Source organism: Gastrolobium bilobum, unplaced genomic scaffold, assembly GCF_033153095.1.
Source record: "Gastrolobium bilobum isolate Gb01-03AN ecotype WA unplaced genomic scaffold, APGP_CSIRO_Gbil_v1 utg8637, whole genome shotgun sequence".
Lineage (NCBI taxonomy): Eukaryota > Viridiplantae > Streptophyta > Magnoliopsida > Fabales > Fabaceae > Gastrolobium > Gastrolobium bilobum.
The window spans coordinates 263,949-397,042 of record NW_026898325.1 but is presented as its reverse complement, the minus strand read 5'-3'; the positions used below and the strand labels follow the sequence as shown (position 1 = coordinate 397,042).

At 34.6% G+C, this 133,094-nt stretch overlaps 10 protein-coding genes and 1 pseudogene across 12 annotated transcripts; 5 read left to right on the top strand and 6 right to left on the bottom strand.

Annotated features, from left to right (window-relative positions):
• The first annotated feature begins 4,656 nt into the window (after positions 1-4,656).
• LOC133314898 (actin-depolymerizing factor 5-like) lies at positions 4,657-5,912 on the top strand. Of its 2 annotated transcripts, none has more exons than XM_061516426.1 (3): positions 4,657-4,717; positions 4,813-5,072; positions 5,462-5,912. In XM_061516426.1, exons 1-3 carry the CDS (start codon positions 4,697-4,699, stop codon positions 5,610-5,612), a joined length of 432 nt encoding a protein of 143 aa, XP_061372410.1. In that variant the 5' UTR covers positions 4,657-4,696; the 3' UTR covers positions 5,613-5,912. The 2 variants fall into 2 exon arrangements, with proteins under 2 accessions (XP_061372410.1, XP_061372411.1); XM_061516427.1 differs by having other exon boundaries at positions 4,664-4,721.
• Positions 5,913-17,133: 11,221 nt separating this feature from the next.
• LOC133314919 (subtilisin-like protease SBT1.6) lies at positions 17,134-19,467 on the top strand. Its single transcript, XM_061516466.1, has one exon. It carries the CDS (start codon positions 17,134-17,136, stop codon positions 19,465-19,467), a length of 2,334 nt encoding a protein of 777 aa, XP_061372450.1.
• An 18,090-nt stretch (positions 19,468-37,557) lies between these two features.
• LOC133314938 (myb-related protein 308-like) lies at positions 37,558-38,981 on the bottom strand. Its single transcript, XM_061516491.1, has 2 exons — positions 38,384-38,981; positions 37,558-38,253 (listed from the first exon to the last, which is right to left on the bottom strand). Exons 1-2 carry the CDS (start codon positions 38,644-38,646, stop codon positions 37,734-37,736), a joined length of 783 nt encoding a protein of 260 aa, XP_061372475.1. The 5' UTR covers positions 38,647-38,981; the 3' UTR covers positions 37,558-37,733.
• A 3,496-nt stretch (positions 38,982-42,477) lies between these two features.
• Positions 42,478-45,713, bottom strand: LOC133314939 (probable L-ascorbate peroxidase 4, peroxisomal; annotated as a pseudogene).
• A 5,970-nt stretch (positions 45,714-51,683) lies between these two features.
• On the bottom strand, positions 51,684-59,168 carry LOC133314930 (synaptotagmin-2-like). 2 transcript variants are annotated; one of them, XM_061516480.1, is made up of 12 exons: positions 59,058-59,168; positions 58,026-58,124; positions 57,862-57,912; positions 57,638-57,761; positions 56,823-56,941; positions 56,633-56,734; positions 54,457-54,531; positions 53,612-53,688; positions 53,267-53,513; positions 52,834-53,184; positions 52,591-52,719; positions 51,684-51,900 (listed from the first exon to the last, which is right to left on the bottom strand). In XM_061516480.1, exons 1-12 carry the CDS (start codon positions 59,166-59,168, stop codon positions 51,772-51,774), a joined length of 1,614 nt encoding a protein of 537 aa, XP_061372464.1. In that variant the 3' UTR covers positions 51,684-51,771. The 2 variants fall into 2 exon arrangements, with proteins under 2 accessions (XP_061372464.1, XP_061372465.1); XM_061516481.1 differs by having other exon boundaries at positions 53,267-53,525; positions 53,621-53,688.
• Positions 59,169-65,114: 5,946 nt separating this feature from the next.
• On the top strand, positions 65,115-76,352 carry LOC133314901 (E3 ubiquitin-protein ligase UPL3-like). The gene is made up of 18 exons (XM_061516429.1): positions 65,115-66,301; positions 66,487-66,597; positions 66,718-66,834; positions 66,998-67,168; positions 67,255-67,416; positions 67,588-67,836; positions 67,972-68,093; positions 68,174-69,602; positions 70,685-70,783; positions 71,926-73,524; positions 73,616-73,840; positions 73,924-74,028; positions 74,781-74,861; positions 74,959-75,027; positions 75,127-75,255; positions 75,394-75,516; positions 75,773-75,997; positions 76,172-76,352. Exons 1-17 carry the CDS (start codon positions 65,468-65,470, stop codon positions 75,836-75,838), a joined length of 5,691 nt encoding a protein of 1,896 aa, XP_061372413.1. The 5' UTR covers positions 65,115-65,467; the 3' UTR covers positions 75,839-75,997; positions 76,172-76,352.
• Positions 76,353-80,768: 4,416 nt separating this feature from the next.
• On the bottom strand, positions 80,769-85,641 carry LOC133314935 (beta-galactosidase 13-like). Its single transcript, XM_061516488.1, has 18 exons — positions 85,408-85,641; positions 85,216-85,311; positions 84,969-85,081; positions 84,821-84,887; positions 84,617-84,709; positions 84,383-84,526; positions 84,120-84,214; positions 83,547-83,652; positions 83,259-83,462; positions 82,985-83,152; positions 82,695-82,873; positions 82,496-82,605; positions 82,225-82,337; positions 82,031-82,138; positions 81,803-81,907; positions 81,497-81,642; positions 81,033-81,378; positions 80,769-80,891 (listed from the first exon to the last, which is right to left on the bottom strand). Exons 1-18 carry the CDS (start codon positions 85,639-85,641, stop codon positions 80,769-80,771), a joined length of 2,550 nt encoding a protein of 849 aa, XP_061372472.1.
• Positions 85,642-92,471: 6,830 nt separating this feature from the next.
• On the bottom strand, positions 92,472-93,091 carry LOC133314918 (uncharacterized). The gene is made up of 2 exons (XM_061516465.1): positions 93,066-93,091; positions 92,472-93,012 (listed from the first exon to the last, which is right to left on the bottom strand). The coding sequence occupies exons 1-2, from the start codon at positions 93,089-93,091 to the stop codon at positions 92,472-92,474; spliced, it is 567 nt and encodes a 188-aa protein (XP_061372449.1).
• Positions 93,092-95,348: 2,257 nt separating this feature from the next.
• On the top strand, positions 95,349-98,188 carry LOC133314895 (uncharacterized). The gene is made up of 11 exons (XM_061516421.1): positions 95,349-95,460; positions 95,542-95,707; positions 95,788-95,862; positions 96,016-96,253; positions 96,349-96,473; positions 97,147-97,180; positions 97,277-97,323; positions 97,423-97,566; positions 97,694-97,758; positions 97,846-97,918; positions 98,026-98,188. The coding sequence occupies exons 1-11, from the start codon at positions 95,349-95,351 to the stop codon at positions 98,186-98,188; spliced, it is 1,242 nt and encodes a 413-aa protein (XP_061372405.1).
• A 4,622-nt stretch (positions 98,189-102,810) lies between these two features.
• LOC133314937 (protein kinase STUNTED-like) lies at positions 102,811-105,768 on the top strand. Its single transcript, XM_061516490.1, has 10 exons — positions 102,811-102,946; positions 103,038-103,111; positions 103,209-103,303; positions 103,385-103,500; positions 103,595-104,071; positions 104,146-104,394; positions 104,490-104,653; positions 104,943-105,170; positions 105,268-105,417; positions 105,523-105,768. The coding sequence occupies exons 1-10, from the start codon at positions 102,811-102,813 to the stop codon at positions 105,766-105,768; spliced, it is 1,935 nt and encodes a 644-aa protein (XP_061372474.1).
• A 9,309-nt stretch (positions 105,769-115,077) lies between these two features.
• LOC133314912 (heavy metal-associated isoprenylated plant protein 26-like) lies at positions 115,078-116,056 on the bottom strand. Its single transcript, XM_061516459.1, has 2 exons — positions 115,843-116,056; positions 115,078-115,719 (listed from the first exon to the last, which is right to left on the bottom strand). Exons 1-2 carry the CDS (start codon positions 115,921-115,923, stop codon positions 115,336-115,338), a joined length of 465 nt encoding a protein of 154 aa, XP_061372443.1. The 5' UTR covers positions 115,924-116,056; the 3' UTR covers positions 115,078-115,335.
• Positions 116,057-133,094: the final 17,038 nt, after the last annotated feature.

Genomic DNA, 133,094 nt, shown 5'->3' with positions numbered 1-133,094 from the left:
CCTTAAATATGTAAAAACGCCTTCCATCGATCATATCATGATATTCACTACTGGGCGTCTGGTACAAAATATTTTGTAGGATTCTTAAAAAATTAAATTTTTTTAAATTTTTAATTTTCGAATGTTATCGTAAACTGAATGTTTTTATTATATTTTTAAAAATCGAGATTTCCAAATTCTCGTCTACCAAACGAAGTGCTAGTTCAAAGTGCTGACATTAGTTGCTGTATTCGGTTTATCTATTTGGTTTTTTTTAAATCAATCTTCTCATGTAAAAAAAAAATATCATGTGGTCATGTTATTTGATCACAATTATTTATTTAAATGTTATATATTTTTTTTTCTCTTATCTCATCATCAATAAATGATTATGATCAAATAACATGATCAATTTTTTTTACACGAGAGACTTCTCGATTTTCTTAAACATTTGTGTGGGAAAACTCCAGCCCTTGGACCATGAAGTCTCGAAGTTCAAAAACTCAGCCACCAAACAAATGATGCCCAAGAGGGCAAGGGAGATGCACAGTAATTGGGGAAACGTACATGTACTGAGAATCAGCTTTCTTTTCTTTTTTGTTTTACCCTTTTCTCTGCTTTACTTTCACGCAAAGACTTTTTTTTTTTTTTGATAAACCACGCAAAGACTTTTTAGTTACTTTTCAGTAACACAAATAGAAAGAGTGTTATGCGGGTGTGTGATCCGAGATGGCTCCATGGTTTAGCCTCCTACCGCTAATATCTATGAGGTTTTTGTGTTAAAAATGAATGGTGTATTTTTCTACTACCAAGATTGTTGAATGGTGCTGGCTGTTTACTATAATTTCTGGTGACTTTATTCTTTTAGTGTATAATTCTTTTCTTTTAACAGTAATAAAAAAATGAAATAATAAATTTATGTATGCTTTTTGGGAGGTTATGTTTATACATTTTTATTTACAAATTCTTACAGATTACACTATATGTTCTGAGAATTATATTCACTTTAGAATATATTCTCAAAATATACAGTGTAATCTATAAAAGTTTGTAAATAAAAATTTATAAATAAAAATATTTTTCACACGTGTCTAGTTTTCATACCCTCCATGAAGATTGAAGAGTTACACTACCGACTTTGACACTGTAAATATATCTACATATTGTAATTATATTCAATTAATATTTATTTGATTTTTTCAAATATTCGTAGCTCTCTTTTTTTTTACATTGATTAGATAAACGATACAAATTTATTGAAGAAGTCGAATGATGAATTCATGAAAATTTAAGGATTTAATTAGAATATTTACGAAATGAAAATAAAATAAGAACAATTTATAACAATATATTATATATAATCGGTTTAAAAATAACAAATTTTGTACTCAATCTTAAAAATTGATCTTCTTATATCTATTGACTCTGATTTATTATTCATATAACCCGTTAAATATAGATGAAATCAATGACAAAGATGGAGAATATAACTTATATAGATATAAATTTTTTTGAATTATTAAAATCTATTTAAAAATTTAACTAAAATTATAAAAATATATTAGTCATTTAACCTCAATTATATAAATTTCTTACATAGAATACAAGTCTATATTCCCGGAAAGTAATAATATACGGCGGTGTTTGCTATAACAATTTATTGCTAAAGTGAAAAAAAATGATATATTGTTTATCTGGAAAAAAAAATAGACTGACGCTGAATGATTTATTATTTTATCATTTTTGTGAGTTTAATTTTATAGAAATTTATAAAGTGAGATGTTAATGTAAAATATGGATGATGTGATTGAAAACAATTTGCGCTGGTATAAGTATAACATTAAACTTAAGCTCAAGGAAATATGATATAAAAAAGTCTATTTGTTATATTCACGTGGGACTTGCTATATTATGAAAATAGTCCAAATGATTTATCAATAAAAGATTATTTCAAAAAATTAAACTCAAAAATCTTTTAGTTGAGTTAATTTTTATTGCCTGACATTTCCCCCCATTAAATAGTTGATATTTTATTTAGAAGTCTAAATTGAATCATTTCAGCCGATATATACACATATCTTATTCTTATACCAATACAAAAATAAAATATCTTATACTAAATCTTATTCATTGATTTGTTTTTATCCAATAATTTAAAACTCCGCCTCACTTTAAAGTCGACCTCCCTGGGTCACTGACTCCCTCTCTCTTAGGGTTGAGGTCAGTAGTTAAATCCTACATACACATTAATTCTTCTAACTCCTGGAACCCCCGATTAAACTCGTGACTCCCGAGTCAGAGGGGGTTACTACATTTCTTTTAAAAAAAATTACATACTAAAAGACGTTATTTGATGTATAAAAAAAACAAAAGCAAAACAAAAACTCGTCGCTGCTACCTAGATCTATAACTAGATCTGGAATCTAGATCGTTCTTCTTCTTTTCTTTCGATCTTCTCTCCCAGACCCATACCCAGTCACCCTGATTCCGTTATCTCCTCCGTCGTGGTGGTGGTTCCTTCTATCATCTTCGGTCTTCTCTCGCCCTCTCCTCCGCCTTGCTGGTTCTTTTCTCCCTACCATTGATTCGTCGTGTCGTAGGTGCGTGAGAAGGAATTTAAGGGTTTGAATATGATGATATAACTTTTTATTAACTTTATTGAAATATGTGTTTTATACTTTGATAGTTTAATACTTTCATTAGCTGGTGTAATCTTGACTTGTGAATGTAATCGGTTTAATTATGTTAAGTATATTTTAAATCTTTGATGTTGGTGGTTTTATTTTTTGAATTTTTCATATATGATATATATTTATATTTTTTAATATATAAAATTGGATCAGCGAAGTGATTTCATGACTCCCCGGTTGAACCCATAACCCTGTGATCTCTGACCTCGACCGAGTCCAAGGTCGGGCCAAGTTTTTAAACACTGCTTTTATCTAGCTGCTTACATATCTGATAAATTATAATCATGAGATGTAATAAAATCAATGATAAAAATTAAAAATATAATTTACATAGTATAAAATGACTTGACCTAATGTTATCAAAAAAAAAAAATGACTTGACCTATATATATGTGTGTGTGTGATTTCTCGAATTTGTTTGTTTGACGTCAAGCGGTTGGAGAAAGGTAAATGCGAGAAATAATAATTAATCAACAGTGTGAGATGTATTGCTGGACGTCCAGCAACCAGAGAAATTGAATCATAATTAATAAGTTTGATTCCCAATATATGATAAAAGCTGACTGACGAAAATCAACGGTTAAGATTTGGTGTCAAATTTTAAAGTTTGGTTCCGGTGTCAAAGTATCTTGCCCCAAATATATATATATATATATATATATATATATATATATATATATATATATATATATATAGGTAGGATCCTTTGACACCTCGTCTGATAGCCGTTAGATCAAAAAAGATCAATGGTGTCACATGCTTACAAATCAGAGTCGTTGATCTTTTTTGATCTAACGACTATCAGATGAGGTGTCAAACTTCAGATTTGACATTGGTGTCAAAAGATCCTACATATATATCAACTTCAAATTTGACACTGGTATCAAAAGATCCTATATATATATATATATATATATATATATATATATATATATATATATATATAGGGGTTCCTTTTTCTACGGTTAATGTTGATAACTTATTTACATTGAGCCCAAAACAACGTTGTTTTAAGGCGGAAATCAATGTAATTTTATAATTATAATTTATTTCAGGGTTATAATGTAGATAACTTATCTACATTCACTTTAAAAACATTAAAACTGTTGAGATATATAGTCCCACATTGATTGTATGTGCAACTAATTTGGCCTTTATAAGGCCTTGGACACTCTCACCCTTTGAGCTAGCTTTTGGGGTGGTGTATCCCGAGGTTCTTTACATGCTATCAGAGCCTCGCAGTCCCCCACTTTCTCTTGTGGAGTTTCTTAGCACAGGTAGATTGGGCCTGTTGCATTGTCCACGCTTCAAGCCCAAAGGGGCTCTTGTGTGATGGGGCGTGTTGAGATATATAGTCCCACATTGGTTGTATGTGCAACTAATGTGGCCTTTATAAGGCCTTGGACACTCCCACCCTTTGAGCTAGCTTTTGGGTGGTGTATCCCAAGGTTCTTTACAAAAACTATATATATATATATATGTGTGTGTGTGTGGGGAATAATTTTTTCATTTTACATGAGAATATTTTCTCGTGTTGTATACATGATACATGAGTACAAAAAAATCAAGTTGGATCCCACCTTTTAATTGTGAGTGTAACATGAGGAAATTTTCTTATGTAAAATAAGAGAACTATTTCCATATATATAGGATAATTGTTTTCTAATTTAATATGAGATAAACTTATTTTTCTACACTTACACATTGAGTGATGTGATCCATTTATTCATTTTTTTCTCTCCTCTATTCTCTTTTCTATACATGTGAGTGTAAGAAAATAAATTTATCTCGTGTTAAGTGACATCAACAATTCCTATATATATAATATAAGGCATATTAATCACGACGTAAATATAAAACAAAAAATGTACAAATAAGTGTAAATGTAGGACAAAAGTGTAAATAGGAGGGAATATGGATGGCATTTGAGCGACCGAAATTTTATATATAGATAGAGGCAAGTGTAGCTCACATCCCCATCCCCCAGATTAAGACCAACCATTGATATTAGAGAAATTTCGAAAACAATGGCGATGGCTTTCAAGATGGTAGGTACTCTTACTCTCTACTTTGTGCTTTCTGTCTGTTAGATTATCTTTATTGATTTAATTTTGGGGTTGTTACTTAACACTGTCACTGACAGGCTACTACTGGAATGTGGGTGACCGATGAGTGCAAGAACTCCTTCATGGATATGAAGTGGAAGAAGGTCCACAGATACATAGTCTTCAAGATCGACGAAAGATCAAGGCTTGTCACCGTCGATAAACTCGGTGGCCCCGCCGAGGGCTATGCTGATCTCGCCGCCTCATTGCCCACCGATGATTGCCGATACGCTGTCTTCGATTTCGACTTCGTCACCGTTGATAACTGCCGCAAGAGCAAGATCTTCTTCATTGCATGGTCCCTCACTCCACTCTATCATTTTCCTCAAATCTCTATAATTTATTATTTGATCTGATTTTTATAATTACTATTTTAACCCCCTTTTTTACACCTGTCATTTTTAAATTATCATACCTATTGTTGATTCGTGGTTTTGCGGACAAGCAAACGTATCCAGTGTCAGGTGGCCCCTATTTCAATTATGACCCTAATAATTATAGTAATAATGTTTTACATTATGGGAGTGAAAATGGTTCAACAATGTGCAACTACCAATTTTTTTTTTTTGTATTAAATTAGAAGTTCATTTTTGGTGCAATTGTATGATGATTTCAAAGGAGAGGACCCGGGAGGGGGTTGATTTGATTTTATCTTTATAGACTAAATGAATTGAATTGAATGTTCAGGTCACCAACAGCATCAAGGATTAGAGCAAAGATGCTATACGCAACTTCCAAGGATGGCTTGAGAAGAGCGCTGGATGGAATCCACTATGAACTCCAGGCCACCGATCCAACCGAGATGGCATTCGATGTAATTACAGACAGAGCTAAATAGACTTGGATTTGGATCTAATGTGAGAAAGTGATTATGTGGTAATGTTATTTGGTCACACCCACTCATTCACATGATCACTTTTTCAGATGAAAAAATCCAAATCTAATTGAGTTACTCCAACACAAGTGCTAAGCTAATCCTTTTGTATGCAAATGTTGCTCTTTCTTTACGTCTTAATTGAGTAGCTCCTCTGACATGTGCTCTTCTTTTTACTCGTTCTATATAATAGCTTTATTATGTAGGTTTTTTTTGCTGGTATCAATGTGATGAAATGCAAGTGGGGCGTATAATAATAAATTATAGGCAATGTGACTAGCCCGTATATCTTCAATACGAGCGAGGGTTTTTAGTAAATGTAATATGTGCAAGTAAGTGGCGGAGCCAGGTTCTAAATTTAGCCCGGGTAAAAAATATTTGCATATTAAATTATCAAAATATTTATCGTAATTACATAAATTTATTAGGGAAAAAATTTATTATGAATTCTAACATACAAATCTAAATTATTTACTAAATAAACTCATCTGTGTCAAAAAACACACTGAATACAAAAATATAAATTACATTTCACTAACATAACTCAGATTAAATACTATAAAGAAAAACTCATTCTTACACATTTTTAATAAAATCCTAGAATAGTGAACTGGATATCTAGTTCTTCAAACTTAGAATTGTAAAATAATAATAATATGATTCCTGAAGATAGTAAGAATGTAAAACCCAAAAACAATAGATAAGCATATGCTATTTTAAGGATATGACAAACCTGAAGACAATTATAAGGAGCATCATTATGTAAAAAAGAATTTTGGCTATCCGAAATTTCTTCTCAGCATATTAAGTACCATAAACACTTCAGTAACATCAATAAGATGCTTCCTTTTCACATACCTAAATCATTAAAATTAAACAATAATTAACTCACTAGAAAACATAACAAGTTCATATTAAAAAGTACAAATAAGCTAAACCAAGAGTTTATATAATTCCATCTCCATGTAACTTGGCTGATGAATTGCAAATAAAAATATCTGCCATGTGCCTATTGTCCACTAATAGATGATTTAATTCTCCCAAAACAAAAACAAAAGAGCAAATTTTATTACATTTACATTCACATAATATTCTATTCAAGTGTCTTGGTGGTAGATCTAACATTAAATCTAAATAAAAAGAACTAAATAGTACTCTTTAAAAAACCCACACCTACAAAAAAAAAAAAAAATTAGCATCATCGAATCCATTATATATACTTTGTTACTGCTTAATATGGATCAATATGTTGTTCAAAATGTCCATGGGTCGCAGTCAAAAAGAACAAATAGAGCAAAGATGATAAAGGGCAGTGCCATAAAATGATAAAATAATAAATGGTCAGCTAAGGTTTTTGCTCCCACTTTAAGGAAAGTGGTGCCTTTATCAGCGCTAAATTGGCAGAGAATAGAACAAAAATTGAAAGAGAGGAATCAGCGCTAAATTATCAGCGTTAAAGTGCTTTCCACTATGAACTTTTTGTTGGGGAAAAAAATTGAAAGAACAAAAATTCCTAAAAACTAGTTGGGTTAAAGGTAAGAGCCTTAGCTTAGCTCCATTGGCAGAGAAAAAAAAGCTGAAAATAAGGGGGGGGGGGGGGGGAAAGCCAAATACATGGTGAGAGTAGAGAGCTTACCTTAGAAGTTAGAACAGGGCAAGAGAGAGCATCAGCGGGAAGATGAAACATAAATTAAAAGAGTCAAAGAGTGATAACTTTATTAAATATTTTTTAATTTTATTAAATACTTTTAATTTTTTTTTTATACAAGCTGAAATTGAACATATAACTTGATACAACCTACTCATATCCTTCATCAAATATATTTTAATTTTAGCCCGGGTCAAATTATAATTTTAATCCGGGTCAAATTATAAGTAATTATATAATTATATATAATAAGTAAAATTTGTTAAAATTTAACCCAGGTCCAGACACTTACGTGGCTCCACCATTGGTGCAAGTCATCAAATATAACAAAAATAAAATAAAATAAAATTAGTGTACATGTTAAAATTATCATGGTTTGGGTAATTTGCACATAAGGTCATAGATTCGAACATCAATGTCAACATTTAATCTAAAAAAAATTATGGGGGCTTAGGGCATAGAGGGAGAAAAGATGAATAATAGACAAAATATTATAAATTGATATAATAAGATGTGATCTAAAAGACAAAGGAATAATTTCTATTTATATCAAATTGATGGCTATAAAATAAGGTGATAAATCTATTAATTTGGGAATCCTATGCATGTAGTTAAAAGTGGATGGGATCCAGTTACCTACTAATAAGAAGAGAGGCAAAGAAAATAAGCAGATCCTGCTCACCTCTTTTATGTGTATATAAGACAATTAAGAATAAAAACTATATTCCCGTAAAACTAATTCTAATTGATACCAATCAAGATTAACTGATATCAATTTAGATAAATGTTAATAAATACATGGTATAATATTTGCCTCAATCAAATCTTTTTCCCTCAAAATATGATGTGTGGTATTTTGGGAAAGAAGATATCTCATTAAAGCTTAAGTCTTATAAATTTCAAAATTTAAATATAAGAAATACAAATAAGAAACCAATAGCCATTGGCTCAAGCGACAAAAAATTTGTTCCTCTTAATTTGAGGTTAAGAATTCCTGATATGAGAATGAAAAAATAATATTGATAGAGTCGCTTCTAATATAGGTTCGATGGTAGTCGAACTAGATTAAATAGACTTGGATAAAAAAATATAAATTAGAAAGTTAAATAAAAAAATACTTGTGCTATCTTTCATGTATTTAATTTTATTTTATTTTTTGGTGTGGCTAAGGGTGAAAACACCCAGCCAGAAACAGCAACAAAAAAAACAAGAATTAAGTTACAAAGCTACGAAAGTAGCTCACAGAAGCCTTATCAGCCAAAACTAAATTATAAAACTCAGGGGGAGGAACTTGAAGATAACTAAATGTGTTTACTGAATGATGATTCAAAGAGAAGTTTGCCAGCCAGTCCACACAGTGATTCCCTTCCCTATAAGAATGTTGCAAACGAACAAACCAGTTCTTTGATAACCACGCTCGTATCCGAGTCACTAGGTGGGACTCACAAGCAGCTTCACCATGTTTGGTGAGCACCGCAATAGCATTACTGGAAACATTTTCTACTATCACATTACGCCAGCCCCTCGCCCAAGCTGTTTCTAATCCTTTCAAGACACCCTCAGTATTCAGCAACCAAGGCAGAGCAATAGCCAATATTATAGGTGAAACCTCCTAACCAATTACCAGCATAATCACGAAAAATACCTCCACAAGCAGCCATACCCGGATTGCCTCTCGAAGCTCCATCCGAATTGATTTTAATCCAATCCACTTCAGGTGGACTCCACGAAATAAAGCACTGGGAACTACCTCTGATTGTTGACTTTACTTTATTTTGTATATAAGCCTCCATAACATGAGAAACCAACCGACTAACAAAAATCCCTTTATAAAAATCACCATTCGAACGTTGACCATGCACCAGAGCATTCCTCCACTGCCAAAGTTGCGAACATGCTATAAAAACATAGTAATCCAGGGAATATCATTGACTAACACATCTGCAGCCATTAAATTAACTTGGAGCCATCTGCTTAAATCTCCCTGAAATTAATAATTAGAGAGTTTGAATCAAGATGATTTCATTATTTTTCAGGATCCCCTGAAATTAAGTGGTTGTATTTTTCTAATTTTAGATCTGTTTATAGGGTTAGACATTCTTTAACGTAGTTTCTTTTTGTTTCTTTTTTTAGCATAGCCGATTCACAAAATAATAGATTTAATAATATAAAAAGATTATATTTTTATTTATTTACTGTCTTCACTATATAAGATATTTTATAAATATTCATTATAAAGAAGAAAAAACAATTCTATCATCCATTCATAACATTAATCACGACACAACATGAATATTATGCTGCCATTATTTAGGGGTGTTTGTGGTCTAGATTGGATCGATTTCAAAGCAAAAAATCATCTGATTCAATTTCTTCAGTTTGATCGTTTAATCATCCATTCTCTTTAGCTTTATCTATATAAATCCAATCCAATCCAATACATTTTTATTCAGTTTGAATTGGATTGATTTTCAGTTAAAAGTCTAAAATTTCAGCGATACACATCACTAGCTTATCAGAATAAAGTCATTCAAAGTTACAACCACTGAAAAATTCAAGTCTTCAGACTAAAACAAGTCTTAAAACTCTTGAAGAGTTGAAATAGATTAATAGACAATAAAAAACTAAAACAAGGTAGTTTTCTATCAATAACATCCAATATTTTAAGTTTACAAAATAACAAGATTTCAAGTCACCATCTTTCAAAAATAATAAATAAATAATACATTGGATCGGATCGATTTTCACCAATCAAACCATCTTTCAAGAAAACAACAAGTCTCAATTCCGAAAGAAAAATATGAAGAATTTACACATGCCACTAACGATGTCAAGTGATAAAATCTCTCATACTCTAGGTAAAACTTCAATGCAATGGCTCTTAGATACAGGAACTACATATCATATTACACATCTTCTACATTTTAATCTATTCACAAGATTGCACCTATATCCATTATCTTGCCAAATCAAATATAACACATGACTTAACATATGTTAAGAGATAAAATTAACCAAATTTTTCATTTTCCTCTTATTTTTTACTTCTAAAAAAATCTGATGGCCTTTGTTTCTAAAATTGTATATATGAAATTCCCTTACTCGACCAAGCGAGCTGGTCAAATTCGAATAATTAAAAAAAAAAAAAAAAAAAAAAGTGTTGTCCCTAGGTTAGTGAAATTCGAATAATTAACGCAAAGAAAGAGAGCTTCCACTTTGGCTCTGAATTTTTCACATTGTAAACATATGTAAAAGATGAACAAGCATAAGCTAAAGGATGGATCATTATAGAGTGTTTACAATAACGAACGATTAGCAATTTGAAACTAGGAACAGAGGAAATGCAAGATGTGAAACTGGAGGCAATCTGCGAGCCCACATTACGATGGGCATCCTAAAAGGCCTGTGATGCTTTGGACCTCGTAACTCGTAAGTGATGTCCACTTAAGAGACAGATCGCACCCTTTTTACATGAAGAGCGTATCGTTAGGATTAGTCCACATGAACACGTATTTATTATTTATTTATTATTGTGTGGAAGCCGTTCCATTTACAAGATACAGAGAATCCAACATTGATAAAAATGAGATGAGTTGTGGACTGTGGTATATAACTATAAGAAAAAGGAATTTTTTCTTCATCGGCGAAATAGACGAGTGACAAAATGTTCTAAAGCATAAAATAGGAGATATATCTTTTTCAGGTTTTGTAGGTGCTTTAAGATGTTTTAGCAGCAATAATCGTGCTAGCTAGCTGGCTAATGATTAGCACAAAAGCTCTCTTTATGACGTTTGGTAACTACTAAAACAAACATATTCCAATCAGCACTCTTCCAATTCACGGACGGGAAAAGCATAAACTAACCTTGATCTCTCACTCAATTCAACTTTGGACCATCCCAATTATCAACAATGAATGCACTCCAGTCAACATACATCCTATCTTCCTCGAGAGTCAAGACATATCTCATTTTCAGGAATCTTTATAAATTCATCTTCAAACTTTATCCTTTTAAAAAAAAAAAATCCATCCAAAGCACAATTGATCGATTTGCTGACTTTGTTGTCACACTAATCAAATAAATTAGGCAACTTAGGATTAGAGTGGCAAAGTGGGTAATCCGCCTCACCGTCAACTCCAAAAAAGAGTCAACATATCCGATCCCACTTTTAAGAATGAGATGAAAAATTTGGTTCGCCGATGGTTCGCCGACCCGAATCTATTTTACATTAACTTGCCCAGTACCTCCTCGGCAAAAAAAAAAAAAACCGGCCTGACCTTTATCACTTTTAAAAATGAATCGTAAAATTCAGCTCACCTCATCTTAAATTGCCAGCCTATTTAAGATGACGGGATAAAACATTCAGGACATGTTAGGTCCTATCTCAACAAAGCCAGAGTGATGGAGAAGCTGAAGTGATTTGGGCCGGGCTAATCTCTGCTGTAATCACGGCTATCATTGATGAGTAATAATGAGAATTTTTTTTATGGGAGTTGACTCATGCTCTAATTTTGTAGTCAAATGAATGCTTCCTCTCCAACTACAGACAATAAAACTTTCCAGCTCAGATTAAATTAATAATGGTGACCTCAGCAATCAAAGGAAGGGGATGTATGTGTGGGACCGCTTTTGTTTGGGAGGAAGAAAATGATGACATGTCTGCTACGCGATGAATGCTTTTGCTCCGCAATGGGCGTGGGCATCTAATCTGCACTGTCCATCTAGCCACATGATGGTTCACTACTTTATCGTGTTTTCACTCTCTAAAATAAACTGCTATATGACCCGTGCGATGCACGGAGGATGGGTAATTTACATGTCTCGGATCGAACGGGTTCATCTTTTTTATTTATTTAAAAAAATATTAATTTTGTAAAACAAAAACATAAATTTTAAAATAAAATTATATGAAGAGAAAAAAACTATCTTACTTATTTAAATTGATTTTAGCATGCACATCAATGTTATTAACATATTTTTTAAATATTTGTAATATTTTTCCATTAACTAAATTTTTATAGTAATTTTACTACTAATTAAATAATTCATTTAAAAATTAATTTAATAATCTTAAATTAATAGATAAATAGATAGAGTAATAATCAATTTATACTGGGTGTATATCTTATATCAATTATTAGTCATTAATTCAACTTGTATAAACTTTAATGATTAGTTACATACCAGTGGAACTAATAATTGATAATGAGTATAAGGCTTATTTGACCTATACAAATACAAGCTAATCCTCTCCCAAACAAATAATATAATGTTATCATTTCTTGTCATATGATTTATATGTTCTCACATGTGAATTTTTTTTTAATACGGGTTTCATTAGTAAATATAATAATTGTGATATATATATTGAAAAAACATTTTTTCATGTTATATGAGAATTCAATTTTTATGTTGTGACTCTTCGATTTACGTGTAATTTTTTTTTTTTTAATAAATGTGAAGTTCACCACTAGTTGAGTCACAACATGAGAATTGAATTCTCATCCAACATGAGAAAATCAAATCCCATAAATATGTGGAAAAAATCTTATATTATGATAATCCATGACATGAAAGACTTTAGTCAATGGATTAAACTATAATTTGTCATAATAAATGAGCCCATTTTCCTTATACAATATTCATTCAGTACACCCAATGGGTGCAGCTCAATTGGTTTTTTGGCGCTGAGTTAGTGTGGTTGGACATGTGTTCGATTCCAGCTGAATGCATCATTGAGGAGGGGGCTGAACCTTTAGCCATTACTGACCCCCGCACTCCGGATTAGTCCCATAGCCGGCTCAAAGAATCGAAGCCGTGGAGAAATCGGAGGGAGCCAAATCGCCTCAAAGAAGTAATTAGGATTGGGTAACTCCAAAAAAAAGTATTCATTCAGTACATTGCTAACAAATGTAAGACTTTATTATTTATGTACAAATTTTCAACAAAAATAAATAAACTCACATCATATCTCAATCCAAAATTTTAATACAATGAATTGATAGATAATTTAACTTAAATAATTGCTGGTGATAAAAATTCTAACCAATATAATGTTTTACCACTCATACTTAAAATCTCAAAATAAATGTATTGCAATAAAACTTGATCTCATGTCTTTTCATTATATTTCTTTTGATTTATCTATTTTATTTTTAAAATAATATTAACCATCAGGTGCTACATATATTCAATTTATATCACTTTCATACTGACCGTTTAAAAGGTCGAGCCCAACATATTATCCCAACTGAGGGATGTGATGATTACTATAGAGGTACCTAACATTGCTATAGTAAAGACCAATACAGCGAAATGAGTTCCCATAAGTGAAATATGCAGGATGAGGAATAGTTAATGACAAAATGGACTCTTCAGATTGGCATAGTAACGACTCATAAGTCATGGATCCTTTGTGTGGTGAGGGAGGGGTATTTATATGTCTCAACGTGCTAGGAGAATATGCCAAGTCAACTGGTATAAGGGGAAGCTAAAATGGCTTGGCTCACTTGGAGCAGGACGCCTATCACCGGCTGACCTTCTGACAACGGCACCTGGCAGGGGAAAGTGAGGGGGGGAGCATTTTGGTGTTCTATACTGAGTACCTGTTGTGGGGGCAAAAGGGATGTGGGGGCTTTTCGAGGTAAACCATTTTGATGTCTAAGGTTAGGGAGCTGGTTTTTGTAATCAGATGGTGACAGGAGTGTCAGTGCTGCTGGTGGCTTGGGCCTCTGGTGTTGGGCCTGCCTTGCTGGGCTGACAGATTGGGCTAGCTAGAACACATACTATTATTTAATTATATATTAACACTAATATAAGATTTCAAATTAATTAGATGATATTGGGAGACACTATTAATATCAAGTGTAAATACGTTAACCATATATTTACTGTGATGAGTCGATCAAGCACTAGTAGGTGAGGCTCAAAATTGGTATGCATGGAAGCAAAGTGCATGAAGAAGATTAAGTGGTGAGAAGATAACTCATAGCATATTCGTGATATGGAATTTCCTTGCATGTGTCTCCAATATTGCACATAGCACATTCAGTGAGAATCGAAGTCAGGGATTTTTTTTTACATATTTCCAATTTGCAATGAGTTAAGATATAAGTTGGGGGGTGTCTTTGCCTTATAACCCCACTTTATTTGCATGTAAATAAACTTAGCATGTACTAGTAGAAATAATTCAATAATTCACACAAATTATAAAAAATAACAAGTGGAAAATAATATACTATGCTTTTCTCAAAATATTTTAGAACAGCTTAATTAGTGGGATAAATGTATTTTTTAATTACCATAGTTTAGTTAACCACACTGAAATTGATTAAAGAACTTCATAAATTATGTGAATTTATTAAAAAAATCAGATAAATGTAAAGTTTAAATTTATAACAATCATAATCATGCATCTTACAATAAAGATTAGTAATTATAGTAATGGGCTATTGGTTTTTAAAACACTTAAGTGAAAAATTAGATTCAGTGGCCTCGTAATCGTAAACCAGATCAAACTCGTTTAAGAAATCACTTAACATATTGGTAACCTGATGAATTGTTGAGATGATTAGTTTTGTTTGAGGTGGCATGCTTTTTTAATAAAAATAAAAATAGAGGAAAGAGAGGATGTCTTTGTTTTAAAATTAGACATATTAAAAGTCTTAAATACTCTTAATACAAATTTACAGTAAATAGCTCATATATATATATATATATATATATATATATATATATATATATATATAGATATATAATTTTTCAAGTAAAGACAATAAAGTGGACCATGTAACATCATACGAGGTTACGTAGAGGTGATAAAATAGGTCAGCTCGCTCCAATCTGCAGCCAGCCCGCTAAAAATAGGTTGGTCCGCCCGCCCTAATCTTCATATGGGTTAAAAATCTCAACTCACCCCATTCTGTGGTGGATTTGCGGTCAATCTGGTTAAAAAAATAAAAAATAATTTAAAATTAATTATATTTTATTAATTTTATAACATTTTTTTTGGTAAGCAATTTTATAACATTTCTTATTTTCATTTCACCATCTCCATACTTTTTTTTTGTCTCAAGCCTAAATGGATAATGTATATTAATATTCAGTCAGTTATTTTTTAATAATTTATTTTTGTCTCTATATACGAATAACATTTGTCATAAATAAAATTTCTCTTCTTTATTTTTTTTAGGGGAGTACTAAGATAAAAAAAGTCATATTACAAAAGCTTAATAACAAATAAAATACTACCTAATAATAAAAAAATAAAAAATAACTCGCGGGCCAACCAGCCCCAACCCACCATCAACTCGTTTTAACCCACAACTAAACGGGGCAGGTTGAGATAGTTGGTGGGTTAAATGTATAACTCAACCTGCTCCATTTTAACAGATTGATCCGTCCCGTTCAACTCATATTGTCATTTTTAAAATTACGAGATATTTTATTTTTACAACTTATGAATAATTATAACAGGTCATTAAATTAAGGGATAAATTAAGAAAAAATTAAGATTATGTATTTCAATCCCTTATAATTATATATTTTGAAGAATATATAATTATAATATTAAAATATTTATTGTTTTTTTCAAAAATTTGTCAGCAAATATAAAGAGAGAAAATTATAATTATATATTTATAGAATAATAATTAAACGGAATGAAATGACATAAACTAATATATTTACAAATACGCTACACCTTTAAATTAAATATCCTTACCACGAATTGTACGGGAATAGTTAAGGCATTGGCAGCAGTGCCATGGGAACCAGTATACAGTACAGAATTGTGCTTCTCCAATTTTGGCAAGCAGTGCCAAGCACACAAAGTGACGACGGGCACTGACCAATTGACCATCCACACTACGAAATTTCAAGTGCCATTCGTCAGTTTTTTTTTTTTTTTTTGGTTACAATGCCATTCGTCAGCTTTTGTTATTACTAATAATACAAGATTTTATAAGAGTTATGTTGTATAAAAATGATTATGTAATGTTATAGAGATTCGTTTTGCGTGCTGTAATTTTTTTTTTTCTTCAAAAAATGTGAGTCCTATAAAATATTGTGTGTAGGAAAGTTTGTTATGTCATGTTAAATGATAAATGCAAATTCCAATAATATATCACCCTCTCCCAATTTATTTTCAAACCTATTTTTTATCCATGTAATTTCATAGTACAATACATTATAGTAAAAATAATAGTAACAGTATTAATGAAATCCTAAGGGGAATTGGGGAATGAACTTGGGACGTGGTTTTCATTAATAAGAGAAGCATAAGTCATTAAAATTGATCTAGTAATAAAAGATTTAAATAATCTACCCGAAATCATGTATTCAAACTTTAATGTCATTATCCAAAAAAAAACAGAGGGCACGCTTTTATTCTGTATATCTCGCGGGTGGATATAGAACTGGCTCAACCCTCAGCGACGACAAAAATTAACGTCCTATAAGGATATCTGAATTAATAAACTATAATTAAAGTTAATCTATTATTAAAACACAAACATGAAGCATTTTATATTTTGTCCACTGGATTAATATTTTTTATATTATAAAAAATAATTTTATCCCTTGTACATATATAAAAAAATATAAATTTATATAAAACTATATAAAGAAAAAAATAAATAAATATAAAATAAAATTATCTAACAGAGAAATACTAATAGCTTTGTCTACAACTGTCAAAAAAGAAAGGGGGGGGGGGGGCCCTCTGGCCCTGTCTGTGCGAGTTTGTACTTTATGCAATCTATTAATATCTCTCACACTCTCAAGGCACTCCCCACTCTGCTTAATGCTTAATGCTTAATGCTTAATGCTTAATTGCAATGGCTAAAATTCGGTTGAACACTACTCCTCCTCCTCAACCACTACTTTACTGCATCTTGTTCATTCTCTTTAGTTTACTCTCCTCCCAAAATTTAGCTTTTTCCACGGATCAAATTTTCAAAACCTTCATCTTCAGGATTGATTCTGAATCCAAGCCCTCCATTTTCCCCACTCACTACCACTGGTACACCTCCGAGTTCGCCGAACCAACTCGCATACTCCATCTTTACGACACCGTTTTCCATGGCTTCTCTGCGGTTCTTACTCAACAACAAGTTGCTTCCCTCACCCAACACCCCTCTGTACTTGCAGTCTTCGAGGATCGTCGCCGCCAACTTCACACCACTCGCTCCCCACAGTTTCTTGGCCTCAGAAACCAGCGCGGTCTTTGGTCCCAATCCGATTACGGCTCCGATGTAATTATCGGAGTCTTCGACACGGGGATTTGGCCGGAGCGCCGGAGCTTCGCCGATGTTAATTTGGGCCCCGTTCCTCGTCGCTGGAAAGGGGTTTGCCAGGCGGGGGTTAAATTTTCGGCCCGTAACTGTAACCGGAAGTTGATTGGTGCTAGATTTTTCTCGAAAGGGAACGAGGGAAGTGGCAGTTCCATCAACGACACCGTCGAATTCCGATCTCCTCGAGACGCCGATGGCCACGGAACCCATACGGCATCAACTGCGGCTGGTCGTTACGTTTTTGGGGCAAGCATGGCGGGCTATGCTTCTGGAATCGCAAAGGGCGTGGCTCCAAAAGCCCGATTGGCTGTTTACAAGGTGTGTTGGAAGAATTCAGGTTGCTTTGATTCTGACATTCTCGCTGCATTCGACGCCGCCGTCGCCGACGGTGTCGATGTGATTTCCATATCAATTGGCGGCGGCGATGGTATTTCCTCACCTTATTATCTGGACCCCATTGCTATTGGATCTTACGGTGCAGTTGCGAGGGGTGTTTTTGTGTCTTCTTCGGGCGGAAATGATGGGCCCAGTGGAATGTCAGTGACCAACCTTGCTCCGTGGTTGACGACGGTCGGAGCAGGCACTATTGATCGGGATTTCCCTGCGGAGGTTATATTGGGTGATGGACGCAGACTCTCCGGCGTGTCTCTTTACTCAGGAGCGCCATTGAAGGAGAAAATGTATCAACTAATTTATCCCGGAAAATCAGGGGTACTTACGGATTCACTGTGTATGGAAGATGCACTGGATCCCAACATTGTGAAGGGCAAGATAGTAATTTGCGACAGGGGAAGTAGCGCGAGAGTTGCCAAAGGGCTGGTGGTTAAGAAAGCCGGTGGCGTTGGAATGATTCTGGCAAATGGTATGTCTAACGGAGAAGGTCTTGTTGGGGATGCTCATCTTCTTCCTGCATGTGCACTCGGTGCTGACGAAGGTGATGTCATCAAAGCATACATCTCATCCTCTACTAATCCCACGGCCACCATTGATTTCAAAGGAACTGTACTTGGAATCAAACCGGCACCGGTTCTGGCATCGTTCTCTGCCAGAGGACCCAACGGGTTGAACCCGGAGATACTTAAACCGGATTTGATTGCACCGGGAGTCAACATTCTCGCAGCTTGGACCGATGCGGTTGGTCCTTCTGGTCTTGATTCTGATACGCGGAGAACTGAGTTCAGCATCTTGTCGGGTACTTCAATGGCTTGTCCACATGTGAGTGGTGCAGCTGCCTTGTTGAAATCTGCGCATCCTGATTGGAGCCCTGCTGCCGTAAGGTCGGCGATGATGACGACGGCGACTCTGCTTGACAATTCTAACCACCTCATGATCGACCAAGCCACCGGCAATGGTTCCACGCCCTTTGATTTCGGCGCTGGACATCTCAATTTGGGTCTTGCCATGGACCCTGGTTTGGTATACGATATCTCCGACGATGACTACGTCAACTTCTTATGCGGTATCGGTTATGGGCCTAAGGTAATTCAGGTGATTACTCGATCAGCACCGAATTGTCCGGCCAGGAAGCCGTTGCCGGAGAATTTGAATTACCCATCGTTTGTTGCTCTGTTCCCCGGCGAGTCCAGAGGGTTGTCGAAAAAGACGTTCATCCGGACGGTGACGAACGTGGGCCCGACAAACTCGGTTTACAGGGTGAGGGTGGAGTCGCAGGTGAAAGGGGTGACGGTGACGGCGAGGCCATCGCAGCTTGTGTTCTCTGAGACAGTCAAGAAGGGTAGTTTCGTGGTGACCGTGACGGCGGATACCAGGAATCTGATGATGGGACAGTCCGGGGCAGTGTTCGGGTCGCTTTCTTGGACGGACGGAAAACGCGTGGTTCGGAGCCCCATAGTCGTTAGTCAATTTGAACCCTCGTAATTAAAACTTTCAGTCACGCCGTTCTGATCATCGATGTCACTCGTTCTTAACAGAACAGAGAAGTTTTATCATAGTTTATATTTGCTTTCTTTTTTATAAATTTAGAAGCTGGTGTGTGTCTTTTTTTTCTCTATTCAAAAAATGGAAATGTTAGAGCAGCTAAGGGCAAAATTGAAGGAGCTGGTTTGCTCAAAATATTTGTATCGAAAGAAATGAACCAAGCAGAATTTGGATAACTGTCTCACTCATTCTTATTAACTAATCAGTAACCCCCTTCAGAAATAGTACCATGTCTTGTTTTTACTTTTAACTTAATCTCATATTTGTAGACTGAGGCTCCTACTTATACTCAATGTAACGAACTTAATTTATGTCAACTGTTAAACTGTCAATATTATTGCGTATTTGTATCACGTGTTATCAAATTGTGTGGCTGTGGATTTTTGCCATCTTCGAGCCAGGAATCAAATTAGACTGAGCTTTCCAATTGGAGAAACTAGTCAGCATGCGTTAGAATGATTTTGGCTCAGTGGAAGAGCGCAGAAAGTTTAATAATACTTTATGGGAGCGAGAGAAAACGGTAGCTAGCAATGGCTTGGCAAATGTTTGTTGGACCTTTGAAAATCGTAAATTTCTCACTTTTTGACTAATGAATCGGGTCAAGTGCACTCGTGTTTAGTCTGGACTTTAGAGAAGTTGGGCAGAATGCCAGTTTCAATTTGGTTCATCTTCTTTCTTACCATGCAACATATTGGAGTCCTCCTTAGCTAGAATACAAGAACGATCCTTCAATTTACCATCAGTTTTACACTTGCTCTGTTGCCCCTTTTCCCTGATTCTATTTGCCTATTCGTTAAAAGTTTAGCGACACGTCGATTTATCCTAATATTTTGGGAAGCGTTGTAGCATGTAAGAAACGTATTGGTTTTCCAGTTTTCTTTCTATTTATCCAGCGACACGTCCAAGACAAGATCAATTGGGGAAGAACTAACTAAAATTAGAGCCGGCAAAACGGGCTCGGCTCGGGGGTCAACCCGTCCAACCTGTTAAACGTGGTGGGGCGGACTGAGTTTTTTAACTCATTTCAAAAGCGTGGGCGGGGCGGGCTCGTTTTTTGACGAGTTGATGGCGGGCATAGGCGGGCCGAGGTGGGTCAGTGTAAAATAGGCTCGAGCTGGTGGACCAACCCGCCAAACGGGACGGGACAGGCTGAGTTTTTCAGCCCACTTTCAAAAGTGAGGCGGGGCGGGCGGGACTCATTTTTTGGCTATTGATGGCGGGACAGGGTGAGCCGCGCACTTTGCTACCTCCAGCTAAAATATGCGCTTTGCTGCTACTTCCTTTGGAAAGTGGCTAACGTGAGGCTCACATCTATCACTTCTCCCGTGTCAACAGCTTAACACCTCAAAAAGACCGTTTTATAGGTCATTTCTGGTTTCGTGGTTATAGTCCAGTTCCTCCTCGATCACTTGCTGACTTTCTCTCCACAATGAACAGTGCCTAAAACTACCCTCTTATTGAAGACTTGGTGACTGTGTTGTCTAATTTATAATTCACAGGAAGGAAAATATTGTACAATTTGTACACCATGAACATAACGATCGGTCACCGTTAAATATTATCATGGAATTATATGGTCTGCGCATTGCAATGCTGAAATTTGCTGGAAAGAAGATACATATTAGCAGCTCCTAAATGGTAAATCATATTCCTGTTTCTACTTTAATACGAATGCTTTGGGTTTGATTACTAATACACTAAGATTGTCATAATTATATTATATCGAAAGATGCCGTTTGATGTCAGTGACTTCGTGGAGAGAAGCTGTAAATAAACACAGATGCACAATATATAATGAGATATTGTAGATTACTGGTGAATGGTGACGCAAATAATTGGGTTCATGAAAATAACCCAACATCACCTAAAACTAAAAGCGGTCTTCTCACTGGCATTTGTGAGTCTTCCTTCAATTGCAGGCGCACGGAAAGCCCATTTCTTCACCCGTTATAATTCAAACCAATCGAAATTACAAACCCGTAGCTATGTGCTATTTTTTTATTCGTTCTCAATTCCTTTTTGGGTCTAATAGGCTTGTTTATAATTTAAACTAAAAAAGCCCCACCATAGGCCTGGTCATTTAAAGGAGCCCAGGTTAGGTTTATGATCATCTCAGGCCAAAAAATTCTGGCAGAATGAGAGTAAAAAGAAGTCCCAAAAGCCCAATTATATTTTTGGGCCTGTGCCCGTAAAATAACAGACTCATGAATCGAAGGTTGATTGATTCAGGATGGTGGGAAGCGAGGTAGTGAGAACTGAGAAGGCTCAAAATACTTGGTGACTCCCAATGATAACATCAACTTGGAATTGAAGACGCCTAGCTTGAATTTTTAGCACACCGCACAACTCCACTTGGAATTGACAAAGTTTATGAAGCTCTTTGGAGAGGGAAATAAATAATATTAAAGTGTGTAGAATTAAATGAGAGAGTTGTTAGTTCGTCTTTAGATTGGAGTTAATGTTTTGCCAATATAACCCGAAACCCACATGACATCAACATCTAAAGAGTGACGGTAATGATATAAAAGTCGATTTATTGTGCTAGTTGGTAGAAGGGCTACGACTATACATTAAATTTGTCAAGCTCAACCGTCTGTGGCTTGTGGGCAAGTTGTTATTCGTTAGGTCTTTGACATATCTTGCATCTCTAGCTGAATGCATGTGGCGACCCCGAAGGAAATGGGATCCACCTTGTAAAGTGAGAAATTGGCTCCATATTTTTACTTTTTCTTTTTGGTGAAAATTTCAGCTCACCTATGAGTCAGTGAGAGTGCTTTCAGAGCTGCGTCAAAGTGAAGAAACTAATAAAACAAATCCAATAATTGTAGCTTACCGTTCAAAATGTCATTATCATATTAAAATCATCGTTGGTATGTCTCCGAAATTTTACTTGAATTTTAGGATAAAGGGCCCAACGTCATGTGATGCCAATGTCGTGTCTACAAAGATCATTCACCAAACTTCTGATTACGGCCAATACTATATTGGAAGATTTCGGCAATTTAGAAATCTTGGGACTTTTTTTAATGGATGTTAGGTAAAATGTTCGCAGGAAAATTCACCCGTTACTTCTGTATCATGCAATGCAGTTATCATTCTCTAAAAACTAAAAAGCACTGGCAGAAATACCCAAAAACATATGGAATACCTTCCAATTATATATAAATACACTCAAAGCAACGGAGGTCTGTTCGTTCAGTCCAAGTATTTAATCCAAGACCACTAAATTAATTAAAATGGAGGTTCTCTGTGGTCTGGTCTGTTCTAGGTGAAATTGAAGTTACTACCTTTAATTTATTTCTTTTTTAATATGTTTTTCCATATGTTACACTCCTTCGTTTTAGTGGTTTTACGATATGGTATTGTCTGTCTCAATTACTAGAGAACACTATGGACTGTCTATGGTGCTTGTGAAGTCAACCTGTCGTGAAATTAAAATTTCGTTCATTTGTTAACATTGGCTTAATTTAATCTAATCCCCAGTTCACCGAATATAAACACTTGAACGTATGAAGACGTTGTTGCTTGAACATAAATCAATGCCCGAGGACAAGAATTTGCAATGGCTAAAAACATTGTAACAGGCGCTTGCTTCCCCTACTTATTAACTCCCAATAATAATGATAATAAAATACTCTTTACCAACCAAAAATTAATAATAATAGTAAGGATTTGCTTTTTTTTACGGTGAATATAAATAAATTATTTACATTGAACTCAAAATGATGTTGTTTTGAGTGAAGATCAAGGTATTTTTATAATTATAATTTATTTCAGAGTTATAATAGTTTTTTTCATTATAATTTTTCAACCCAAAATAATATTATTTTGAAAATGAATATAAATAACTTATCTATATTTATTGTTGAAATAATAATAATAACGCCCACCCACGAAGATGTCTTAATTAATATCGTAATGCCATTGAAGTCTCCATTAAGAATGTTTGGTAAAACATATGGACAGCAAATTCAAAGCATGCATTGCATAAAATGGAATTGCGAATTCATGGCCTTACCCGTGTACCCACTATATAGACTATAAATCAATGTTATCGTGACCGAATCGGTCATTAATCCAAATTTAATTGGTGGATCACTAGTTAAATTGTATCATCCAGTTTAGTATATAAAAACTTATATTTTATATATAAAAATTCATAAAATATTTAAACATATATAAAAAAATTGTTATGTTGGGCTGCAAGCATATATAATTTTTGTATGGATAAAAAAAAGTCATATGTAATAACTACATACAATATATTGTAAAAGAAATAAACAAAGAAAAAAAAATTCAAGTATTAGCTAACCACATATAATTCCTCTATCAAGTATCTTCAATTAACTATGTTTAATAATTATAAGAAATTTACCAATAATTCTTCCCATAAAAATGAATTTGTAAGAAATTAATGTCACATTCACTTAATTTACTGTTCTACAAATTGCTTTGGTCCAAAAAGCTAAAATTTGAGGTCACTGAAGGAAAATATACTACAAGTAAATAATACTACAAAAATATTTGAAAAGAGTTCTATACTTTTTTCAGAAAAGATGAGACAACTTTTTTTTTATATATATATATAAATGCATGACTCACCAATTTTTACCGAGTTCGATATGTGGCTAGTCCGATACTTGACTCAAATTAATTCGATAACTGGTTCGCCGAATTACAAATCGACCCAATCGGTTCGAGTCAAGTGTGATAAATGCAAGGTTGCTTACCTGTGGCGGACTTGTGTATGTGCAAGTGCACACACAAATTTTTTGGAGAAAAAAAGAATAAAATATATTTTGGGTCATCAACAAAAATTACAGGACCCAAATTAATCTCTTAAAATAAAAGTCGACTCGTGATCCCTTTAAATTCCAAGATAGCCATGTTAGTCATTTTGAGGGATTAATGTGGGTCTTTTTGAATTTCAGAGGACCATGATTTTGATTATCTGGGTATATTTTTGAATTATGAGAGATCACAAGTAGACTTTTTTTTTTTCCTAAGAGATTAAATTGAGGCCCGTAATTTTTGTCGAGGATCTAAAATGTTCTATTGTAACAGTTTAGTTGACTCTTGATTATTTTTTTTATATTAAGTTAAAGTTTTCTTTTCTTTTTTTGTTTATATTCTTTTGTATTTTAATATATTTAAAATTTTCTTTAAATTTTTTTCCTTTATTCTTTCATTTTAAGTGTGCAGACATTAAAAAAAATTTCTAGGTCCGCTATTGTTGCTTACAACTTCATTCTGACAATCATTTTATGTCTGCATTTTATAGAACTGTCTATTCACTTTTAGGAATTATTTAATGTGCTCTAGGAACATAAACACTTTTGGTGGTCCTTTAATTTTTTTGAAAAATTATTTGACTATTAAATTTCTCCCTTGTTAGAGAGATATAAAATAATTAATTTAGTCTCACCCGATGCTTTAAGGTTTTGGGTTGAAGTGACGCTTATCATGGTATCAAAGCTTCAGTGACCACGAGATCATGATTTCAATCCCCACTGCCCCCACTTTCATCAGGTGGAATTAAGAAAATGTACAAGGCATACCAACAAAATGAGCTTGTGTCATATCCACGCTTCAAGTTCAAATGGCTCTTACTCTTATATAAAAAGATGTATTAGAGAGATATAAAATAATTAATTTAGCCTCACCCAATGCCTTAAGATTTTAGGTTTAAATGACACTTATCATCCATTTTAAATAATTTTTCTCTTAATCCCCTTCCTCCTTCCATTTTTGGGAGGGAACATGGTAGTCCAAGACCACCAAATAAGGTCTACACTTTTTACCTGCACATTACTTTTTGTCCCAAGTAACAAAAATAAAAATGTTCGCAATAAACCGTATAAGAATAAATTTTTTCACTTAACATGAAATGAAATATTATTAATAGGCTTTACTACTCTCATATAGTTGAAGATAAATTATTTTATATTATGTGACAAATAAAATAAGACCTACCAATTTTTTTAAGAAAAAAAAAGTTAAGCATATTTTTTATATATAAATACAATATAAGAGATGAATCTCATCCAACGTGAAAATATAATTTCTCATTATTAATATAACTCACACGCAAATCTTGCCTGACGCACTCCTTAAGAAATGCCAAATTTCCGAGGGACTGAACCAATACTAAATGAACAAACCATTACGGTATTGACATAGATCATTTAAACAGTTAAACCATTGTGTAAAAAAATTCTAAAATTCAAACGAACTTTTTTCCCATTTGTTATTTGTCAGGGGACCACTTTATTTCATTAACTCTACCTGTGTCTGATATGAGAAGATCCACAATATAAAATTGGTAATGTGTGTATGAATTAACGATAATGTTGGCAATGTATGCTGGTGAGACTTGTGAACAAAAATAGAGATAAGATGAGCTTTACGCTAGTAACGGATATAATAATTTTTAATTTATAAAATATATACAGAAGAAAGAAGAGTTTAAATTTAATGGGCTAAGTTCAGTTTGGTGAAAGGGATGGATAGTTGACTGAGAAAGGACTGCATAGATGATTTTGGGACGTCCCTTCCCTTGTAACCAATCACCATCAACCAAACCCAAGCAACCATTACCAAACAACATGGGAATCCATGCCTATATACCGCACAGCACACTATCATATCTTTTCCCATGTAGTCCATGTACTCGTGGTCGTGGCCTTTTTCTTTTTTCTTTTTTCTTTTTTTTCCACGCACCCTCTTCTTTCCTTTGCTTATCTCAATCTCCTTTTCATGATTTAATCACGGACATGTTACCAAACTTTATCAACTTTTCCTACCAGCTACGTTTTCGCTATCTTGCGCCAGGTTCCAACAATCCCGCTTCTATGACCCGGTCATTGTCACAATTTGGTACACTGAGGTCCAACTGTGGCCTAAGTGATTTGAAGAATTTCTCTACCCAGACCTTATAGTAATAAAGCATTGCAATTGATCACTACTATACTACAAGGAAAAGTAAAGTCATCAGAGTTTTAATTTTCCCAACTGTAACCATAGAATAATAAAGCAATAAAAACTTAAGAATAGGGGGAGGTCATTACCTTTTCCAAGTTTAATTATACAAGCCAACAAGTAAGAAGACAAGATATTTAAAATTAAATTGATTATATGATCTAAAAGAACAAACTTTTAAAATAATTTCAAACAAAAAAATTTCTTGCATTTAATATAAATCAGGCAGGGAAGGGTCGCGGGATGTTCCTCTAAGACCCCGACAAATGGCCAGGTTTGGCAAGTAGCTACATATTCATTGCATGATATAGCTGGACAGTTTTCAATTCAATGTTCATGCAGGGAAAATCAACTGAAATAAAACCCCACAACTGGTATTTATTGAGGATGGTTATCCAATTTGCCCTACTGATCCGAGCCCGGTCCCAAATAGTAGAAAAATTGCTAGCAATCCATGGCCAGAGACATCCCAAAGTTGTAATGTTTTTTCTCTATTTTTTTATTTTTTTTAATGTTCTATCAATGATTCATTGCTGTAAATGTAAATTTGTAATTATTACCTAGTAGACATAGTTTTTTTTTATCAAGTTAGGTCAATCCGGGAATTTTTATCCCAACTCAATCTATAAATCTTGGGTTAATTTAGCTTTAAAGTTAGGTTGGTTTACAAAAAAAAATTAACTCAAAAGAATGGGTTGAGTGGTAGGTTGGAATTTTTTTCTAATGAATAAAATTTAACCCAATTTTTATATTATTTTATTTGTTTAAATCATGCTTTTCTCTTTTTCTGTATCCAATTATATTTAAATATTAGTATTACGGTCATGTTGAGAATGTGAGAAAAAAAGATGAGAAATTGATAAAGTATCTTACGGATCACCATATGATGACTAACGAGAAGCTGTTTAAAAAATTAACAGCAAAATCAATGATTGTCATAATTTATTTAGTATTTGTCATCAAACTTATTTTAATTAACTTAAGTGACATGTTACTTATGACTTGTAGAACTTACTATCCTATCTTAATTTATTGTGGAACTGTTTAACTTGTCATATTACTTGTATTGTAAGTTGGTTATATATACGTGTGTGTGTGACTTATTATATATGTCATTTGAAAAAAAAAATGTTAATTTTACTTAAGATGTATTAATTGTAATAAATTCTTAATTTTGTATTTAATCATGACTTATATTGCGTTGGGTTCGATTTACTTAAAGAATTTTTTTCCAGTACCAAAATAAAAGTTTAAAAAAAAAAATTAATTCAACTTAATTAGCTGTTTTAATGAATAAATTAAGTTTCAAAATATTTTAAACCCAACTCATCCCGCCCAAAATTACAAGAGACTCATTGTAGCACCTCATTAAAAAAAATTGACCATGGCACATCACTTAAATAACTGAAAACGTTTATGGTTTTAAAGTTTGGCATTTTCATCGGAGTGATCCTCTCATGTGAAAAAATAGTCATGTATCATATTATTTGATCACAATCACTCATTGATGATAAGATAATAGAGAAAAATATATATAATTTTTAAATGAATGATTGTGATTAAATAACAATATCACATGATCACTTTTCCACATGAGAAGATCCATTTTCTATCTCCATACTTATTTATTTCAGGCATATAAGTCCACGGACAAGGAGAGAGAGAGCTACAACTCATATCTTATGCCAGTAAAAACAAATCCCCTAAGGTCGTGTTTGGTACTCGAATTTTTTGTAAAAGTCTGAGAAACTAAGCTTAGGTAAATTGGAATCCTATGTTTGGTAGCCAAAAATTGAAAATTATTCCAAATATATTTTGTTCCTGGATTTCATTCTGCAGTGTAAATGGGGGTACAGATACCAGCTCAACAATACCACAGATTTATTGGCTTTTTTGGTTTCCAGATGAGGTGATAAATTAATAAGAAATTCTGAATCAAATTAACCCTACGTTTGTGAAGTGTGTGAAGAAACTTCAATTTTTGGGTTCAGAGCACCGAGGAAGAGATAATCAGATCTCAAGCTCAGCCTTCAACCATCTTTTTGATCGAAGCACATGTAGTAACAACAATAAAAAAATGAAAAATGAATGAGTTGAATTGACCTATAAGAGAAGAAAAAATTAGAAAGAGCTCAACCAAACACTTTTGGGTGGTGACATGGCGGCTGAGAAATGGGTGGCAACGGAGGCGAGAAGAAGAAACAGAGCTCTGAACCCAATCATTTTTAATTTAAACGTGGCTCAAAAAGCTGTACCAAAAAGAAAAATGAAATATTTTTTTTTTTTTTGTAAATTAACCTCATATTTCCACAAATATTTCACAATCAACCAAACACAAATTTAGTAAACTTAACCAAATAATCCCAGGAAAATTAGTGTCTACCAAATAGCTTTTTAGTAATATTTTAGAAAAATATATTTCTCACTATATTTCAATAATAATTATTTTCCGAATAAAAATAAAATTCTCTTATACCAAGCGCCACTGAACCTAAATAATGTACAACTTGTTCAGTGCCCAACCCACTTTTAAGGAAGAAAGAGATAGGTGGCTAACTCTGGCCTTAATCTCCTCCCCTGTTTGTTATCTTGGAAAGGAAGGTATCCCAACTGTTTGGTTCCCTTCAAGGACGAACCAATCCCCTTTCCTAGTATATGACTTCTTTAATGTGAGATGTACATCACACACTTTCATGATCAAGATTATATAGAGTAAAGTTATTTTTGGTACCTCATAAAAAATATAATTTTCATTTTAGATCTTTATAAAAAAAAAAATAGTCCCGAGATTCTTAAAAAATTTAAAATGGATCTATTTAGTTGAAATTGAGGTCTTTCACAAATTAAAAAAAAAATTCACATTAATCTTTCAAAACAACTAAATTAAATCCACTTTGAATTTTATATAAACCAGACGACTATTTTTTTTGTAAAGGACTAAAGTAAGGACCTTATTTTTTGTCAGAAACCCAAAATGAACTTTACTTTTTTTTGTATAAAAAAAAGGAAAAAAAGGAACTTTACTCAATTATTTATATAAAATTTATTTTTACATTTAAAATTAAGATTTCAAGTCTAATTAATATTCTTTTGATTTCTCTATCGTTTTTTTGATTATTTAATTAATCCGGTCTAAGTTGAGTAAAACTAATTTCTTCCTTTGAAATTTTAACATAATTCCAAGACTCAAACTCAAGATTATTAATTAATCGGATACAATCTAGCTCTGCCAATTAATTCAGGTGCTTATTCAATATTATTAATTTAAGCAGAATTTATGTTTTTGTAAGTATTGTGTTACATGTCATTTCCAAAGCCTTCTTTTAAAAAATAGTATTGAATGAGTCATAAAGGTAATCATATTCTCTTTGAAAAAAATTTAAATAATATTTTTATTATTTATGATATATAACTTTTTTATATTATTTTGTATGTCGCACAAGTGTTAATCTAGCTAGAAACTAAAAATTAAAAAACTAATAAAATAAAGGCCGATATTAGTAAAAAAAAAGTGTTTTAAAAGTTGTAGTTATTACTTATTATTATTTACGGTTTGAGAAGATTTTATTCCTTATTCTATAGTAATAAAAGATTTGGTTTCGGGGTGTTCCACCCCTAGCCCCACCAAAAAAAAAAGATTTGGTTTCATTCAGACTAAATTTTAAAAGATTAGGTAGTGATAAGGTTGAGCCATAGTGAATCCCGAACTTAAAATTTAATAAGGATCAATTTTTTGAATTAAAATAAAATAAAAATGATAGAACGCTTAACTATCTAAACGGTATGAATTGTATTTTTTTTTCATCAATCTGAGACGTAAAATAGTAGAAATAATTTACAAAAATTAGTTAGGAAAATCAAGAAAGAAGCGATTAACAATAACTATGGGGCCAAATTTACCTGCAGGCAAAACGATGTATATATGCATATGGATGTAACGTGCTACCCTAAAGCATAGTCAAAATATTTTAACCAAATAAAATACGACAATGCGTATATGTGCTGCTATTTATGAAGTTGTTTTGTGATCCATATTCAAATGCACACACACATGTGTATCCCGAGAAGGGAGTGGATAAAAGCACTTGTCTATTATTTTGTAGTTATCATCTTAATGGATCGAGGGTCTAAAAATGAACCCAAAGGGCCACAAGTCAAGCATGTGATGTCAGTGGAGGTTGAACCAATTTGACAAGTGGAAAGTAGAAAGCACCCATTGACGGGGAAATAAAGCAATGAATAAAAATCACTAATAAACTCTCCCCACCCCGAAGCACTCGCTGGCTGTTATGTTTATCAAATTAAAAGAAAAATATATATTGAGACTTGAGAGCCGTAATTCTATTTAAATGAAACATAAAAAATATCTCGTGGAAGCTTCCAATGTCTCTACCTAACACATTTGAAAATGATAAAAGAGTGGCGTTGATGGTCGAAAAGTGACATCTCCCATTTTATGTTGAAGGGCCATAGTTTTGGGGATCTGGTTGCTAATAATGTACCATCCTCTTTGTCCTTTCTACTCATTGCTATCTAATATCTTTATCTTTGCATTAATTTTCTTAAGAAATCGGAGTATGCTATCCTAACTTTTTGAATCAGAAACATATAAGAATTTCTTATTTCCTTTTACTTTAGGATATTCTTTTTTTTTTCAAATATTATTGATTAAGTTTTCTTCTTCTTCTTTTCATTTATGCTGCACCAGCTTTTCTATTTTGTTATTTTTATATTAATATTCGGGAATTTGTCTTACTATATTTTGAGAAAATTTCTAATTTAGTTAAACAAAATTGAAACATTAATTTAGCTATTAAAAGATTAACAACATCAAGTATATCAATTTGGTCTGAGCAAATAATTTATATATTGTTTTAGTATACAAAAAAGGGAAAAGTTATATTTACCACCTTACAACTAATATTTAATCACTCTTAAATTAATTTTAAATCAATGACTCACAGTTAATTTTTATAATCTTAATTTTTGACATTTTTACTTCTCTCACGTTCATTTTTTTCCTCTTTCTAGGTCTGCAAATTTCTCCGTCCCAACCATTAATAGCAAAAATTGGGATTTTGTCATTTGTGCCTGAGCGGTGAAAATTCACAACCATTCTCGATTATTGGGGTTTCACCATTTGTACCAACTCATGGCAAAAATATTTATATTTGAGAATATGGAAATGAATGACACATTGAAAAATGAGACAAATAATGAAGATGGTACTTTTGCTCAGGTTGGTAGATTGTTAGGTTATTTAAATCTGGAATGGTGGAGGGAATTTTACAGCAAGAGAGTATCGAAGTCTCGTTTGTATTGTCTTTTCAAAAAAGTTTTTTTTATTACTTTTTTATTTTAAAAGTACTTTTTATAAAAGTTATAGATATTTAGATTTTTTTAAAAATATTTGATTTTTGAAAAAAATATTTAGCTTTTGACTTCTGCTTTTTTAAAAAATTAAAATTTTTAGCTTTCGAAAAAAGTAAGTTTTTGACTTTTTTTATGACTTCTGCTTTTTTTAAAGCAGGCATTCAAACAGACTTTTTTCGAGAAGTGTTTTTTTTTCTTAAAAAAAACAGCTTTTGAAGAAAAGAAAGTTCATCCAAACGGGCTATGATAACTCTAAAAAAAAGGAGCTTCGGGAGAGATCAGTAATGGTGAAAGAGGAAGATAGAGAGTTTTCAGACCTAGAGAGAAGGTGAGAGAGGATGAAGAGTGATAATAGGATTATAGGGATTCATCGTGAGCCATTAGATTTAATTATGATTCATCGGTGATTAAGGAGTTGGTTGTAATAGTGATAAAAAAATTTAGTGATAAGTATAAACATTCTCTAGAAAAATATCATTTAAAGAATAAATTGATATATTAATTCTTTGAAAACTAAATTAATGTTTTAAAAATATGTTAAGGATAAAAATAAAAGTCTCTGTACTTTTAATAGGAGAAAAATGTTTCTCTTGCAACTCAAAATGATGTCATTTTAGAACTTTAAAAAAAATACAATGTATTTTGGAAAATTTTCTTTCCTTTTATTAAAATATATTGCATAATTTTCCTAAAACCTTAACAATATCATAATATGTTGGATATGTGTTCGATTCCCGCTGAATGCATTATTGGGGAGGGGGCTGAACCTTTAGCCATCACTGTTTCTCCGCACTCCGGATTAGTCCCATAGCCGGCTCAAAGAGTCGAAGCTCGTGGGGATACCGGAGGGAGCCAACTCGCCTCAAAGAGATAATTAGGGTTGTGTAACTCCAAAAAAAAAAAAAATTACAGAGAATAATTTTGTCTTATGTTATTGGAGAAATTTTAATCTTTTTAACATATATTGGCATAATTGTTGATATAATGTTAATGAGAGTTATTAATCTCATGTTATTGGAGATAGTACTTTTATGTAAATAAGACAAATATGCGGGGGTCATAATTTAAAAAAAAATTGACACAAAATTCTATAAATTTATAGCATCGGATAATTTTCTTATGCACGACGAGACTTATATTTCTCAACTTTAATATATCCCAACATTACATGTAGAGGTGGCAAAGTGGGTGGTCCGTACCGCCCCACCACGCCAAAAAATGAGTCAGCCCGTCCCGCTCCGCTTTTGAAAGTGGGCTGAAAAACTCAGCCCGCCCTGTCCCGTTTGGCAGGTTGGGCGGGTTGGCCCGCCAACCCGAGCCTATTCTACACTGACCCGCCTCTGCCCGCCTATGCTCGCCATCAACCCGCCAAAAAATGAGCCCGCCCCGCTTTTGAGATGGGTTGAAAAATTCAGCTCGCCCCGTCCCGTTTGGCGGGTTGGCCCGCCGAGCCGAGCCCGTTTTGCCGCTCTAATTACAGGTTTTGGAAAAATAACTTTAAGGGGTTTATACTTCTCCTTTTAAAGGAGAATAGTCTTCTTATGTGATAGATACATTAAATGGCGGAGCCCACTTGAATTTTTTTCTCTCACTTCTTTCCCTTTTCTCTCTCTTAATTATTGTGTCAGTCAATGATGCACGGACACGGGACACGATACGGCACGACACGCCGACACGTTAATTCTAAAAAATGTCATATTTTGACACGTTGGGACACGCTTTGATATTAAATAAAATTTTTAATATATATAATATAATTTATATTTAATACATATAAGAGTCCATAATAAGTCATATAACCAATCAAATATTTAAATTTCATAACATAAATATAAATAATTTTTCGTAATTTGTTAAATTTTCATGTCAAATTTCATAACAGAAAAAAATTAATATAAATTAATTTTTTTTATTTTTAGTTAATAAAATAAAATTAAGATTTAAAAAAAAACGTGTCCGAACGTTAACCGCGTGTCAAAAAAATGTATCAAAGAATTGACCGCGTGTCCTTAAATATTAACCGTGTGTCGGACACGTGTCCGACACGGACACACGTCCGACATGCAATTTTTTTTTTAAATGTCGTGTCCTTGCTTTGAAGGTATAAGAACTTCTTCTTCAAGAGGAGAAGTTGTTATCCCTAACTTTAACATATACTAACATAGGTTTTCGTGAAAAAAATTAACCAATACATAAAATAATTAAAAAGATGTAAATTCTATGCACGGAGATTCATGAGCTATATATAGCCAATAAAATCTTTAATATTATTAGGTTGAAGTGAAAATGGCATATTAATCCAAGCCATCCAGAGCTAGTGTCTAGTGAGTGAATGAATGAGGATGACGAAAATATTTTCAATACTCCAAGATTATTGAGTACTCATTACAATATTTATTAAATATAATAAAAATAATTTTTTTATATTATTTTTACTTTTATAGTTATTTTCATTCATATTTTTTATTGTTCCTATTTTAATAAAAGACATGTGCTCCAAGAGCACCGAAAATGAGTTGGATCATCACCTCACATGCCCAATCCAATCAACTAACTCAATGACCCCATGACATGACCCTAAATTAATTTTGCAGATAAAATTTGGATGGTTGGTAGGATCAGCTCACTATCCGTTACCGTTGTATTTTAGTTGCTACCAGCTTTTAATTAATTTGATTTGTGTCATTTACCTATTTTAAGTTCCTTATATATCGTCAACACGCAACTATATTGGGAAAGAATACTCGCAGCATTTAAGCAAGCATGATTTGAAACACAAATGAGAAAGAAATTAAAGACATTTCTGCAGCTAGCGTCATATTAGATAATAGATTAGCACAAAACACTCTTTAAACACCAAATCATATATATACATTGAGCGAAGGCTGCTTAGTGTATGCTACTACTCGAGGGTAGTTGGATTTGATTAACTTGATGTAAACAAGTCCCAAATATAATATTGCTATGTAACCTTCCTCAGATCCATTATTCTCTTAATTTCTAACTCGTTAGTTTTACTTGTCTTTCATTTATTCAACTTAATTAGTAGCATGTGTTAAGAAAGTGTGCCAATCCAGAACATGCCACCAAATTTAGAAGAGCATAATAATATATAGTGTATTTATGTGAGGTAAAAGAAATAATGACAAAGAAGGTTCCAACTAACTTGGTGAAGTTATTTTTATATAATTGTAAGGGTCTAAACTTAAATTTTGTATTTCTTTCTCTTTTTCCTCATGTGTAATATTTATGCATCGGTATGTGTTTTTTGAATGAAAAAAAATGAGCTATTTAATTTTCAAATCAATTATGTAAAGGAAAAAAAAGTACAACAAATAATGGCAATACCTAATTAGGGTCAGATCATGCATCCAGTATACATACATACCGAAGTTATGAAGTTTGTTGGCTCATGACCTAAATAATTAAATGTTAGGAGGATGGTAGAATAATGCATGTGGTACCATGAGTAATGTTAGTTCATTCACGCAATTTAGGTAGCCTGTTAATTAAGCATCCGTGTGTAATATGTATTGACTTGCCTATTACTACGAGTCAACGAGGGGAAATGTGGAAGATTAAATTAAATTAAACATTAGATAATAATATAAATCATTAAAAAAATCCTCACTCAATAATTTATATTTTTGGACTAAAATGATTCTTTACAATATGAGAGCATCACTGATCATAATGTCACGTGTTCGATCCTTATCGCACTGCTTTTTCTAGTGGAATTAAATAAGTACAAAGTAAACTAAAAATTGAGCCTGTGCAATATCCATGTTTCAAGCCCAAAGGACTCTTGCGTGAGGGGGAGTGTGAGAGAATAACATAAACCATTAAAAAGACTCTCACCCAACAACTTAAGCTTTTGGGTTACCCACCGAAATTTCTTTTATATATTTATGATATGTGATCATTTGGCATCAGTATCAAACAAAAAGTTTGACACCTCATCTTAGGGCTGTTAGATCAAGACAAATTAAAATTATCACATGCCTACAAATCAAAATCGTTAGATCAAGACAAGATCAATGACTCTATATGAGATGTTAACCTTAAAATATATGTGTGTGTGTGTGTGGATGTGAAAAATAACAAAAAAACTGAACCGAACTGAATTGCACTTAAAATAATCAGTTTTTAAAAATCAATTCATGAACCGAACCAATTTTTAAAGAATCAGTTCATGAACCGAACCGATTTTTAGAATCAGTTCAAGAACCGAACCGAACTCTTTCTGAACCGAACCAAATTGATTTTTATTACTTTATTTTTTAATTTTTCTTTTTTTTTTTCAGAATAGGGTCGACCCGAACCGGTTCTGAACCCAACCCAACCGAACCACTTCCGAACTAAACCGATTTTGAACTGAACTAAACCATTTTCGAACCAAACAATTCAAACCAACTCTGTTCGGTTTTTCAAAAATTTCAGTTCGGTTCGACCCATGCACACCTCTCTCTCTCTCTCTCTCTCTCTATATATATATATATATATATATATATATATATATATATAAGGAGAGATCTTTTGACTTAGAAGTCTCCTCATCTCAGCCGTTGATTTTCATCCATCTAACGATTGTATTTTTTTGAGTAATACTAATTAATTAATTATTAATTTTAAATAATTATAATCGTGATAGATGGACGAAAATCAATGGCTAAGATAGGGAGTAGACTCCTAAATCTTACACCGGAGTCAAAAGATTCCTTCACACACACACACACACCGTAAGTCTTACATCTAATCGATCTTAATCGTTGATTTTCATGTATCTAACGGTTATGATTTATTGAAAATTATTAATGTAAACCCAATAAATTACAACCGTCAGATGCGCGAAAATCAACTATTAAGTTTTAGTGTAAGACTTATTATTCTTATAAAAAAACCAGGATCCGCATGCGTATCTTCGCTTGCTATATGTGTGACGGCTACAGAAATGATTTTGTCTACATATATATATGTGGATTAATTATTTGTCATGTCACTTACCGTTCTGTCACCCAAAAGTAAATTATAAATATCTTATAATATATGTTTTTTAAAAATTTATGTTAACATAAATATATTAGCATATTATATATAAATTATTATGCATTATTAAAATAATTATATATTTAAAAATATTACACAAGATTGAACAAATTCAAATAATGTAAAATATAATTAACTCAAACCCAATTCAAAATATACACCAAATCTAATGTATAAAAATCTAAATTCATTCTATTTAACTCTTATTTGAAAATCTTGAATTCCTTAAATGTATTTGAATATATTAGAGCTCTTATAATTGAATGATGTAGAGTTCAATTTTTTAAACGTCATTTTTCTAATAAAAAATATCAACACCTACACTTCAAGTTACCAAAGATTGTTGATAATGCAGAGAATAATAAAATTAATTATGAGAATTCACACTAACATCGTAGTTATGATATGAATAAATAATTGAACTATATTTAGTAAAATAGAATAGAAACAGTTGTCATTCTAACTGGAAAGATCTGATCCTACAAAGAATAAAGTTTATACACTTACATATGAAGCAGTTTTTTTTTTTTTAATCTTCATCTTTCTATGGTGGAGAAACAATAAATCAATATCAGACCTTTATCACATTTACGAATAAAGAAAACTAAAAGAAAAGAAAAAAAAAAGTGGGGGGGGGAGGAAGAAGTACACGAAGAAACGGAGGAAAATATTGCGTAATAATGTTCAAATGTACTGGTGGTGCTGTATCATTTGCATCAACAACTAATTAGTTATACAAATTACAGAAGAAAAGAAAGTAAGAGAGTTACCAAAATTAATGAATTTCATCCTCTCATTCCTCTCCAATTTCATTTCATTTCCAAGCTTCTATAATCGAGAACATTGGGTTTCAAGCCCAAGAAATCATAACCAGAAGCAGTGGTGCTCCCAGTACTCGTGTTGCCAATATTACCATCAATCCCACAGCTGCAATCTTTGCTATTCTGCAAACCCAAACTGCAAGCAAAGCAAAGGCTTCTCCCTATGATGATTTTGTTGAATGGTTGATCAGGTTGAGGCTGATGTGGAGGACTAATTGTTAACTCAAGGTTCAAGTCAGGACAACGTTCTAAGGTGGGTCCTTTGGAATCTTCATTATTCTCCCTATTATTGTCTTCTTCTTGTTTAGTAGCAAAAGATATTGTGGTGGCAGCAGCAGCAGCAGCAACAGCAACAGCTGATACATGATTGTGAGAAGGCTCGTTGAGAGGCCTGTGACTTGCAGGGTCAATTCCTCTGCTCAAAAGCTTCCTTCTTATATGAGTATTCCAGTAATTCTTTATCTCATTGTCTGTTCTTCCAGGTAATCTTCCAGCTATTAGAGACCACCTATGTTATTTCCAAAATCCATGTCAATATTTCATTTCATTCATTTAATCAAATGAATAAATTAATAATATAAAAAAGTAACTCTTTTTTTTGTATAATATGATATAATATGAGCTAGCTTATTACTTACTTGTTACCAAGGAGACTATGGAGTTTGATGATGAGTTCATCTTCTTCTTCGGTGAAATTGCCTCGTTTGAGGTCAGGTCGGAGATAGTTGATCCAACGGAGACGGCAACTCTTGCCGCAACGGAGAAGGCCGGCGGCTTTGGGGAGAGAGCGCCAGCATCCCTCACCATGAGCTCGAATATAAGCTATAAGGCGATCATCTTCTTCTTTGGTCCATGCACCTTTATTTGTATGAGCTTTCTCACAGCAAGGTGACCTACCCATCTTCCACTATTCCACTATTCCACTATTCCACTTCCACTTTGGGTTGAGTTGAGTTGCTCAATTTCTTTCCTTCAGAGATGTGTTGTATGGTGATATTCTGTGCTGTTGTTTCTTGTGTTGCTGCAACAATAAGGCCGGCCTTGGTAGAAGTTGGGGTGTGATTTTTATAGGCTTTTGACCCAAAGAGAGAGAGAGAGAGAGAGAAGGAAGTGAGCCTCAGCCTAGTAAAGTTGCTTCTAGATGTGAGTTGGTGAGACAGGTTAGAGTAGAGTGGCTGGTAGCTTTCTCTCTCTCTTTGATGATATTACTATATTGGCATCAATGATACAAGACATTAACTATGGGTTAGGATATATTAAAGTATGGGCAAGGCAATACGAGATGTGATCTCTGCCCCCTTTTTATATATAATCTTACACTTTCCCCCAATTTGAAACTCTACTTTGCTTATCTTTTGCTAAATGAAATAAATGAAATAAATTTATTCAGTTATCAATTCTTTTTTAATAATTGTCGAATGAAATGTGAAGCTGTTGTTATGTAGGGACTAAGCCACTTCTGGTTTTAATCACTTTAGATTATAGATACTACTCCAGGGCGCGTTTCGAATAAATACTTTTATTTATTTATTTTAAAGCATTTTCATTTTTTTAAAACAACAGTCAAATTACTCTTTTGTGTTTATTTTTTGGTGGGTAATGGCTTCAATTATTTTTTTTTTCCTAATTTTATAAAATATCTTTGCCTTTTTTTCCAATGAAATCACCACCAAATATAATTTGAATTTGATTTTGATGCAATTTTAATTAAAAAAATATTCTTATATTTAATGATATTTTATTTAAATTATGTAATAAATCTCTTATTTTATATAATTAATAGTATAAAAATTTATTACATGTTTTTCCTGTGGTACCTATATCTGGTTTATGTTATTAATTAGTTATTACTGTTATGGTATATAAATTCTTAATAATTCATAAGATATAATTAAAAAATAAATACTTGACAAGTTACTTTAAATACCTATATCCTTAAAAGAAATATGGGTAGTGAAATTTTTTTCCATTAAATAACATGTCAATAAAAAAATAAATAATAATGGAAAAAGTTATATAATATAATAAAATCAAACTCATAACTTTCTTTGGTAGAAAGCGAGGGATTGCAACCCAAAGAAAACAAAACAAACAAGAAACACTCTAAGAACAGGATATTGAAAAATTACATACGGAGAACCTACACCATGCCAAGCTTAACCCTTAAAAAAACTTTCTCTTGATAGTAAAAAAAAACGATAAAGTTTATGGTGAGTAATGGCATACTTTGATTGTAGAGCGACTTTTGCAAATACTCATTTGTATTATATTTTAATAATTTAAATGAATAAATGTTACTTGAAAATTAATTCAATATTCTATATTTAAATGTTATATTATATGTTCTAATTTGTTTATGGGTTTACCATTTCTCCATCAATATTTAGGGTTTACCAGTTATATGCTTTCTCTTGTTACGTGTTGGGAGTGAAATTTAGGGTTTAATTAAATAAAAAAGTTTATTAAGTTAGTTGTAAGCGGGTTTCCCGAAAAGAAATGTATCGGTAGTTTGGCTATTCATGTGCGAAAGCATAGAGATGGTAATGGTAGTTGTGGTTCTTTATTATATTGGTGCATTATCATGCATGAGAGAGAGAGAGAGAGAGAGAGGGACACGTTTCTAGAAGAGTTGGAAGTTGGGTTCAAGGAAGGATGATGAAAAAAGAGAAGGGAAAAATGGGAAAAGATGAATGAGTGTGGTAATGAGTGTGGTTGTGGTTGTATACGGGCTTTGGCTCACCTTCCACTTTCCGTTGTTCTTTGCTCCAACCTTGTGGTACAAGTTTAGGTAAGGCATAAGGGAAAGGTTGGGATTGGATTGGAGGTGTTGATTCACCTTTTTGTTGTTATCTACCCCCCCAGTTGCATTTTGTACATATATATCCACTCTCTTAATTTCTATCTCTCTCTTCCAATGAATATCAAGTTGATGGTAAGAGTTACTATCATGGGTACAAGTTGCTTTCAAGTAGGGAGAGCAAGAGAGAGTAAAAATATTCACTCCACTTGGGTAATTATTTGTCAGTATTTCACCTACCTTTTCACTAATTTTTTCTCTCACGGTTCTTGCTATTCTAATCCAACTCTTTACCCGGTTATATGTTGAACATGATTTACATCACTACTCCCAACTAACTAATGAAGGCGCACAAAAAGCGGGGGAAAAAAGGACAAATGAATGTGCACACACTTCACAAAATCCAACTACTATGTTTTATTTTTCTTCAAACTGACATAAATTAAACTAGCATATACTGACGAGATTTTCTTTTAAGCACTTATACCAATTTTCTTTCGGTTAAAAAAAAACAAGAAAAATAATCTCTATGTACTCCCTAATTAGTTTAAAAAATAACGGAACACCTCAACCGAGATCATGAACATATATATTCTTACATTAATTTTATGTTGTGTTAATCAGTGAGACAAACAACAATACCTAAATCTATTCATAGGGAACCCAGAAAGTTGTAATGTGCGTGTAATACTAAAATTACCAGTAATAAATGACGGATGAATCGCATAACTGCAAGACATTAATAAATTGAGTATCAGCAATGGTATTGGTCGCTATCAGTTGGGTGCAATTATTATTAGCAATGATAAACCTACTATGGTCTTCTTAGCTAAACCAAAACCGAGGAACAACATAAGGGCGTCTCTCCCCTATGAGTGTTGCACAAAAATGCAAACATCCCCTAAATGGGAAACTCCAAAACTTAAAGAAAAAATGAAAGGAAAAGGGACTCCACCCAAAAAGATTAGGAAGAGATTGGCGTACGATTTGCATTTACATGATTGTTTGTGTATGGTGAGAGCCAGCACATTAACACGAGGATGTCATGTGCTTAGGTACTTGTGGGAGGCTGTCCTAAGAACCCTTACCTACCTCTTTGGCTGTCCTCCACATGTGGGTCTCCACAAACTTGGACCTTTTTCGCTATGTCTGCCTCAAAGACATGTATGTGACTCTAGGGTGGATAAAAGTTAGACGCTATCATTCAAGATTCAAGAAACATGCTGTTCACAAATGACAATAATTTTTATGGAGTTTGGTAACATTATTGTTATTGACAGACACCAACTGCAGATATAGATCTATCTCAACCTGTCTCAGGTTGTTCTTTAGGTCTTCCTTTTTAACTTTTTTTCGTTTGTTTCCTTTTTAATTACGACAGATTATCGACCAACCTGCGGATTATAATAGACGAGTACTATGAGCCACAGAAAGACCCATCTGAAAGTCCATTACCTTCTGTTTTGGAATCTTCAAGACAAAGATGACTCATCTCATTTGAACTAATAATTACCTCAACAAGCACCATATCTGGAGTTTGTCCAGCGATGTCTTTCTTGATAGAAAAAAAGAACCTTCTCACTCCCAATTGCTCATATTTATACTAGGCTTGCCTCATTAACAAATACCTTGATTAACTTCAATTGGATGCATGCTCCTACTCCTTAGTAATATTAAATTTAATGGCTCTCCTTCTACTTGGTTATATATGCACACCATAAGCAAGTGGTGCGCAATTATAAATGATCCAACAGTTAATTATCAATACGGTTTGTTTATACCAGGGAGAATATCACATAGCCAAAGTGAAGATCTATACACAGAACCCACAGGCAAACCATGGGGGGGGGGGGGGGGGGGGGCGAGTACTTTACACAGATTATGTTGCCAAGTTTACATTGTTCTGATTTTCTCACTCAAAACATAAGTACAATAAGTTAGCCTCTTTGAGCATGTTTTGTTGTCTACCCTTTCTAACCTTCAGAGAACAGGAACGCACAAATGGGACTAAAGAAATTTGCATTTAGGTATAACAATGAATGCTCTTAAATGGAGTTTCAGTTGTACTTCTAGGCTATCCATATGCTCAGAATGGCTGTTGCATTATTCTTATTGGCACTAAGAACAAATACGCGGATACTGAAACTGCAAAAATGAACCCAATACTGCTCATTATGGGTCACATATTCGTAAACAACCAAGAGAGATCAACAAAGCCAAAGTCTACTTCGCTCTTTTACGAACTTCATACAAGTAACTGAGGATCACCCCAGCAGCAGTAACTACAATTCTTACAGCACTTTGAGCCAGTGCAATCCCATCCTTAGATGATATCTCTAAACTTGGCACAAACCCTGGCTCTGAAAGTTTTTTATGGGATTCAGATTGATCTTGAAAAAATTGTATCCTCATCCTGCCAGAGGGATACAGTTTAGAAATACGTGGCAGCAGACAAATTCAAGTAATCTAATGATGCATCAACCTCACAGTCAGAACTTAGATGCAAATAGCTATTATCTTCTTCTTTGATTCTTTCGTTAATAGAGTTTAAATCAATACAGAAACTTCTAGTGAATGTCTTGAGCAAAGCTAGTATGGATAGAAGTTACAAGCTATAATAATTAATAGGCAAATATATTTTCAGATTTCAGTTCGCTGTAAATGTTAGCTCCATCAGTGGATAGAAGGAAAACAAGGCCAAGGTATGGCCAGAAATTAGCATAGCATGAAAACCAATGGGGAAAATAATGAAGAGAGAACCGATACACATGATCACATATTAAACAAGAAAGTTAATCTGTTAGTTTTATCACCCAAGTGGCACATGAGATACCAATTCCTCTTCTGATGCATCAGGATAATGGAAACGAGCAAAATAAAACTGCAGAGCATGGTGCTTCCTGGGGAGAAGAAGAATGTGTTATTTATAAACTGCTACTCGATGCAATGAGGTCAGGTCAAACTATTAATCTAATAATTAATGGCATGAAGCCTACAAGCTTGAGAATCATTGGATTTAACAGTAAATAGAAAGACTTATGAATGCTCTTGAGAAACATGAATTGCCAGGAGAAAGCACCAAATAAATCACAAACAGCGATTATGAGATGCTCATTTGGATTAAATAGTACCTTTTCATATAGCTCAACATAACGATGAAGTTCAGGGTCCTCAATAAAGCCTTGTCTGTTTGAAGTTTAAGCAGCCCCACATAATCTTGTTTTCAAGGTTCCCTGAGATCAAAATGATGTTTGGCTGAAAATAAAAAGTCCAAATCTACAAATGTCCTAGTTTCAAGCCAAATATGAGTAGTATTGCTCACGGCTTAAGTCTTACATGAAGTATGGGTTATCAAACTTCAGAGGATCCTCTGTCCAAGGGCCATAAACCCTGATATCTCTCAATTTGCTCTTACCCATATAACACAGAAAAGGAAATAATGTCTAACGATAAGCACACGCCCCAGACTGTGCAACAACATCCTTGTCACAGAGATCCATACTTTGAAAGATGTCATGGAGATGAGGCACACCTGCCAACATCATTCACGTATTCTCATGCTTTCATATAACATTCTTAACCCCGTTGGAATGTTCACAAGACTAAGTAAGCTTAAACAGCAATCAGCACACTTTCACAGCTCTAGAAGATATTTCCCCACCACAACTGAAGGGAAGAGTCTGAACACTGACAAAAATTTGGGAAACTCACCTTGTTTAGCATCAGGAAGCCACCCTCCTTTTGGGGATATTTTTGAATCCTAAAAGAAATAGACAATTACATGAACTAACAAGCAGGGATTTCATAACAAACAATATAACAGAAGTACGGGACAACATACCCTCCTTCAAGGAACAAAGCCAATTGTTGGACCACCATTAACCTCAACCACAACAACACCAGCAAGCTGGAAACACAAGGAGAAAGAGAACAATTTTTCTTCAGATTTACATAACCTTTATGGCTGACAGTTGGTTCAATTCTGAAACTTAATATTGAAACTAATATGATCAAGTAACAAAATAGAAACAAGAAAATGAATCAATAAGTTCCACCTAATATACTACTAGGCAAAAACAATGACACAACATCCATAGGAGATGAAGTTTGAGAGTCATAAAAAATGTCCAAAACAATAATTTGGATTGCAAGTATCCTGGAATCATGAGATAAACGATTATCCTATCACACATGCTCCAACGAAAATTGAAAGTCCATCATGTAGGGTGCCATGGGTTGGGATGTTGAGCTCAAGAAGCCTAAGGGTGACAATGGCCTGGTTAAGCCAACATCCTATAATTTCCATCTAATGAATTCAGAACAAGAGTGACAGTTCATTATCTTAGCACACAAACATATGATTGCTGTGTTAAGAGTATCTAGAAAATACTTCATAATATCATTATCATATCTTAGAATAAATAGAATACCCTAGATTATCTCTTAAGAGTGGTTTCAAAGTTTCACTATATTCCATGATCTGTTAATTAGGACTAGATGTCTAACGTTCATGAAAACAAAGGTTAGTGCTTTGTATTTTGTATCACACATCATTATACATAAGAGAATATTATTCAGCGTATTTAATCTCTCTTTTCTGCTTCTCTACTTAAACCTCCATAATTTCAATAGGATTTATAGGTTTTCATCAAAACTTAATGAAGACAATGACCACCTGGTAAAGGTCTGCATATGTAATCTTAGGGATGCTATGCCTTCACTTCCTTTGTGACATTAGAAAGACAAGTAAACTGAATTATTTCCAAATTTTGGCAAAAATTAGAATAGATTCGATTCTAACAAGAAGGAAAATATGTTATATCATTCAAAGTGAAATAGAGAGAAAAAGTTACCGCAGAAATCAATAGCCTTCTTCAAGCCACCACCAATTGTGGACATCGTGGTTGGCATCGTGTCAGCTGCAAAAAACACAGAGATTAAGTAAGCAGAGGACAAGTACAACATTATCTCAAGCAAAGTTAAGTTACGCCTACCCAAGCAGCACGCACATGACCACCACCCTTCTCCATCTCCTTCAGCAATTTTTTTTTTTTTTTTTTTCACTGAGGATTCAAAATAGAATTACACCTTACATATGAAACTGAGAATCGAATCCAAGTAGTGGGAAGCTTCAACTAATTCTGCAACCCTGATGTACTCCATCAAATCACTTTTCAATTGTGTGTGTGTGTGTGTGTGTTTGCAATGTTTCGGATTCTTTGGAACATTAAAAAAATAAAAATTTAATTTAATTTTTAAATTCTATTAAATTTGATAAGATCTAATAAAAAAAAATTGATTTTAAAATAAGTTACATGAATTAATTTTTTTTATTAAATATTATATTTAATATAAAAAATAAAATCTTAAATTTTAAAATTAATTTAAATATAGTTTATTGCAATAGATTTTAAGCAAAAAAATTAATTTTTTAAATGAAATTAGTTTTTTATTTTATTTTAAGTATTCCAAACACAATGTTTTTTCAAAAAAACAACACAAATGAAGATGCGCCAAGTGATGCGAGGAGCAAAAAGTAGTAGCACAACCAAGTGAAATAAATTCTCAATCTCATTCTCTATCGTTTAGCATGACTAAAATTCCGGCCATTTAGATTTTCTTCACTCTGTATATTAAAGAATGAGAGAAACAGGAGAAGCTACCAATTCTTCTTTTATGTCATATATTTTTAATAAAATTTTGAAAATTATTACCATATCTGATATAACCATAGTTACTTGCTTTAACTATAGGTTATTTATCTAGTTCAGTTTTAGTTAGTTAGTTACTTTTCCCGCTTTCTTGTTTGACAGTAAGAGTATGCTATATATAGCAACTCTCATTTGTATTGTAGCTATCAAGATAATCGAGCCTTGTGATAATGAACAAGCTTTCTTTTTCTCTGTTCTATTTCTCTGCAACTTTCTCTGGTGTTTTCTGTTCTTTTGCTTTCTTGAGTAACATGGTATCAGAGCTCATATGAGCTCTGGTATTCGCTAATCTTTTCTGTTTCTTTCTCAAGTCTACATCATCCTTCTGCTAGCTATAATGGCGAACCAGAGCTCACTACCACCAGATAATCAAATGAGCCCCTTCTTTCTTCATTCAAATGAAAACCCCTCATTGATTCTCGTTCCCGCTCTTCTCAATGGTAAGAACTACCATTCTTGGGTTCGAACAATGACAAGAGCACTTCGATCCAAGAACAAATTTGGCTTTGTAGATGGCAGCATTCCGATTCCAGCTGCGACAGATCCCCTGCATTATGCATGGGAAAGATGCAACATGATGGTCCTTTCTTGGATTACTCATTCAATCACAGAGACCATAGGTCAATCTGTTCTTTGTATGGAACAAGCTTCACAAGTCTGGAAAGATTTGAGAGAAAGATTTTCTCAATCTGATACTTTTCGCATAGCAGACCTCCAAGAAGATATATTTCGTTTGCAGCAAGGAGCAAGATCTGTGTCAGAATACTACACTCAGTTGAAGATTTTATGGGATGAACTTAACAGTCTTGAACCTTCCCTAAATTGCACATGTGCTGCATTAACTCGAATACAAGCAATTAAAGAAAGAGACCACATAATTCGGTTTCTAAGGGGTCTTAGTGAAAGATATGCCCAAGCAAGAGCTCAAATTATGCTCATGCAACCTTTACCAGGTATGAATCAAGTTTTCTCACTGATTATTCAACAAGAACGTCAGTTGAACACAGACATTGTTGATAATCCAGTTGGAGATGAAACTAAAACCTTGTTGAATGTTACTACTCATCAATATGCACCATCTGGAAGAGGCTTTATTGGTAGAGGTCGTGGTGTCTTTCCTGGAAGAGGTCGTGGTTTTATTGGTAGAGGTCGTGGAATCAATGCCAAGATTTGCACTCATTGTGGCAGAACCAATCATACTGTGGATACATGTTACAAGAAACATGGATATCCACCTGGCTACAATCAATATTCCTCTCATAAAGCAAATGCAGTCACTCAAGAAGATAATGATGAAGGTCCTGATGAATTCTTTGAAGATCAAGATCAAAAGTCTCATGATCAAAGCTATAGTTTTTCTAAGGAGCAATATGACAGCATTCTGGATATGTTACAACACACCAGAATGAATTCCAATCATGCTTCAAATTCGGTACACACCAATATAGTCACTGCCAATCCTTCTCAAACAGGTAATTCCAATATTCAATGGATATTGGACACTGGAGCCACTGACCACATTTCCTATAATTCTGGTATTTTTGCCTCAATTAAACCCATTAAACCAGTTTTCATCAATTTGCCAGATGGTTCACAGATTCAAGCCTTTCAATCTGGAGTTGTTCATGTATCTAATTTTCTTACTTTAAATGATGTTCTTTATGTTGAGTCATTTAAAGTAAATCTTATTTCCATCACCAAATTATTACATGATTTAAAATGCTCCATCACCTTTAATGAATCTATCTGTCATATTGTGCAGCCTACCAACCAGAGGATGATTGGTTCAGCTAAACAAGTAGGTGGATTGTATGTGCTAAATCAAGAAACGTGTGGAGATTCCCCAAATCATAGTCAATATAATAGTGTGAATAACATCACAAGCCAATCCATATGGCACTACAGATTTGGTCACTGCTCTCAACCTGTTATGCAGACTATTTGTACCCTTTTTCCTTTCATAAAAAGTCATACTGTTGCTCCATGTGATGCTTGTCACTTTGCTAAGCAAAGAAAAATACCTTTTCCTATTAGTTCTTCTGTAACCTCTCATATTTTTGATCTAATACATACAGATATTTGGGGTCCTTACAGTGTACCTTCTCTTTCTGGTCATCAATATTTTTTGACTATAATTGATGATTTTTCACGATTCTGTTGGGTCATATTAATGAAACATAAGTCAGAAACTCGTGGTCATATTCAGAACTTTGTTAAAATTGTTAAAACTCAATTTCACAGCAATATTAAAACTATTAGAAGTGACAATGGACCCGAATTTCTGATGTCAACTTTTTTCAAAGAAAAAGGTATTATACACCAAACATCTTGTGTTGAATCTCCTCAACAAAATGGTGTTGTTGAAAGAAAACACCAACACATTCTCAATGTAGCCAGATCCCTCCTTTTTCAATCAAAAATTCCGCTTACATTCTGGACCTATTGCATCACACATGCTGTTCACATTATAAATAGACTACCTACCCCTAATCTCAACAACAAAACTCCATATGAACTATTACACAACAAATCTCCTATCATAATACATCTTAAAGTTTTTGGATGCCTTTGTTATGCTTCCACTCTCCATGCTAACCGAACCAAATTTCAACCTAGAGCCAGAAAAACTGTCTTCCTTGGTTATAAAGATGGAACTAAGGGATACCTTTTATATGACCTTCTCACTCATAATATCTTTATTTCCAGAAATGTTGTATTTTATGAATCTGTTTTTCCTTTCTTCCAAACAGATCAGCAACAATCACCTTGTCCTACTGATTCTTGTTTCACACCCATTTATGATGACAACACATCTCATTCCACACAACCAAACTTACCTCAGTATCAGAATCAAGTTACTGATACAACTATTCAAAATCAAAATCCTAGAACTGACAACTCTCCAACACAAAACCCTCCAAAAAGATCCACTCGAGTGAGACAACCTCCACAGTACCTCAAAGATTTTCACTACAATACACCTGCTGCACATGCCATAATCAATTCATCCTCAGGTATCTCTTCTTCCTCTTCTTATCCTTTATCATCAGTATTGTCTTATAACAGATGCTCCTCATCCCATACATCTTTTTGCCACAACATTTCTTCCCATTCTGAACCAAATACATACAAGCAAGCTGCTTCTGATCCAAATTGGCAGCAAGCTATGAATGATGAATTGCAAGCCTTAGAGAAGAACAAGACATGGACCATGGTTGATTTACCAGCTGGCAAGCAACCTATTGATTGCAAATGGGTCTACAAAATAAAACACAAAGCCGATGGAACTATAGATCGATACAAAGCTAGATTAGTAGCTAAAGGTTTCACTCAACTAGAAGGTATGGATTATTTTGATACCTTTTCTCCTGTTGTTAAAATTACAACAGTGAGAACTCTTCTTGCTATTGCAACTGCTCGAAATTGGAACATTGAACAACTGGATGTGAACAATGCATTTCTCCATGGAGATTTGAATGAAGAAGTCTACATGGTAGTTCCTCCAGGTCTTCCTTCATCTTCTTCACAAGTTTGCAAACTGCAAAAATCCTTGTATGGCTTAAAGCAGGCCAGTAGACAATGGAATGCTAAGCTTACTGTTGCACTTCTTAATCTGGGATATACACAGTCACTTGCTGATTACTCTCTTTTCATAAAGCACAAGGGAAGCTCATTTACTGCACTACTGGTTTATGTAGATGATATTGTTTTAACCGGGAATGATCAAGCTGAAATTTCTATGGTTAAATCCTCACTTCATCATCAATTCAGCATCAAGGACTTAGGATCTTTGAAATTTTTTCTTGGTTTGGAAATCATCCGTTCCAAACGTGGCATGATTATCAACCAAAGAAAATATGCACTTGAATTATTATCTGACACAGGTCTCCTAGCTGCCAAGTCTGCCTCCACTCCCTTGGACCCAGCTCATAAACTTCAGAGACATCAAGGAACACCTCACCCTGATGTTCTTGAATATCGCAGAATCATTGGAAGGCTTCTTTATTTAACCACAACTCGTCCAGACATCTCACATGCCGTCCAACAGTTAAGCCAGTATGTCTCCTCACCTATGGACACTCACTTTAAAGCTGCCTGTCATGTTTTACGATACATTAAAGGGTCCCCATCAAAAGGTCTCTTTTTCCCTGCCACAAATGATCTTCGCATTTCAGCCTTTGCTGATTCTGATTGGGCAAGCTGCCCTGACACACGTAGGTCTATATCTGGCTTCTGCATTTTCCTAGGTCCATCTTTGATATCCTGGAAATCAAAGAAGCAGACCACGGTTTCCAGATCATCCTCAGAAGCAGAATATAGGGCCCTTGCACATCTCACTTGTGAACTCCAATGGCTTCAATACATTGTTCATGATCTCCACATTCCCACACTTCAACCTGCATCAGTTTACTGTGATAACCAGGCAGCCATATATTTGGCTCACAATCCCACATTTCATGAAAGAAGCAAACACATTGAGATAGATTGCCATCTCACTAGGGAAAAGATTTTAACTGGTCTCATTCATTTACTTCCTATTTCGACCAAACACCAATTGGCAGACATTTTCACTAAGGCTTTACAACCATCTCAGTTCCAGCTTCTCATTGACAAGTTGGGGCTACTTGATATTCACCTTCCAACTTGAGGGGAGGGTATTACCATATCTGATATAACCATAGTTACTTGCTTTAACTATAGGTTATTTATCTAGTTCAGTTTTAGTTAGTTAGTTACTTTTCCCGCTTTCTTGTTTGACAGTAAGAGTATGCTATATATAGCAACTCTCATTTGTATTGTAGCTATCAAGATAATCGAGCCTTGTGATAATGAACAAGCTTTCTTTTTCTCTGTTCTATTTCTCTGCAACTTTCTCTGGTGTTTTCTGTTCTTTTGCTTTCTTGAGTAACAAAAATTATAAAACCTTTACTTCTTTCGTCGATTTCGTTCACGGGCCGTGTGGGGTAACTCACAATATCAAGTCCAATTAAAACAAGGAGTAAACACCCTTTTTAGTCCCTGTCAATATCTACGAAGTCCTTTTTAGTCCCTGACAATAAAAAAGGACCAAATTGGTCCCTGAAATTACAAAAAATGGGTCATGTTAGTCCTTATGTCAACTCCCAAATATGTAGAGTGACCCTACTTTCAGTGACCAATTTGGTCCTTTTTTATTGTCAGGGACTGAAAAGGACTTCGTAGATATTGTCAGGACTAAAAAGGGTGTTTACTCTAAAACAAGATACAGGTTCACACTTCACAATATCATTATCAGAACGTATTTAGTTAGTCATATATGATCTAGCCCAAACCAAATCATGTATGTGCTTTTACTTTCAAACCAGCTTTTTTATTTTTACAGACATGCATGCACATGATTAGCAAATAAATCAATCTACCTCGACAAGAATTCAAGAAAACATTCCCTACACTTCATGCAAGACTCAATTTTAAAGGAAGAAAAGAGAAAAAAAGGAAACGGGAAAGCGTAGATCCATGGAGAATTTTATCAACCAGCTTATGAAGTTCTCCACTGTAGCTCTATCTGGATGCGACCGTTCTTGGAGTCTATAAGATGGTATTTCTCATTGATCCTTTTGTTAGCAACAACATCCGCAAGACTGATGTCAGCGTAACCCAGTGATTCCTGGAACCGAAAGGAGAAGAAAACAATTAAACTCAAATCACATTAAAGTAACGTGAAAGGTAAATAACAAAACATTGCACACTTTTGGGATAAAGCCCTGCCGTTTTAGGAGAAAATATCCATGCAAGACAGGAATTAAGTAGACTGCAATACCAAAAAAGAGAGACAGAGAGAATTAACCCCCACCACCCACCCAAAATAAAATAAAATAAATTGCTGGTGCATATAAATTTTTATTTTTTCGCTAGGTAAAGCAAATCCAATGAATACTTCAGATTTCAGAAAAAAAAAAAGGCGCTCGATGAAGTATTCAGAAGCAAAACATGTGTAATTTGATAACTTTTGTCCAATATATATCTTACGTCCAATCAGCATGGAAGAGATCCTGCCCGTATCTCCCACAAAATCAAAATAACGTTCCTCTGATCTGAACTAAAGAAGTCAATTTCATATTCATTAAATTTTAGAAACATGATAACCAATCACCTTGCATCAAGCATTTATTTTGTTTTTATGGCTCGTTGCATCACATATTTCTATATTTGGATCTTAAATTACTAAAATGTTTGTGATAACCCACAATTATTTCAATTCCTTCCAACAATCAGAGGCTCCCTTACTCTCATTTTAGCAGATGAGACAGGTAAGCTCTCTGAAGGTTTACTGATGAAGAAGTTGTGAATTTTATACCTTCTGACGTAGCAAGTTTCGTGATGAAGTGCTGACAACCTCCATATGTACTTTGTCGTTAGTGGGAGGCTCCTCCACCATAAATTGGAACTCCTCTTCCCACCTTGGATCTCTGTTCTTTTTCATGGTCTTATAATAGTAAACGCAGTATCAGTATCATCTCATACAAAAACCAACTTCAGATCGAACGTAACATAAATATGTACTATTTCAACAGTATAATACTTTATTGGGATCCTGTACCTTAGTCTTTCTCTCTTCCCCTCTGAACATAAGACGTACATGTGGATTAGTGTGATGTTTTCCTTCAACGTCTAGAGCTTCGTGGACTATAACTACGAGCAGACCTCCACCAGCAGGAGTGCCTTCAGGAACTTTTTTAAATGAATGCGTCTCTTCGAAACCCTTGGCCAAGTCTTCCTCCCGGAAAGGTTTATATGTCAATTCAAGAACAATCTGCCCGCGGTTCTTCTCATTTTGGACATCGTTGGGATCCATGTTTTTAAGGAGGTCAAGAGTAAAACTTTTAGGTTCTTCAGGAGGAAGTTCTTTCAAAGGGATCATGTTCATACCCATCTTGTCATGCTTCCCAACCTAAGCAAAGATACAGAACAACGTTCAATTCAGATGCAGAACAAGAAACTTGAATATAAAACTTTCAGAAAAGGAGATACACCTGCTCCCAGTCATAAACATGAAGCTCTAAAACCTGGGACTCGGGATCTTTAACAACCAAATTAAATTCCTCATTCCATTCAGGGTTCAAGTTCTTGTGCTTCACAGTAGTCTTTTTCGACGGCAGGTTATCCCCGGTCAGCTTTAGCTTCACATAAGGGTCGGATGCACCAAGAAGATCTTTCTTCTGTAACTTCATTGCTTTCAGAACCTTTGCATTTAAAATTCCAACAGGCCTCTTCATGGCTCTAAGATTCCCAATAGAGTGTACAAGAAAAAACAGGAAAGAGTTAAAAATAATTACGAACATGTAATGAAAATATTTTTGAAAAATGTAAAAGCATACTTTGTTGGATCTATAATTTGAACTTCCAGGTTTTTGGGCCATAGATACATATTTGCAACCTGATCTTTGATAATCTCCTGAAAACAACACTCTTTAAAGTTTTAAAAGCCATAAATCTTTCAACCAACTCGTGATAGCTAAGAATAAAGAATAAAATAGCAATACCTAACTGACACCACCAGACCACTTTAATCTTCCAGAAGCAGCCCTAAATTTTTTCCCTCAAAGAACTGTGAAGTAACATAGAACAAACCCACAAACCATTCATCCTCTGACCTCTACACTACATTTTTTCTTCATGTTCACTTCTATTATAGCCATCAATTTTTAACATGTCTGTTACTATTTATTTAGCTACCAAATTTGTATAGGTCACATGCATACAGAACCTGAAATTATTCCATGATTAATGCTCTCAATCATCCTTCTACACGTAGGGGATTTTGCGCATAAACAGTACATACACAAACTTTGATGGTCAGCACTCTGCACTAAGAGAGTCTCGTATATTTTGAAAGGGAAATATGTCTCTTCAGCTACTGCAAAGATACTGTTTCGTGCAGCATTCACATGTTTTTCAGGATACAGAACCGTATCCTAAAAAACATATGTCAGCTAGAGATAATTTTTTTGCAGCAACAGGATATTAATAGAACCCATTTTGAAATATGATAAACTTGAGCAAATATTTGTACATTTCTACGGTAGGAGACTGTCTATTACACGGGGAGGTGACCACTGCTGCTTAAAGCGTAGAAGATGAATATAAGCAGCTTTCTCAAACACCAAAAATAGGAGAAAGAACGAAGAATTCAAAACAGAGAAAAAAAAATGCGGTCATGTACCTGAACAAACCTGTAGAGGCCAGGAATAGACATTAGATCAGCCCCTATAAGTTTTAGACCAAAATCAACATGTGGCTGCACAAAAAAATACGCCAAAGCAAAATAGAGAGAAGATAAGTATCATTTATAAAACCAGAAATGCAGCATGCAGTCCTCTTAAGTTCTACATCAACAGATGAGTCTTACAAGAATAATTGTCGAGTACATGTCAATCTTGGGCATAGAATATCCTCAAGATTCAAAATAAAAATAAATAATAAGTTAATTATGCGTAAGAGACAAAAAAAAAAAAAAAAAGGTTAGAAGTTCAAAATAATAAAAGTTTATCATAAAATGGCAATGATAACCTCGTAAAACATTATCATAGACATAAACCAAGATATTCCTACAACCACAAATCATTTACATCATTATATATAAGGAAGAAAACCACCTAAAAAATAATGTACAATCACCATTAAGTTTTCAGTGCTCGAACAACTAAAAGGGTAGGAAAACAAAGGTTATTTGAACCTGATCTCCTTGTTGACAAAAACTCAAAATTTGATTAATGATCATCACTTCTGTAGTCCAAGAGTCTGGCAAAACATTTTGGAAGTCACCTTTCGGTTTTAAAATGTTTAAAATACCAATGACTTTGATAGACAGTTTTGGTATACCAAGTGCAAGGGTTGTCTATGTCACTCAATTTATGAGGAAATATGTAATGAAAGTTTAAGCTTGTAAAGAACCGATTCAACCCAAAAGCTTAAGCTATTGGGTGAGACTACATTAATGATTTTATATATCTCAACACGCCCCCTCACACAAAAGCCCACTGGGCTTGAAGGGTGGACGATGCAAAGACCCACCTACTTGTGTGAAGAAAGAAATTCCACTAGAAAGAAAGTGGGGGGCGGTGAGGATCGAACCCGGTACACTGAGGCTCTGATACCATGTAAAGAACCAATTCACCCAAAAGCTTAATTGGTTCTTTACATGGTATCAGAGCCTCGGTGTACCGGGTTCGATCCTCATCGCCCCCCACTTTCTTTCTAGTGGAATTTCTTTCTTCGCACAGGTAGGTGGACCTGTACATCGTCCACCCTTCAAGTTCAGTGGGCTCTCGTGTAAGGGGACATGTTGAGATATATAAAACCATTAATGTAACCTCACCCAAAGCTTAAGTCTCGGTGTACTGGGTTCGATCCTCACTATCCCCTACTTTCTTTCTAGTGGAATTTCTTTCTTCGCACAGATAGGTGGACCTGTGCATTGTCCACCCTTCAAGCCCAGTGGGCTCTCGTATGAGAAGGCATATTGAGATATATAAAACCATTAATGTAACCTCACCCAAAGCTTAAGCTTTTGGGTTGAGTTGGTTCTTTACAAAGCCCAATTTCCAATGAGCCAGCAACAAAAGGTTGAGTAGAAGACCTTCCTATTTCAAGGACTTCATTATGGGCTGAAGGGAAGTAGATCCAAAAGAATTAGTTAATTCTTTTAGGGATTTTAAGCCTTTTTAATTACTTGCTAAGTCAAATTACAACTTAACAAATTATGAAATATAAATAGCCAGGTGCCCAGGTGGGCCTAGTAAAGAAGGCATGAATAGTTTCAGTAATCCTTCTTCCTCTTCTCCTTCCTCTCTCAAATACTCTTTTCTTGCTTCTTCCATTCCTTCCAATTCTGCTCTTACTACAAAATAAGAAGGAAATTGTGATTTCTACATATTGGTGGTCCTTAAATACAAAGTCTGGTATTCCTCACAAAGAAAAAAATGGGTCTGTGGTAAACTACATTCTTAAAATTTTCAAGACTAAATTGGGGACAAAATGGCAATTCAAATATACATGCAACAGAAGAAGACAGTTATATCCAGAATTTAACCATTTTCAATAGGAAGATCCTGCATTGCATTTGTATATCACTAGATCGAAATGAAAGAACTGTATTAGTTCCTCCTTCCCATTAAGAACTGAAATTCCTATCATCCATTAGATGGCTCCTTTCAACAGTAATACCAACCAGCAGTTACTCCTTTTGGTGTCAGAATCTGCACTTAAACATGGATACAGATGACCACAGCCAGTACAAAGCTATCAAATACTCCACTGCTTGTATCTTGCATATGTGAAAATGCTTTACATGTATTCAAGTGGTCAGTAGGAAAATAATAGACCTAACCGTCACAAACCTTTTCCATTAGAGACACATAGATGTTGGCAAAGCAAGGAAAGCTTGGTACCAAAGGTTTCAAAGTAATACGAGGTGCAAGAAAAACTTGCAAATCCACTACCTGAAAAAGATTCAAAATTCTCAGCATTCCTCCCACGTTGCTGCTCTTCCCACTCACTCACCGACACACACAAAATGATTTTTTGTACCTGAATAGTTGCTTTCAACCCAAATTTCTTAACTGCAATAGTGACATTAGGATTTCCAGCCCATTTTACAGAAGGCTCCATAATTAACTCCTTCTCATCAGTCGCATAAACTTTCATTCCTATCCAGAAGAAAATATGCATTCAACAAAAATTACTGAAAAAGTTCATATGCAAATTGCAAATAAGTTATCAAGAAATAAATCAATCCTATGCATATAAAACAGCACAGAAGCTACTTTCCTTTTTGACCAGAGATGAAAAACCTTTCCCAAAAAAATGTAATATATAAAAGGTGCCTCCGACAAGACAAGTGAAATCCAAAAGAGGATCTTATGGTAAAATGCATCATTTAATAGATCAAGGTTTCTTCAAACTCTAAACAGAATTTTATTCCGACTTGTCTCGTAAAGTTTAAGGAAAGTAGGACCGTGATAGATGTCAGTTTCAAACCTTAATATTTAACCAACGCATATTTATTTAATTAGTGATATTTGAGCAGTAGTCAGAAAATTGACGTGGAAAATGAGCCATATCTGAAGATATGTATTCTTCAAGGTGCTATATTGCTTTTTCTAACATCATCCAATCAAATGTTGGTTTGTTATCAAATTACCTTTACCAAAAAGCACAACTTATCTTTAGAGCCAACATTATTCACTTATAAATTGTGATCTCTACATCGCCTTAAAAACAATATAAACCGGGTGAAAATCGGATACTAATACAGTTTACACGGCATTGGCAATATCTTCATTCTCTGAGTAAACAACTAAAAGGTTCTTATCCAAGAATGCATCATGTCAAGATTAGCTAACCTTGAAAAGTTGGTGGCAGGGACCCCAGGGTGAGCACTTCGAACTCAACAGAATCAATTTTATATTTTGGGATCTGCTCAGCAATTATGGGTTTTGCAATGTTCTCTGCGGTCTTGCATATTGCCTAAATAAGAAAATAAAGCGCATACTCAAACAAACAGACTAGGAGAAGCAATAATCAAGATGTTAATCGAAAAGGGTTAAGAAATATCCAAAATATAAACCTTGTCAAGGTACGGCCACATATATTCAATAAGCTTGTTAAGCCAGTCAACCTTCAGAAGAAGACAAACAAATAATAGTGCAGTTGTCAAAACAAAACGAAAAGAAACAAGACTCATAGTGCATGGTAGCGAAGTGACGGATACCGGGTTTAGCAGTTGCTTACCCGATCGAAGTCTGGATTTTTTATCCAAAGTGGAATTTCAGGAATCATTCGTTGCAAAGTTTCTGCCTCTTCCTCCACCAATGGCTTGATTTCAGGATCCTGTCCAAGTCAGCAGGTATCAGTACTTAAACCACTGTACACAAAAATGCAGAGATTTCAAAGAATCACGAGACAAGTCACATACAATTTTCTTTCCTGATTGCCTAGTGTGTGTGTATATATATATATATATATATAGAGAGGGGCAAGATATTCTAACTACCGAAATCTTTCACTACTAACTTACTACCCATCACATTACCATTGGATCTCTCAAAAAGTTTTTGAAGAGAGAGAAAATGTTAATCTAATGGTGATTAGATAGGTAGTAAGTTGGTAGTAGAAAATTTTGGTAGTTAGAATATCCCTCCTCATATATATATATATAGAAAAACATTTTCGAAAAAAGTTTATCTCCGGCCATCCAAAACTACATCGTTTTTTATTTATTTATTTCCTTGTATTAATTGATTTACTTTTGAATGGTTATGATTTCTTTTTTCTCTCTTTTCCTTTATCACTATTGATCCTCACTATTGATCCATCTGTGAACGATCCATCTTTGTACTGTTATCTCAAGCAGCTTGATAAACAGCCCATATATATATATATATATATATATATATTAGGATTTTTACTTCACCTCATTTAAACCAGCTTCTTCTTCTTTTCTTTTTTAATCTAGTTTGAAGTTCCGCATACAAATAGAAATAGTGCTCCAGATTACACAGTGCAGCTGTTAAAGTCACAGTTTTCTAAATTCTAACAAGGCACATAATAAGAAACGAAGCATTATCATCTGCGATCCTAATTTACAAGAACTTGTTAGCTAGAAAGCACTGCTTAGTCCACAATCAACGAAACAAACAGAATCGGGCTCGTTGCATAATTTGTGACCTGAACATGCATCTGAATAATTCTGAAGAAAAGAGAACAGAATATAAAACATGATATAATTAAAATGTGTTAAGAATCAAGTTTTGTATCACGTACGTTAACATGGGAGGGTTGAACGTAAATGAATAGAAAATAGCCAGCAACAACACCAATGGAAATGCCAATTCCAAAGCCAAAAAACCCGAAAATGGTACTGAAGAAACCCATTTTCGATTATCAAATCTGTTTCCCCCACCGCTCGCAACTGATCACGATATCTCTCTCCTTCCTTCTAGTGAAAGTAAAACCATTTCACGAAAGCGTCACTTCCAATGTCTTAATTCGAGCTCTCCTCGGATCACCGTTAATACGTGTAATGGAAACCTATTTTGACCAAAAAATTAAAAAGACTAATTCTACGAAATAAACCGAAGCAATTGAGAAGTGACGGACCAAGAACGCAAATTATCACATAATTCTTATTATTACACTTTCTGTTTTTGTTTTAAATGTGTGCGTTTTTATATATTTGGTGAATGCCACACCACAAGACATTTTTAATATTTTTTAGGGTTACAATTTAATTTTTTTAAATTTTTTTGTAAATTACACTAGTTGATATAAAACCAGATTTACAACTCTATTTGACGTGAAATTTTTTTGATTGTTGTGTGTTGGTCGTGCAAAAGTAGATTAATTATTTAGAAAAATAATGTATTGGGAATTATTATAAGATGATATTTGGGGGTGCGCATGACAACCTTCCCGAAATCAATTCTTTTTTAATTTCTGTTCCCGAGAACAGAAATGGATAGAAAACTCGTTTGGTAAAACCGATTTATTTTTTTTGTTCCCGAGATGAACCAAATTGATTTTTGTGCTGGGGAACAGAAAAAAGAATCAGAAAATTTCTGCTTTTTTGTTCTCGGGCGCACAAAATGAGAAACATTTATCTCTCTTAATTCACTTTCCATCTCTACCATCATCACCACCACCATTATCATCCCAACACGACCACTGCCACCATTGTCGCCGCCATCGTCGTACCACTGGTGCTGTCGTGACCACCCTCACCACCACGATGCCACTGTCACCATCACCACCACCTCCACCCATGACTACCACCATGCCACCATCACCACCACCACAACTACCACCGCTGCAACCACCACCAACTGTCACTGTCACCACCACCATCACCACTACCGCCATCAACCACCACCATCATCATCGCAACCACTCCCGCCACCGTCACCATCAGCACACCACGCCACTATCACTGCCACCACTACCACCACCGCTACCATCACCATCACTGTCACCAACCACCACTATCATTGTTGCAGCCACCATCGACACTGCTGCCACCAACCACCACCCCCGCCACTACCACCACTGTCGCCGCCGCCACCGCCACCATCACCACCATCACTGTTACCTACCACCACCGCAGCCAATACCACCACCACCACCATCTCCATGATGCCATCACAACCACCACCACCACCACCATGTCACTGCTACCATTGTCGCCGCCACCAATGTCACAACCACCATTGTCGCAGCCACTGCTGTCATCTCCACCACCACCACCATCATGCCACTGCTACCATTGTCGCCGCCACCAATGTCACAACCACCATTGTTGCAGCCACTGCTGTCACCTCCACCACCACCACCGCCAACACTACCATCTCCACCACTATCATTGCTGCAGCCACCACCGCCACCGCCACCACCACCATCGTCACCATTACACCACCACTGCCACCATTACCACCACCACCACCATTGTCACCTACCGCCACCTGCAGCCACTGCCACCACCACCACCACCACGTCACTGCTACCATTGTCATCGCCACCAATGCCACCGACCACCATCCCCCCACCATTGTCGCAACCACTGCTACCACCGCCATCGTCGTAGCCATTGTCATCACAACCAGCACCACTATCATCACCACGTCACTGCCACCACCACCGCCGTACCGCCGCCGCCACCACCACCATGTCACCCCCGCCGTCGCCACCACCACCACAACCACACCATATGGAAAGGAAAGTGATGATCTAATTTTTTTTATATTTAATAGGAATTATTTTTTATTATATTATTTGTTGTGTTATCGAACACAATTCTCATTCTCGGAATAAAAATAGAACATGTTATCAAACACATTTTTTTTCTTAGAAACTGGTCCAAAGAACAGAAATAGAAAATAATTGTTTCTTTTCAGAAACAGTGCTAGGGAATAGAATGATTGTCATGCCCACAGAAAAGAATGGTTGTTTCTTTTGATATATTTTTATTTTATTTTTTTGTAAATTTATAATTTTGGCCTTAGCCATTTGGGTGATATTTTATTATTTTTTATAAGAAAGGTAAAATAGGCATATTTATTAACTTTTTAACTTTGTTAGTGAGAGACTTGGATGGAAAAAGAATACAGGGGAATAAATGATTAAAAAAACACAAAAAATGAGTGATTCAAAGGCAAACCACATAGGTATTTGAACTTTTCCCTTAATTATTCATATTCCACATCCTAATGTCATTTGCTATTTATTTACACCATATGTTTTTTAATCGATTTATTTATTTACTTATAAAATAAAATTTATTTCACTTTCATATCGTTATGTTATCTTCAAAAGTTGTTTCTCATATTTTAATAGTTATGTCAACAAGGTATTTAATTTTTTATTTATTCGAAGTCTAATTCCTTATATTTTTCAAAAAAAATCATCTTCTTCATTATTTAGTTATAAAATAAATAAGACTTGTATATCATCAAGCCTATTTTATTATCTAAGTTATGATCTTAAAAAAAATAGTTATTAAACATAAAGAACACACCACATTTTTTAAATCGCACTAAATCAATTTGTATATTTGAATTGAACAGTGAATCAAATATAACTGCAAATCGAACCAAATCGTATTGTATTAGTATTCAAACCAAAGCGTATATCTGAATCAGATAATATATCCGAATAGAATCAAACAAATACCAATATTTAAAGGTGATCTTTTGAAACTTTAACGAATTGATCACCTTAGGTTTGTGAAAAATTAAGGGAAGTGTATTGGAATGGAATTTCAAAGGAATTTAATGGATTATTTTTGGACAAAAAATCCATCTATTCGATTAGGATTTTAATGGATTGAAAAAAAAGTCACGTGGTATTCGATTAGGATTTTAAAAGATTATTTTAGAATCCGTCCAAATCCGTTGGTATTCAATTAGGATTATAAACAATGGAATCACAATCTCGTGGTATTCAAAAATGCGACAATTTTAATGGATATTCTATTGACGTGGATTTCGTGAGACTTTTTAGTGAAAAATATAGATAGGATGCCTCTCTCACAATCTCACCATAACCTCTAGAATTTCTTGAGATTTCTTTATTGCAGTGTTTTCTTCTTCTTTTGGCAGGTTGACCCGTTCGAAATCGGATTCCGCCATAGAAGCTTCATCAAAATTCAAAAATAACATATTTTTGAGCGATTTCATTACAAAACCCATAAACAACAAACCAACGAGATTTTTTAGTCTTTTTTTGAGAAATTTTGAAAGTTTAAAAAGTTATTTTTCAAGCTATGAGTCGCAGTTTTTCTTGACACAAAAGATGTGATTTTTGTATTAAAAACAATATAAATAGTGGAAAAATAATAAGGAACTTAAAACCCTCAAACCAATTTTCGTTTTACATCAATGAAACAATATGAATTTAAAGAAAGATTGAAACTTTCATAATATGAATCCTATATTTCGTAACAATACATTCATGAACGAAATTTCTTCACTATATGGAAGGATTTCAAACAATTTTTGTGTCAATAGATAACTAAAAAATTATTTTTCAAAAGCCCCAAAGCAATTTAAGATTTCAATGTATCGATTGAAAAAAATTTGAGAAATTTTTTAAACTTTCATATAATAAAATCCAAGAATTCAGATTTGAAATTTTCTTATGCATATGATATATGGTTATAAAACTCTTATCACATAGAACAAAAATTCAAAGGTTTTCAAGATCAATTGCAAAAAATTCCAAACAAAAATTTATCATGAACTTTAGGCTCTATATGCAAATTTAGAATTATTTTAATAATTAAAAAAATTGGGTTTTATAATCACATATGCATAGCTGTGATACCAAATGAAGAAGATAATTTTCAACTCATTGGTCAAACCCAAGAGCATGAACGAGAAAATGTTAATGCGTGGAGGACTGGTATAACTTTAGATATGTGAAGAGCTGTTGCTTAGTAATTTTGAATGTTTGTTAAAAATTATATTATGTTTTATTGATTGAGAAAACTATATTAGGTTTTATTTTTTTTAATTAATTTTATTGAATTTTTTGTTTATTTTTTTATTGACTATTGTAATTTTGAATGTTTGTTAAAAATTCATACGGATTTTTAAAATCTTATAAATTCAATTAAAATTCTTTAAAATCCAATCTTATGAAATCTTGATTGTAAAAAAAGTCTTTTGAAAAAGTCTCTAAAGTCTCTCCAATTCTAAAATGTCTTTTAAAATTTGTAAAAAGAATTATCTCAAAAAAAGTCTTTTAAATTCCTAATCCAATACACCCCTTGTGTTATTTTTTTATGAGAAATATTATACTTACAACCTATTTTTGTTTACAACCTTTTACGACCATATCTTAACCGTTGATTTCCGTCAATCAATGGTTATTATTTTCGCAAATCAAACTCATTAATTAATATTTAATTTGCAATATTGACGGAAATCAATTGTTAAGATATAGTTGTAAAATGTTGTAAACAAAAATAGGTTGTAAATATAATCTTCCCCTTTTGTATTGACTCTTGTAATTTTGAATGTTTGTTAAAAATTCATATGATTTTTTAAAATCTTATAAATCCATATTATCCTTTCAAATCTTATAAATTCTATTAAAATCATTTAAAATTCAATCTTATGAAATATTGATTGTAAAAAAAATCTTTAAAATCTCTCCAATTCTAAATAGTCTTTTAAAATCTATAAGATTTTTTAGTTCAAAAAAATATTTTAAAATCCTAATCCAATACACCCCTAAATAAAAATTATTGCTTTTTTTTTTTTGTAATCAAGAATTATTGCTTTAACTTTTACATCCCATTGCAAATAATAATTATTATGATTAATTTATTTTAAAATTACTTAAATGTTATTTTAAAACAGACGTCCACACATTTTATGTTATAATAATTAACTTTAGATATTTTAATATATATCAGTTTGATTTTTTTTCAATAAAAGTTAACTAAAGAAAATATTTGAAATTGAGACCTATAAATTTTGCTTTAACAGAAAAGAAGGGCATGTAAGTTATACAAAAAATTGATGAAATACACATAAATGAATTTATAATGTAATTTTGATTCTTGAAAGAGTACATTGGCATATTAAACAATTCAAGATAGGTTATCAAGAGAATGGATCGTGCAATCTCCGACGAGGATAATGTTTGTGCACATTGGATTGCTATTTTGAAACACAATTTATTCAGACACATCTTCTAGAGCTTGATATCCTTATAATTTATGGTGTAATAAAAGGTTACAAATTTTTGATTATTTGGTAATCAGTTATTTATTTTATGGGCATTATGTCCCTTACTTTAAAAATAAAAAATAAAAAAATTATCTTTTTCAAAAAAATAAAATAAAAAAATTCAAGGTCTTGGATGATTTAACAATAATGATATAAATTATTTTTAATTTACTTAAACTAATTGAATTATAAACAAAATTTAAATTCTATATCACATCTTACTAAAAAAAGTTATGTGATAATATTATAAGAAAAAAAAAGAATACTTTTATTATAATGAATTGACATTGTTATTAATTCCGTTAGACTTGTAATCTTTGGTATTTTAATATATTCAACAACAACTTTCAAATCTTAACAGATTTTGATAAAATAACATGGAGATTTATTTTACGGCCCTTGAGGGATGGCTTGGATACGCAAGTTACAGTATAAATTTTCGGTGTGATATGAAATACCGAAAACGACGTCACGTCGAGGGACAAAAGTGTACTCCGCCCCGCCACTACGCCACCGAGCGAGTTCACTCACTGTTTTAAAGAGTGACGTGAGATTGCCCCATCGACGGAATAAACATATAAATTGGCAAAGAAAGTTGCGTGCGTGTATAAAGTATTTCTCTGCCTTGTCTCTCTTCCTTTATTCTTCTTAGGGTTTTCACGCACCGCTTTCTTCTCTCTGTAGACTCTGCGTGATACAATTGCTGGCACCGGAGATTCTCAATTCATTACATCCTTGTTCCAAAACCTCATTCAATTAATAATTTAAGGGTTCCTACGAGTAGAAGTACCTACAGGGAATTTTTTCTTTAATTTTGGGGGGGTTTCGAATTAGGGTTTTCGCTGATTTAATTTAATCTTTTCTTTGAAGAAGAGAGATGCAACGGATTAATCGATCGAAGAGAGTGAGAGATTGGTGAGACAAATTAAGGGGTGGGTGGGTTTTTGTATGGAAACTCGGAGCCGGAAGCGGGCGGAGGCTTCCTCAGCTGCCCCATCGTCGTCGTCCACCGGTCGTTCTAGCAAGCGCGCTCGTGTTTCTTCCAATTCTTCTTCTTCTTCGATTCCCAACGCCACTGTTGCTGTCAACACTCGTTCTCGTTCGTCCAGGATTAACAACAACTCTGCTCCACCCATGGACCCCACCAACGAATCCTCTGGGTCGCGCCGTGATCGCCGGGGCAAGAATTTGGATAGGGAAAATCCCGATAAAGGGAAGGAGAAAGAACATGATGTTAAGATGAGGGATTTAGAGCGAGGGTTGGGGTTAAACATGGAAAGCGGAGGTGCTGGGGATGACGATGATAACGACAGTGAGGGTGGCGTGGGAATTTTGCATCAGAATTTGACGTCTGCGAGTAGTGCACTTCAAGGGCTTCTCCGGAAACTTGGTGCTGGTTTGGATGATCTGCTTCCGTCATCGGGTATGAGTGGTTCTGCATCGACATCTCACCAGAGTGGTAGGCTGAAGAAAATTTTGTCTGGGTTGCGGGCTGATGGGGAGGAAGGAAAGCAGGTTGAGGCATTGACGCAGCTTTGTGATATGCTTTCAATTGGCACTGAAGAATCCCTTAGTACATTCTCTGTTGATTCCTTCGTTCCTGTGCTCGTGGGGTTGCTTAATCATGAGAACAATCCTGATATCATGCTTCTCGCAGCCAGGGCCCTAACTCATCTCTGCGATGTGCTCCCTTCCTCTTGTGCTGCTGTTGTGCATTATGGTGCAGTGTCAATGTTCTGCGCAAGATTGCTTACCATAGAGTATATGGACTTAGCTGAGCAGGTTGTTTCCTAGTCAATCACTTTTACTTGATTAATTAATGTGTAGCTAAAAGGGTATGCATTTGTGTTTTAAGTAAGTTTAAAGATGACCTATCTGTCTGGATATGGGGTTCTTATTATTTGATAGTCCTTGTGGTGCTTTGCTTGATCCTGAATGCTGATACGTGTGATTGTTGACATGAACAGTCTCTTCAAGCTCTAAAGAAGATTTCTCAGGAGCACCCAACTGCCTGTCTTCGAGCTGGTGCACTGATGGCCGTGCTTTCTTATTTGGATTTCTTCTCAACAGGAGTTCAGGTAAGTCATTGATGAAGTCCCTGCATCTAGAGGATGAATGTAGTTTTCAACTGTCATAATTCTTTTTGTACTCAGTACCCTTTGTCAGTAATCCTATACTGACATAATTATATAATTCAGCGGGTGGCATTGTCTACTGCTGCAAATATGTGCAAGAAGCTTCCTTCTGATGCAGCTGACTTTGTGATGGAAGCTGTTCCTCTTTTGACAAACCTCCTTCAGTACCATGATTCCAAGGTAAGGGTGGCATATTTTGTTCTCATACTTGTCATATAACGGAAATTACATTTCCCTTGCTATTCCCTCACAGGAAATTTTTTCTGTGAAATCACGATCCGTAGAGCTGACTTTGGCAATTTTCTAGTTGTATCTTCGCAATATTGAATTTTTAATTTTGTAGGTCCTTGAACATGCCTCTGTCTGTTTGACTCGAATAGCCGAAGCATTTGCCTCATCTCCAGATAAATTAGATGAGTTGTGCAATCATGGACTGGTAACGCAAGCTGCCTCCCTCATTTCTACCAACAGTTCTGGTGGTGGACAGGCTTCTCTCAGCACGCCAACATATACTGTATGTGTAGTCTTTGGCTCTATGCTATTAAATCCAATATTTTTACCCGTGGTAGGTTTTACCTTTGACTTCATTGGCATATGCAGGGTTTAATCCGACTTCTTTCCACATGTGCAAGTGGGTCTCCTCTCGGAGCTAAAACGTTGCTTCTTCTTGGAATTAGTCGTATTCTTAAAGATATACTATCTGGTTCTGGAATTTCCTTTAATGCCTCTGTTTCCCCTGCACTGAGTAGGCCAGCAGAGCAGGTATAGCATAGCGTACTTTGGAGTTCTCTTGGTCAATTATTTGTAGTTTTATCTGTCTATGATTCATTCAATAGATTGTGAAATTAAACCCATCATTTAAATCCTTGAAAAATTTTCAGTTCTCTTCTGTTAAGAGATGAAGTTATTCTAATGCTCTTTTCCAATATATAGATATTTGAAATTGTGAATCTGGCAAATGAGCTTCTGCCTCCATTGCCACAAGGAACCATTTCCCTTCCAGTCAGCTCCAACTTGTTTGTGAAAGGGTCTGTTGTGAAAAAGTCTCCTGCAAGTAGTTCTGGGATACAAGAAGACACAAATGGAAATGTTCACGAGATGTCAGCTCGTGAGAAATTATTAAATGATCAGCCTGAGCTACTTCAGCAATTTGAGATGGATCTGCTTCCAGTTTTAATGCAGGTGCAATGTTGAAATTTTTTCCATAGTTAAAATGTTCAAATTTTACTTTGTAATTTTTTTATTCTTTTTGAAAAATTGGCTCTGTTTCCTTGACTTCCATGGCTGATTAATTGCATTGGCTTGCTTTTGTATCAGATATATGGTTCCAGTGTTAATGGTCCTGTTCGCCACAAATGTCTTTCTGTCATTGGAAAATTGATGTATTTCAGCACAGCTGAGATGATTCAGTCTTTGTTGAGTGTGACAAATATATCAAGGTATGTAGAAATTTTTATTTGGTTTCTATCACTGTATATTCTCAGTAGAAAACTCATGTATTGTCACTTTGATGATATAGTTTCTTAGCTGGCGTGTTGGCATGGAAAGATCCGCATGTTTTGGTTCCGGCATTGCAAATTGCGGAAATTCTTATGGAAAAGCTTCCTAGAACTTTCTCTAAGATGTTTGTCAGAGAAGGTGTGGTCCATGCAGTTGACCAACTTATTTTGGCTGGAAATTCAACCAATGTGTCTACACAAGCATCATCTGCCGAGAAGGATAATGATTCTGCATCTGGAACATTATCTCGCTCTCGGCGCTATCGCCTACGCAGTGGTAACTCAAATCCCGAGGCAAATCCTTTGGAAGATTTGAAGAGTCCAGTTCCAGTAAATGTTGGTTTGCCACCAAGTTCTGTAGAAACTCCGACTATTAATTCAAGTGTTCGTGTATCTGTCAGCTCAGCTGCTAGAGCTTTTAAAGATAAGTACTTTCCTTCTGATCCTGGGGCTGTTGAAGTGGGTGTTAGTGATGATCTTTTGCATCTGAAAAATCTTTGCATGAAGTTGAACACTGGTGTTGATGACCAAAGAACTAAGGCAAAGGGAAAAGTTAAAGCTTCTGGATTTGGTCTGGACAATAGTTCTACTAACATGGAAGAGTTTTTGATTGGGGTGATATCTGATATGCTAAAGGAACTTGGTAAAGGAGATGGTGTATCAACTTTTGAATTTATTGGTAGTGGTGTTGTTGCAGCTTTGCTGAACTATTTTTCATGTGGACATTTCTCTAAAGATCGAACCTCAGAAACCAATCTTCCTAAGCTTCGCCAACAAGCACTTACAAGGTTTAAGTCATTTGTAGCTGTTGCTCTACCTTCCAGTATTGACAATGGGGCTGTTGCTCCTATGACAGTCTTGGTTCAGAAGCTTCAAAATGCTTTGTCCTCCTTGGAACGTTTCCCTGTTGTGCTGAGTCATTCATCTCGGTCATCTAGTGGAAGTGCACGTCTTTCCTCTGGACTAGGTGCATTATCTCAGCCCTTCAAGTTGCGTCTGTGTCGAGCCCAAGGTGAAAAGTCACTTAGGGATTATTCATCCAATGTTGTACTGATTGATCCATTAGCAAGTTTAGCTGCCATTGAGGAATTTCTCTGGCCCCGTATCCAGCGTGGTGAATCTGGTCAAAAGGCTGCTGTAGCAACTGAGAATTCCGAGTCTGGAACAACTCCTACTGGAGCAGGTGTTTCATCTCCTCCAACTTATACTCCCTCCACTACCCGTCGGCATTCTACCAGATCCAGATCATCTGTTAATATAGGAGATACACCTAGAAAAGAAACATCTCAAGATAAAAACATGAGCTCATCTAAGGGAAAGGGCAAAGCTGTTTTGAAGCCTGCACAGGAGGAAGCAAAAGGACCCCAAACAAGGAACGCTGCACGCAGAAGAGCAGCTATTGATAAAGATGCTCAAATGAAACCTGAAAATGGTGACTCAACTTCTGAGGTGTGCTGCTGAATTCTCGGAATTAGTCATGAAAATTGAATAATTTAATCCAAATTGGTTTATAACATTGAATTATTTAATCTTTGTTGCATTCTGTTTATGCTTTTGCTTCTTCTCTCTTGTTAGATATAAAAACCATTTATGAGTCTTCATCTTACAGATTAAGCTTTTAGGAAAGTTGGTTCTTGACATGGAATAGAGCCTCTATGTCCAAATGGTCAGGAGTTTGATTCCTGCCACCTCCATTCTTCTAAATAAAAGTTGAATTTTAGCACAAGGTAGGGTGGGAATGTGTAGTGTCCACACTTTAAGCCCAAAGTGCTCTTGCGTGGGGGGCTAGATTAGATTTAAAAACCACTCATGAACCTTCACCTAACAACTTAAGCTTTTGGGAGAGTTGAATTTTGCTTACTTTGACCACTTATGAAGGTAGTAGATGTGGGTGGAAGATCTGACTGTATATTGTCAGCCTTTTTTTAATGGAGAGATAATTAACAGTCTCATTTTAATAGACCTAAACATGGTATGTTTCATTTTGCATGACCAACTTATGAAGAGTTTCTGCAATGCAGAGTTATCAGAGAGTATTATCTTCCTGAAATCACTATATTTTGTTGTCATTTGATCATGCAAATGATTTACCTCTGCAATTTTGTTTTATAAATGGCTGTTAGTTATTGTTGAGATATATAGTCTCACATTGGTTGTATGAGCAACTAATGTTGAGTTTATAAGGCCTTGGGCACTCTCACCCTTTGAGCTAGCTTTTGGGGTGGTGTATCCCAAGGTTCTTTACAGTTATAATCACCTAACTTATATGCATCCAGTTTCTTATATATCTACCCTAAGCCCTCCTTTGAGCATTTTGCTGAGTTGTTAACTTTTTTCCATGATTGATTTTTTTATATTTTTGTGCTAAAGTTTAGTCGATGCCTTTAATAGATGGTGGCTTTTACTGGTTTGGATTAAAATGATGTTTTTATTTGATGTGTCAACTTTAGTGTCTTATTATGAGCTGTGGCTTTTTCTGTTTAAGTCCTTTCTATCCTTTGACATTATTTTCCATTGCTTTTGTCGTGTAGGATGAAGAATTGGATATATCTCCTGTTGAGATTGATGAGGCTTTGGTGCTTGAAGATGATGATATTTCTGATGACGATGACGACGACGACCATGAAGATGTATGTTTCTTCTTCTGCTAAGATTTTATCTTACTGTCTTAGTGATTCTTTTATCAGTGTCTCATTTAGACAATTAGGAGTTCTGTTAGCATCTTCTTTGCTTTTCTGTCCTATCTATTTCTTTTACTTCAGATTTAATGCGACTTTTGATTTGTTAAATTTCTGGGTGGATTTGGATTTTTATTATCTCTAGTCTCTACTTCCAGTGATGTCGTTCTTCTATCTTCTTCTTTGAAAAGTTTTATCAGACATAAATGCTATAATTGTAGCTATTAATTTTAGCAATCATCCTTATCATTATCATTAGTTATTGTTGCCAAGATTGAAAACTAACATTTTGGTATTGCATCCCTTCCCACACTTTAGTTTTATCAAACAGAAATGCCAGGATTTTTTTTTATTACATATTTTAATAATCACCATATAATCATGGTTAATTTTTGTTTACCAAGATTGGATACTATCATTTAGTTCAGCTCCATGCTGTTAGCAAACCTCCAATAAAAAAGGTGTATATTAGAAAGTACAAGGGTGAGTGCCGCAGATTAGAACCAAATTCTGTTATCAACAACTGTCTAATTGACAGCTAACAGAATATGATCTCAATGGATGGAAGTAGGATGTGGTGTCAATTGAAAAGGGGAGTTTTTTTGTGTGGAACAAAAGATGGGGAGAGCCACAACTCTCGACATTCTGGAAGCTGTGTTAGAGTAGCTGATTCATTGTTATTCCTCGTAATTCCTTTGTGCAGTTCACACTCTATCCTTGATTCTATTTCAGATTGATTCAGATTCAGGGAGAGGAGGGTCCATCAATAATATTCATTTTCCCATTTTCAATCAGATCAAGTTTCTATTATGTTGAAATTATAGGGATTTAAGTAGAGGAGGGAAAGAGAGAGCTACTTTGAATAGTAGAATATAATATTGATATATGGTGAGCAATATAAGAGAAGATCTAAGAAAATAAATTACTCTAAAGCTACAATGAAGTTATTATGTGATATTTTTCATATATTCTGACATATTACATCCATATTTGCAATTGAATTTCATCATACAGAAATGTTATTATTGTTTCTTATATATCTTAATAACCACCAGATAATGCACCCTCAGCTTGTTTTAATTTTATTGATACAGGTGCTGAGGGATGATTCTCTTCCTGTTTGCTTGCCTGACAAAGTACATGATGTGAAGTTGGGTGACTCAACTGAGGAGAGTACTGTTGCTCCAACAACAAGTGATAGCCAGACTAATGCAGCCTCAGGTTCTAGCAGCAAAGTTGGTACAGGCAGGGGATCTGACTCTGTTGATTTTAGGAGTGGCTATTCTTCTGGCTCAAGGGGTGCAATGTCATTTGCTGCTGCTGCTATGGCTGGACTTGGATATGCTAATAGCAGAGGTTTCAGGGGTGGCAGAGATAGGCATGGGCGCCTGTTGTTTGGCAGTTCTAATGATCCTCCAAAGTTGATTTTTACTGCTGGTGGGAAGCAGCTTAATAGGCATTTGACTATATATCAGGCAATTCAAAGACAGCTTGTGCTAGATGAAGATGATGATGAGAGGCTTGCTGGCAGTGACTATGTATCCAGTGAGGGAAGTAGTCTGTGGGGTGATATTTACACCATCACTTATCAGAGGGCGGAAAACCAGACAGATAAGGCCCCTACTGGAGGATCAAGTTCAAATACTGCAAAATCTGCCAAATCTGGGTCTGCCTCAAATTCCAGTTCTGAAGCTAAGTTGCATCAAACATCTGTTCTAGACAGTATAGTGCAGGGAGAATTGCCCTGTGATCTGGAAAAATCTAATCCTACCTACAATATTTTGGCCCTACTGCGTGTGCTGGAGGGTTTGAACCATCTTGCGCCTCGTTTGAGGGCCCAGGTGGTTTCTGATAGCTTTGCTGAGGGAAAAGTCTTGGATTTAGATGAGCTAGGTATTACCACCGGTGCTAGGGTGCTTCCGGAGGAATTCATAAGTAGCAAGCTTACCCCAAAATTGGCTAGGCAAATACAAGATGCCCTTGCGCTATGCAGTGGGAGTCTTCCCTTGTGGTGTTACCAGTTGACTAAAGCATGCCCTTTCTTGTTTCCTTTTGAGACCCGGCGGCAGTACTTTTATTCAACTGCCTTTGGGTTATCTCGTGCACTGTATCGACTTCAGCAGCTGCAGGGTGCGGATGGTGTTGGTTCAACTAATGAAAGAGAGATGAGAGTTGGGAGGTTGCAGCGCCAAAAGGTTCGTGTCTCTCGAAATCGCATTTTGGATTCTGCTACAAAAGTTATGGAGATGTATTCTAGCCAAAAAGCTGTACTTGAAGTAGAATACTTTGGTGAAGTTGGCACTGGCCTGGGTCCCACCCTTGAGTTTTATACAATCCTAAGTCATGACTTGCAAAAAGTTGGACTACAAATGTGGAGATCTTGTTCTTCAGAGAAACATCAAATGGAAATTGATGGAGATGAAAAGAAAATGAAAAGCCGTGAAGGCTCTGGACCTAATTTGGCTGGAGATGGAGAGCTTGTTCAATCTCCTCTCGGGTTGCTTGTTCAATCTCCTCTCGGGTTGTTTCCTCAGCCTTGGCCTTCAAATGCTGATGCATCAGAGGGTAGCCAGTTTTCAAAAGTGGTTGAGTATTTTCGGTTGTTAGGCCGTGTTATGGCTAAAGCTCTTCAAGATGGACGACTATTGGATCTGCCATTGTCTGTGGCATTTTATAAGCTTGTTCTTGGTCAAGTATGTTATGTAATATTGATGTGTTATGTGTATAGTTAATCTGAAGGCCAATTTATTCTATTTTATATATCTAACAGTCAATTTGTTGCAGGATCTTGATTTGCATGACATTCTTTTCATTGATGCTGAGCTTGGGAAGACTTTGCAAGAGTTGAATGCCCTTGTTTGTAGGAGACATTATATAGAATCTATTGGTGGTAACAATACTGATACAATTACAAACCTATATTTTCGTGGCACCCCAATTGTAGATCTCTGCTTGGATTTTACACTTCCTGGTTATCCCGAATACATCTTGAAACCAGGAGATGAAATTGTATGCAGTTAAACCCTGAGCCACTCTATAGATTTTGGTTGTTGTGTTATTAAATTTCTTTTAACTTCCTGTTGAATTTTCAGGTTGATGTCAACAATGTAGAGGATTACATATCCTTGGTGGTTGATGCAACTGTAAAGACTGGAATCATGCGTCAAATGGAAGCATTTAGAGCAGGGTTTAACCAGGTTGTATGTCTGTCTTAATTAGTTCATTTATCTTAAAGCATGCACACAAGAGGCGCCGAGCCTGGAGCAGTGATAAAACTGCTCATTTGTGATTGAAAGGTCACGGGCTTAAATCCGAAAAACATCTTTGCAAATATGTAAGGTTAAGGCTGCATGCATACTCGCTAGTCTGGTTTAATGGGGAATGGTTTATTTTATTTATTTATTTATTTATCTTAAAGCATGCACCTTGATTGCAAAATCCGGATATTCATAATACTGAAATCTTATCCTTCTGCTTTAGTTCCTGAGTTTTTGAATTAGAGCTTTTGAGTTTACCTGATGCATTACGTTTGTTTGGTAACATATCATTGAGATTCTTAAGGGGTGTTCCGTTTCACTGGAAGTTATAAATGTTTTAGTGATATCCGAAATGTTTTAGTACTTATCTAGCCTCGATCTCATGCTTGAATATTTCATTTGGGAGGTTACAAAATGTATATTCCTGTTCTTTAACTTATATTGGTACCCGAATGCCAACCCTACATTCCCTGCACAAAAAAGAAATTGCAATATTCAGTTATTGGATATCAAAATTTGATATTCTGAAGATTTTGTTTGTGAAATGAGTGGGTGATGATGGTTATGCTGGCCTCTCTTTTGTGGATGAGAGGAGCAGGACATTGTTGGTGGGACAAGTAGGATGAAATTTTACTCATTTTATTAGTTCAGAACTATACTAAACATCAGTCACCTGCACACGTTCAATGCAGGTTTTTGACATCTCATCTTTACAAATTTTTACTCCCCAAGAACTGGACAATTTGCTTTGTGGCCGCAGAGAGTTGTGGGAGGTAATTTTTTCCCAAATATATTATTGCTTTTAAACAATAAATAAATTTTACAACAGGACATTATAATCACGAGTTTTTTGTTAAAAAAATTCTGCAGGCGGAGACACTTGCTGATCATATAAAATTTGACCATGGGTACACTGCAAAGAGCCCTGCCATTGTTAATGTATGATTCTTTTCCCAATCAATTATAAGGACTATTACATATTATTTAAAACTTGGGTTAGTTATATGCAATGCTTGTCATGTTGGCTGCTATTTTCAGTTACTTGAAATTATGGGAGAGTTCACACCGGAGCAGCAGCGTGCCTTCTGTCAATTTGTTACTGGTGCACCTAGGCTGCCACCTGGTGGGCTGGCAGTTCTAAATCCAAAACTAACGATTGTGAGGAAGGTATGGAAATATATTTTTGATATCTTTATCGTGTACTTGATGTTTACTTTTCGTATATTATTTTCTTGTTTTTCTTTGCATGTTAGGATTTGATGTTACATCTGGATTAATGGCATTGTTTTACATGTCTGGGTGCAGCTTTCGTCAACTGCAGTTAATACATCATCTAATGGAAATGGGCCTTCAGAACCAGCAGATGATGACTTGCCTAGTGTGATGACATGCGCTAATTACCTGAAGCTTCCTCCTTACTCTACCAAGGTACTGTAATACGGCGTGAAGGGAAATGATTTTCGCATAAAATGTCTTCATACCATTCCTTACACCTTGTTTGGGGATAAAGATATATTGTTGGAATGTGTGTTACGATAGTGTAATGATAGCTAATGAAATCGGTGTGAAAATAAAAATTTTGTAACATAAATTGTTCATTAAATTATCATTCATGTCCAAGCGTATTGATTACTTATGCTATTGCATATTTTGGTACTGATTATTGATGTCCAATTTAAAACAGGAAATTATGTACAAGAAGCTACTTTATGCAATCAGTGAAGGCCAGGGATCCTTTGATTTATCTTGAGTTTCTTGAACTAACCAACCTAACCCTGTATATTAAGTAGATGGAATCAGGGTTTATTCTCGAGGCTCAATTATTTGTTGGTTGCATGTACTGTCCTCCTCGCTTCTCAGATAATGGTCTCACTTTGGGTGCTCGATGCAAAGTAGTGGCATAGTTCAGGTCAGTTGACCCTTTTTGTCATTAAGATTGGATCTCTCTGTTCTCATAAATCATATTCTTTCTGCTGCAGCATGTAAACCATTTATTTTTCCCTAGGTAGCTCGTACGCCCTTCTGTTATTCTTCCTTTTTTTGTTTTTGACAAACTAATAAGGATTTCTTCCGTACATGGCAGTTGAATCGGGTCGCCACATTTCCAAGGTGTAAGGGAATTTAAGGAGTTATTTTTTAATTTTAGCTCTTAGGACGTGTAAATAAAATAGGAATGTTGAAATTTTGATTTTCTATTTTTAAAATTTTTCATTATTCCGTTTAAGTCAAATTATTGCAGTTATCATGTAAGAAAATTTGATAAAGAGAAGAGAAATAATTTGAAATATTATGCTTTATGATCTCATTATGTTATGAGTTCTGAAATGTGGAAATCCAATGTGGTAAAATTTTGTCTATTTCACAACGAGGAAGTTATCCACGGATATAAATTGTGATATGAAGCATTATAATATTGATTTCTCTGTGTGTTGATCTGATTGATCTACTTTTATTTATATATTAATTAGAGAAATCCCCTTATGGCTTATTCTTTATTTTTTTAAAGAATGATTAAAAAAAATGAGGTTCAAATGTTTTTGAATTAATTATGTATATTTTTTTTTTAGTTTTTAAATATATTTTTAAATTCTTTTCTAAATTTAAAATTGTTTACATGATTTAAGTTGTATTTTCTAATCAAATTACAAGGACTTAATGTGATTGTGTACCAAGTAATAAATTCAATGCTTGTTTATTTGGGTTTTGCTCGTCCGAACATGTGATTTCTACGGTAAGTAATGTTTGGAGCAAATTTTAGCAATGATTATACAAAAAATATTTTTGCAGTTAATATAGATAAGTTATTTGCGTTTATTTTCAAAATAACGTTTTGGGATTGAAAAATTAAAAAATTATAATTATAAAGATTATAATAATTTTAAAATAAATTAAAATTATAAAATCACCATGATATTCGTCTCAAAATGATGTTATATTAGGCTTATTACAAATAATTTCTTTGCATTAACTGCAGAAAAAACGAACCAATTACTATTTTCCCCATACATCTACTACTAACGGTAAAAAAAATCAGTTAGTTTGGTGCTTCGATATTATTTTGGTACAAATATTTAAATAAACTTGTATCTTAATAATTTTAGTTAAACGTATGTCATTTTGTTATCTTTTTATGAAAAAAATAATAATAATGAGTTTTGCTGTTCAACATTCATTATATGTTTTCTTCCTTTTAAGACATCTCTTACATTATTTTAATCATTTTCTTGTCTTTTATTCTCTATAATTTTCCTCTCCAGTTTTTTGGGCAAACATGAATGTGTCCTTTTTTTCTGGTCTAGTAAGTATGTATAATTTAAGGGTTCATTTAATCTTATGTTGAAGGAGAGATCTTCTCTCATGTTGTGACACATATGTGGTGGGACCCGCCATTTAAAAAAAAGAAAAATGAATGTCACGATTTTCGATGAGTGTGTAAGAGGTAAAATTACTCTTATACAACATAAGAATAGTTTTTGCCATAGGTTAACATTTAGTCCGAACAAGAATATAAACAATGGGCTTTATTTTTATTATGTTACATAACATAAAATTATCTTCCTACACACACAAATTTTATATGGGATCCACTTTAAATTTTTTTCTCTTTTTTCTATTCTCTCTCCTCTCTCTTCCTTTTGTGAGAGTAGGAAGTTTGTTCTTATGTTATGTTATATAACAAAAACATTTCTCATAAGAGAGAATTTAATATTTAGTGTGCGATATCGGCTTCGGATAAAGTCGTTTAATTATTAAAAAATAAGAGAGAATTTAAAATCTTTCGGTCCCCGATATCCAAAATTTTCAAAAAGTAATAACTGTTTTTTAAGTGCATTCGCACTTCTATATCTATAAGAAAAACGAGTACAATACTTAAAACTAAAATCAGGTTTCAATTTAATATTTCTATAATTAGAAATCATTTCGAAAATTTGAAAATATAATTAGCTGTATTGCTTCGGTTTTAGTTGGGCTGAGACAACTGTTGATAAGATTGGCATGTTCGATTGTATTCTGATTTTTTTATTTTTAAAATTATTTTGTAAAATAGTTACAAAATCAGATGTTTTTTGTTTTTTTTGTTTTGAAAATTGAAATTTAAGACGCAAAACAAAAATAATACGTACATATTCTCTAAATTTGATTCTAAAAATAAAAAAAATAATTATAATTTTAAATTTAAATTTTTTTTATACAAAACAGGCTATATCAAACGGTTTTTATTTTTATTTTTTTGTTCTAAAAAACCAAAAAGCTGTTTTTAAAAATAATATTAAAACAGAGCAAATATTTCTTTTATTGCTGGATAAATTTGGTGGAGTCAAGTCGGATCAAAAGGATAATTCAAATTTAATATAATTGATAAAGTTATAACAATTTCGTATTAGTTGATCAACTTATTTAGTAATAACAACCATATTTTCATCTCCATACTTTAATAAAGAAAACATATAATCTTTACTCTCACTTTTATTAAAAAATTTAGAAAAGCTTGTTTATTTATTTATCTAACAACTTGGTAAAACATACGACGTTATAAAATTATCAGGTTATATTTTGAAAAAAAAAAAACTACTCTTTTTATTTTTCTTATTCTTTCTCTCTCTATAAATTTTCTTTTTAACTTTGTAATTCATTACTTCTAAGTTCTAATAATCAAAAGATGTGGGGGGGGGGGGGGGGGGGGGGGGGGGGGGGGGGGGAAGGCAGTTTTTATCCTACCCTTAATCTATTTTGAAAATACATTGCAAATGATTTTTCCTATAAATTTTATTTTATTTTTCGTAAATCACCAAAAATCTCGATTTTTAATTCACTCTTAAATAAGGTACTACGAATGCACTAATAATCAAGATTTCATAAGATTGGATTTTAAAGGATTTTAATAGAATTTATACGATTTTAAATGACAATATAGATTTATAATATTTTAAAAAATGAATTTTTAATAAACATTCAAAATTACAAGGGTCAATAAAAAAATAACAAAGAAATGCAATGATATTAATAAAAAAAATCTAATATAATTTTCTCAATCAGTAAAATTCATGATAAAATTTCGTTTAAATTTTTTTTTAATTGATGTTGTAAACCTTACTAATAGCTTGAAAAATTATTTTTTAAATTTTCAAAAAATCTAAAAAATCTGCTGTTTTGAGATGAATTAAATTAAAATTTTGTTGAGTTTGTTGTTTTTAGGTTGTTTTGTGATGAAAATTGCTCAAAAATATGCTATTTTTGAGCTTTGACGAAGCTCCCATAGCGGAACCTGATTTCGAGTGGGTCGACCCGTCAAAGGAAGAAGAAGACACTGCAAAAGAGAAATCTCAAGAAACCCTAAGGGTTAGGATGAGATTGTGAAAGAGACATCCTATTTATATTTCTCACTAAAAAGTCTCACGAAATTCAAATTAGTCCATTAAAATTTTTAGAAATCTCAATCCAATACATTTCCTAAATCAAAATATAATTACTACTTGACATATTATCCCATATATAACTTCTAACCTTACTAGCAATCAAACAACCAACATGGAATGTTCCTCCACCCCCCGCAAAAGTCAAAAAATAAAAATAAAAAACAAAAAATGGCAAAAAAGCAGAAGCCAATTTTTTTTATTTTTTTATTGATTCCGAAGGGATAACAGTTGATATATAATATGGACGTTTGGTAGAGGTTTTAGTTGTAGATGCTCATGTAACCTCACTGGTATTCTCTCTTGACCATGTTTGGTACAAGAGCTAAAGAAATATAACCAGGCAAATCTTTTGTCCAGCATTTTGGTTTCTTTGCAAAATTTGAAGGAATTTATTGTTCCAGAAAATCACTTGCGATGTATTTTGGGATTTGCTCGGAAATGGAGAAAATGAGCGCAAAATGGAGACAAAAATGACCCTGAGATGTACGGTTGTCATCAGTCTCTTTCCTTTATTTGAGATTCAAAAATTAAAGGGTTACTTTTGTAATTTTAACCCATTTTCCATCAATATTTTATCTTTAACCAAATATAGACTTAGAAAACTTAATTTTTTCGGTAATATTTCGCTCTACCAATCAACTTTTTTTCAACTTTATCAACAAATTTACTTTTTCATCATTTCTCTAGTAATTATATTTACTTGGTTAAAAATAATTTCTCCTCTACCATACACGCGTGATACCTCTAGATGTTCTTACCGCAAACAAGTGAGAAAAAACCAGTCAAATAAAATAAAAAGTTGATGGTCTAAACTATTAAACCAAAGCTTCATCAAATATATCACAAGACAATGATGTTTGATCACCTAATTTTAAATTTTTTAGAATTCAAATTGTATATAAAATTTGTTCAAACTAGTTTATTTAAAATTTAAAGGGATTTCCCCCACCAAAATAAATAAATTAAAGGGATTCATTCAAATTAAGTCCTGCTATGATATGTATTTATTTTTATTTTTTAGAAAGTGAATTAAAGATTGCACAATAACACTCCTAATAATAAATTATTATTTTTTGAAAATAAAAAAAAGTTTCTTTTAATATATATTTTTTATATTATGTGAGCGAAAAAATTAAGAGAAACTGATATGGACGCGAAGCTGATCATAAAATGAATCCTTTAAATTTTTTAAATACAAAATACAATGACATTTTGATTTTTGAGCTTCTGGACTGTTCTACTTGGCCAATGAAACCACCATCTCTAGAAGGAACACCTGACTTGGATAGCAAGTGTCTTCACCAAACTTGGGCAAGCATCACCACCTTTCTTTGTGAAGAGTGCACGGTCCAATGCAACCGAGCAAGCTTCTTTACCCAAGCATTGCTGCTCAAAGCCAAGCCACACCAAAAATGTTAACACCATAACATATATATACATATGTATGTATGTATGTATCTGTGTGTGTTGTATGTATTAATTGAAAAAGAAAAAAGAGTTTTATTTGTTTGCAAAGAAATGATATACCTTCTCAACAATCTTCTTGGCAGCAGGTGCAGTGCAGTTACCCAAAGCAAAGCTTCCACAATAACCTGAAGGATTACCAAAGCTTGCAAACTCCACAGCAACAATCTTTTTTCTGTTAGCACACTTGAGTGAAGCTTGTGGTTTAACCTTATCCACAACAGCACGGAACTGACCGTGACTAGATACCCATGAATTCACATTGGCAGGATCGTTCTCTGCAATGAAACTGCAGATTGTATCTCTGTCAACAGTTAGGATCTCAACCTTTTCTGGACTTAAATTCTCCTCTTCCAATACAACAAGGAAATTGTCTTTTTGGTTGAGGTAAGCTCTTGGGATATGGTACCTGGTGATGATGATGATGATAAAGTAACAAATTTTAAATGGACCCATAAACAGAAAGAAACAAAAGTGAAGAACTTGATTATTTGTTTTTTATTTGGATAGAAACTCAAAAAACTTACTCTGACTGAGTAGGCTTTCCTTGAGGAGAGAGGAAGTTCATCCAGTGACGACCAATGCTTTTACCGTTGACCCAAATCATTCCTTTCCCCATACCATTCATCCTGATGGCAACAGGATCCCTTCCCTCTGGTGTGTCAAATCTTGTCTGTAAAATGAATCCATATTATTAAAAAGGTCAAAAAGAATGAAGGAATTTGGAAGTGTGTGCTTTTCAATCTTGTCCAAAAAAAAAAAAAAAAAAAAAAAATTGACTAGAGTTTGATCCAATATCTGTCCATGTCCTAAAAAATTACTATATTTCTTACCCTATACCAGGAGAGAGGCCTTGCAGGTCCATTTACTGGCCTCCACTTCACCTTGTTTGATCCTTCCTCAGTGAAAATTTCAAGTTGTTCACCTTTGAGAGCAACCTGCAAATTAAAATGGAGCCAATTCAGTTATGTCATTGTCATTGCCATCAATTGAATAGAGATTTTAGTATCCATCTTTTCAGATCTTTTATCCCAAGCAGTGTCTTGTTGACAGATTAGTACCTGATGACCCCAACCGTTCTGAGACAGATCAATTGTTCCAGTGTTGAGACCAAGAATATGAATGGACTTGGGTCCCGCGTATCTGTGTTCCATGTATGCTCCACTGTCCTGTATATTTATTAAACAATGTTGTTTTCCTCATTAAAACTTGAATTTCTTCAAATCTGTAAGAATGAAAAAGTTGAGGCTCTTACCGGTAATCCAACTGTAGCACCCAAGATGGATATACTGTTGGTTCCGACCTTGAAGAACTTTACAACTTTCTCGAACTCAAAAGATTTCTCTTCATGGGTACCATGATCAGATCCTTACAACAATCAAGAAAAATGCAATTATATTAATATCCACCCGGTCTCTCCCTAATCATGGAAGAGTGACACTTTTCTATGAATCTATCTATATGCATTTGAACCTAAATCCATATTTCGAAGGCTAATGAAACAGCATTGAAATTTGTGTGCTTACCAATGTATTTTCCATTTACAAATGCAAGCAGTGAATGTCCAAGACTCATAATGCGAATAACTGGGAATACCCCTTTCTTCATTGCCATGTCTTCTTGAGTCAACTCGAAGCTGCAGTAAATAATTCACGAGTCTGAGTCTGCACTTTAAATAAATTGAATCCTCAGAAGCTCACAAGTCACCACGGAAGATAAACTCACCTGGTGGTGAACCATGCATAATCTGTGGTGTCTTTAAGCAAACCGTAAAGCTCTGCAGGAAGTTTCTCCTTTGGTGGCAGTTTCTTGGTAGTTGGAATGCTCTCAGAAAATACCTCCCAGTGATGATTGTTTGCACGGGTTGACCTCCTGTAGTTCCTTGAATTGTGTTGTGAAACAATCTGTTTTTTATTTTGGCAATGGGAAACAGTTAATCATAAAAGAGTAAGGATTAAACCCAAGAATGCGAATTCTCTGCTTGTAAATTGAAATATAAGGGATAAACAAATTACACTTTGAGTGTTGAAGACCACAGTCTTGCAATCAGGGAGGATGCTAATGGAATGTGGGGGCAAAAAGTAGTCTACACCTCTGAAATTAATGGTGGCTGGCAAGGTGGTGTGGTTGTTAGTGATGAAAGCAGCACATATTTTAGATGAAGGCCTCTCGAAGACTCTAATCTGCATAGTATATAATAGCAGCTTAGCTTAGCTTAGCTTAATAATAATATGATAACATCAGTCTCGTTGGAATGGGAATTATGGGAAAGCCGTGTGAGATGCTTACCTCATGAAAATTGTTCAGCTTTTGAACTTTGGGATTATCACTGAGTAGAGCCTTCCTACATAGGAGCAGAGCCTTGTGGCCGTCCCTCAGGTGACTCCATTTTGGTTCTCTCTGCAGACCGAATTCATCAAGAGGTGCCTCATCGTAATAACGGGTTGTGGTAAAGGCAGCGCTTGTTCTGCCAAAATTTGTGCCACCATGGTACTACAAGAGTTGAAGATTGAGTTAGAAAATAAAAATGGGGCCATTAGTAACATTAATAGAAAGTTTGGATGATGAGGCCAGCACCATATAGTAGTTGACCAAATTTCCCTCCTTGGAGAAGAAGCGGGCAATTGAGAAGGCAATATCTTCAGCGGATCTCTGGGATACTGGATCTCCAAATACTCTGTACCTGTAATTGCATATTACATTACAAACGTATTAGATTTTTGTGTCCTCCTATATCGCCTTATTTATGCGCAGCTGGGACTCATATATTCAAAATTGTTCACTAAGGAGTTTGTTATCTTTTTTTTTTTTGGTATAACTCTGTTCTCGGGGTACGGTCCTATGGGCTAGCTCCTCATTGGAACAATGGGTGCATTGAGTTTCGCTATCGGAGGAAGGATGAGATTAATCTTCCATTTAAGGAGAAAGACACATCCTCTGGCCTCCAAAGATTTTTCAAGAATTTGCTTGAGGCAGGGTTTAAATCCTTGACTCAAGCAAACCCTTGGGAATTCAGTTGACAACTGAGTTACCCTACCCTTAGGGTTGGAGCTTGTTATCTTTAACTAGAGAGTTTTTGATCAACTTGTTAGGAAAAAAGATTTGTTCACTAAGGATAAGCATTAGGCAAAGACAAAGGATTATACTTACTGAGCAGTCCAGTTCTCAGTCCATAGTTGAGGCTTGTATGGTTTGTTTGGGCCTGAGAAGGTATCACCACAGTGCCTTCCATTGCATGCGTTGATCTGCCAAATCAATTAAGCGAGGTCAAGTCAAAGGTAACCTTTAGTTTATCGTGAATGGTTAGGATCCTCTCCCGTGACATAATCATGTTAAATAACACATGATAGGACTCATTTCCATGTCACGCCTCACCGGAAGAACATTTGTGCCTAAAGTATGTGATAACTTACCACGGGATCAGGGGCGTCCTTTTGCTTGCACATGATCCATGGGACTCCAGTATTCAATGCCACTGCCATATTTGCGGCCCATTGGACATAACTGTCTCCCTTCTCTTCATAGGCAAGTTGGATATGGTTGTACTCATTCTCAATCTGCAGTAATTCAATAGTATATCAGATGTTTTGTATATTGAATACTGAGCATAAATTAAACAGAAGGATATTCTTGTACAAAATCATAACCTGAGACAAGATGATAGGGCCTCCTTGGGGAGCAAAGAGCTTCTCATCTTTCATCATTTGTATAATCTTTGCCACGAATGCTTGCATGTGTGCCTTCAAATTAGAAAGAAATAATTTCAGTAATTTTAAAATTATATATTCAATATCTCAAATTAAAGGCTCGCAAGTTATAGAAGGAGAACGAAAACAATGGTTGTTGGTTACCTTGTAGGGTTCATTGTTAGAGCGGAATATGACACCAGGGACCTCTCTTAGCCAATATGGAAGTCCTCTGAGAATATTATGAGTTTATCAGAGAGTGAGAAATAAGCCTAACAATGCAGGATGAAATAATAATGAACCGGTTCCATACCCATGATTCCACTCTGCTTGGATGAAAGGCCCAACCCTGAGGGTAACATACATTCCTTTCTGTTGACAGAGCTTAATGAACTTCACCAGATCATAGTTGCCCTCGAAGTTGAACTGCGTAATGGAAAAACAAAAAAACCAAGCTAAACAGACTGGCATAGACATAAGACTTTACAATCGCATGCAGTGTCCTGTATTGTATGGTCCCAGAAATTTAGTTAAGAGATAAATTCCTTTATTTGAATTACCTTGCCTTGCTCAGGCTCATGAGCGTTCCAGAACACGTAAGTTTGAATCACGTTCAAACCTCCATGAATTGCTTTTTCAATAAGGTCTGGCCACATCTGCACACACCACATTCATAGCCATTACTTTATATATAAGATATATTAAATATTATAATTGGTAGGAATGGAAAAGCATTGAAGTAGGTAACGTACATCTGGGGTGCTTCGTGTGTAATGGATGGAACCGGAGAAAAGAAGCTCACGTCTTCCATTGATAAAGAGTGACCTACCATCATAAGTCACATTCTGAGCCCCCATTTGACGATAATGGTTATGCTTCGCCCCTTTACCTTTACCACGGGCAGCAGCAGCATCTGCAATGGTTGATGAAACAATGATGCAAAGCAGAGTGATGAGAACAATGCTGCGAGTAATAGAGACGGCCATGTTTTTTTTTTTTTTTTCTACAATGAACCCGCGAACGGGTTCAAAGAAAACAAAAAAAAAAAAAAAAAAACTAGGTAGTGGTTCAACTATTGGCGAAGGTGCCCAGAAGCTGGTTCCAAATTCCAAGGAGATATACTCATATAGGGACAGACAAAAATAACTTTTGAGGGCTCGGAGAAAACCTCGGATTTTCGTTTACCACGTTTGAATTCTGTTTAGGAAATCATTGGTCCAGGTTGTTTTGTCCTAGTTCTAGATGTCGCTTTTTCTTTCTTTGACTTTGAGTGTGTTGGCATGTTGCCTATATTTGGTCATAACCGTTGCATTCATGCATGATAACAACGAGTTTGACATGCGCGTATACGAGGATCTTCTTCATTTTGTCTACCTTTTAGGCTAACGTGCTTCTGCTTCCTCATCATAATGGGCAAGCTTTTTATGAGAAAAAAATATCTATACCTGCCTATTTAAATTCATAATAGCATTTTGTTGGAACGTTCCAAAAAAATGCTATTATAAAATTGATATAATTTCCAAATTGATGCATTTTAATTCATCGGCTTGTTCCTTTTATTCATCACCTTGTTACACGGCATTAGAGAATAATATAAATTATTAAAAAAACTCTCACCGGACATCTTAATATTTTGATTTAAGATGGTTCTTTACATGGTATCAAAGCTTTAGTGACCATAAGGTCACGAGTTCGATCTTCGCCGTTCCTACATTGAACCTATGCAATATTGACGTTTCAAACCCAAATGACTTTTACATGAGGGGATGTGTTAGATAATAATATGAACTATTAAAAAGACTCTCACCCAACACATTAAGATTTTGGATTGAGATGATTGTTTACACATTAGATCAAGGTTTGTGATTCTACAAAACTGTAACATCCCCCTCTCGAGCCGGTTCAATCAACATACATATGATACTAAACAGAAACAACGGAAGACTTAACTTACGAAAATACGAACTAACTTTTTCTTTTTCTTTAATCTTTTATCACATGATATATCGCATTGCATACTTCTACTAGTTTAATTCTTATTGGACGGAGACGAAAATCGGACAGAGTACCGTCTGTAAATCGGACAAATGAGGATTTAAGAATCCCACTCTCAAGATATCATGATAGACAGTTATACAATATATACTTTTAGAACTACCGGATATCCATATAAGACTATATTCTCATCCATGGGTGCATGCATAACTTGGCTCTGTGCCACTATGTCTAACAACATGCAAATCCAACATGTAAACATAAATTGAATATTACATCATCATATAAACATGCATGAATACCCAAATATACATGCATCAAAGAGGAAAACATGTACAAAATATCTACAGGCCATATACCGAATAAAGGATCAGACATCATGATCCTCAAAACAAATAGAATATTGAAACACATAAACAATCTTCAAAATAATGGTAGCATACTGTTACCCAATATCCAGTCCACAAAGCACTCTATCCACGGGTCGTATCCTTGCCCCGTGTAGGCTCACCGTCAGTCTGTGTACCTGAAATGATGTCCCCAAACGGGGTGAGATAACAAATCTCAATAAGCTCCAGGTTTATAAAGAATTCTCCATATCCCTGGGCGTACTCCTGCATGAAAGTCATATACAGAGTATACAAAGTATCATATAACAGATATCAGAACTAAACAAAACATATACATATCTTATCATAGACGTACGCAGTCATTCCCAAGGGAGGACCCTAAGCGGAAATCAACGCAAGTGTTCCCAAGGGAGGACCTCAAGCGGAACCAAAACATATCAGAGGTGTACACCGTCAGTCCCGAGGGAGGACCCCAAGCAGCCATCAGTGTACAATATAATCAATGGCCAAAGATTAATACAGAAATCACATCAGAACAAATCATATCATGTTATCAAATAGCTCTATATGAATGCATCTATAAAAAGCATCAAAAACAATGATACAATCCAACCATAGTTCACTAACCATGGTGGAGCACTCAAGCAGAAAAAGACTACTTAAACATAGAACTTACCTCTTGAAGCTTTACCAATTCGCTTACTTGTAGTACAAACTACGTATCTTGCTCCCCGAGTCTCCAAACATTCATCGTCCCTAAGCACACCTAGAGAAGGAATTCAACACAAACTCAATATAAATTTATATAATGCCATGTAAATATACAAGACACACATTTTATTGTTACTTTCTTTTTACTTAATCATATTAGGCCATGAGAGGGTGGTTCTTTGTTCAACAAATCCCCACAAAATTCTACATATTCACTTAGTCTTAGGATAGTCTCAAAAGGCCTTTAGAACACTTATTACTCCTCTTAGCACCTACAGGCTTATTTTTCCCAATTTAAGGCAAAGTGCTAATTACCAATGAACTATAAGATTTCTCTTTGTCCAGTGCCTAAACCCAAGCTTAGCCACCTATATAAATTATTTTACGCATAAAAGTGTTCTCACTTGGTGAAACAGTAACTCCTAGCACACACCTCATTTGAAAATGACCATAATCACATATAAGGCCTAAGGAAGGAACTTACTCATTTTTCTTTTTATCTAACCCAACCAAAGGTTAAAACATCTAATTATATAGTCCTTAGGTGTAACATCACGAGCGCTGACGAGGGCGGGAAGTGATCGCCGGTGCAAAGAGGCACGGACAAGGAGTGGCTCCTGACAGACTTCCAGCGAGGGGTTACATGCATGAATGAATCGAATCGACACCCGAAAGAGAGGGATTCCAAAGATTGTGCAGGTATGAGACTGCACAGTTTGGGATAACTTATAAGAATTAATTGGTACTATCTATACTAACAAGATGCATCTGCTTTTTCGTAGCCCAGAACGGAAGAACTCCACAGTTAAGCATGCTTGACTTGGAGCAATTCTGGGATGGGTGACCTGGTGGGAAGTTTTCCCAGAAAGTGTGTGAGTGCGGAAAAAGCAAACTGAAAAGTCTCGTGTTAGTATGTGGGGATAGTCATTGATTCTGGAAGCGGTCGGGCGTTACAAGTGGTATCAGAGCAGGGCCTCTCTTCCAGTACGGTGTGGTTCGAGGACGAACCAGGCAGAAGCTGGTGGACATGTAACATCCCAAGCGCTGACGAGGGCGTGGAGTGATCGCCGGTGCAAAGAGGCACGAACAAGGAGCAACTCCTGACAGGCTTCCAGCGGGGGGATACATGCATAAATGAATCGAATCGACATCCGAAAGAGAGGTATTCTAAACACTGTGCAAGTATGAGACTGCACAGTTTGGGATAGCTTATAAGAATTAATTGGTACTATCTATACTAACAAGATGCATATGCTTTTCGGTAGCCCGGAACGGAAGAACTCCACAGTTAAGCGTGCTTGACTTGGAGCAATTCTGGGATGGGTGACCTCCTGGGAAGTTTTCCCAGGAAGTGTGCAAGTGAGGAAAAAGCACACTGAAAAGTCTCGTGTTAGTATGTGGGGATAGTCATTGATTCTTGAAGTGCCGGGCGTTACATTAGGTCGTATACTCATTAGCACAAACGAGCACTCTAAAAACATACTTCCTTTGTAAATGGCTAAGAGGCATATAAAGGAAATTATGCCAATTTCATGATTCCAATGTTTTAGTCCATCAAATTCAAGCTTATCATACAACCATAATCATCATTAGGTAGTAAAACCCTTTTTACATATTAATTCATCTATTTATGCCTTAAAACACAAGACCCATTAAGCATCTTTCACTTAATTCACTCAATTCACAATTTACATATACATATAAACCTTCACAAAGTGTCCAATTATTTTTTTGCACATTAAACCCTAATTTTTCACACCATGGCTGAACCTAGTGGGAGGGATTCACGGGAATTTTTCAAACTTTAAACACGTGTTCATACTTATTTAACACTATAACATCATAAACCATACTAACTTATCATCAATTTTAAATTTCCAACTCCAATACTTTCCATAACATATGCTCATAATATTCAAAACTTAAATCATGACATTTAAACCATTGGAATGAGGATCTCTTACCTCAAATCACCTATACAAGGCTTGGAGAACAAAATCGAAGCTTGGTTCCACCAAAAATCCACTTCTCTCTCTAGGATGAATAGTGACCCAAATCTTGAGAAGGAGAGAGCTCCTCACACAAGCCTTTTCAGCCCAAACAAATGGGTGGAGTGGATTCACCACGATTTTTACTTAAACTTTCATGTATGACACTTTGTATTTTGGTGGTTGTTTGAGTAAGAAAATCAAGAAAAAGAATTGACTCAAACCCCCCTTCCATGGAAACTATCGACCAGCAAAGAGAGAAAGAAGATGAAGACAGCGGCGCACATGAATGAAATTATATAAAAGAGTTGTAAAGTCAAGTTACTTTAACTGAGTAATAACTTATCTATCTACACACCTCCATTCAATACCAAACTTCACCCAATGAACTAGAATATTTTTCAGTCATATTTCTAACTTTACTTTTGCATTCTAGATAATTTTCCTACACATATTTTTACCCCAAAAATCTCACTGACTGTACTTTTTTACATCAAAAGGAACCCTAATTTATTTAATTAGCTCTTTTACTTAATTTAACCCATTTATGGATGATTAAATATTTAATTACATGCTCTTTTCTAATTAAACGGTTTATGGGTATTATATTCACCCCACCTTTTAAGGATTTTGTCCACAAAATCACATATATAACATAACACATACCTGACGTCAAACTTAGGATAACGTTGGAGAATATCATTCTCCCGCTCCCAAGTAGCGTCCTCAGGAGTCAAACCTTCATATTGTACCTTGATCATGGGAATAACCTTATTCCTCAATACTTTCTCATCGCGAGCCAGAACCTTTAGTGGTCCCACAACAAATTTCAAATCTTTCTTTACCTCAATATCTTCCTGCTGGACAATATGTGACACATCAGATACATATTTGCGAAGTTGACTGATGTGAAAAATACTATGCAAATTTGACAAATGTGGAGGTAAGGCAAGCTGATATGCCACAGATCCAACCCTCTTTATAATCTACATGAAAGTTTGATATATTTTATCAGTTTAATATATTTTAATTCTGATGGAGTTCCATCCTGCATCACCTACCCCTCATCTGGTTTCTTCAGTGGCTTTGCCACCAAAGCATTAATTTTAACTTTAAATTCTTCATATTCTCTCTGCAATGAAGCAAATACACAAGAATTACCATATGTCATAATAGATATTGAGACAAGAAAATCAAAAAACATAAAGATCATCTTTCTTGTCATATCTAATGTATCACACCTTCATAGCCCTTCGTTCCTTCACAAATGTAGGATGCACCTTATCCTTCATATATTGAACTTATGAGAAAAATAGAACTCAGGAGCCCTTGGTTCTATATTGAACTTTTTGCAAAAAGGAACCTATATTCTTGCAAATTCAGCAGTTTATGCCAATGAATCAAACAAAAGCATAGATGCACCATCATCTGATACATAACAACATACCTTCTCAACTGGATAGTCAACAGCAAGGACTAACAGAACAATGTTTGTTGTTATAATAGGTGGTTCCTTCGAAGGGTCCACAGTACTCACAAACAAATCAACTGGGGCTAGTTGGTTTGGCTCCCCTTCACGCCCAAACCTTATTGATAAACGGTCCAGGTACGTTTCATGTGTGATGGGTAACCACTTGGGGAACTGGTCAAGTATCCATGACAATGCAAACCATATCTCACATATCACAAAGATAAGCCACAAGGGATATGCATCATATGCTGGAGCTAAGATACGGAAACGGAATAAGAAAGCAATGATAACAAGCCTCATCACAATTACAATGCGATATAGATTGATTAGGCTTGAAGTTATTGGGACCTTGCGCCACAATGGTTGCCTTTCTCCAACCAAACTCTCATGTGCCATAAGAAAATTAGTGCGAGTTAAAAGTGTAAACACTTTGTGCTTTGTGGTAGAATTCAATTTTATACAAGTTCCCTCAACAATTCACATAAACATCAAAATTTGTGGAGTTGCATATTATAAGTTGTGGAGTTGTGACTCTAAAAGGACATGTCATTATGATTGCTCTTTTCTTTTGGTGGTGTGATATTTCATTTAACAATCAGTAACATTTCCTTTTTATATTTTGGTTATGTTTTGAATTTTCTGCTTTGAAGTTAAACAATATACTCTAGAAATGTTTTGACCACAAATGAACAAATTTTTCCAGTAATAAAGAGGCAAATTGTCCCTTTACAATATACCTTCTAAATTGATATTAATTTTAGGGTCAAAATTTGACAGCATTCAGATTAGTATTCCCTTAAAATTGGGTGAAAATTTTAAGAACGAGCTTTTTGAACAAATATTTATAGATCATCTTGAATTTGATATATAGCATACTCGACGAAAATGCATTCTCATATATACAGACCAAGACTTTTTCAATTCACAGGAAAAAGCTACAGAAGAGATTACTTACAGATAGTCAACGGTTATTTCAATATGATAATATGCAAGATTTATAATACAAGGCAAATCATAGTGGATCACAATATATTTCAAAATATAAGATCCAAGATTACAAGGAAAATCATGATAATCAAAATCAAATAATTGGAGTGAACAGAGCAACAAGGGTATTCATCATAACCCCACAGTAAAAATAAGGGTGATACTGCTGAACCATGGGGGTAATCATCACAGGACATTCAGGAAAAACTCTTGCTTGTTCTTCAGATTGGTTCCACGACAAGGAATTGGTAATGAAAAACTTATAACCCTTGTGCATGATCAATGCCATCAATCAAGCAGTGTTTTTGGCATCATCAAGTACAGAATGAGCACGACCCTCCCATTATCTCAACAGCCTTCTTTAGATTGCACCTCATATCACCAAATACCTCATGGAAAGGAACCCTTAGGTTGATCCACCGGTTGAAATAAGCAGTCTTTGGTATCTTCTTGAATTTGCATTCAGATTCAATCATTACCTCACAATCGCAGTTAGACCATGTGACAACAACAAAGTCGGAGTTCTTTATTCCACTGATTTCAAGCCATTCATCATGCATGAGTAGAGCTTCAAACAATGTAACTCCACCGTCGACCTGATTTTGTTGTATATCGGTCAAATCCTTGCAGAAATAAGTCAAAATCTGATTATGTGTAGGCCTCACAAATGTCCGAAAGTATGTTTCTATTTGACCTGTGACACCACTCACTATGACTGATGGAAACTCAATTATCTCTTGAGGGTGGGGTATTTTATCCTTGTCACAGATAGCCTCAAAATCTATGACCACAAAATAATCAAAGACCTGAGAAACCTTGGGTGACTTAAGATGACAAGTTGTCTCAATGCTGGTACTGCCATCATTGGAAGACGACTCAAGAAAGCCGAAACGAGGACCACGTCTCACCTTTGCGAACGCTTTGATGCTGCCATCATTGGAAGACGACTCAAGAAAGCCGTAACGAGAACCACGTCTCACCTCTGCGAACGCTTCGATTGAACTTTACTTTCGCTGCTGAAGTTTACAATGTTGTTGTCACTTGCTCCGGAGAAGACGTTTTCTACTGTGCTCCATATTTTTTAACAGAAAGAAAAAATAGATGGAAGAAGAACAGGGATTCATGCACACACCTATCAAGTCAATCCTATTTATAGTGGAGGGCAATGAAATACTAATAATCGATATAGAACATTTTCTAAGATATTAAAAGATTTTAAAAAAGAAGCAAATCACAAATACAGAAATATAGAAACGATTCTTAAAAGATCTTTCAGGATATTTTAAATTGTTTAAATATATAACTAAAAACATGGTTTTTTTCACCTTTTTGCCCCTCATTAATTATTTAATAACCATTTTGCCCCTTATTGCAAACTATCTACCAATCTACCCCTCTTTAATTGATTAAATTGAATATTTAATCGATTAAATGGTCAAATGAAGATTTAATCGATTAAATCTTCAACTTAATCGATTAAATCTTCTTCTTTAGGGAGATTTAATCGACTAAATCTTCAAGTCAACGATTTTTGCCTATTTTGACCATTTAATCGATTAAATTTTTGGCTTAATCGATTAAAGAGGGGCAGATTGGTAGATAGTTCTGAGTAAGGGGCAAAATGGTTATTAAATAATTAATGAGGGGCAAAAGGGTGAAAAAGCCTTAAAAACATCCTCAAATTATTTTGATATAAGGACGACCTTGTTTGATATTTTTTTTATTGAAACTAATATGGCTGAAGATAAAGTTAAAGATAAAAATAACTAATAATTAAGATAAAACTAAGTTATAAATAAATGATGACATTTTCCCCCCCTAAAATTAAGGAAAATTTCAAAAGATAAAAAAAAATAAAGCTAAGCAAACATAAGATTAACTGATTAAAGAAAAGAAAAAAAATAATTACAATCAATTAGAGAATAAAATTCTAAAGATTAATAAGTGATTGCAATAAAATTAATATAATAAAGAAGGGATAAATTATTATAAGAAACTCATCAATCAATTAAATTCAAAACATATTCAAATCCAGGGGCAACCATTAATAAAACACCCGCATACCAAAAAAAAAAAAAAAATCCTTTATCAACTCTCGGTTGCAGATTCTACATTGTTTGACCTTTTCTAAAATATAAAAATAAAAATAAAATTAAAGATAAAGTTAATGATAAAAATATCCTAAAATTAACATAAAGCTAAAGTCAATAACAGTGCCAAAAGATAAAAAAAAAAGATTAATTGATTACGTAATATCTTAATGATAAATAAATAATTATAATTAAATCAATATAATAAATACATGAAAGTTTGGTGAGGCCAACATAAATCAATAATTCTAAACACTTTTTTTTTTGGTGAAATAATTCTAAACACTTAATTGGTGCAAAAATTAAATCTTTTATCCAAATACATAGTAAATTACATTTAACTATTTTAAGATTCACCAAAATGATATTAAATTTTAGATTTATATAAGTTTTTTACTTTATCTCATTTTTTATATTTAATAAAATTTTGACTTTATTCTGTTATGTACTTATTTTGTAAATTTACTATTAAATGTTAAATAGGTATATCTATGTATATATATTCTGAAAAAATTATTTTAAATATAAACAATTTTTCGACTTTTTAATAAAATTAAAAAAAATTAAAATATTGACATTTTAATAAAATTAAATCATTTTTTGACATACAAATAAAAAATACAATAAAATTTATAATTTGTCCGTGTATTTATCTTACCTCAGTAAATAAGAAATATATTTTTTATTTTTGTTTTATTTATAGAAACAAATTATATGATGTAGTAATATTGTTTTATTTTTGGAGGTTTTTTTTATTACACACATACAAAAGTGTTAGGGGTTTATGTTTTTTCTCTCTCTTTATGAGTGATGATATTTTCATTAAATTTTAATTAATGAAATATATTAAATAAATAAAATCTATATGAATAAAGAAATAAGTATAAATTGTAAAAAGAAGTTTTACAATTTATTATTTGATTAAACCCACTAATCATTCCAGTTTCATATGAATTGAATTAATTCCCTCCAAAATATTTGATTATTTCCCTCCTAAATCAAAATCAAAATCACCATTGTTCTTCTTTCACTCCTCTTCTCAGCTTCCACCAAAACCTAAATCAAAATCATCATTTCGACACACTCAGTACTCAGGAGCATATGATGTCAAGCCACCACCAAGACGACCTCGATTTGCTCCTTTCACTTCACGGTGATAGGGTTCTTGAAACCCCTCCTCCTGCTTCTCCCTCCTCACCTTCAACCTCACCAGGTAATGCCATCTTCTCTCTCTCTCTCTCTCTCTCTCTCATTCCTTATTATCATCTTTTTGCAACTCTCTCTATAATTGCAGGTTACCTCTCCGATGATGACTTTCCCAACCAAAGGGAGAAGACTGATATGTCCGTATTCAGAAATGCTGTTGAAGATTGCCTTCCTTACGAACCCCCTAAATCTAAAAAGAAACCTATTAACACTAATGATGCCCTCCTCGAAAAGTTTTCAGGTCTTCGAATAAGGTTCCTCATTCCTCTTCCTCACTTTTTCATTTATCTCATCTTAACGAATATCTGTTTTACTGTATTTGTTTTATGTACAGGAACCAATTGTTAACCTCTGCTGAGCTTAGGGAACGCTTCTCAGACATTCGTTTTGTTCGGTTATCAGTTATCAAGTAATCTTTAGCACCTCTTGTTCTATTATGTCTAGGCATAGTATTAACTCTTCTGTGTAATGATAATTGAATTGGCTTTGAAAACAAAATTGGGCCTACTCCAAAACCCTTTTAATAATTAATATGCTTTTGCTCTGAATTATTATTGTTCAGGAATTTGTTGATTGGGGATACTTTTTCTGGAAGTTGGGTGACTGTTGGAGTATTGACCGAGAAGGGGATTCAGAAAACAAGTTCAACGGGGAAGAGTTATTGTATATGGAAAATTGGGTGTTTGGATCAAAATACTGTTTCTCTTTTCTTGTTTGGTGATGCTTATCAGAGGAACTTGCAAGAGCAGGCGGGAACAGTCTTTGCACTCTTTAATTGTTCTGTCCGCAAGGATGCAGCGGTACTGAATTGTTATGGATTGGTTACATTTTTTTTTTTTTCATCAAGATTTGCCAGGTGTTCTGCAACGTCCTTTTTTATTTTTATTTTTTGCAGGGTAATGGTTTTTCTTTGAGTATATTTTCCCCTAGTCAAATTTTGAAGATGGGCACCTCTGTTGATTATGGAGTTTGCAAAGGGAAAAGAACGGATGGGATGACTTGTACGCTGGTCATAAATAAGTATGAAAACAAATAAATATCTCAAATTATTTGGATATGATGACCTGTGAGCAATAGCCAATAGGGTTCTTTTTTTAAATATCTGACCCTGATCCTATTTGGAATTTGCCCAGGGTGTTATGATCACTTCTTTTTTGTAGACACTTGTACTGATACTCCCTTTGTTGAACATGCCTGATTGAATTTATAATTTGGCACTGCTTGGGTATATCTTAATCATGAGAGCTTACATTTGATCTTTCAACTTCAGTGTGACAAATTAAACAAGGGGAAGAATGGTAAACGGCCTTTTCGCCCTGATAGGCTAGCAATAATAGATAACTTCGCCGGAAAACTGTCCAATAAGCTGTACTAATTTGATAAATGAAAATCTTTTGTTGTTCTTTTTACACAAAACCAAAACTAAATATTGAAATGGGAAAGCTCAGTCTTCTTGTTAGGAGCCAGTTTCTCAGGGGAATATGAAATAGCACTATACATTGTATTCTATATTTTAAAAACTTCCTTGATGTCGCTAGAATTCATTCTCTCTCTCGCTCTCTCTTTTCTTTCTCCATTTAGTAGTTTTGCTTGTAAACTATGTTTCTTTTCCTTCTGAGTTCTGGCAGTATCATACTATTTTTTTCATGTGCTGATTGATTGGCTTCATAACTGTTGATCTTTGTTATTTCAGACGCCATGGGACGTATTGTAAATATCATAAATCAGTAAGCAACATTTAATTTTTTCATGTTTTCTTGTCAATTTTATTTTTATGTCATGACAAGGATATCAATTCGCTAACTAGATATAATTTCCTGTAGACAGCATCACAGAAATATTCGACAACGCGAACTGAACTCAAGGGAGGGTGAGTATTTAGTACTTAAAATTTTCAACTATCTTATTGCTAGCATTTGATTGCGTTCAACTTATGTGATTTCATGTCACATGTGATTTTTGTTAGCAGAAATTTAAGGACAGCCGTTAGGCCTAGGGATTATCTCAGATCAGAAGGAATTTACTTAGTTGACCCTCTTGCTGACAAAACAAACGGGAAAAAGTCTCAGCCATTGAAATTGTTGTCTGTGGATGGTCTCAAAAAGGCATTGAGGTTTGTCATTATTAGCATGGGCTCAATACCCGCTGAGCTATATTGAAAGGAAATTTGAGTTTATTTTTTTACTCCATTTGAATTCTTTTGCTGCCAAGTATAAATATTTTAAATCTCTATACACCAGCAATGCAGGAAAAGTAACAACAAATACACATTCGCAAGGGATTAGATTTCTTTCTGAGGTTGCAGGTGAATAGATTATCTTATAAATTTGACGGCAATAATTTATGTATTAATGCTATTATATTTTGAGCTGGCTTTTACTACTATATGCAGGCAAATTGGGTTCTAAAATAATAAAGAAAGGACCAAAGACTCCAAATGAACAAAGCAATTGCACAGAGAAGAGGTGAGTTGTGAAAAAGATTCTACGCTAATGCAACTTGAATCTTATGCATTTCACTGTTTGATGCATAGCATATACAGTTTCACTTACATGTTATTGATTCTCTTCAGGAAATCATCTTTTATGAACGTGGGATCCAATGCAGTCATGAGAAACCAACCCTTGGATGTAAAAAGAATAAAAACAGATGGGCAAGCGTCGGTCGATAAAACCACAAAAAGTACAGGAAAGATGATTGAATTAGATCTTGTTAGTTCGGATGATGACTTCTGAAATTTCTGCATCGCTCCGCCTGGTTTTATTGTTGAGTACTAATACTGGGCAAAAATTTGCTTTAAGAGTAGAAAATGAAGGCTTCTGTAAGATGGCATCATTGGCATGTGCTGGTAAAAAGGTGCACGTCAGTGCCCGTAGAAGTTTTGATGATTCACTTGAAAGAGTTGTTTAATATGCCAAATTCTCACAATAATAGCGTATTTCACTCAGCTAAGTTAAGTCGGTCACTGGGATACCCAATTTGATTGGATTATTTAGTTCATCGCTATCAAAATTTGGGGGATGGGGATTAAACTATCAAATGAAACTTCTATATTTTGGGAAATTTATTACAGTTCAATGTTGACCAAAATGAAAGTCTTAGTTGATAATATAACGGAGTTTGATGGATTTACTTAAAATATTAACCTTGATTGTGGTCAAGGTGAAGTCAGGTATAGTATAGACTGGTTTCTTTTCCCCTCAAATTTTAGTAAAGGTTTCTTGTTCTATTCTAATGATTGAGTATGGCACAAGTTTCAAATAGGACCTATGGTAATATTTATAACTGATTTATCAAAGTTTACTTCCATGAATTGAACCATTACTTTACTAACAATTGATTTTATCAGTTGAGTTAATTTTTGTTAGCATAAATTTTTTTTAAATTTAAGGACAAGTATACACGACTCACTTCTGCAGAACTGATTAATGAAATTATTCAACTGGTTAGCCATTCAGTAGTTATTAACCTCGTTGAGTCATTAACTCTTTAGCTTTTATGAAATTCTCCTAATGGTCACAGAAACTTGAGGGTGGGATAGTCATTCTGCTTTTCTAAAATTACTGGTTTGTTCAAGGCTTCAAGCACCTACCGGATAACAGTGGTTAGATTTCTTTATTATTTTATAAACTAGCAAAGGAAATAAAAGGACTAAAGGAGCAATTATTGGGGAAAAAAATTAATATTCAAATAAATTTATTGTGCATCAACTCCCATTTTTATAATTGCTAAATGCATTACGTGTGCAAATTTACGGCACGTAGAAATCAAAATTAGTGAGGCCAGGGCAAACCCCATAAAATATTCTTTAAGAAAAATAATTCTTTCACTTGATTCCAAAGAAGCACTTGAGTAGGCCGTAGTGTCTATCTGATTTCCGATGGTAAATTCCACAGATTATATTTTATAGCAAAAAAACTATTCTTATGTTACATGTGATAAATTTCTCTCCTACACACCTTTCGATAACTATGTCACTTTTTTCTTTTCTTATCTTTTTATTTTTTAGATGGTGGAGCTCATAAGTTTATCTCTATGACATGAGATAATTTATCTCCTTTAATATGAAATTAATAAAACCCTATTTTATATACACGAAACGAACGACTGTGGGGACGAAACCGCTGCTTACGATGGTGAGACTTAAACTGTTTTTGTTTTTATGTTATTTTTCTCCTTTTGTTTCTTTCATTTATTCAAGGGATTTATACATTTTATGCAATATAAGAAGAGTCTTTTCATGCTATACTCACACTATTTTGTATGTCAATATTTTTAATTTTTTTATTTACTTTTTTTTAATGGAGCCCATCTGAATATGTATGTACTACAAAAATTTTCTTTTTATCATAAAAAGGAACAAACCCCTTTATCATAAAAAGTATAAACCCTTTATTCAATTGAGTTAATAAGGGGATGGAACTTTTTTTTATCATAAAAGAAAAGTATTATAATATATACTGCCGTTATAGAAAGGGAATTCCCACATTTAATATCCATTTTTAATTTTTGATAAATATTTTGCCTAACTAAAATTAAAAGGTGAAGAGAAGACAACCATTTAAATTAATTAAAGGTTATTGTATAGAAATTTTACTTTTAAATAGATTTATAGAGTTTTTCAATACATGATACAGTTTTCATTTTTTTTTTGTTGGATCAATTTTCAAATTAATTTTTCGTTCGAATTTCAAAAAAGGACAATTTTTTTGTTTGTATATGATTATATGAAATTAATTCTATAATATAATACCAAAGTTTTTGTTTTTATTTTATTTTTCTCCTTTATTTTCGTCCACTAATCACTTTGGTTGGTCATGCATCTTTTCAAGTTTAGAATCATTCCTTTGGTATTATATTATAGATGATCATGTAATGGTTCTTATTCATCTTCCATATGTTTAAAATGAAAATCACCCCGACTTCAGAAATATAATAGTTTTTTTAATTTCCTTTGTCATAGTTGTTGATTCGGATGCAGCTGTCGTAGCTAACATCGTTGTAAAACTTTCGTAGTCAACTTAGACTTTGGCCTTCTACTAATGACCACTGCTAGTGCCACGTACAAAATTACTAATCGCCATGTCTCAAATGCTTTTAAAATGTTAAGATATATAATCGTTTATTTTATGTTTGTTTCTGCTTGCTTTATCTATATATCACATATTCAATATGAAGATTTATGTGAAAAGGAAGATGATTTAGTGGTTCATCTCCATCATAAAGTTTCCTTAATGGACTAAAAGAAGCCCATTGTATTTGACCCTTGTTATAGAAGTTATTTTCAATAGTGTCACAGACAAATCCAAGAAAACAAAAAAGTGAAAACTCCAACCACAACAAACCAAATAATGTTGTACCTAACATGAGATAAGGTAGAAGAATATTGTCTTTCTCATCTCTCACCAAACATTACAACGAGGAGACCAGACAACGTCGCACAAATTGAAGTTGAAAGTTTCAAAGTTGAAAGGTAACATATTAAATCAATTTCATTTAGCCGAGTAATTAGGGGTGCTAAACGGATCAGGGGTCTTTCAGAAGTTTTTGACTCGACTCGTGAAAGCCTGAGCTTAAATGTCTAAAATTGGTTGTTGGAACCAGGCTAAGACTTATATAAAAGTTCGTTTAATAAAAAGGCTTCAGGCTCCAATTGAAAAGCTTAGCATCAGAGCCCCTCAGACTGGTCTAGTATATTAATTTTTTTTTTTTTATATTTTTTATAATGCTTGTAATAGCTCTCTCTATCCTCAATCTATTTCGTCCCATTTTATTGATTAAACAGACTTTTTGAATGATTTTGTTCTATATTATACTATTTGGATATATATTGAATTTATGAATATTTATGAAATTATTAGTGCAAATCTTTATTGTCTTATTTTTTTTAAACAGGCTAAATCAGACTTTTATTTTTTGTAAATAAGTCAGTCCACAAGCCAATAATTATATCCATAACATGTTACAGGCTTAGTCAGGCTGACACAATTAAACACAAACTTAGCATCTTAAGATCAAAGCTCAGCTCGGCTCGATCTGTTAATATACCTACGAAAAACTAATAAATCAAACAAAATTAAAGTAACAAATTCTTTTATTCACTTGCTTATTTCAACTACTTAATTTTTTGTCATAAACATATATTCCATGACCATTATAATCACAAACAAATGGACCACTATAACTAACTTAGGAGTTACGATAGCACACTGTAATACAATTATACAAGTAGAGGAAGTATCTGTTTAATTTTTTTTTTATAAACTTTTGCAAATTACGTTGTATATTTTCGAAAATACATAATGTACTCTAATATACTTCCGAGATTATACATTGTAGTTTGTAAATAAGAAATTTATAAATATGAGGATGATTCGTTTATAATTTTTTTATTTATAAATTTTTGTAAATTATACTGTGTACTTCCAGAAGTAATAATGTAACCTAATGTATTTTCAGGAGTATATAATACCCGAGTTTTTATGATTATGATAAGTTGCGAACTAATTACCAAGCTAATCGAATCTGATATTGTTAACTAGTCCTTATCTTTGGATCCCCTCCAGAAAAGGAGAAAGGGGGGCTATTTAAAAATTAAAATTAAAGAAACAAGCATTTTGTCTATATGCCCCGTTATTTACTTGTGTTATTGGGACTTGGGAGGATTATCATTAAACAAAGCATGTGATTACTGATTACTTCCCCTGTTATATTCAAAAAATCAAAATCCCCAGCTTAGTTGGTATCTGAGTTTGTTTATTGAAATCCTAACAGGTTTTCAGTTTTAACCCGTAATGGGCGGTGAAAAACTCGACTCCGATACGAGGGGTTTCACGTGAAAACGTTCGGCTTTTGTTCCTTCACAAATCCATAGTTCTCTTCTAGCCCCTCAATTTCAAGATCAACGTCAACATCAAAATCTTCGTATTCTTGTTTCGAGTTTTGATAGTGCAGTAGGTAGGCTGATGCAATTTGGCGGCAACTTCGTTTAAAAAAATCATCATCTATTGTTCTCAAACCATGCCTGCTGCTTAAAGCATTTGCCTTCATATTTCTTTCTTCGTTTTCTCTTGTTTATCGTTTTACTTTAATTCGCCTTTCGTTTCATCCAATGGGTCAAAGTGATTTTTAACGGGGGTTTGTTTACTTTCTCTCCCAGTCATTTTTTTCTCTCTTCTCTAATGGGACTCTGTTTATGGGCACTACTATTTATTTATATTTATTATTTGACATATAGTATATAGTATTACTTCCAAGGGAAGATTCAAGTATCAACCATAGTAGCTCTATTTTGCTGGAGTTAGGAATTGAATCCATAGCTGTATTGGGATTGATTGATAGAAAGGCAAAAAAAGAAATGGCAGTTAAGAGGAGATTTGTTTTGGTGGGGATTAGAATGGATAGCCATAGCAGACAGCTGCTCAATTGGGCTCTCGTCAAAGTCGCTGAACCTGGGGATTCTGTTATTGCAATCCATGTAGTTACAACTCCAGGTAACCAAGTTCGGAACTTTTACCATGTGTATTTTTTCTGAAACATACACTTTACTTATCATTGTAAAAAAAAAAAATTACTTTAACGCAGATTGTGTTTCCAAAAGCAAGCCCTTGGTTGATGGTTATTTAGAGGTTTATCAAGGGTTATGCGATGTGAATAAGGTACGTGTACATATTAATACTATATTATATACCTAATTCTCGTTTTATTATTCATAGTACTAGTGAATGTTATTTATTTGACCTCATTGAATTTCAGGTAGGTCTCTCCGGTCAAATCTTGATAGGAAGTTCCATTCGAGACATTCTGGTCAGAGAGGCAAAAAACCGTGCTGCGCTGGCTCTAGTGGTGGGGTATGTGGAGTTTGTATTTCAAAACTTTTGTTTCTGGATTTAGTTTATCTGAATATTCTAAAAAAAATATTTCACTTTCAGGGGTGGAGCTTCCACTGCTAAATATTGCGCCAAAAGATTACCACCCACCACCAATGTTCTAGCCATCCAAGGTGCAAGAATTGTCTTCAGAAGGTGCACAGATAAACAACAACCAGGTTTGGTATATCATGCGTTTCTTTAGTTGGATTATAGGGAACAAGTCCCCAGTGACAAAAGAAACTATAATAAGCTTGTTTCCAATGATGATAGGTGGTCTAATAGAGGATCCAAGAGCAAGTCTTGATAGCATAGTGATCCAGTCTGAATTTGGTGACTCGGAGGTGGAGAGTGAGAAATCAACCTGCGAAGATACCAGAGAATTAGAGGAAAAAGCATTTAAAGGAGCACAAAGGTGCATGAAAGTCTGGTCTAGATCAATATCACTGTTTGCAGATGACCCTGCTGAGCAGAAGCTTGGGTGGCCACTTCTCCGCAGGGCCCATTCAGAATACTCTCATGCAAAGGACATGTCTGTAGTACAATGGGTATTGAGCTTACCAGATCGTTCACCACAAAAAATTCCACACTGCTCCACCATTGAGGACAATTGCATCAGCTATAGAAAAGTTTCAACTCCATCTGTCAAGCTGCCAAAGGGCCTGGAAGGGATTTTAGACGTTAATATATTCAATTGCAAGTTGTTCAGCCTTGAGGTTCTTAAGTCCTGTACTTGTCAATTCTCTTCAGGTTAGACAACTGCTGCTTAAAGTGTGACTCTTGTTCTTTCTCTGTTTTAAGTTTAACCTTGTATTATGTTACAGAAAATCTGATTGGGAAAGGAGGGAGCAATCGTGTGTACAAAGGAATTCTGCCTGATGGGAAGCCAATCGCAGTCAAAATTTTGAAGTCATCAAAAGAAGCCTTGAAAGATTTTGCCCGTGAGGTGCAAATAATGTCCTCATTGAAGCACGCAAGCATCACCTCTCTACTTGGGATTTGCATTGAAGACAGTGCTTTAATCTCTGTTTATGATTATTTCCCCAAAGGAAGCTTAGAGGAAAATCTACACGGTAAAACTTTAGTGGAATTTTGTTCACTTTTCACCTATCATTAAAATTAGTCGAAAATGGATATGATACTGATATGAAATTGGAAATGGATATAGGCAAGAACAAGGATGGATCTTTCTTGTCATGGGAAGTCAGATTTAATGTAGCTGTTGGGATTGCTGAAGCACTCAATTATCTACACAATGAAACCTCGAAGCATATTATACATAGAGATGTCAAGTCCTCAAACATTCTTCTTTCCCATGGGTTTGAGCCACAGGTACTCATAAGTTTAATACTATTATTATTTAAAATAACATTTTGTATACGAAAAAATGCTAGACAGGAAGAACTTTTGCCATAATTTTTTTATTAGAACGATATGACTTGTTTGTTGATTCTTATAAATGGTCCCTCTCTACTACTTTGTTGATTCATATTATGTCAAAATTTTGGTTATTTTTTTTATGCTGTGTAGCATTGTTTTTTTAGATTGATTCTAGTACAAAAAAACAGTATCGTTACGCAGGAAATTTATGATGTGACTCATCATTGTCCTCATGTGCCAGTTATCTGATTTTGGACTTGCCATGTGGGGACCAACAACTTCATCTTTCGTGACACGGGAAGACGTAGTAGGAACATTTGGTTATCTTGCTCCTGAATACTTCATGTATGGAAAGGTCAGTGATAAGGTAGACGTATATGCCTTTGGTGTAGTGTTACTTGAACTAATATCAGGAAGGGAACCAATCAGCTCCGAGGCTCGCAAAGGTGAGGAGAGCTTGGTCGTATGGGTAAGAACTAACTACATTTTAGAATGAATTTGACTTCTTTTAATGATATAGAATATAGATCTATGTATTTATATATGAACAATGATTTCATTTTCAGGCAAAACCAATATTAGAGAGTGGGGATGTTAAAGACTTATTGGATCCAAATTTACAAGGGAAGTTTGATGTGGCCCAAATGCAAAAATTGGTTCTGGCAGCATCTCTGTGCGTTACACGGGCCGCGCGGCTTCGTCCTACATTGAACCAGGTAATACCAATGACCCTCGAGCTGTTAAATTCATAGCAGAAATCACATTTCAATATATTTTAAGAAAGTTTAGCTCCTAAAGTATATCACTTCCATTATGTACAGATACTGAAGATTTTAAAAGGATATGATGAGGAAGTTGAAAACTTTAATTCCCACGAGAATAATCATGACCATTCGGAAAATCAAGAAAATATTGATGATGAAGTCTATCCAAATTCAAGTGCAGAGTTGCACCTGGGCCTTGCATTACTTGATGTTGACAATGACACGACATCATATAGTAGTACAGAACACAGCAATATTGAACATTTGAAAGAACAATGGAGCAGATCATCTAGTTTCAATTAGCTTCTTTCAATTTTATGACACCTATATCAGTATGGACAGTTAAATAAAAAATCTATCCTCATAACCTATATCATGTTAACTTTGCCACAATGCAATAATCAAATTTTGTGTCTTCTAGATGGTTTAGAATGGTATAGTATATGGCAAAGCATATATGTCAGCATCAGGCAAATAGTGGGCATTGGGTTGGATTCCTTGATAGATGGCAATGCTAACATGTTTAGTTTGAGTTCTTTCACTCCTGGACCGATTCTTCTTGGAAAGCCACTTTTCATTATCAAGGTCAGTTGGAACTATCTGCAAAGGAGGAGGGACCCAATTCACAATCATCTTTTTGTACTCTGATTCTGTCTCCAACATGCCACTTTCAGAAAATGAAGATATAGATGTTTTGAAGTTCTCATTTGCAACAAATTCACTTTTACCCATAAGGCAACCACCTAGGTAAGTGTCACATTTAGAGACCACTTTATGATGGGTGTTTATGACCATAACCTGGGAAGAAGAAGTAGAGGACTTCTCTTTTCCCAATACACGAGCCAATTTGCATTTATCGTAAGTGTCATAAACACTAACAGGGATGATGGGCTGTCCAAGCTCCACTGAAAGAATGCTATCTTCGTGCTTTCCGTCTTCATCATCACACCTTTTCTGCCTAACTTCTTCATCTTCATTGACTTCATGTTTTCTCCTTTTTTTCTTCTTCTTTCCTTCCTTTTGCTTTTAGACTGTGCCCTTTCTCTACGGAGCTTCAAAGTGGAAAGCAAGAATCGTCATGTAAATTTTTTGAAAACTCACAATAACATTTGCAATTATTTACGCTGATTTTAAAAGATAAGAACAAGCCTTAATCAAGATCCTTCAAATTAAATTCACCTTGTCAAAAAGAGTGCCTGCATTTGACTTTGTGATATAGCTAACAATCACCGAATTCATATAACCTCCGTGCTTAACGGTTTCACGATTTAGTGTCCGTAACAATCACATGATCTCAACAACATAATTGGTGCTATTTTCAGTCATAACTAATGCCAAAGTGGTAAAAACTACACCTTGTCTCTTCCCAGTTGTTTCCGTATTATGGCTATAACCAACCATAATCAGAACAAAGATTGTTACAAGTGTGTGAAATTTGCGTGACATGAAAACACAGGAAGCAGAACAAATGTAGACTGCAACCAACATAATCAGTTAATCACATACATTAAATGAGATATTATATCGCCTTCAAGGATATTAAAGATAATAATAGACTTCAGTGGTTTACTGTATTCCCAAAGAATATGCACATTTAAGCCGTAAATGCAACTTAGATATATAGAGATTTATTCCACTCACATGTAAAAATAAAAATATTTTTAAAACATGAATTCGTTATCCATTACTCCTTCAAGAATATAGAAACTAACAGAGAAGTCATCAATACATTTTCCCCCATAATTTTGTTGGGCTTCCTCCTTCAATGCTAAGCTCAAGCCCATTTGAGGGGTTTCCTAAATACCTTAACCCTAATTTCCACTCCTCTATATATACTCATTAGTTGAGGGTGGAGGTTAGGTCAGATTTTGAGAAAACAAATTTGAGAGAAAAATTATTTGATTGTTTGAGCAAAGTTTTATGCTTTGCATTTGAGAGATCTCTAGAGAGAGTTTGAGTGAAACATCTCTAGGGTAGTTTGATTATCACCATTATTGGAGAGGTTGAGTTAACCACCACATTGGTGTATTTGATTCTTTGTAACCATTATTTTCATAGTGGATTTTTGATCTGGATTAGGTCCCGTCGGTTTTTACTTTTTCATTGAAGAAGGTTTTTCCACGTTAAATCTGGTTGTATTCTTCTTCTTCTTCTCCTCTCTCTCTCTCTCTCTCCTGTTGTCGTTTTGATTTTCCGCTGCGCTACCCGACCTGGTGAAGTTCAGGCCGAGGTATTGCCGAGATCCGAGATCAAGATCTTGTTGATTGACTTCCGCACAAAGGCTGCTTAGCCGATCTGAGGGAACCGAGTTCCCAACAGTGGTATCAGAGCCCGAGTTCGATGGGTTCTGAGGGAGACGAGATGGATACCAGTGGCATAACTCATGATGGAGATATGTTCAAGTTGACCGCAGACAACTTTTATTGGAGACCGATGATGGAAGATCATCTCTACTGCAAAGATTTACATGAGCCCATTATCCTTGATGAGACCGGCAGACAAAACTGATAAGGAGTGGGAAATCCTGAGTCGGAAGGCGGTAGCCACGATCAGGAAATATATTGATAAAAGCCTCTTTGAGCACGTGTCCGAATTCACGAACGCGTATGAGTTGTGGACGAAGCTGGAGTCCATGATACAGAAAAAGACTCCCAGGAACAAAGCACACCTAGTTCGCCGACTTGTTAAGCTTGAATACAAGGACGGCATGAGCATGATTGAACACCTGAACACCTACAAAGGTATTGTGAATCAGTTGTCAAAGGATGATATGAGAATTGATGAAGAATTGCAGGCATTGTTGCTGTTGAGCTCGCTGCCAGAAAATTGGGATACTCTGGTGGTGACCCTGAATAACTCGACTCCAGATGGAAAATTGAAGATGGATGTCGTGACAGACAGCCTCCTGGGCGAAGAATCCAGGAGAAGAGAACGAGGTACTCCGAGCACGTCTAAGGCCAATGTTGCTGAGAACAAAGGGAAATCTGACTCTCGGGGTAGAGGTCGTGACAGACGAGAAAAGTCCAGAGGTCGGTCAAAGCCGAAATATGAGTTGAAGTGCTTTTACTGTGGAAAGACAGGCCACAAGAAGCCAGACTGCTGGAACCTAAAGAATGATGAGAAGAACAGCTCTGTGAAGCCGGATCAGATTATTCCCAAGAAGAGGGAAGACAAGAGCATCACTGCGGTGGATGCCCTGATGCCGATATATTCCTCCTAGGTGAGGATAATTATTTGAATGTTGCATATGATGACTGCACCTGGATTGTTGACTCCGGTGCCTACTTCCACGTTACTCCACACAAAGGTTTTTCTCCTCTTATCGAGGTGGTGATTTTGGAGTCGTGAAGATGGAAAATCAAGTGACCAGCAAGATTGTTGGTGTCGGTGATGTAACTCTGACCACGGATGTCGGGTGCCGACTTGTGTTCAAAGATGTAAGGCATGTTCCTGACATGCGTTTGAACCTAATCTCGGTAGGCAAGCTTGACGATGCCGGGTTAGTGAACTACTTCGGTAGTGTTAGATGGAAGCTGGCAAAGGGAAACTTGTTCGTGGCCCGAGGTAAGAAGGAAGGCTCCTTGTACGTGATGCAAGGAAAGATCAATCGCGGAGAAGCCAATTTTGTTCGAGATGAACCTAGCTTGGAGCTATGGCACAAGCGCCTCGGCCATATGAGCGAGAAAGGGCTACAGATCCTGAACAAGAAAGGATTACTGACCGGGTTGAAAGGCCAAGCTAGCGTTGGAGAGTTGCACGCATTGCCTAGCTGGAAAGCAGCACCGAGTTTCTTTTGTGAGACCGGATCAACCAAGACGACGCAGGTATATTCTTGACCTCGTCCATACTGATTTCTGCTCCATGTTGGAAAGATCCCTTGGAGGAGCTCAGTACTTTGTTTCATTTATTGATGACCATTCCCGCAAAATGTGGGTATATTTGTTGAAGTCTAAAGACCAGGTACTCCAATACTTTAAAGAATTTCATGCTATGGTTGAAAGGGAGACTGACAAGAAATTGATGGTGGTCCGATCTGATAATGGTGGCGAGTATTGCGGCCCTTTTGATGCATACTGCAGAGCGGTCGGGATCCAATATGAGAAGACGCCCCCCAAGACTCCACAGTTGAATGGACTGGCTGAGCGGATGAACAAAACTATTGAAGAGAAGGTTTGAAGCATATTATCCAATGCCGGATTGCCAAAATCATTCTGGTGAGAAGCCGTCAAAACAGCTGTTGGCTTGATCAACCTCTCACCATCACGGCCACTTGAAGGAGAAATTCCAGAAGAAGTCTGGACAGGTCGGGAAGCGGCCTATAATCAACTGAAAGTGTTTGGATGCCGAGCTTTCGTGCATATCCCTAAAGATGAAAGGGCCAAACTTGATGCAAAGACTAAAGGATGATTTTATCTTGGTTCGCCGAGATGTGAGTTCGGGTTCCGACTTTGGGATCCAATCAATAAGAAGATCGTGAGAAGCCGAGATGTGATCTTTCATGAGTATGAGAACATTCATGACATCTCGAAGCCCAAAGTCCGGGTTACTGTCAGACGTGAAGAACCCATCCCTCCTGTCCGAGCTGAAGCAGGGGATGAAAATCAAGAAAATGAAGAAAATGATGATCAGCAACAAGCTAAAGATGACCAAGACATTGAGGTCCGAGTTGATGATGAGATCCGGGATGTGAATGATGAACTGGGTTCTCAAGCTGAAGAATAGCCGAGATATCCAACTCGAGAAAGAAGACCCTCTACAAGATACCCATCTGATGAATACACCGTTGTTGCTGAAGATGGTGAGCCTCAGAGTTATAATGAGGCTGTGACGAGCTCAGAGAAAGAAGAATGGGAAAAGGCAATGCAAGACGAGATGAAGTCTCGGCACGAGAATTAGACTTATGAGCTGACAGAGTTGCCAGAAGGAAGACGAGCTCTGAAGAATAAATGGGTCTACAAAATTAAGAATGATGAGTATGGTGAAAATGACCTCGGTCTGAACCGTGTTAGCCATGGCGGCTTCGATGGACCTCGAGGTAGAACAAATGGACGTGAAGACGGCATTTCTTCACGGTGATTTAGAAGAAGAAATATATATGGAGCAACCTGAAGGATTCCAAGCTCCAGACCAAGAAGACTTGGTATGTCGGTTGAAGAAGAGCCTCTATGGCTTGAAGCAAGCACCTCGGCAGTGGTACAAGAAATTTGAATCATTCATGATTGATCATAAGTTTGAGAAGACTGAAGTCGACCACTGCGTATTTGTGAAGAGGTATGAGGCTGGAGATTTTCTGATTTTGTTGTTATATGTTGACGACATGCTTATTGTAGGGAAAAATAAATCGAGGATAGCCGCCCTGAAAAAGGCGTTGAGCTCGTCCTTCGCAATGAAGGACCTCGGCCTTGCAAAGCAGATTCTCGGAACCAAGATCATCCGAGATAGACAGAAGAAGCTACTGTGGCTGAGTCAAGAGAAATATATTGAGAAGATTTTGAAGAGATTTAGCATGGACAAAGCCAAAACAGTGAGCACCCCCCTAGCCGGACACATAAAGCTGAACTAGAAGCAATGTCCGAGATCTGATGAAGACAAAGATGAAATGATGAAGGTCCCGTACCAATCCGCCGTTGGAAGCTTGATGTATACAATGGTTTGCACTAGACCTGACTTGGCGTATGCTGTTGGAATGGTAAGCCGGTATTTGTCAAACCCCGGCAAAGAGCACTGGAAAGCAGTGAAGTGGATCTTCAAGTACCTCCGAGGTACGACCGACTTATGTCTCCGATTTGGAGAAGGCAAAGCCGAGTGGCAAGGCTACTCGGATTCTGATTTAGGGGAGACGCCGACTCGAGGAAGTCGACTACAGGATATTTGATGAGATTTGCCGGAGGAGCTGTCTATTAGCAATCAAGACTTCAGAAATGTGTTGCACTATCGACAACTGAGGCTGAGTACATTGCCGCTACTGAGGCAAGCAAAGAAATGTTGTGGATGAAGAAGTTCCTCATGGAACTCGGTCATGATCAAGACAAGTACGAGCTGGGTTGTGACAATCAAAGCGCAATCCATCTTGCGAAGAATTCAACCTATCACTCCCGCACCAAGAATATTGATGTGAGGTATCACTGGATCCGGGATGTGGTGGAAGGTGGTGAGCTCGAACTCGTCAAGGTGCACACTGACCAAAATTGGTCCGTCATGATGACAAAGCTGGTTCCAGCAAGAAAATTTGAAGATTGCTGTGAAGGAGCCGGGTTGATGCTGAATCCGACGCATTGAAGTCGGAGGGGGAGATTTGTTGGACTTCCTCCTTCAATGCTAAGCCCAAGTCCATTTGAGGGGTTTCCTAAAAACCCTAACCCTAATTTCCACCTCCTCTATATATACTCATTAGTTGAGGGTGGAGGCTAGGTCAGATTTTGAGAAAACAAATTTGAGAGAAAAATTATTTGATTGTTTGAGCAAAGTTTTGTACTTTGCATTTGAGAGATCTTTAGAGAGAGTTTGAGTGAAACATCTCTAGGGTAGTTTGATTATCACCATTGTTGGAGAGGTTGAATTAACCACCACATTGGTGTATTTGATTCTTTGTAACCATTATTTTTATAGTGGACTTTTGATCTGGACTAGGTCCCGTGGGTTTTTACTTTTTCATTGAAGAAGGTTTTCCCACGTTAAATCTGGTTGTGTTCTTCTTCTCTCTCTCCTGTTTTCGGTTTGATTTTCCGCTACGCTACCCGACCTGGTGAAGTTCAGGTCGAGGTATTGCCAAGATCCGAGATCAGGATCTTGTTGATTGACTTCCATACAAAGGCTGCTTAGCCAATCTGAGGGAACCGAGTTCCCAACAAATTTAATCATTGAACCACAATCTAAAAACATAAAAAAGAAAAAACCTCTTAGGATAAACTTATAGTACCACGTTGAATAGGTAAGGCACGTATATATTAATAAAGACACTCGAACTGACCTCTAGTTGTTTTAAGAGTGCCTTACCTGCTACACCATTCCTCACATATCCTGGTGGAGGGAAGGGCAGGCACCTAGACATACTGGTGAGAGACAAGCGAAGTCAATGAACACACACTTTTACCTCAAATCAAGCACTGTTTTATTGGATAATGGCTAATGATTATCCAAAAAGATGGATTTTCACTTTATGTTCTGGTTTTACTGTGGTCTAACTGTTTCTATAAACCTTAATTTCAAAGAGCTGAACTAGAGAGAACCATACAAACAAGACGGTATATATATTTAATCAAAAAAAAGAAAGTACTGACTTTTAAGTTTTAATCGCTTTACTTTTCCGTCCCCTTCAATAATCAACAATGGTCAAATTTGAAAATAAAATAAAATGTCTTATTATAACTCACATTTGTACTAACATCACATTATACGTGTGACCATAATTGTGCCAATTTTATCCCTAGCTTGTAATGGGAAAAGAAAAGAAAAAACAGTTTTTGTTTTTTAGATAGTTTGAATTTGATTACTTGACTTCTACTCAGGGTAACTCTATGAGATGTAGTCTACCAGCAGTATTATCTCCAAATATATGTAAAATATTTTGATGTGAATGACACAAATTCAGATACAGCTTTCTAATTGGAATATTTCGTATAAAAAAGAATTTCTATTTCTTGGAATGAGGTATACTTTGTATTTTATATTTGTTAGAAAAATATAAAAATCATTAATGTAATCTCACCTATCAGCTAGATTAAATTGGTTCTTTATATGGTATTAAAGTCTCCATGACCAAATGGGCATGAGTTTGATCCTCGTCGTCTCCTTTAATTAATAATTAATCAAGTCTTGTGAAGTTTGTTAACACAGATAGATGGATCTGTGCATTATCTTTCCTTTAAATTCAATGGGCTCATGCGTGAAGGGGCGTATTAGAGAAATATAAAAACCATTAATATAACACCACTTAACAATTTAAACTTTTAGGTTGAATTGATTATTTACAATAGCAAATTAACACATCTGTGATCGACTGTTTCTATTCATTAGCTAGGGTTCCATTAAGGTTTTGTTGATTCTTTGAATGGTTTTTCAATTACAAATGAGGATTAAATAAAGGGAAAAAAGTTTCTGATGTTACTTTAGATAACTTTGTCTAATGTTCATTAAAACGACGTCGTTTTGAGGTTGAAAAATTAAAAAATTAGAATGATAAAGACTATTATATCCCTAAAATAAATTAAAATTACAAAAACACCATAATTTCCGTCTCAAAACGACGTCATTTCAATAAACATTAAATAAAGTTATCCAAAGTAACTTTAGAAAATACAAATCCTTAAATAAAGTGGAAATCATTTTAACACATTCTTATAGTAAATAACATAGCAAAGGAAATCATAAATTCTATTAAATTGTTTTTATACTTAATAACTGCTTAACAATTTCCCCTATATTTTTCCATGACATATCAAATTAGGAATGAATAAATTATGTGCATTTATCCAATAGTATAACATTATTTGTTCAGGGTAATTTGGGCTATTTTGCCACACATCCTCTATTTTTATTAAAGTAAAACATCCTTTTTAGTCTCAGATACTTCTTTTCATCAATTTTATCTATTAAAGAATTAAGTTTATTGTCTAGATGTGCAAAGTTAAAACTTTATAATTAATTTTATGCAAATATCACTGCTCGAGTTATATACATTAATTACTTCCGTAAGTGACAGTGAGTTTATTAATTGAGTCAACTTAAAACTCATCGTGACGTCTAATTAGTCTCCACAAGAGCAATATTACAAAATGCTTCTGATGATATTGAGCTGCTTTTGATTTAACTATATTAATAAGAGAAAATTGTGTATTATTTTAAAGGATGTAAAGCTGTGTCATTTTAAGTGAGAGAAAAAAAATAGATAAAAAAAGAGAGAGTGTGGATAAAAAAATATAAAGACGTGAGTCCCACTTCTTTGTGAGAGTGAAATGATATAAATTATATCATTTAAAAAGACAAACATTTTTTCCTATTAATAATGGAAAAAAGAATTTTTATGTTATAGGAGAACTCTTTTTCTCATATTAGTGAGAGTTCGTTTTGCGTAAAATAATTTTTTTTGTTTTCTTTATTTTTTATGTGTGGATCCTACTATAAATTTGAGTGTGTAAAAAACTTTCCTCCTCTCCAATAGTACAAGAAAAGCATTGGCCATTAATAATTGCACAAAACATGTTTCTTTTTTCTTAATTTCACTAATGTAAATGATGTGAGAGTAAAATATCATTATATAATATGGCCGTTCATACCGGCAATAATTCAATCATATTAACGGGGTTGGGAGGCACAAATTTGACGGAGGTGATTGACCTTTTGTTTTCATACACCACCTACCACGTGATTGTGCGAACTAATTATTTTCAATTTTCATTTCATTGTAATAGGACAAGGTTCTCTCATGGGAAAGCCCAAGTCCCTAATTTTAAAATATCTTCACATTATTAGTCCCAAAATATCTTCATATTAAATAATAAAACAAAATGATATTTTAAATAATTTATTTGCCATGGAATGGGTATGTGATTGGGTAGGAGAAGGATTAAAAACTAATCTGTAAATGACTTGTGTCACGACAAACACGGAGGCAAAAATAAGTATCACCAAAATATTTGAATTTGAAGACATTGATTGACACACGCATTCAGCATAGACTCTCAAAATCAAAGTAATTTACAATGAACATGACAAATTTGCCCAATTTGATGTTGGCGGCACATATCCACTAACGCTAGCTATAAGGATTCTTGAGTAGGTGTTGGTAATATACTCTATTTTTGCAAATAGCAAAATGAGAAAAGAAGAGGAGGAGGAGGAGGAGGAGGAGAAGTTGAACAGTTAAGGAAGTCACATGACGGCACAGGCGGTAGGGTTCTCGTCGCTGAAGGCGGTGGTGTAGCGAACCTCGGTGGAGCTGGCACGAGTGAGATGAGAGTATTGAGGGTCATCGATGTTTCGGACATAACCGGAGGGAGCTTTCTTATCGTAGACACCGGGGGCGTAGGGGTGTTCGACGACGTCGTAGGGGACATAGGGCCAGATCTCAGCCCTCTTGCCGGTGCGGTGAGCGATGCGAGCTACGACCTTAGAGGGTTCGACGTAGCCGGAAACGGTGACCTTGTTGGCCTTGCGCTCTATATCCACCTGATTCACCCCTTTCATTCCCTCCACCGCCTTCCTCACTTTCCTCTCGCATCCTTCGCAGTCCATCTTCACTTTCACCTCCACCGTCTATAATTCATTCAATTTCAAACCACACACGCACACACATAATCAATCAATCAATCAATCTGTATCTATACATAAATATTGAAAGTACACTAACTACAGCTATTGGATCTGATCTGATGTTACCTGCAATTGCTTGCGCTTCTTGTGTTTGGAACTGCCATTGGAGCAGTCAAAGAGGTCAGAGATGTGATCCAGTGCACCCATTTAGCACGTGTGATTTTACAACGAAGGAAGGAAGGAATCGCGAGTGAGATTTGATTCGAATATCTATCTGATTCTAAGCTAAGCTAAGCCAAGCCAAGCCAAGCAGAGGAGATAAGATGAGTTAAGTTAAGCAGTGAGCGAAACGCAGATTGATTATGTTATGGGGTGTCCAGTTTTAGTTTTATAAGCAAGTGCAGTGTCCAGTTGTCCAGTAACAACACAGCGTAGATTACGGTCTTACTTAAAATCTGAGACGTCCGTAATATCAGAAGGACGAGATCTGTTACGCCACGTGTTCCGGCTGTAACTGGACGGTGAATCGATAAGCGTTCCATGCACCGCCCTAAATGGAAGCGTTTGTTTCGATTGTGGCGCAAGAGAGACAGACAGGTGAGTAAGTAGGGACGCGGCTTTAACAGTGGGGACCACCAGTGTATGGAACTGTGCATGGATGGGTGGTGCGCTAGGACTGGCACGGCCCCACCAATAGTTCCAATAATCATAATTGCTATTATTTCATTCGGGACAACGTGGGCAGTCACAATGCCCGCGGGCCATGCCCAGCACAGGTATCCATCTACACATGAAAATATCTTCTCACCCAAATTCTTTTTAAAAAAGAGATAAATCCAATATATTGACTTTTGAGAGAGGATTTTATTTTTATGATCTGGTTGTGTCTTTTTCAAATTCATTTTATATTTTTCCTATATTATTGTTTATAATTTATAAAAAATTAAAATATGAAATAAAAAATATTAAAATCATTTTCATATTTTAATTTTTTATTTCAATTAAAAAAAATCATACAAACAAATTGATGAATCTCAATCCTATTCACCTTCACTTATTTTGAAATATATTTTTATTCTTCATATGTTATACTTTAATTTAGTCCTCTTACAAATTTTTTTTTTTTTTTTGGTAAGCTGGGTAAAACACACCACATCACAAATTAAACCTACAAAAATTATTTTGATTCTTAAGATATCTAACATTTTTAATGTCCTCCGACTTTTGAAATATTAACATAAAATTAGTGTGTCTAAATTCAAATAATTATTAGCACGTGTAGAAATTAAAAATATGAAAAAATTACTTTTTGTTTTATTTTCTATATTTTAAGGGGAGAGTTATACTTATCAGAAAAATTTACTACTCTTACAACCAACTTAATTATCGTTATTTTTCATCAATCTAATGATTTTATTTTATTGGAAATTAATAATATTTATTGGGTAATATTTATTAATTAATTATTAATTTTTAATAAAATATAACTGTTAGATTGACAGAAATCAACGCTAATTAAGTTGATTGTAAGAGTGGTAAATTTTTTTGTGGTAAGTGAATTCGTCCCTATATTTATTATATTCTAATATAATATAATTTTAACTGGTTGTATTACGACAGTAACAAATATACAAGATTAAATGAAAGGAAATTATTATTTCATTTTACATGAGATAATTATCTCATGTTATTCTCACGTCAAAAATTGTGTCACCATTTTTCTTTTTTTTAATCAGAAAAATATTTCTGCAGTTACTACAGATAAGTTATTTATATTTACTCTCAAAATGACGTTATTTTACGATTTAAATATTAACAAATTATAATTATAAACACTATAATCACCCAGAAATAAATTAAAATTACAAAAATATCATGATTTTCGTCCTAAAACAACGTCGTATTGGACTTACTGCAGATAACTAATATGCAGTAATTGCAGAAAAAATGAATTCTTTTTTAAATGGTGATGGACCCACCACATCATGTATCTATAGTGAAGTTGAAATTAAAAACATTGTTCAATGAAATCCCTTAAATGAAAAACATTGTTCAATAAAGTCGAAATTAAAAATAAATTTATTGTAAAATATATTTAAAATAAATGTATTGTAAATGGGGAAGAATTTATATTTGTAATGTTGCGCTTAAAGAAAAAAGTAGTCTGCTGACATATAACTTTTTTTTTTGCTTTCTTTCTTTTTTATATATGTGGCCCTGTCAATTGTTATGTGTTTGGACACTTTTTTCTTTTCCAGCTACATTACAGATACCTTTCCTATTGTGTGTATATATATATTAATTAAGAATTTTTTATATTATATAAGATAATTTTATCTCAAATAATATATAAAAAGTGAATTTTCTCTTCTCATCAATATTTTTTTATATTATATAAAATAAATTATCTGATATAATATAAGAAATATATTCACCAATAATCAATTATTTATCCAATCCCCTCCCCCTTTATAAGCTACTAATGATACAGGATCAGCTGTAGGTAATAATGTCTTTCTTTTTCATATGTAGCGTGTCCGTCCCCCTCCTGTCCTCCGCGAATTTATCAAAAACACAACCACCCACGACAAATCGCCGAGACAATTATTGAAAAAATGAATGTTGGTGATGGTAGATATTTGTTACGATATAAATTAAACTATTAAATAATATTTCGATTCAAAGTAATTATTGTTAAAAATTTATATAAATTTTTTAAAGGTTAATATTAAACCGTAAACTCTTATTAAAAATTAATTTTAAAAACTTGATATTTTTAAATGATTATGATAATTTTATACATAATATCAAATACATACCTCTTCTAACTCAAATGATTGTTGTTTATCAACAAGTCTGGTTTAGTTGATAAATAATTGAGTCATTTCAATATTCTGACAGAAATTTAATTTATAGCTGTATGTATAAAAAAAAATTGTTAATAGAGGCAAAACTCACTTCAGTGATCTCTATGCTTCAAAAGGATTAGTCTTCACCTGTAGGCTGAGGAATATATTGAGAAAACTAAAAAAAAATGATTGTTGTTTAAATCTTTTGATTTATTTCTATATAATAAAATATATTTTACACTTTTTAGAATTAGATAAATCTTTATTCTACTTTTATTCTTCTTAATACATATTTAATGACTTTTTAATTTTTACACAATCTTAAATTAAATTTATTTTGGAACAGCATAAGCATACTAATTAGCAATACCCGTTAACTTAACAGACATCTAATATCTTTTCAAAATTCTATTAACTATTAGTCAATATAGTAATTTTTTATTATATATCTTTTTCTTAAGTTTTGGTGGCTAGTGGCTATTATTTATATTCGATAATCCTCTTATTCGTTTTTTTTATTTGGGCGAAAAAAAAGTTTCAAATGACAAAATCAAAATGTGAGATTCCTGGAAATTTTGAAAATGAAAAATAAAGCTTATTGTTACCAATAAATAAATAAAGCTTATTATCAAAAAATACAAATTTATAAAGCTACAGTCCCATCTAACTTTAACGCATTTGTAAATTCGCACTATAAACTTTTAAATTATTTCAATTAATTTATAAATTGTATGAAATAACAAATTTAAAGTATATTTTTTAAAAATTGTCAATAGGTTATTAAATTTCCTTTGAAATTTCATTTCAGTGAAATTTTTATCACTTCTTAAATTAAAATAATTACAAATAAAAGCGATTAAAGGAGCATGGTCTTCTCCAGACAGGGTTATAATTTTAAATATTTTCTTTCATATAAGTTCTTACTTATTAGTTTGTTGCATATTGATTGTTACTTAAGAAAAATAAAATTTATTTTTATTATGCCACTTCATATCTGTTTCATGTAAAATTAGAAAGCGCATTAATGTAAAAAAAAATTTAGACAAATGTAAATTTTTCAAAATTAACTATTTAATTAAGTCCCTCATCATTGACCTACTCCTAATAATTTAATGGGTAAAGATTACGTCAATGCTTATATAAAATCTTAAATAATGTTTCAAAAAAATTTCTTAAATAATAATTATTTTGAAACAGAATCAATATACTACTAATTAGCGAGATCTATTAAATTAACAGGTATTAATATTTTCTCTATATTTCGTTAACTATTGATTAGTATAATCTTAGTATTTTTTTTATTGTATCTGTTTTTAGTTTTAGGGGCCAGTATTTATTTTCTATATTCCTCTAAGTCGTTTTTTTAATTGGGTGAAAAAAAAAAATTCTAAAGACAAAAAAAAAAATGCGTGATTCCTGAATAATTTACCAATAAAAAAAATTAAAGCTTACAATGAAATAAAATACACATTTATAAAGTTACAGTTGCCTCTAACTTCGACTCATTCATAAATTCTCCTTGTAAACTTAAAATTTATTTAAAATAAATAATAAACTCTATAAATTACAAAATTTAAACTCTCCATTTTTTATTTTTGAATTTCCAATAGTTGATTAAATTACCTTTAAAATTAATTTCAATGAAAGTTTCATTACCTCTTGTTATGAAATATTTTCATATCCTAACCATCTACCCAAGGATCCCTTAAAGGATAATTACTCAATTATCCTAACAATATAAAACAGTAAGGTGGTAAGGATAGAGTCAATATCCCAACAGAAAGGAAGTTAAGTCCTACTACAACTGAGAGATCCACACAAGCCCAAGAGGTAACCCTTATAAATAAGAGGTTAAAGTACCCAGGTAGACACTCTGAATTCATTTACTACTTCTGTCCACACTGTGCACACACCCACGTCTCGGCTATAAGACTATTGCTTGTGCGCAGTGATTGAGATATTAGCTATAAGCCAACCAAGATACCTATCGGTATCTTTGAGCGCATACCATACGATATAGCAATACGGTTCTCTAGGACCATTGGCGATATTGACTATAAGCCAACCAAGATACCTATCTCTAGGGTATCTCTGAGCGCATACCATACGGTATAGCAATACGATTCTCTAAGACCGAACATTGGCGCCGTCTGTGGGGTACGGCAAATTTTGACTCCCATCCATGGTGAACACATGCGGTATAGCACAAAGCCACAGAGTGCAGGCTAACTCGCGCACCCTGAAATTGTTGAAACCACACACACACACACACACACATATATATATATAAGGAGACAAACCCTACCGCAAAAGGGTTTTTGATCCTCTTAGAGACTCTAGAATGGAGCTCTAGATCCAAGCAGATGAGGATTTGACAGAGATTCTCGTAGTCGCAATTCAAATTTATTAGCTTGGCCTCGGCCTTGAGCTCAGTCCAACGAAGGGCTTCAAGTTTAAGAGCTAAGCCTCAGCCTTGAGCTCAAACTCAGCCCAGCAAAGGGTTTCAAATTTATTAGCTCGGCCTTGGCCTTGAGCTCAGCCCAATGAAGGGCTTCAAGTTTAAGAGCTCAGCCTCAGCCTTGAGCTCCAACTCAGCCCAGTGAAGGGCTTCAAGATTAAAAGCTCGGCATCAGCCTTGAGCTTCAACTCAGCCCAGTGAAGGGCTTCAAATTTATTAGCTCGACCTCGGCCTTGAGCTCAGCCAAACAAAGGGCTACAAGTTTAAAAGCTCGACATCAGCCTTGAGCTTCAACTCAGCCTAGTGAAGGGCTTCAAATTTATTAGCTCGGCCTCGGCCTTGAGCTCAGCCCAATGAAGGGCTTCAAGTTTAAGAGCTTAGCCTCAGCCTTGAGCTCCAATTCAGCCCAGTGAAGGGCTTCAAATTTATTAGCTCGGCCTCGGCCTTGAGCTCACCCAAAGAAGGGCTTCAAGTTTAAAAGCTCAGCCTCGGTCTTGAGCTCAGCCCAACGAAGGGCTTTAAGTTTAAGAACTCAGCATCAGCCTTGAGCTCCAACTCAGCCCAGTGAAGGGCTTCAAGATTAAAAGCTCGGCATCAGCCTTGAGCTTCAACTCAGTCCAGTGAAGGGCTTCAAATTTATTAGCTCGGCCTCGGCCTTGAGCTCAGCCCAATGAAGTGCTTCAAGTTTAAGAGCTTAGCCTCAGCCTTGAGCTCCAACTCAGCCTAGTGAAGGACTTCAAGATTAAAAGCTCGGCATCAGCCTTGAGCTCCAACTCAGCCCAGTGAAGGGCTTCAAATTTATTAGCTCGGCATCAGCTTTGACCTTCAATTCAGCCCAACTAAGGGATTCAAATTTATTAGCTCATCCTCGGCATTGAGCTCCAATTCAGCCTAGTGAAGGGCTTCAAGATTTTCAACTCAGCCCAGCTTAGGGCTTTAGATTTACTAGCTTGGCCTCGACCTTGAGCTCAGCCCAATGAAAGGCTTTGAGTTTATTAGCTCGGCCCAACCAAGGGCTTCAAGTTTAAAAGCTCGGCATCAGACTTGAGCTTCAACTCAGCCCAGTGAAGGGCTTCAAATTTATTAGCTCGGCCTCGACTTTGAGCCCAGCCCAACGAAGGGCTTCAAGTTTAAAAGCTCGGCCTCAGCCTTGAGCTCCAACTCAGCCTTAACCATAACTTCAGGCTTCGAGATTAAAATGAAGACAGAAAAGGAGAGATGTGATCCTAAGAAAAGTATCACACCCCAATCGGAGATAAAAATGTTGACAAAATTGGAGAGATGTGATCGTAGCAAAAAGATCACACCCCAATCCGCGATAAAAATGAAGACAAAATTGGAGAGATGTGATCCTAGCAAAAGAATCACACACCGATCCGAAAAAAGAAGAAGAAGAAAGATGGAATTGGAGAGATATGATTCTAGCAAAAACGATCACACCTCAATCCGAGAAGACGAATTTGGAGAGATTGTGATCCTAAAAAAGGATCACACCCCAATTTGAGATAAAAGAAAAATCGAGGCGGCATATGATGTCGGGCTCCTATTCAAGATTTTGGCAACAAAGCCAAATGACAAAGTTTGCGGCCCAACATGCCAGCTTCAAATTAAAAATCCATCGCTAATGAATCGTTGCTTAAAGTAGAAAGCCACGGTATGCGAAGCCGGGCTCAAACAAAATATGGCAAAAAGTCTAGTCCAACAGTAAAGCCACGGTACGTTAAGCCGGGCTAAAATCAGAAAGGCAAAGATACCGCCTTCAAAAGTGTAGACAAGGCAAAAGCCAAGTCATTTCAAAGAAAGCCACGGTATGTAAAGCTGGGCTCAAAATGAAGAAGGCAGAAAACTGCCCTAGTAACTTAAGACTACAACAACAAAGCCAAGTCGTTAAGGTTTTGGCCACAAAGGCCTAACAAGCAGGCCTCAAATTAAAAAGCCATCGTGAATGAAGCGGGACTTAAAATAAAAGCCACGGTATACGTATTCGGGCTTGAAATCGAGGAGGCGAACTCCTCCTTCAAGAATCCAAGACTATGGCAAAAGAAGCCAAGTCCGTCAAAAATAAGAGAAGTCATGGTATTCGAAGCCGGACTAATCGTTCAAGAAGGCACGGAAGACCTTCCCAAAATTAAGATATAGGAAGCAAGTCAAATCCAAAAGGGGGAAGTCGTAGTAAGAAAATATGTGCTCCCTAAAGTACAATACACCTTTGCGAAAAGTCAAATCCATGCTAATAGAGATCTCGGTATGCGAAACCGAGCCAAATCTGGAACCACGACACTTAACGCCAGGAAGTGCAAAGTCGGGTTAATTATTAAGGAGGCACGAAATGCCATCCTAAAACTTAGGCGAACGCCTATATAAAAGACTGACTATAAGCCTAGTCAAAACTAAAAAACCTCGGCAAGAGAAGCCGAGCTCAAAGTCAAAAAAAAAAAAAAAAGACAAACATCGCTTCACCACTCAGAAACTTCAAGAGAAAAGAAGTCAATATAAAAAAGCTAAACCAAGAAGAGGTAGTCGCACCAGACCCAAGGCAGGATCATAGTACCTCGGTAGGGTCGACCTATCAATCAAACTTAGGCACCCCAGCAGTCCGAGCTTCCGAACTGCCGGGCTGGGGGGCAACTATTATGGAATATTTTCATATCCTAATCATCTACCCAAGGATCTCTTAAAGGATAATTACCCAATTATCGTAACAATATAAAACAGTAAGGCAGCTAAGGATAGAGTCCCTATCCCAACAGAAAGGAAGTTAAATCCTCCTACAAGAGGGAGATCTACACAAGCCCAAGAGGTAACCCTTATAAATAACAGGTTAAAGACCCCAGGTAGACACTCTGAACTCATTTACTATTCTGCCCACACTGTGCACACACCCACGTCTCGGCTATAAGCTTATTGCTGGTGCGCAGTGATTGAGATATTGGCTATAAGCCAACCAAGATACCTATCTCTAGGGTATCTCTGAGCGCATACCATACGGTATAGAAATACGGTTCTCTAGGACCGAACACCTCTTAAATTGAAAAATAATAAAAGAGAGTAGCCGAAAAGGTGATCTTCTCCTGAATTAAGATCAGTTTACAAGCTTCGTGGTGGCCCTCTGCATGGATGCTCTGTTCGTGAAGACAGGTATGATGTTGCAAGCTAGAGCATGGGATCGATCAAGGATGCGTTGTACGCTTGTGCTGGTTGGGTTGCGATTACAAAATTTAATATTTTTGCCGAGCTGCATGAATATCGTGTTGAGGTCTATTCCTCCATTTGATACTTTGGTTTGGCATGCATCGTATTTATAGATGCTTGGCTTAATGTCTGATAACTATTTCAATAAATGTTCAAACATCTAATCATCGATTAAGATTTCTGAAAAAAAAAGTGTAGGATTTTCCCTCAGTTATATATAGCCCAAGAAAACCATTTGCAATGAACTTTTGATAGCTGATTATGAGTGAGATTCCTTGGAAGAGAAGTTTAAGAGATCTCTTTAGATAAGATCCATGTATCTATTATTGTCAGTGAAGTTTGAGTGTATCTCTAGTATAATTAGAAAATTTTGATATTTTTGTAATCTTACTATTTTATAGTGAAAAAACTTTTGGACTAATATATGTAATTTTTACTCTATACTTTAGGGATGGTTTTTCACATTAAAATTTGTTGTGTCTTCTTCTCCATTTCTCTTTACTTCATTTCTTTGTTTTTCCGATTTTTTAACCTACCTAATGACTTTTTGTTGTATTGATTGACCGGTAAAATTGTAATACTGATATGTAAGATAATAGTGCTGACCAATAAAATTGCTAATGCAAAACGATTTGAGGGACCACATTCCAACACGTCACTTTTTTACTTAAAAGAAAAAATTGAATTGCAAATATAGTCTCAGTTAGTGGTCCCATTTTTCTCTTTCTTTCTCTCTACTCTCTCCTTAGTTCTCTTTTTCTCTCTCTTCTTTCTAACCATATGTGCCTGAAGCACATTAAATTTGCTCCTCACCGAATAGGTTAATTAGTTTGAAATATTTAGATTAAAAAGAAAAAACAAGTAAAACCTTAAAGAATGTTGTAGTGAGTAGAAGAACCATCTCCGGTAATAATTTTGTGGGTCAGTTATTCTATTGTGTCCCAAATTAGGTAAGTATTATGCTGATGTGCTATCTTCCAAAATCTTTTTCAGCTTCCCTCCAAACCATCTTAGCATGCTGAGTGAATGCTTCAACAATCCTCAAATGCATTTCCCCTGTCAAATCCTAATTCCCTTTCTCTAACATCCTGACAGCTGCAGCTATGCAGATAAAAAGAAAAAGAAGCACTCAATTATATAGAGAAGATGAAAATTAACGGGTGAGTTCTTATTTCGTCTTAAGACTATAAGGGAAAAAATATTTGTATAAACAACCCTACGCTTTCATTTTGGATTAATTTCGTGCCGTTTTGGTATAATATTTTAAAAAAGATTAATAAATATTGTCTTTTGGGCCATAACAAGATAAAACTTCATTAACCGTCCTTATTCCGTCTTGGAGGCCCAGAAGGGGTTCATTAGGGTAAGTTCCTAAAGGGCTTGCAGGGCCTTTTACTCAGGCTCATAGGCTGCAGAACTACTATTTACGTATTATTAATATGGGAATTGTTTTTATTATGTTACATAACCTAAAATCATCTTCCTACACACACAAAATTTAGATGGGATCCACTTTAATTTTTTTTTTTTTTTTCTATTCTCTCTCCTCTCTCCTCCTTTTGTGAGAGTAGGAAATTTGCTTTTAGGTTATGTTACATAACAAAAGCAATTCCCATTAATATTGGCCGATTATCCCATTATTTTGATTTGAGTATGATTGGCCCCATATAATTATAAGTTATAACTTCAATCAATGATGGTTGACAAACAGTACGTGTTTGAATTAGTTTTTTTGAAGAATTTTTTGAAAATAAAATTATAAGCCATCACAGTTTGAATTATAAAACTCAAATAGAGGGTTTTATCTACAAAGTATTGGTATTTTTGTTAAATTAATTAATTTTAGAATATGAGCCATCACAGTTACCCGGAGATTGCAGCCTCCAAACTCATTTCAGATTAGCATTTTTTGTTAAATTAATTAATAATTGGTGCACCGTATACCAGGACTCATTATTAGGTTTAAATACCTAGCCGGGGAGTTAATTTTTAGAAAACTATTTATTATTTTAAATGACACAATTTTATGTTATTTGAAGTGAAATGGCCGTATCTTAATGTATATTTAGTAGTATTTATATTATTTGTTTTTAAAAAAATTAGGAGGATAGAGAAAGAGAGAGTATTGTGAATGAAAGAAAAGGTAAAAATCACCAAAACATCATAGTTTTATTTAAGGGAAAAAAGTTTCCGATGTTACTTTAGATAACTTAATCTAATGTTCATCGAAACGAAGTCATTTTGGAGTTGATAAATTAAAAAATTAGAGTGATAAAGACTATTATAACTCTGAAATAAATTAAAATTATAAAATATCATGATTTCCGTCCCAAAACGACGTCGTTTTGATAAACATTAGATAAAGTTATCTAAAGTAACATCAGAAAAAACAAACCCTTTATTTAAAATGATACAAAAATTACAAATGTTTCCCCCTAATTTTAATTATTGAAAGTGGGAAATGTTATACTTACTACCTTTTTTTCTTACTACTTCTTACTACCAAATCCTAACCGTTGATTTCCGTTGATCTAACGGTTATAATTTATTGAAAATTAATAATTAATTAATAAATGTAATCCAATAAATTATAACCGTTAGATTGAAGGAAATCAACGGTTAAGATTTGGTAGTAAGAAGTAGTAAGAAAAAAAAGTAGTAAGTATAACCTTTCCCATTGAAATTTGGTAAAAATTTCACGGACATTAAACTTGCTTCGTCGTTGTGGGCTTGGCATGATATAGAACGGTGAAGTTGAATTGCTAATGCTGGTGTAGTTTGAGATATATATTTTTGCACAAACTTATATACCTAATTACTTAATTTTTTAAGGGATCAATTTATAATAATGAGTTTTATAAGAGTTATGTTATAAAAAAAGTGATTCTGTTATATTATAGAGATTCGTTTTGCGTGCTGTTTTTTTTTTTCTGCTGCCCCACAAAATATTATGTGTTTAGAAAATTTTTTATGATCACCTTCAATGATGAATGCAAGTCCCTATGATAATTTACTCATTTCAATAACCTATTCGGCGGTTAGCAGTTCTTCGATCTCAACCATTCATATAATTTTATCAATATCGAACAGCTAAAATTTAGAAATCCACAGGGGAACACTTTTTGAGAGGGAAACCTCTTTCACGCAGACCTAAAGGATAAAGACAAAGTTGTTCAATTGTGAACTTTCGAGGAAACAAGAAGTCAATGAGAAGGAATAGAAAACAAGAATTTGCGCTATATGGATTTGCTTTAAAGAAAAGCTATTTATGATGAGAGAGAGAGAGAGAGAGAAGCATGGGGATGGATAGGTTCAAATGCTGAATCATCCATATTCACGTCCTGCTATATATACAGGCTTAATTTACCTATTGACTGACTGGTAAACAATAAAAGGAACATGTAGTGGGGTGGGGTAGTGGTGTGTAGTCAATGTTGCACGAGAAGCACTCAAGAGTTTTCGTCAGGTCTTTGCTCCTTTAATTTCTCTGTATTGGGTTAGGCATAGAAAAGCGACCACATATAACAACAATATGTGTGCAAGCAAAGCATGCATCATGCATGGGATTGAGATGGCTCCTCTCCTTCCCCCACAAGGGGACACTTTCAAAATTCACATGACTTGCGTGTGTCGGTGTCCAATGTAGAAAGCATATATAAGAAATCAATCCTGACATGATCACACCAACCAACTCTCTTTTTATCTCACTCTTATTTTCAACAAGAGTACCCCGTCTTATGGTTATGGGTGGGAATTTCATTTTCACTTTTATATTCTGTTGATATATTGTGGTTTCTACTTTCTACTGTGATTTATTGTGACCTTATGAGTTGTTTTGCAACGTCCAACTTTCACCACCAAAAAAAAAAAAAGGAAAGGAAGGGAATGGTTGGGGTGTCACGTATTTACTATGTATTCGTGTTTTAGTTACGGGAAATATTACTTTTATGTGATATGATAGAATTTTTTTCTCATGCACTTACAAATTAAGGGTGGAATCCGCTTTTTATTTTTTCTCTCTCTTATTTCTTCTCTAAGTTGTGAGTTCATGAGAGAAAAATTTTCTCATGCCACGTAAGAGCAATGTTGTTAAAATCGAGATCTTAAGTAAAATCAAAAATAGATTAAAAAATTGTAAAACATAAAATCGTAATGTAAAAAAATAGTAAAAACGTAAAAGCGTTTGGAATACTAGTAAAATTGTTTTGATAAAAAAAATTCATAAAAACATAAAATTATAGTGATAAATCAAGATTTTAACAACAATGCATTAGAGTAATATTTTCCATTAGTTATTGGCAAAGGAAATACGAATAACGACGTCCCACTTTAGCTTCAACACACAGCTTAATGCGAAAAATTAGGTTGTACTTGGTTGGAAGCTGCGAGCTAGATATTAATAAGCCGACAATTTTTTTTTATATTTAATCTATTTGTCTTTACCTCTTTTAATTCTCTACTCTCTGATTCTGCCAGCTAATGAAACTAGCCAAATGCATGATATACGGGGGGAAAATATTATTATTAAAATAAAAATTTACGAAAACGAAATATTTTGAAATCAATTTATGAAGCAATCGTTCACGTTAAAATTGGGCGAGACTCATCATGTCTATTCTGGACGCGATTCATCTGGTAATAACATGTGGTACAAGATTTTTAACAATTCTAACGTAAAACTTTGGAAGGTTATGATTTTTAACTCGAGTATCCGTAACATTTTTTTTATTTATTCTATATAATTTTTCAAGATCTACTTAATGACATCTCATTGAAGAGAATTTGGTCAAGAAATAGATGCGAACGGTCCCAGCCAATTTTGACGAAACTGGTGGTTGCTATGGATCTGTAAATTAATTCCAAAATACTATGTTTTCGGAAATTCTTATTTAAATAATAATATTTAAATTTTTTCCTCATGATATCCTTATAATTTTTATTTTTTGAAAAAATATATACATTGTTTTCACAAATATTTTGACCCAGGTGTAATGAAGGTCAAGGATCTTTTCAAATTTCCTTCTTCAATTATTGAATTTTTGACTTTAGGGTTCAAATAATTAATTTTAATCACCGTGCCCAATACTCATTGAATTGATATGCAATATGCATACATCTGACATGAAGATAAAAAACACATGCATGCAGCAGGCAATATCAATAATATATCGTGCACCTGCCAATTTGTTATATTGTTAAAGGACCGTCCGGATTTTTATGTAGCCAGAGTAGCTCTTCAATATCAAGTCAAGCTTTCACTTAGTATGTTCATATACAAATATATTCTTTTTATTTTTTTTATATTATTACTTAATTTGTCAGGATTCCAAATTTGATAAAGTATATTTTATTGAAGATTACAGCATTAGTGATTGAACAGAATATTTATGTGTGATATAGTATAAAGCCACATAACTTTATTTTTTGTAGAGAATTAGGCATCAACGTCACAATGATCTAACTAAACCTTATTCTATATGTTGCTTTTTTATTTATCTAAAGATGGAGAGACATTAGCATTGCGTACGTAGATCAGTAGATGTTGAAACCAAGATTGACAACAATAAAACGTACAAATCAAATTATCTAATATATCTGTCATTGTAGATACAAACAAAAAGAGCTCAATGTTGTGAACAAAAGACCACGCAACATGTTGGTCACTCCCACGCCAACGTTTCAGCCAAGGCATGTACGGACGAACTCACCAACTTTCCTCGAATTATGCACTTTGGCGTGGTCCTCTGAGAGATTACCAAAAGCATTGAATCGCATCTGCTTTAACCCATCCAAGTCAGAGATATAATATCATGATCAATGAAAACACACCAAAAGTAGATGGTTCTTTTCAACACAAATCGGTAGTGGAGTAGGACAGAGCTTTGATGTAGCGACACCATAACTTGGTGAGGTGAGCAGCTTTGGTGCTTAATTTGTGTTGTCTCGGCGTGCCCATGTCAGATTAAATATTGGGGGAAACTCCAATTACATTTGCATTACTGTTTCTGAAAAGAGAGCATTAATTTTAATTGTATGCGACTACATTGGAAAATGCCAACGTATAATTCTTAGCTGCCTACCACTCATACATAATAATAAAAATGAAAAGGTAAAAGAAGCCTTCGGATAATTAGGTTTACCCGATCGAGGAATAGCCTAATAATAACAACGTTGTTGTTGTTGTGTGTGTGTGTGTATAATCTTACTTATAAACTTTTTATTAAAAATAATAATAATAATAATTGGGTCTTTTACTATTTAATTTATGCATTTCCTGCAATGAGGTGAGTCACCCCAAGAAAGAAAAAAAATTACTAATTGAATCTACATAAGGTTGCACTAAGGGTGGTTGGTACTAGCAAGTTGAACTGTGTGATTGCACACATTTGGGATTTACCTTCATAGCAATGTAAGAATCACTCGGATTAATTATATGGTAGAATCACACTATCAGGGGACCCTCTCCTCTCTCTACTCCACCAAAGAATTATCTTGGTTCGTAGACAATCATCTGTATGTTTCGTGATAGTGCAAAATCAAAGTCTAAAAGTAAATAATTATGGCGTTGAACGACTTGATTTTTTCTGACCGTTTCTTTTAAGTCCACTCAGGACACGTAGCTTCGTGGTGGTGAGGTGGGACTGGCCTTATTGCACAAGTTCCATGTCGCTTTGCCCAAGGTTCAAAAACAAATCAAAGACAAGTAGTTGAGAGGTTGTAGCAAAGACTTTTTGCGTCAAATGCGAGAAATGGGCTATGCGTATAGGAACATCCCGTCTTCAATAATTAGTTTCAAACAAAGCAAAGTCTGATGGGCTTCTTTGAGAAGAGTGAATGATATTGATAACGATTATATAACTCAGTCAATGTGGGGTGGTACTTGTATAGTAATATAGGTTAATTGGTTTCACATGGATTGCACCTTTTTGGTTGCAGTTGCACAAGGGAGAAGTGACGAGACTTCATAGGGTCAAGGTGGGTGGCCTGCACGTGGGTCCATCACCACTCACCACCTCACCATCTTCACCTTACCACACTATTAACATTCAGATATGCTCAACCGGCTCACTGTTTCTGCTTTTTCCATCTGTCTCACTTTCCACTCTGCTTTTATAGGAAAAACCAAAAACAAATTAATTTTTCCAACATAAATAAAATAAAATAATAAAGGGGATGACTGACTTTTCTCAAACACGTACACAGGGAAATGAAACAATACTTTTTTTTTTTTTTTTATATAATTTTATTTTGCATTTGCGGTGTTGGCTGACATAAACTGCCATAATGTTTCCGTGATTTGGGATTTCAGCGTAAGCGTCCAGAGCGGAGTGGGTCATGGTCATGGCTTCTTCTTGCGTTTAATTAGATCGTGCAGTTCCAAAAAGATAGTTCCAATATATCGTCCAAAGTTCAACAGATATTATCCGCTGTGATTTTTTTCTTTTACGAGCCATTACATTGGTAACTTTGGATCAATTTAAATTCGAACCTATAAGAACTTTCACATCGTTTTGATTCTTTATGGGCTTTTAAACTCTTTTCCTCTCTTTTTAGGTTACATGGCTAGAGACTCTGATTGGCTCGCATTTCCCAAAACAAAGGTATATAACTGAAGGTTATTACGTGTTCTTTTTGGCTTTTGCCTCTTGGTTGACGAGAAGGTTTATACACGCTTTCAACCACTTAGATAGCAATTTAGTCACAGTGCTCAAAAACACATCATAATTAACAAAATTTTACATAAAATGTTTTTAAACTAGGACTGAGAGAACATGCATCTTATCTTCAAAACAAGATAAAGTTCTTTTTCTAATCGAAGTTACCCACGATAGTGCTCTAACTTATTTGTGGAAATATCGGAATACACAAAAAAAAAAAAAAAAAAATGACTAAATAGAAGAATAAGATTGACAAAAAGAATCTTATTTTACAAAAAAGTATTCAAAAACTAAACAATTAACAATTGAGTTTTAAGGGCCTTCTTATACGGAGTCAAATAATCCTAAAATCTAAAATGTTCAAAAATTAAAATGAAAATGTTATCATTGAAAATAAAATAAATACTCAAAATAAATAAATGACGCAGGCACATATAATTCAAAATCAATTTTAGGTGTATCAAGCTTAACAGCAAGTATATATGGCCAATAACTCAGTTTGGTATATAATAAATCAAGAAGGCTATTAAATTAAAGGTCTAATTAACATTAGAGAAATAATAAAGTAATATATATATATATATATATATATATAACTATTTCTTTCTTTTTTCTCAATATAGCAATATTGAATGGTTGCCGACATTAGTTATTTTAAAAAAATTTACATAATTTGATTTTTGATATATTATCATAATATTTTTTATTATCATTTAATTTTATGTTAATATGTTGTTTAATGAATTTGCCTAAGCTAACAGTTATGTGAAATATTAATTCATCAACTAATAATTTCACATTTTATTTTATTTTTAAACTTTTATACTAATAAATTAAAACACTAAATTGGTTAGATAAATAATATTTTAATGTTTTTCAAATTTATAAATATCTTCTTAGCATCAATGAAAGTTCTAAACGATCTTGAATTTATTATAAAAATAACATACCTTCAATCGTTTAAGCTAATTCAGTATATTTATTAGTTGTTAAGATTTTTTTCTATTTGGGTATTTTTTGGTAGATGAGGTTTATGTTGAAATCAACACAAGTTTTAATAAATGGTTATAATTGGATTGTTAAATTAATAAAAAAATTATAAGAATTTATTGATTAGTAAATTATGTGAAGTTAACAAACTTACATGACTTAATTAACAATTAATGAATTTCTATTTAGTAATATTATCTGCGATTTCTATCTAAAATAATTTGGCAACAT

Excerpts from the sequence above, each read along its gene's own strand:
- LOC133314912 (XM_061516459.1), bottom strand. The coding sequence starts at position 115,923 with ATGGGTGCACTGGATCACATCTCTGACCTCTTTGACTGCTCCAATGGC. Across the intron at positions 115,720-115,842 it reads AGAAGCGCAAGCAATTGCAG|ACGGTGGAGGTGAAAGTGAA; the intron begins GTAACATCAGAT and ends AATGAATTATAG.
- LOC133314919 (XM_061516466.1), top strand. The coding sequence starts at position 17,134 with ATGGCTAAAATTCGGTTGAACACTACTCCTCCTCCTCAACCACTACTT.
- LOC133314930 (XM_061516481.1), bottom strand. The coding sequence starts at position 59,168 with ATGGGTTTCTTCAGTACCATTTTCGGGTTTTTTGGCTTTGGAATTGGC. Across the intron at positions 58,125-59,057 it reads TTCAACCCTCCCATGTTAAC|GATCCTGAAATCAAGCCATT; the intron begins GTACGTGATACA and ends TGACTTGGACAG. Across the intron at positions 57,762-57,861 it reads TGTGGCCGTACCTTGACAAG|GCAATATGCAAGACCGCAGA; the intron begins GTTTATATTTTG and ends TTTCTTATTTAG.
- LOC133314901 (XM_061516429.1), top strand. The coding sequence starts at position 65,468 with ATGGAAACTCGGAGCCGGAAGCGGGCGGAGGCTTCCTCAGCTGCCCCA. Across the intron at positions 67,417-67,587 it reads TGAGTAGGCCAGCAGAGCAG|ATATTTGAAATTGTGAATCT; the intron begins GTATAGCATAGC and ends TCCAATATATAG. Across the intron at positions 67,837-67,971 it reads TGCTTCCAGTTTTAATGCAG|ATATATGGTTCCAGTGTTAA; the intron begins GTGCAATGTTGA and ends CTTTTGTATCAG.
- LOC133314935 (XM_061516488.1), bottom strand. The coding sequence starts at position 85,641 with ATGGCCGTCTCTATTACTCGCAGCATTGTTCTCATCACTCTGCTTTGC. Across the intron at positions 84,888-84,968 it reads CAAGCAGAGTGGAATCATGG|AGGACTTCCATATTGGCTAA; the intron begins GTATGGAACCGG and ends TAATATTCTCAG. Across the intron at positions 84,215-84,382 it reads AGGACGCCCCTGATCCCGTG|ATCAACGCATGCAATGGAAG; the intron begins GTAAGTTATCAC and ends TTGATTTGGCAG.
- LOC133314895 (XM_061516421.1), top strand. The coding sequence starts at position 95,349 with ATGATGTCAAGCCACCACCAAGACGACCTCGATTTGCTCCTTTCACTT. Across the intron at positions 95,863-96,015 it reads GTTCGGTTATCAGTTATCAA|GAATTTGTTGATTGGGGATA; the intron begins GTAATCTTTAGC and ends ATTATTGTTCAG. Across the intron at positions 96,254-96,348 it reads CTGTCCGCAAGGATGCAGCG|GGTAATGGTTTTTCTTTGAG; the intron begins GTACTGAATTGT and ends TATTTTTTGCAG.
- LOC133314938 (XM_061516491.1), bottom strand. The coding sequence starts at position 38,646 with ATGGGTAGGTCACCTTGCTGTGAGAAAGCTCATACAAATAAAGGTGCA. Across the intron at positions 38,254-38,383 it reads CATAGTCTCCTTGGTAACAA|GTGGTCTCTAATAGCTGGAA; the intron begins GTAAGTAATAAG and ends GAAATAACATAG.
- LOC133314937 (XM_061516490.1), top strand. The coding sequence starts at position 102,811 with ATGGCAGTTAAGAGGAGATTTGTTTTGGTGGGGATTAGAATGGATAGC. Across the intron at positions 102,947-103,037 it reads CCATGTAGTTACAACTCCAG|ATTGTGTTTCCAAAAGCAAG; the intron begins GTAACCAAGTTC and ends ACTTTAACGCAG. Across the intron at positions 104,395-104,489 it reads CTTAGAGGAAAATCTACACG|GCAAGAACAAGGATGGATCT; the intron begins GTAAAACTTTAG and ends AAATGGATATAG.
- LOC133314898 (XM_061516426.1), top strand. The coding sequence starts at position 4,697 with ATGGCGATGGCTTTCAAGATG. Across the intron at positions 4,718-4,812 it reads TGGCGATGGCTTTCAAGATG|GCTACTACTGGAATGTGGGT; the intron begins GTAGGTACTCTT and ends TGTCACTGACAG. Across the intron at positions 5,073-5,461 it reads AAGATCTTCTTCATTGCATG|GTCACCAACAGCATCAAGGA; the intron begins GTCCCTCACTCC and ends TTGAATGTTCAG.
- LOC133314918 (XM_061516465.1), bottom strand. The coding sequence starts at position 93,091 with ATGGCAGCATCAAAGCGTTCGCAAAG. Across the intron at positions 93,013-93,065 it reads GCATCAAAGCGTTCGCAAAG|TACCAGCATTGAGACAACTT; the intron begins GTGAGACGTGGT and ends CAATGATGGCAG.